The sequence below is a fragment of the Salvelinus namaycush genome, chromosome 41 (genome assembly GCF_016432855.1).
Source record: "Salvelinus namaycush isolate Seneca chromosome 41, SaNama_1.0, whole genome shotgun sequence".
Taxonomy (NCBI): Eukaryota; Metazoa; Chordata; class Actinopteri; order Salmoniformes; family Salmonidae; genus Salvelinus; species Salvelinus namaycush.
The window spans coordinates 16,978,861-17,123,039 of record NC_052347.1 but is presented as its reverse complement, the minus strand read 5'-3'; the positions used below and the strand labels follow the sequence as shown (position 1 = coordinate 17,123,039).

At 42.4% G+C, this 144,179-nt stretch overlaps 6 protein-coding genes across 9 annotated transcripts; 2 read left to right on the top strand and 4 right to left on the bottom strand.

The window, feature by feature from the left end:
• Nucleotides 1-14,206: 14,206 nt before the first annotated feature.
• On the bottom strand, nt 14,207-15,652 carry LOC120034401 (somatostatin receptor type 5-like). Its single transcript, XM_038980937.1, has one exon. The coding sequence runs from the start codon at nt 15,650-15,652 to the stop codon at nt 14,207-14,209; it is 1,446 nt and encodes a 481-aa protein (XP_038836865.1).
• A 27,190-nt stretch (nt 15,653-42,842) lies between these two features.
• LOC120034160 (ras-related C3 botulinum toxin substrate 2) lies at nt 42,843-61,431 on the bottom strand. 2 transcript variants are annotated; one of them, XM_038980610.1, is made up of 6 exons: nt 61,266-61,431; nt 51,628-51,699; nt 50,914-51,031; nt 50,107-50,169; nt 44,066-44,225; nt 42,843-43,731 (listed from the first exon to the last, which is right to left on the bottom strand). In XM_038980610.1, the coding sequence occupies exons 1-6, from the start codon at nt 61,298-61,300 to the stop codon at nt 43,601-43,603; spliced, it is 579 nt and encodes a 192-aa protein (XP_038836538.1). In that variant the 5' UTR covers nt 61,301-61,431; the 3' UTR covers nt 42,843-43,600. The 2 variants fall into 2 exon arrangements, with proteins under 2 accessions (XP_038836538.1, XP_038836539.1); XM_038980611.1 differs by having other exon boundaries at nt 43,671-43,731; nt 44,062-44,225.
• A 1,571-nt stretch (nt 61,432-63,002) lies between these two features.
• On the top strand, nt 63,003-73,724 carry LOC120034297 (cytohesin-3-like). The gene is made up of 13 exons (XM_038980800.1): nt 63,003-63,097; nt 67,485-67,567; nt 67,848-67,912; nt 68,552-68,618; nt 70,304-70,422; nt 70,554-70,634; nt 70,757-70,869; nt 71,080-71,228; nt 71,346-71,457; nt 71,638-71,714; nt 71,842-71,913; nt 72,221-72,369; nt 72,555-73,724. Exons 1-13 carry the CDS (start codon nt 63,016-63,018, stop codon nt 72,640-72,642), a joined length of 1,257 nt encoding a protein of 418 aa, XP_038836728.1. The 5' UTR covers nt 63,003-63,015; the 3' UTR covers nt 72,643-73,724.
• Nucleotides 73,725-79,030: 5,306 nt separating this feature from the next.
• On the bottom strand, nt 79,031-85,693 carry LOC120034018 (protein FAM83F-like). Its single transcript, XM_038980411.1, has 5 exons — nt 84,557-85,693; nt 81,479-81,646; nt 80,347-80,468; nt 79,197-80,227; nt 79,031-79,077 (listed from the first exon to the last, which is right to left on the bottom strand). The coding sequence occupies exons 1-5, from the start codon at nt 85,025-85,027 to the stop codon at nt 79,031-79,033; spliced, it is 1,839 nt and encodes a 612-aa protein (XP_038836339.1). The 5' UTR covers nt 85,028-85,693.
• A 1,886-nt stretch (nt 85,694-87,579) lies between these two features.
• LOC120034550 (growth factor receptor-bound protein 2-like) lies at nt 87,580-101,217 on the bottom strand. Its single transcript, XM_038981150.1, has 8 exons — nt 100,942-101,217; nt 93,357-93,492; nt 93,030-93,121; nt 92,786-92,905; nt 89,820-90,009; nt 89,344-89,439; nt 88,982-89,098; nt 87,580-88,771 (listed from the first exon to the last, which is right to left on the bottom strand). The coding sequence occupies exons 2-8, from the start codon at nt 93,432-93,434 to the stop codon at nt 88,595-88,597; spliced, it is 870 nt and encodes a 289-aa protein (XP_038837078.1). The 5' UTR covers nt 93,435-93,492; nt 100,942-101,217; the 3' UTR covers nt 87,580-88,594.
• Nucleotides 101,218-110,448: 9,231 nt separating this feature from the next.
• Nucleotides 110,449-143,681, top strand: LOC120034245 (ras-associating and dilute domain-containing protein-like). Of its 3 annotated transcripts, none has more exons than XM_038980736.1 (15): nt 110,449-111,201; nt 111,565-111,903; nt 112,168-112,403; nt 113,474-113,835; nt 118,215-118,919; nt 119,165-119,202; nt 119,897-120,191; nt 125,058-125,277; nt 125,638-125,810; nt 129,823-129,967; nt 131,324-131,487; nt 131,651-132,038; nt 136,253-136,407; nt 138,242-138,381; nt 143,633-143,681. In XM_038980736.1, exons 1-15 carry the CDS (start codon nt 111,074-111,076, stop codon nt 143,637-143,639), a joined length of 3,495 nt encoding a protein of 1,164 aa, XP_038836664.1. In that variant the 5' UTR covers nt 110,449-111,073; the 3' UTR covers nt 143,640-143,681. The 3 variants fall into 3 exon arrangements, with proteins under 3 accessions (XP_038836664.1, XP_038836663.1, XP_038836662.1); XM_038980735.1 differs by lacking the exon at nt 143,633-143,681 and adding an exon at nt 138,642-139,841 and having other exon boundaries at nt 136,256-136,407; XM_038980734.1 differs by lacking the exon at nt 143,633-143,681 and adding an exon at nt 138,642-139,841.
• Nucleotides 143,682-144,179: the final 498 nt, after the last annotated feature.

The following is a 144,179-nucleotide window of genomic DNA, read 5'->3' as shown; positions in this document are numbered from 1 at the left end:
AATGTCCATTTCTTCTGTCGAATTCACGCCACAATGCTAGCCAAGGTTGCTAACATTCCCATCCTCTCTTGGCGCAACGAACGGAAAACTCCAAAAGTCCCAATAAACGTTGAATAAACTGATAAAACTCGGTTGAAAAAACCTACTTTATGATGTTATTATCATATGTATCAAATAAAATCAGAGCCGGAGATATTCGCCGTGTATACCGAACGCTTTTCAGAAGACAATGTCGAGCTCCCCAGCGCGCCTTCGAAGACAAAGAAAATACTGGACCTGTCACTCCAAAAGCTCTTATTCGACCTCAGATCAAGCTAGACACCCCATTCCACCTTCCACTACCTGTTGACATCTAGTGGAAGGTGTATGAAGTGCATGCATATCGATAAATAAAAGCCAGTTGAATAGGCAGGCCCTGAAACAGAGCCTCGTTTTCAGATTTTTAACTTCCTGTATGGAAGTTTGCTGCCAAATGAGTTCTGTTTTACTCACAGATATAATTCAAACAGTTTTAGAAACTTCACAGTGTTTTCTATCCAATAGTAATAATAATATGCATATTGTATGATCTAGAATAGAGTACGAGGCAGTTTAATTTGGGCACGATTTTTTCAAAAGTGAAAACAGCGCCCCCCTATTGACAAGAAGTTTTTAACTCGGCCCAGAATAAGTTCTGGACCCGGAGGAGTCCAAACTTAATTCTCATTCTGTAGAATGAAGGGATCATCAACCGTACAGACTGTGAGCTCCCACATTTTTTTTTAAATCTCTGCAATCAGCCGTACATCACATTCACATCTCCCACTATTTTTACCATCCAATAGGAGTGATTGTCTGAAATTAGGATGCAACAGAGAGCTTTGATGGGAATCAGAGGAATCAAACTGTGGCCAGTCAAGATGCTCATAATACTCTTCCTTTGACAGTTTGTCGATAAGATAATATACACTGTATGGTAGATAGTGGACAAGCACTGACACTTTGCTTGTGTAAATCAGAGATGGGCATTTCCATTTAAAAAGCCCCATAAGCACTAATGTGAAGTTCATAGGAGCACATCAAATTAGGTGTCATATGAAAGCTAAGAGTCTATATTTTTATATATTCACATCCCTTGACTTTTTCCACATGTTGATGTGTTACAGCCTGAATTTCAAATGGATTAAATTGAGATGTTGTGTCACTGCCCTACACACAATACCCCATAATGTCAAAGTGGAATTATGTTTTTAGAAATGTTTACAAATTAATTAAAAATGAACAGCTGAAAAGTATTGAGTCAATAGGTATTCAACCCCTTTGTTATGGCAAGTCTAAATAAGTTCAGGAGTAAAAATCTGCTTCACAAGTCATATAATAAGTTGAATGGACTCACTCTGTGTTCAATAATAGTGTTTAACATTCTATTTGAATTTTTGATGTATTTATTTCACCTTTATTTAACCAGGTAGGCCAGTTGAGAACAAGTTCTCATTTACAACTGCGACCTGGCCAAGATAAAGCAAAGCAGTGCGACACAAACAACAACACAGAGTTACACACGGAATAAACAAACGTACAGTCAATAACACAATAGGGGGAAAAAAAATCTATATACAGTGTGTGCAAATGAGGTAAAAGGGTTCTTTGGCTGTCCCCATAGGAGAACCCTTTGAATAAACCTTTTTGGTTCCAGGTAGAAGAATTTTGGGTTCTATGGAGAACCCTTTCCAAAGATGGACATGGACATAGAGAACCATGTACAGTACAGTAAAGTAAAGAAAAGTACAGTGAAGAACAGTAGAGTTGAGTATAGGTCAGTACAGTACAGCAGAGCACACTGAAGTAGAGTAGAGTATAATCTACTGTATTATACTGTACTGTAATGTACCATACTATAATACACTGTACTAAAATGTACTGTACTGTACTAAACTGTATTGAACTATACTCTACTCTACTTTACTCTACTGCTGTGCACAGTACTGCGCTGTGCTGTACTCTACTGTGCTCTACTGGGCGGGACAACTTTATTTGGAGGCAGAGTGCATTAGAATAATAGTCAGTATGTAGAATAATACCCAAACATGCAAAGGAGGATATTACATTTTTCTACCTTTGTGTACAAATTCAGGATACATCACCATGGAGAGAATGAAATCCATAATTATAATATAGTACAGATCAATGACCCATGATCTCAATCTGTTATCGTCATTCTGTTATCGGGTGTTAAACCACTTCACTTACTGTAGTTCAATACCCTGTACAAGTGACACATTCCGACATCATACTTCTGTGTTCATGTCCCTGGTCTTTTGAATGGGCTTGACGATTATATCATCAAATTCATGAAAACGTGGTCATATAAAATATAGAACAAATTATATTTGTGTTTATGGATGAAATTTCACTTAATACCATTGTGCTACTTTCTTGCCCGTTGAAAACCATTCAAAAAGCCTACAAAAATCTGAAACTGTGAAGTTACTTGCCCCGTCACTTGCATAGCATTGAACAAAAATAGATTTTTTCAAACTCAAGGTGTCATATCATAGCTGACACTCCACTCTTTCTGCAGACATGTTTGAATCTTAATTTGGAGTCACAGATTTTATCGTCATTCTGCAACCAAATTTGACATCTGCACTGTTCTTCGCGTAAATGTGTTTTTGTTACATTTTCTGTGGAAGTTGTTAACAGTAGTCCTTGTGCATGGAGTTTTAGCTTTATAATCAATAGTTTTTGTTTGGCATACTTTAAAGTGAAAAATCTGAGTCTCAGTGTCATTCTGTTACAGGGGAATTGCCTGTATCAGAGTGTTTTGATAGTTATCCTTCACCCACTGAGGGTAGATCAATACCACTACGGTCCCATGCTGCATTGCTCACATGCTCACATGCTCACATGGTCGTTGAGGCTAACCCTGGGGTCCATGCCTTCCAATCGTTTCCTCATATAAAACAACTGAAGGTCTGTTGACGAATCAGCGGCATGTCTGTCACGATCTTTCAAGATCGAACCCAGAAGCAGACCAGGACAAGGAGCGTAGGAAGAAGGTGAGTATTTATTTACAGTGAAATGTGAAAAGGTAGATATATCCAGATGGCGTAGCGGGCAGCGGTGGTGAGTAGATGAGAGGAAATAGGTGAATCCAATGTAGTAGCAGAATCCTCTGTCAACCAGGCGGGAATGGAGTGAATGATCCAGGTGAGTAACTGAAGACAAAACAAACGGAGGTAAGTTCAAGGCAAGCAATACGTAAATGAAAACAACAAAACAAATTCTATCCAACTGGAGTCTGGTACTCAGGCACAACATACTGTTCATGGCTAACGATCCGGCAGGGAATGGAAGTCAGGTCAGAGCTTTTGAAGGGTAGAGATGATGATCAGGACAGGTGTGCAGATTACTGACGGGAAACAGGTGCGGGTGAAATCAATCTCCCAATGAGCTAATTCGCCCGGCAACCAGACAGGGTGCGTTCCAGGACACCTGAAACACACTCCAGGACAGACACACAGGCAAACCCAGACTCAGGAAGCGGGATTCGTGACAGTACCCCCCCCTCCGACGAACGCCACCGGGCGGACTACCTGGAGCGCCAGGATGGAGGCGGTAGAAGTCACGAATCAGGTCGTCATCCAGAATTTGTCGCCGAGGAATCCAACTCCTCTCCTCTGGACCATATCCTTCCCAGTCCACTAGAAACTGGTACCCTCGACCCCGCCGTCTGGAGTCCATGATGCGGCGCACCGTGTAGACAGGACCACCTCTGATCATCCGAGGAGGAGGAGGACGAGGAGGAGGAGGCAACAGAGGACTGAGGTGAACCGGCTTGAGACAGGAGACATGAAAAGTGGGATGCACTCTAAGTGTTGCAGGCAACTTGAGTCGAACCACCACAGGATTTATGATTCTCTCCACTACAAACGGACCAATGAACTTAGGTGACAACTTCCTTGACTCCGTCCGTAGAGGAAGATCCCGTGTAGCCAACCAAACCTTATCTCCAACCGTATAAGCTGGGGCAGGAATACGGCGACGGTTCGCCTGTATCTGATACCGGTCAGAAACTCTAAGGAGAGCCTTCCTGGCCCGATGCCAGGTCCGGTGGCAACGACGAATATGGGTCTGGACAGAGGGAACCGAGAGATCCCTCTCCTGAGAAGGAAACAAAGGAGGTTGGTATCCGTAAAGGCATTGGAAGGGGGACATCCCAGTGGCAGATGAAGGAAGGGTATTATGGGCATACTCAACCCAGGGTAATTGAGATGACCAAGAGGTTAATCAGAGGAGACAAGACAACGCAGCGTGGACTCCATCTTCTGGTTGGCTCTCTCCGCTTGACCATTAGATTGTGGGTGAAATCCAGAAGTGAGACTGACTGTAGCTCCAATGGCCAAACAGAAGGATTTCCAGACAGCAGAGGTAAACTGAGGACCACGGTCAGACACAATGTCACTGGGCAATCCGTGAACCCTGAAAACCTCCCTGACCAGGATCTCGGACGTCTCCGTAGCCGATGGAAGCTTGGAGAGAGGAACAAAATGAGCAAACTTGCTGAATCTGTCCACAATGGTCAGAATGACCGTGTTCCCAACAGAAGGGGGCAATCCCGTGACAAAATCCAGGGCCAGATGCGACCAAGGTCGCCGAGGAATAGGTAGGGGGTGAAGAAGCCCAGAGCTGGGCCGATTGGTACTCTTGTTCTGGGCACAAACAGGACATGCGGCAACAAACCTCCGGGTATCTTCTCCCATGGCAGGCCACCAAAAACGTCTGCGCAGTAGTGCCATAGTCCGAGCAACGCCAGGGTGACAAGCTATCTTGCTGGCGTGGGACCACTGAAGGACAGCAGAACGGACCGACTCGGGTACGAACAACCGACCGCGTCCGAAGGGCCGCCATCACATCCTCCTCTATCCTCCATGTAACGGCTCCCACGACAACATTCTGGGGAAGAATCGTCTCAGTCTTGACCCCACTCTCCTCCGTCTTAGAGAACATCCGGGACAGGGCATCCGCCTTCCCGTTCTTAGACCCAGGTCGGAACATCAGGGAAAAATTGAAACGTCCAAAAAACAAGGCCCACCTAGCCTGACGGGCGTTGAGACGTTTAGCCGATTGTACGTAAGCCAGATTCTTGTGGTCAGTCCAGACCACAAACGGTTGCTCCGCTCCCTCCAACCAGTGCCGCCACTCCTCCAAGGCAAGCTTCACAGCGAGAAGCTCCCGGTTACCCACATCGTAGTTTCTTTCAGCTGGAGAAAGACGACCAGAGTAGAAAGCGCAGGGATGGAGTTTACCGTCAGTGGAGCTACGCTGGGACAGGATGGCGCCCACACCCACATCAGAAGCATCCACTTCCACAACGAACTGACGGGAAGTGTCAGGTTGAGAGAGAATCGGGGCGTTGGTGAATCGGCTCTTCAAGTCCAGAAATGCTCGGTCTGCCTCAGGAGTCCAACAGAACTTTCTGGTGCAAGACGTCAGGGCAGTTAAAGGTGCAGCCACCCGGCTGTAGTCACGGATAAACCTCCGATAAAAATTCGCAAACCCCAGGAATCTCTGGAGCTGCAATCTTGTACCGGGCTGGACCCAATCCCGAACCGCCCGAACCTTCTCTTGGTCCATCTTGATCTCTCCCCTGGATATGATGTACCCGAGGAAGGACGTTGTATGGGCGTGAAAATCACACTTCTCCGCCTTCACGAACAGACGGTTCTCCAATAACCGCTGCAGGACCTGCTTGACATGCAGAACGTGGCTAGAAAGCTCCTTTGAGAAGATGAGGATATCATCCAGGTAAACGAACACAAAAATACCAATCATATCTCTCAAAACGTCATTCACCATACTTTGGAACACCGCCGGAGCGTTGGTCAGTCCAAACGGCATCACCTGGTACTCAAAATGTCCCATCGGAGTATTGAACCCAGTCAACCACTCGTCCCCCTCCTTGATCCGAACCAAATGATAAGCATTACGTAAATCAAGCTTCGTAAAAACCGTAGCACCCTGTAAGGAATCGAAAGCCGAGCTCATCAAGGGCAGGGGATACTTGTTCTTAACCGTAATCTCATTCAAACCCCGATAATCAATACACGGTCGAAGAGAACCATCCTTCTTGCTCAAAAAAAAAATCCTGCTCCCAAAGGTGATGACGATGGCCGAATGAGACCTGTAGCTAGAGACTCCTTGATGTAGGTCTCCAAGGCCTCACGTTCCGGTCGAGAGATACTGTATAACCGTCCCTTGGGAAAGGCAGATCCAGGAAACAGATTAATCGCACAATCATAAGGTCGGTGGGGAGGAAGAGACAGAGCCTTCTGTTTACTGAATACCTCACCCAACTCGTGATATGTTTCTGGAACCAGGGACAAATCAGGAGGAGCAGAGTCACTGACCTGACTGGAAACAGCAGGAGAACAGGCAGTCCTAAGGCAGTTAGCATGACACTCAATGCTCCAACTAGTTACCTTCCCTGTCACCCAATCAAACGAGGGATTGTGTTCCTTCAGCCAGGGGTAACCAAGAACCAGAGGAACATGGGGCGAGGACAAAATGAAGAAAGAGATAAACTCTGAATGATTTCCCGACACCAACATCTTAACCGGTTCAGTCCTCATAGTGATCCGTGCCAGACTACTGCCGTTCAGAGTGGTTGCTTCAATGGCTTCCGGCAATTGCTCCTTGGAAAGCCCCAGCTGTTCCACCAAGTCGGCATCCATAAAGTTGCCATCGGCACCTGAATCGATAAAAGCGTTCAGGTCAAAACTCTGATCCTTATTCATAAGGGTCGCAGGAAAACGGGGTCTGACAAGATCCTTGAGAGATTGAAACTGGCTCGCTAAAATTCCTCCCAAATTTAGCGAGCCGGGCAGTTTAACGGGCGCTGTGGACAAGCGGAGTTGTAATGTCCCGATCTACCACAGTAGAAAGAGCTATTGGTCTCACGTCTACGTTGGCGCTCCTCCTTAGTTAGCCCGTGTCGCCCCACTTGCATTGGTTCAGAATCTGGTGGCAAGACTCCTCCACTAATCCCGTGTGGAGAATAACGATCAATACGTCCTGGTTCACCTCCTGAACCGAATGGTAACCGAGTTACAGATTGATTGGATAGACCCCACTGCTTCTCCCTCCTTCTCTCTCGGACTCTATTATCAACCCGAATAGATAAAGCGACCAAGCTGTCTAAGTCACTAGGCTCTGGATAAGAAATCAGCTCATCCTTAAGTTCATCTGACAACCCCTTGTAAAAAACCGCTTGTAGTGACTCCTCATTCCAACCACTCTCCACAGCCAATGTCCTGAACTCAATCATAAAATCTGCCACACTGCGATCTCCTTGGCGAAGAGAGAACAAACGTTTAGCTGCGTCCTTACCTCGGACTGGATGATCAAAAAGCTTCCTCATCTCTCCCGTGAACTCCTGATATGAAGCCGTGCAGGTTCCCTGTCGTTCCCAAACGGCTGAAGCCCATTCCAGAGCTCTTCCACGCAACAGTTCAATAACAAAGGCTATCCTAGCCTTGTCAGTGGCGTAAGAATGGGGCTGTAGATCAAACACTAACCCACACTGCATAAGAAACGAACGGCATTTTCCCAAATCCCCTTCATATTTATCAGGCGTCGGTACCTTGGGTTCACGAAATGGAACCGCTTCAGACACGGCAGGTGAGATGGGTGAAACCGGTGATGAATGAATCACCTGCAAACTGAGCTGATCCTGGACTTGTGTCAAGCTAGCAGATAAATTCTGGATCGAACTCGCTATCTCCTGTAGCGCCGTATTGTGTTGTCCCAATTTCTTCTCCTGCAGGGTAATGGCATGGCAAACGGAGTCCAGGTCCGCTGGGTTCATTACTGGCCGGATCGTTCTGTCACGATCTTTCAAGATCGAACCCAGAAGCAGACCAGGACAAGGAGCGTAGGAAGAAGGTGAGTATTTATTTACAGTGAAATGTGAAAAGGTAGATATATCCAGATGGCGTAGCGGGCAGCGGTGGTGAGTAGATGAGAGGAAATAGGTGAATCCAATGTAGTAGCAGAATCCTCTGTCAACCAGGCGGGAATGGAGTGAATGATCCAGGTGAGTAACTGAAGACAAAACAAACGGAGGTAAGTTCAAGGCAAGCAATACGTAAATGAAAACAACAAAACAAATTCTATCCAACTGGAGTCTGGTACTCAGGCACAACATACTGTTCATGGCTAACGATCCGGCAGGGAATGGAAGTCAGGTCAGAGCTTTTGAAGGGTAGAGATGATGATCAGGACAGGTGTGCAGATTACTGACGGGAAACAGGTGCGGGTGAAATCAATCTCCCAATGAGCTAATTCGCCCGGCAACCAGACAGGGTGCGTTCCAGGACACCTGAAACACACTCCAGGACAGACACACAGGCAAACCCAGACTCAGGAAGCGGGATTCGTGACAATGTCTCTGCCAAATGTGATTTCCATGTGTCAACCTACGTTTTTACTTGAGGAGAAATACAATGTGTAGTGAGTGTTATACCTATTACTTTACATGCTGTTCCATTGTGAGACCGGCGGGACAGATTTTGTCATTGCTGCTTGTAATCTTTGCAGAAAAGACCTTTTGGAAAAGCGAGTTTGGAAATAAATGGGATTGAAAATATTTAATTGAAGTACTTCACCAGTGGATTGAGTTAAGAGCTGGCCTATACTCCCAGGAGTATATAGTAAAGCACAGAAACTCCATCTATGTTAAGAAATATGATGATTACTATTAGGCTACGTTAAGACATTTTGCCAAAGCTAAATATTATGACTTTGGTTGTTATGGATTGTTTCCACTTGTTTAGAATAACGAACACAGTCAATCAAACAGACAGCCGTTTCACAGCCACACAATCTTTATTTTTACATTTTACATTTACGTCACTTAGCAGATGGTCTTATCCAGAGCAACTTTTTATTTTATTAATCCAATTACATTTAGGGATTGGCTCCTGCTGATGCACAAAACACAGCAACTTCAAGAATGACAATCAAGAAAAGAGCCACCAGGCAGAGTACAAAATCAACACCTCATCTGCCAGAACAGTCCCTTCTCCCACACCTCATCTGCCAGAACAGTCCCTTCTCCCACACCTCATCTGCCAGAACAGTCCCTTCTCCCACACCTCATCTGCCAGAACAGTCCCTTCTCCCACACCTCATCTGCCAGAACAGTCCCTTCTCCCTCACCTCATCTGCCAGAACAGTCCCTTCTCCCTCACCTCATCTGCCAGAACAGTCCCTTCTCCCACACCTCATCTGCCAGAACAGTCCCTTCTCCCACACCTCATCTGCCAGAACAGTCCCTTCTCCCACACCTCATCTGCCAGAACAGTCCCTTCTCCCACACCTCATCTGCTAGAACAGTCCCTTCTCCCTCACCTCATCTGCCAGAACAGTCCCTTCTCCCTCACCTCATCTGCCAGAACAGTCCCTTCTCCCACACATCATCTGCTAGAACAGTCCCTTCTCCCTCACCTCATCTGCCAGAACAGTCCCTTCTCCCTCACCTCATCTGCCAGAACAGTCCCTTCTCCCACACCTCATCTGCTAGAACAGTCCCTTCTCCCTCACCTCATCTGCCAGAACAGTCCCTTCTCCCTCACCTCATCTGCCAGAACAGTTCCTTCTCCCTCACCTCATCTGCCAGAACAGTCCCTTCTCCCTCACCTCATCTGCCAGAACAGTCCCTTCTCCCACACCTCATCTGCTAGAACAGTCCCTTCTCCCTCACCTCATCTGCCAGAACAGTCCCTTCTCCCACACCTCATCTGCCAGAACAGTCCCTTCTCCCACACCTCATCTGCTAGAACAGTCCCGTCTCCCTCACCTCATCTGCCAGAACAGTCCCTTCTCCCTCACCTCATCTGCCAGAACAGTCCCTTCTCCCACACATCATCTGCTAGAACAGTCCCTTCTCCCTCACCTCATCTGCCAGAACAGTCCCTTCTCCCACACCTCATCTGCTAGAACAGTCCCTTCTCCCTCACCTCATCTGCCAGAACAGTCCCTTCTCCCTCACCTCATCTGCTAGAACAGTCCCTTCTCCCACACCTCATCTTCCAGAACAGTCCCTTCTCCCTCACCTCATCTGCTAGAACAGTCCCTTCTCCCACACCTCATCTGCTAGAACAGTCCCTTCTCCCTCACCTCATCTGCCAGAACAGTCCCTTCTCCCTCACCTCATCTGCTAGAACAGTCCCTTCTCCCACACCTCATCTTCCAGAACAGTCCCTTCTCCCTCACCTCATCTGCTAGAACAGTCCCTTCTCCCACACCTCATCTGCTAGAACAGTCCCTTCTCCCACAAATCATCAGCAAACCATCTACTTGTTATCCCCCAGCTGTCTCTTTGAGCAATGCTTAAACTGTCAGATTGCATTGGCACAATGAGATGCTTGAGACATCATCAAAAAAAGAGGCACAATAACACTGATGGTGTTTTGGCATGGCCCATTGGAACGCAATAGCCACACCACAGAATGATCCTCTACGGATAGTTAGCTGAGAACATGTCAATGCATGTGTGTTGCCCTTGGATTGAGAGATTTAATCCCAAACCAAATAGCACATCTGGATTAGATAAATACTATGCCTATTCTCTGACTTTCAGGGCTCTGTTGTGTTCTTACCCTTGCGCAACAGGCACTGTTTACATGGTGTTTCCATAGTAGCCACTGCCAGAAAAAGTGAATAATATCAGTGTTATCAGAGTCACCTGCGGTTCTGTTTGCTTCTTTGTGTGCCCATATCATACTTAGGTGGACGTCTGTGGGTGGAGAGAGCGGACAATGAATCACACAGATTCATAAAGATACCACCCGTCGACCAATCAGGTGGTGAGCTGCTTGCCTCCCCTCCGTCTACAATAAGCACTGCACTGATTATCACTGAGGAAAGATCACACAAACAGTGGGAAACAAAAATCACATTTGATAGAATAATCCCGTACACAACTCAAGCATGAGTAAACAAGTGTATATTTTACAGAACAGTGGCAATTATACAACACTTCACAGTATGCTGCTTTGTCACAAGTCTGCATAGCGGAACTGCAAGCATGGCATTAGTGAAACAATTCACTTTTCATAAGCCTTTAATGATGTTTCCACACCTCTTAATGCAGCTGTGTGAGAGAGAGTGTGTGTGTGGGAGTGTGGCAGCGGCGGGGGTGGCAGAGGAAATTGATTTATCATGGATCAGGTAGCATTGTTCAAGTGAGTTAACTGCTTTCTACAATACACTGCTATTTGTATCATTGAATGCAGTGAAAGGGACACAAGAGTCAACAATGTTGGTGGAGTGTAACAATATACTGAGGCACTTTATGTGTTGGTCAGTGTGGTTTCACCTAATGCCTTCCACTCCACTGGGCAAAATGGTTTATGAGGGTTTGTGGATTTGTGATAACTCTGGTGTAACGGTCTAATAATGCATATTCTGTGTGCACCTACAGTACCAGTTTCTTTTTCATGGCTTGGTCTGTGCATGATTTACAGTAGTCTTTTCCCCTGATGAACTAGACCTCTAAAGAGAACATCCACTATTTTTACATTCTGCGCTCCTTTTGTTGTCCAAGTAAATATCTATGATAAAACAAATACATTTATTACACATTTAGTCATATGAATCACCTAGATGTCAGATATTGGGGATACCATCCCTACAATGTTGTGATTTCAGCCATTCATGCTCATATCTTATCTGTCTATATTCTCATATCCTCTCTGTTCAACCTCAATGCCTCCAATGTGGCTCCCCTGTCATAGCTGCCAGATAGCATTCAAAAGAAAAGGAAAAAGTAATTCTTAAAAGAAACAATCAGGGTATAGGAACTCTGATGTTACTTGGCCTTTCAAATGGCATACTATATAGGCTGAGTTACAGAAACCAGAGGGTCAAGTGTTGAACAACAACACAACAACAATCATATATGTGCAACCTTGGTATGCCCTCAAGCAAATTGAACACTCTCACCAGATATTTCACCTTGATATTCAGTAACATGAGACACTGTCACCAGATATTCCACCTTGATATTCAGTAATACAAGACACTGTCACCAGATATTTCACCTTGATATTCAGTAACATGAGACACTGTCACCAGATATTCCACCTTGATATTCAGTAATACAAGACACTGTCACCAGATATTCCACCTTGATATTCAGTAACATGAGACACTGTCACCAGATATTCCACCTTGATATTCAGTAATACGAGACACTGTCACCAGATATTCCACCTTGATATTCAGTAATACGAGGCACTGTCACCAGATATTCCAGCTTGATATTCAGTAATACAAGACACTGTCACCAGATATTCCACCTTGATATTCAGTAATACAAGACACTGTCACCAGATATTCCACCTTGATATTCAGTAACATGAGACACTGTCACCAGATATTCCACCTTGATATTCAGTAATACGAGACACTGTCACCAGATATTCCACCTTGATATTCAGTAATACGAGGCACTGTCACCAGATATTCCACCTTGATATTCAGTAACATGAGACACTGTCACCAGATATTCCACCTTGATATTCAGTAACATGAGACACTGTCACCAGATATTCCACCTTGATATTCAGTAACATGAGACACTGTCACCAGATATTCCACCTTGATATTCAGTAATACGAGACACTGTCACCAGATATTCCACCTTGATATTCAGTAATACGAGGCACTGTCACCAGATATTCCACTTTGATATTCAGTAATACGAGGCACTGTCACCAGATATTCCACCTTGATATTCAGTAATACGAGGCACTGTCACCAGATATTCCACCTTGATATTCAGTAATACGAGGCACTGTCACCAGATATTTCACCTTGATATTCAGTAACATGAGACACTGTCACCAGATATTCCACCTTGATATTCAGTAACATGAGACACTGTCACCAGATATTCCACCTTGATATTCAGTAACATGAGACACTGTCACCAGATATTCCACCTTGATATTCAGTAACATGAGACACTGTCACCAGATATTCCACCTTGATATTCAGTAATACGAGACACTGTCACCAGATATTCCACCTTGATATTCAGTAATACGTGGCACTGTCACCAGATATTCCACCTTGATATTCAGTAATACGAGACACTGTCACCAGATATTCCAGCTTGATATTCAGTAATACAAGACACTGTCACCAGATATTCCACCTTGATATTCAGTAATACGAGACACTGTCACCAGATATTCCACCTTGATATTCAGTAACATGAGACACTGTCACCAGATATTCCACCTTGATATTCAGTAACATGAGACACTGTCACCAGATATTCCACCTTGATATTCAGTAACATGAGACACTGTCACCGGATGCCAAGTTGCCAACTCTTTCCAGAGCCCTTTTCTTCCCCCATATAGCAGTAGTACAAACACAACCACGGCTCACAACACACAAGCAAAATAAACCCTCAAAATCTACAACCACCGTGTGATTTTATGCCAATCAGGGCACCTGTTTCCTCCTCTGATTGTGCACCCTCCAGTCCTCAAAAATCTAAACAAAAAAGTGGTACAGTCTTAGAAAATGAGGTGCTATCTACAGCCAAAGAACCCTTTTGGAACCTTTTTGTAACCCTTGTTCTAAGAGTGTAGGGCCATTCTGTTGGCATGGAATAGAAGGTGCCTTCTTTTTCTTCTGTCCTCTGTTCCTCCAGCTAAGGTGTAGCGAGGTGAATGACTAGGATATAAAAGTGACGCTACATTCATCTATATATAATTGATTGTCACATTGTGCAGTAAAAATGTAACACAATCAGATATGTCAGATAAGTTTGGAAAAAGGCACATACATTATGTACATACAGTGATCATGTGGTAAAACATATAAACACAGATTGAAATTGTACAAATGTCTTCAGAAACAACCTAGTATGTACACCGTTTTACAGGCAGTATCAAGTCATTGTAACACAAATTCCATTGGCTTGATGCAGAGTTCAAACACTCTCAGCCCATTGATCAGAAATGTAGCAATAAATTATGAAAGGTGCTATGGCCTTGCAGAGTGCTTCTCTTCTCTATATGTGTATAGCGCTGTACATTTAAATAGAGCCACACTTTAGCCACACTTTTTCCATAGACATTACATGAATGCTACAAAATATTAATGCAAGTTTCATCAGGTAACTGACTTCAGAGACAGTTAATTTACATTATAGGTAGCTTATCTCCAGTGAGGTGTTCTTCTCCACTGGCTCCTCTGGCAGTGGTTTGACACTCCCATTTGTGTGTCCATTATGCAGGGATGCTGGAGGCCCCAAGCTTGGGCCTTTCCCACCAATGTCACCAGCTTTGGCTTTCCTTTCTGGGGATGCCACATGCTCAGATGCCCCTGGAGCTGGTGCCTTGGGTGTTAACAGGGCCTGGGAACTCTCAGGATGTCCGTTCCCATTCTGGGCGATCCTACAGATCTCTGTCATCTCTGTGACGTCCTCCCTGTCTTCATCATCCTCTTCCTCCTCCTCATCTCGTACGACCCTCCTCAAGCTCTCTCGGGGCTTCAGCACCCTACCTCTCTCCTCCTGCTGCTGCTGGCGCTCTGTCAGGTCGTGGCTCTCCACCTTGCGTGAGGAGCGACACAGGGCCTTGCGGAAGCCCCGCTTAAAGTTTTCTGACAGGAAGCCGTAGACGATGGGGTTGGCGCAGCTGTTGGCGTAGCCCATTACCACAACAAAGTAGTAGAGGCCCGGGTACTCTGATGGCAGAGACACCAGCAGGTTGAGAATGTTGAGGGCGTAGAAGGGCAACCAGCAGAAGACAAACACGGCCACCACGATCACCACCATGCGCGTCACCTTACGCTCCGACTTCCTGCGCTTGGTGGACGTGGCGTGGACCTTCTTGCCAGAGCTGCGAATCTTGAAGACGATGAGCAGGTAGCAGAGGCAGATGATGAGGAGTGGGCAGAAGAAACCCACTGTGGACGTGTAGATGATAAAAGCCGCCCGCCAAATGTCGGCCGGCCGAGGCCAGGAGATATTGCAGGTGCCGCCCGTCTTGTGGACGTTGGCGAAGATTACCACAGGCAGGACCACCAGGAAGGAGATGGCCCACACTGTGCCGTTGACCACCTTGGCCACCTGGGGCCGCCGCCACTTGGAGGAGCGTATGGGATGGACCACTGCCAGGTAGCGGTCAATGCTCATGACGGTCAGGCAGAAGATGGAGGTGAACTGGTTGATGGAGTCCACGGTCATGACCAGACGGCACATAAAGGAGCCAAAGGGCCAAAACTGGAGGGTGTTCTGGACAGCCAGGAAGGGCAGGCCCAGCATGAAGAGCTCATCAGCGATGGCCAGGTTCAGGATGTAGATGTTAGTCACAGACTCCGTCTTGGAGTAGTGCAGCACAATGTGGATGACCAGGCTGTTCCCGCCAAGGCCGATGACACAGACGATGATGTAGATGAGTGGGATGAGGACCCCTGCTACACTGGGTCCTAATGGCATCTCTGGAATGTTGGTGGAGTTGATACAGTTGAAAAGGGTGTCGTTGAGGAGGGTGTCATTGAGGAGGGTGTCGTTGCATAGTAGCAAAGACAGGGGGAGGTCGGGGTAAGGGCTGGAGACTGTTCTGTTCTCCCACATGTCCTCTGCCATCTCTGAGGGGGCGGCGAGCAGAAGTCCAGGCAGGAGAGATGGAGGAGCAGGGGGATGTCTGTCTGCCTCTCTCAACTCCCACCCATCTGTCCTGTGGAGAGACCAGAAAGACTTATTAAACTGAGGAGATCTTTCATATCTCATCTTTTATTGAGAAGCATCTGTAGCTCAATGGAGAGAAGGAGAGACACAAATTAAAAGGGACCTTAAAAGGGATGTGACAGGGCTTGACAGCGGCTTTATGTCTGTTATGCCTGGTATGGGCTCTTTCAGGGCCAAGGCACAATAGTAGCCAGACAATACGTCATTGAGGGTTTTCCAAACAGCTTTAATTGTGTTCTTGCACTTCATTCAGGTGAAAGCCTTGTTTGGTAAATTCCCAGAAGCATGAGGTACATGAGAGAAGAAGACATCAGTGTCTGGCTGTGTGAAAAGCTGTTGTTAAAACAAGTCTCAAGACAAATGAAGAGCTGGGGAAACAATGACAGTGGAAGATGAAACAAAACAAAAAAGAGCAGCAGGTGGTGGAGGTTAAATTAAATGATAAGTATGAAATTATGAAAAAGGACACCCAAACGGGATGTCACTAGGTACGCAGCCCAGCATGAGTCAGACAGGAAATAATTAAGGCCAGACAAGGAGTGAGGGCATGGAGAGAAATTAACCAGATCGCAACACCTGTGTTTGGCTTCTCTTTGTGGCTATTGACCCCTCAGACAAATTAAACAGAGTGTGTTCCCACAAACAGCCACTGCTGGGGCTAATAATTGACATTTTATTGGTAACTAGGTACTCTGGTGCACCACAGACCACTGTGTGTAGCTCTTCTGCCAACACATATGCTGTCATCGGTGTGTATGTACTTGTGTGAATGTAAATATGGAGTGTGTGTATGTGTGCACAGTTAATGTGAGACGGGAGAAAGCTCAGGTAAGCTCAAAGGCTTTGGAGGGCCCTTTTTGTATCTAGCTGTGGAGTCGCAATGCCACGCTGGGTAAACATCCACTACTGATGACGTGTAGGGGTTCTGGAACAAATTAACACCTGGCTTTCTCTCTCTCTATCTACCTCCTTCCATCATACTGTGTAGATCCCATGAAAACACATATAGGAATGACCCTGGATTCATCTCTTTATGCTAAGAAGCTGTAACAGCAATGTATATAGTTTTAAATCACTTGCAAAAATGTGATTTAAAAAAAAAAAAATTAAGAAGATTATGTATTGATTTAACATAACGACCTGGGTCAAGCAGGTCATCCTTTGTCCCTTGGTACTTGGTCCTGTGTCATAGGTACCATCATCACAAGAGAGGTATTTGGTCAGCAATGGATGTACTGAACTACAAAATGGACACATACACATGAATTCTAGGGACTTCCCACTGGGCAAAAACTGTTTGAATCAACGTTGTTTCCATGTCATAAAAAATAAATACATGTGATGGTGTTGAATCAATGTGGAAAACTGATTGGATTTGCAAAAAGTCATCAACGTCAGGGAATTTTGTATTTTTTTCACCAAACTTTTAACCTAAATCCAACGTCATGGGGCAATTTTTTGTTGATTTCACGTTGACTTCACATTAGTTGACAATTCAACCAAATATACATAAAAAATAGTAGTTGAACGGACATCTGTACCAAGTGGGTTAGAACATGTCATATCTATCACCACAGTTAAATGTAATCCCATTTTGCATATTATCATGGTTTTCAAATCTATTCGTTTCTGTCCCATGAAATATGCATAATAATATTTTCTCTGTTTTCGGAAATGTAATTTAATGAATTTTTTTCAGGAAAATCAAAACTCTACTTATAATAGCACAGATGTGAGCTGAGCTCATTGATAGGGTTCATCAAACACTCTGACTGTTTCCTCAGTTCACTAAAAGGTTATCATCACTTCAAAATCTGGAAGCTGAGGTGAAGCAGATTCAAAGCAAGCTTTCCACCTCACTGACGCTCAGGTTCTGATCTGAGGGAGCTACATGAAGACCAACTGTGAAAATGTACTGGCAATGGAACGGGAGAGATAAACAGATGTTTTAAGGGTTGAAGAGAAATATTGTACAGTATATACACTGAGTGTACAAAACATTAGGACAGACTGATCAGGTGAATCCAGGTGAAAGCTGTGATCCCTTATTGATGTCACTTGTTAAATCCACTTCAACGCTGCTGGGTTTTTCATGCTCAACAGTTTCCTGTGTGTATCAAGAATGGTCCACCACATAAAGGACATCCATCCACTTTCGACACCTTGTAGAGTCCATGCCCCGATGAATTGAGGCTGTTCGGAGGGCAAAAGGGGGGATGCAACTCAATATTAGGAAGGTGTTCTCAGAGTATATTTCTTAAATGATTCATTTTGACTAAGAGCATTTTTCTCCATCGCACAATTTCTATATTCTAAATTGTTTGATTATTTTCATGCGAGGTGCATACATTTACCATCCTCCAACATTGGTGCTGGTTTCCCCGAGCTGCGGAGACACCAGGGAGAAGGAATGCGTTGGGATTGCTGACATAAATCAAACAGAACCAAATCAATGGCACACATGACAGATCACGCTAACAAGATCACGCTCTGAAGTCTTCAGCTACACATGGAGAAGAGAGGGAAGCCATTGCATTTATCTTTATCCTTGGGTTATGAACATAACATTGTCACTAATGCCTTGATTTCCTTCAGTTATTAACATATTGTTAGTGGAATGGTCTTTGCACGATGGGACAGTTTTTCTCTGAAGGCTCTCTCTTATCTCCAGCATTTCTCTTCTCTGCACAGAGAAGAGCAGCTCAATACCTGTGGGCCAGCCTTTAAAAAAAAAAAAAGACTATTACATTTACAAATTGGGGTTCTGAGCTGGTCAGGGTACCATGGGGAAGGCAGGAATATAGTATGAATGCAGAACACACACGTCTTTTAATCAATGTCATTCTCTTCTACTGCCACTCGGGAGCCATTTGTCCAGCGAACAAATATTTCTGAATGAGTCTGGCCAGTCAGTGCGGCAGTGCGGAGCTGCCATGGGAAAAGAGACATAAAAGCTAAGTGACTACTTCAGAGCTGCATCCACGTAATCAGCCCTCTTAGCCAGATCAATTGTGTTCCATAGCTGGGAAGAACAGAAGACACATGCCTCTTAAAGATGATCACTAATGCACATGATCATACACGGTTTATTGGGTACACCCATCTAGTACTGGGTCTAACCCCCCTTTGCCTCCAGAACAGCCTGAATTATTTGGGGCATGGAAACATTGCTCAATTGATATCGAGGGATCTAACGTGTGCCAGGAAAACATTCCCCATACCACACCACCGCCACCAGCATGTACAGTTGACAACAGGTAGGATGAGGCCATGGACTCATGCTGCTTACACCAAATCCTGGGATTTGTCGGAACAGGCAATGTTTTTCCACTTCTCAATGGTCCAGTGTTTGTGATAGCGTGCCCACTAGAGTCGCTTCGTTTTTAGCTGATAGGTGTGGAACCCGGTGTGGTTGTCTGCTGCAATAGCACATCCGTGACAAGGATTGACAAAATGTGCATTTCGAGATACACAGCACTGTTGTACTGCACCGTTATTTGCCTGTTTGTGGCACGTCTGTTAGCTTGCCATTCTATTTTGACCTCTCATCAATGTGCTGTTTTTGCCCACAGGACTGCTGCTGACTGGATGTTTTTTGTGTGTCTCACCATTCTCTGTAAACCCTAGACACGCTCGTGCGTGAAAAGCCCAGGAGGGCGGCTGCTTCTGAGATACTGGATCTGGCGCGCCTGGCACTGACGATCATACTTTAATTAACATTTTTATTTCACCTTTACTTAATCAGGTAGGCCAGTTGAGAACAAGTTCTCATTTACAACTGCGACCTGGCCAAGATAAAGCAAAGTAGTGCGACACAAACAATAACACAGAGTTACAGATGAAATAAACAAACATACAGTCGATAACACAATAGAAAAGTATATATGCAGTGTGTGCAAATGAGGTAAAATGAGGGAGGTAAGGCAATAAATAGGCCACAGTGGCAAAATAATTACAATTTAGCAATTAAACACGGGAGTGATAGATGTGCAGAAGATGAATGGGCAAGTAGAGATACTGGGGAAAGGAGCAAAAAAATAAATAACAGTATGGAGATGAGGTAGTTGGATGGGCTATTTACAGATGGGCTATGTACAGGTGCAGTGATCTGTGAGCTGCTCTGACAGCTGGTGCTTAAAGTTAGAGAGGGAGATATGATTCTCCAGCTTCAGTGATTTTTGCAATTCGTTCCAGTCATTGGCAGCAGAGAACTGGAAGGAAAGGCGGCCAAAGGAGGAATTGGCTTTGGGGGTGACCAGTGAAATATACCTGTTGGAGAACGTGCTACGGGTGACTGCTGCTATGGTGACCAGTGAGCTGAGATAAGGCGGGGCTTTACCCAGCAAAGACTTACAGATGACCTGGAGCCAGTGTGTTTGGCGACGAATATGAAGCGAGGGCCAGCCAACGAGAGCATACAGGTCGCAGTGGTGGGTAGTATATAGGGCTTTGGTGACAAAACGGATGGCACTGTGATAGACTGCATCCAATTTGCTGAGTAGAGTGTTGGAGGCTATTTTGTAAATGACATCGCCAAAGTCAAGGATCGGTAGGATAGTCAGTTTTAATAGGGTATGTTTGGCAGCATGAGTGAAGGATGCTTTGTTGCGAAATAGGAAGCCGATTCTAGATTTAGTTTTGGATTGGAGATCCTAGACAGCTAGCGGGCCGCGGCTAGCAGGCTAGCAGATGTGCATTCAGGGGACGTCGCGACGGAGGAGCCTGTTGAAAACCCCCTCGGGCGGATTACGTCGGTAGACCAGTCGCGAAGTATCGGTGGGGAGTGGCTGATGGACCTCTTCAGCTAGCCGGGAGATGGGCCTAGCATAGGCTAGCTCCAGGCTAATTGGTGCTTGCTTCGGGACAGAGACGTTAGCCAGGAGTAGCCACTCAGATAGCAGCTAGCTAGCTGCGATGATCCAGGTAAAAAGGTTCAGAGCTTGTGGTAGGAATCCGGAGATGTGGGGGAAAAGGGTTCGGTATGCTCTGGGTTGAATCGCGAAGACAAAGACGCCTAACTGCTACGCCATCTTGGAATGATACCACGCTCAAAGTTGCTTAGATCACTAGTTTTTCCCATTCTAACGTTCAGTCGAACAGTAACTGAATGCCTCGATGCCTGTCTGCATGGTTTACATAGCAAGCCATGGCCATGTGACCATGTGACTCATGGAGCGAACCATTTTAGTGAATGGGGTGGTGTACCTAATAAACTGGCAACTGAGTGTGTTTTTTTAAATGTTTCCATAGGCGCTTTCATTTCACTGTCATGAGGATATGTTGCTATGGCAAGGTTATTGAGGGACAGGGAGTGCTCTCGTTTTCTTGGGCATGATATAAATGGGACGACAATAACAACAAAAAACAACAGCAATCCAATGTTTTTTGACAACTGCCACCCAGTCCTGCTCTTGGCTTCGTCATGCTCTTTGATACAGGTGTCACAGCCTTTGATGCCAGTCTATTTTGATGCTCTTCGATTGGTCGAGGGCCTTGACTCAATGCTGAGCACTTTCTGTCATTTCTCCTCTTTGCCCATCTGAGATAATGGATACAACATGAAGTTCATCGAGATAACGATCCCTTAATTAATCATTTATAAACAGTTTAAAAAGAGTTTACCATTTATTAATCATTGTTCCTACATTTGTAAATGTCAGTAAGCAATCTCTAAAGAGTAATTTATATTCACAATTTGTAAATGATTAATAATGTTCTACTATTGTACTTATAAAACAGTTATAAAGAAATGATTATCAACTCATAAGATGATTTATAAGGCATTTGTTAATGGCTGACTAATGGTTTGATATTTCTAAATGTATTTATATATAGTGCCTTCAGAAAGTATTCACACCCCTTGACTTTTTCCACATTTTGTTGTGTTACAGCCTGAATTAAAAATGGATTAAATTCAGATTTATTTTCACTGGCCTACACACAATACCCCATAACATTAAAGTGGAATTATGTTTTTAGACATTTTTACAAATGAATTACAAATGAAAAGCTGAAATGTCTTCAGTCAAAATGTATTCAACCCCTTTGTTATGGCAAGCCTAAATACGTTCAGGAGTAAACATGTGCTTAACAAGTCACATAATACGTTGCATGGACTCACTCTGTGTACAATAATAGTGTTTACCATGATTTTTGAATGACTACCGCATCTCTCTACCCCACACATATAATCATCTCTAAGGTCCAGTAGCAGTGGGTGGGTAAAATCACTTGGGAGGCCAAGCCAGAAAAAAAGGCATATTACAACCTATGTGTTGTGATAATTGCGTTGTTTGCTCTATAACCTGCTGGTTCATACAGTATGCCTTGCGGCCGTGATATATAGGCCTAAGACCTAGACTATAAGAGGACACAGTGGCAGAATAAATTCAGCCTAACTTTTCATCACAAAACCGGAGAGCAACCTCTGTCCGGTGAAGTCCACAAAGCATATTGTAAGTAGTGACAGCTAAAAGATACCAAAAATGATTGAATCTAATCAATGTAACCTAAATATGATGTGGCTGTCCATGGTTCTGATTTGTGTGTGTGTGTTGATTCACCCTACTTGTAGAGAAATGCCAATGCTAACCTCCTCTCTTTCATGTTGACAAAACGTGTCCTAGGCTACCTGGATAAAATGCTTGCTCGCTAGCCTAACTTCCTTTCATGGACCATGTTAGCTAGTTAACATTAACCTTCTACATCTAGCTACATATTGAGCTTCCATCCTCACAGGCTGGGGGCACAATGTATGAATTTATGATTGGATCAGAATCTCTGTTATAATCATTGGCCAGTATGGAGATTTAGGTTAAACCACAAGTCCAAATCGTTATCTCCATCCATGGCTAATTTAGGAATGGGACAATTTTAGCTAGCTAGTTAGCCACCGGAGGACAACAACACAATGAGATACAACAATTCAAGTTGTTTCTGTTAATGACGTATTGCTCTCGATGTGATTTGAGTGAAGCCAAATCCAAATTGGCTTCTCTTGACACTTTGTTTTGGTGCGCCAGGACCATTCACAGTTGCGCTCACTCAGTTTAGCTCAACACTGATTGGCTATTATTTTATACTTTTTTTATCAAGGGAGGCCAAATTCTGTCTTCCTTTGCATTCAACGCTACTAGAGGCAACAATGTCATACACTTTTTGACCAGACAGAATCGGATAGATGGCCCACACATACAGAGACAGAGGGGCGCTGTTTCGCTTGCTAAGATGCTTTCTCCGGTGAAAGATATTCATCCTCTTGCGAATTGAAGGAAAATTATGAAACACAGAGAGACGAAAGATAAGTTATTTTATGTTTTTTTCTAGGTACATTTTTTAGGGAAGCCACTGGTAAGGTCCTTCAGTCGAGCAGTGAATTTCAAACACAGATTCTACCACAAAGACCAGGAAGGTTTTCCAATGCCCCACAAAGAAGGACACCTATTGATAGATGGGGGGGGGGGGGGGGGGGGGGCAGATATTGAATATCCCTTTGCGCATGGTGAAGTTATTTGTTACACTTTGGATAGTGTATCAATACACCCAGTCACGTCCTAACTCAGTTGCCGGAGAGGAAGGAAACCGCCCAGGGATTTCACCATGAGGCCAATGGTGACTTTAAAACAGGTACAGAGTTTAATGGCTGTGATAGAAGAAAACTGAGGATGGATGAACAACATTGTAGTTAATACACAATACTAACCTAACTGACAGAGTGAAAAGAAGAAAGCCGGTACGGAATAAGAAAAATGACAAAACATGCATCCTGTTTGTAACAAGGCGCTAAAGTAATACTGCAAAACATGTGGCAAAGCAATTCACTTTTTGTCCTGAGTACAAAGTGTTATGTTTGGGGCAAATCCAATACAACACATTACACATTACATCACTCTCCATAGTATAGTGGTGGCTGCATCATGTTATGGGTATGCTTGTATTTGTTAAGGACTAGAGGAAAACCTGGTTCAGATTAATTAACCTTTCAGCATGACAATAACCTATAACAAAAGGCCAAATCTACACTGTAGTTGCTTACCAAGAAGACAGTGAATGTTCCTGAGTTACAGATTTGACCTAAATCTACTTGAAAATGTACAGCAAGACCTGAAACTGGTTGTCTGGCAACGATCAACAACCAATTTGACAGAGCTTGAAGAATTTTGAAAAGAATAATAGGCAAATGTTTCACAATCAAGGTGTGGAAAGCTCTTAGAGACTTACCCAGAAAGACTCACAGCTGTAATCACTGACAAAGGTGCTTCTACAAAGTATTGACTCAGGGGTGTGAATACTCAAGTAAATGAGATATTTCTGTATTTCATTTTCAATAGATTTGCTAATATTTCAAAAAACATATTTTCACTTTGTCTTTATGGTGTATTGTGTGTAGATGGGTGAGAAAAAATATACATTTAGTCAATTTTGAATTCAGGCTGTAACACATATAAATGTGGAATAAGTCAAGGGGTATGAATACTTTCTGAAGGCACTGTATATCATGAATGGGATATTTAGGAATTCTTAATGAGTGCATTTATAAATGTGAGTAGGTCTACATGCACTTACTAATACCTCAGATGACGATTAATGTAGTTGCTTAGAAACCATTTATTAATTATTAATCAACCATTTTGCAGCTCCTAATCTAAAGTGGGCACTATATATAGCTACTTTTATAAATGTTTCATAAATGACTTGTCACTCCCCAAAAGCTGACCACATTTGTAGATAGTACCTGACGCTCCACCAATGGCTAAAAATAACCTAAAACAAGCAACGGTAAAAGAAGAAGTACACAATTAAGGGACGAATAAGATATTTTTTTATTAAAAACAGAGCATCTCCAGAATACATTTTAATGCATGAATTTGCTTGAATAATTTCAGTTACATATTTCATAAGCTTCATAACTGCAGTCATTAACAAAGGCCTGATAAATCACAAGTGATCATCAACTTGGGTAACTTGCAGTTGAACCAGAAGCATACGCACAGTGTTATATGGCTGCTGAACACTAGACTAGCCGGGCTATTTCTTAGAATCTCAGATAAAATGGTGATAATAGCTGTCCATGGGAATGAAGACTCTCAGCTGTTATTTGGTCCCACTAACTGGATGACTAGATGTAGAACACCCTCCTTTGCTACCTGGGAGGTATAATCACTGCTTCCTTGAACTGTTATTTTCTGTTATTTTTGCCTGCTGGCATTTGCAGATAACGCTTTTTGCAAGCTGTGACCCTCTAGGGAACACAAAAAATCTCTGAAAAAAAGAGAAGGGCCATTCAGTTTTTAATTAAGTATCAGTCCCATTTTTTTACCCAATCTAATCTTGCCCTTCAAACGGAAAGCAATCTCAAAGATTCTTGCCTCATAAATATCAATCTTGTTTTTCCATGTCGTGCCACTGTCAGAGTCAATAAAAGCTGATGATTTAGAGGCCACTTTGTTTGAGGAAATAAGGGAACTGAACACAATAATGTATCTATCAGTACAGAAAGACTTTAGTGTCCCTGAAATGTAGCATACAGCTAAACATTTTCACCAATCAGAAAGCATTCATGCACAAATTGGCCAAAAGATTCTCCTGACAGATAGGTGATCACAGCACACTAACTAATCCAACTAGCACTTGCATCACTCCTAACATATAGTACTAGGTTTACATTTTGGCACTTAATCTGTTTTTACTGTAAAATATATTACATAAAAGACGAATAAATAAATTATCACACTTGTGAGGTAAAACATAGCTGTTGTGACAAGTTGTCTAGATAGTTGTTGGCAAAGATAACCTGTAAACCAAACACAGCCCTAGCAGACAGGCCTCTTGATAAAAGCCTTGTTTTACCTGTATGGGCCAATCAGTTAATTAGTCGGTATGGGAAACACTACTTAGATAGCCAATAAATCCATTCCTTCAGACATGGTAAACTCCGCCCACAACACCCCTCACATAGCCTGGTTTTCCAGTTTGTTTGTGCTTGAGCCAACTCCTCTCTTGTTGTCATGCCAAACGTTAGGTGGCTACAGCACAAAGAGCATGGGACCAGGCTACCTCACACATTCTTATGAAATAATGATCAGATATGCTAAACAACATGAAAAACTAAAGCAACCTAACAGAAATCTAAACTGAACATTCATAGAGCCCTCAAATCAGTTGGCATGTGCCCTACAGATTCAGTACCATGTTAGTAACTGAATAATATGCAGCCAACGGTATGGGTCAAAGTCACGTACCATCATCCTATGACAAATCTATCTATCAACCCATATAAAAATGTCCATTAACTATAATCCACATGATAATCCACATTTCTTTTTTGCTGCAGGATTACTTTCCTGCTGTAGCAAACTGGCTCAAATGAAGATCCTACATCTGTACATAACCACCATGTATGGCTTGGACACACCATTCGAATCAGTCTCCTTCAGTGTTGAACGCAAACAGGACCACGTGAGAACCAAGGTCAATGTCATTGCCATGCAAAGATGTTTACATACTTTATCTGCTTCCATATTTCTGCCTTCATCTAAAAATCCCATCCCAACAGTCACAGCACTAAGACACTGCTCTACTGACAACTCATAATATACACTCTTAGAAAAAAAGATGCTATCTAGAACCTAAAAGGGTTCTTTGGCTGTCCCCATAGGAGAATCCTTTGATGAACCCTTTTTGGTTCCAGGTACAACCCTTTTGGGTTACATGTAGAACACTTTCCATGGAAACCAAAAGAGTTCTACCTCGAACAAAAAACAGTTCTACCTGGAACTGAAAATGGTTCTCCTATGGAGACAGCCAAGGAACCCCTTTGGAACCCTTTTCTAACAGTGTAGTCTCAAGATGATGTCTTAATAAAAGCCATTCATTGTTTTCTAATTACAACAAACATCATTGGACCATCTACAGAAGTTCCTAACATGGTGTGTTTGTTCTGTATGGACTGTAAATGCCACATAACCACACATACTGAGTGTGCATGTGTGTGGGAGGTGCCAGATTCAATGGGTGGGGAAGTGTGTGTGTGTGTGTGTGTGTGTGTGTGTGTGTGTGTGTGTGTGTGTGTGTGTGTGTGTGTGTGTGTGTGTGTGTGTGTGTGTGTGTGTGTGTGTGTGTGTGTGTGTGTGTGTGTGTGTGTGTGTGTGAAGGCTGCTGGGATCCCAGATTTTCCATCTGAGTGAGGTCCTACCCACATATTCAAATCTGCCAAGAGGCCTTGAATAAATTAAAGAGTGATGATCCAGCATGTCTATAAATTCATTTTGGATGATTTATTAATGTTATTATTTTTAACCTAATCCTGTGGGTGTTGTTCTACGGGGTATAGCTCTTCAGGGCTTGCTGACTCACATACTGTCCCTCCAGAGCTACGGACAGACAGATGGAACTCATCATGTTCATTGGTGAGTCTGCTCTCCTATGATCTTTAACTTTAACTGAGCTCTAGTTTTTTTTCTTTTGATCGCCCCCGGGCCCTCTGTCCCAGATTTTCCACCAATCGCCCAGACTGAGTGCTAAAAACATCCTCAGATTGCCTCAACTCTGCGCTCTGTCAATCTGCTTGTCCATCACCCCCCAGCTTTTTTCTTATCAAAACTAAAGAAGTTTAAAAAAATTATAATAATTTTGGTCTTTTTCGGCTGGTGGGAGGAGGTGAGCAGGGGGGTGAAGGGTGTTTGGAGTGGGCATGGTCTGCAAGAACACCTTGCCTCTCTGTATTTCACACCTAGGGAATGTTGGCGAGACACTGTGATGAACAGCACGCGTCTAGCAACCCAAAGGGTGCGAGTTCGAATCTCATCACGGCAACTTCAGCATTTTAGCTAATTTGCAACTTTTCAACTACTTACTACTTTTTATCTACTTTGCAACTACTTAGCATGTTAGCTAACTCTTACCCTAACCTTAACCCTTTTAGCTAATCCTTACCCTAACCTTAACCCCTTTAGCTAACACTTACCCTAACCTTAACCTTAACCCTTTTAGCTAACCCTTCCCCTTACCCTAACCTTAACCCTTTTAGCTAACCCTTCGACCTAACCCTAAGCGTAACCATTTTAACCAACCCATCCCTTAAATCTACCCTTAACCCTTTAACCCAACTCCTAAACTTAACCCTAACCTTAACCATAACCCCTAAACTAGCTAATGTTAGCGAGCTAGCTGTTGTTAGCAACCTAGCTAGAATTTGTAACAGATCATATGTTATGCAAATTCGTAACTTATGATACGTTTACAAATTTGTAACATATAATATAAATCATATTTCATAACATATCATACGAAGTGGGTGATGGAAATCCACAAATTAATACATACCATACAAAACGTAACATATCATACTAAATGATGTGTCTTGGGTTTACAAACAGAATAATACGAAATGCTCTGAGACCAGGTTGCGTTCAAAGGCACTTAAATCTTTCGTCTTGCCCATTCACCCTTGGAATGGCACACATACACAATCCATGTCTCAATTGTCGCAAGGATTAAAAATCCTTCTTTAACCTGTCTCCTACCCTTCATCTACACTGATTGAAGTGGATTTAACAAGTGACATCAATAAGGGATCAAAGCTTTCACCTGGATTCACCTGGTCATTCTATGTCATGGAAAGAGCAGGTGTTCTTAATGTTTTGTATACTCAGTGTATATTGCTCTAGTAATAGACTAAACCTAAACCATTTAAAAAAAAATCTTACCTTTCACTTTTGCAAACACGTTTTTTCGGTAAGTATCCACAGCTGGGTGATTAAATAATGGTGAAGTTGTGCTTTCTCTTAAGAAATGACCCCCCAAAATTTTACTTGCAAATAATAGGGTACACAATTGTTCTTTCTTTAGTGTGTCCGATATAAAAGAAATCAATTAAAACGGAATTAACTTTCTTTTACGCGCACTTCCACCTGACTGTTCACAGTCCGAGAGGCAGCCTGCACTGAAAGCCACCAACATTACATTAGGCTACTCGTTGCACCATCACTCGCTTGTAACTAGGTAACGGGTCTTCTGCTCGCAGGCGCCCCAGAGAGAAAAGTAGGAGGTGTTGAAATAAATTACTGTGTGTTTGTGTGTGTGAGAGAGAGAGAGAGAGAGAGAGAGAGAGAGATGGGGGCTTTGGGGATTCTACTCTTTGAATTACATCTAGAGTCACTTGGACATTGCACTCCACCGGTCTCTGCCCACTTAATCTGTAGCCTGGTGTATGCCCTCTTGATAATAACCGAAGTATGCTTTTGTTAACTAGAAGGTGTGGTGATCTTTTTCCCAAGGGAGTTCAGGATAAATGTTCCAGCACATTAATCAGTCACATACGTTTATAGCATGAGAACATCTGATAAGTACTGGTTTATAATGGCAAAATAGAACCTATTGGACCACAAATATCTTCCTCCTATACAGAGAATATGTTTGACAAGACCACCAGTTAAAACAGAGGCGCTAATGCTGGCAGTTAGAAACAAATCTATATCTTGCTTTTCTCCTGTTAGTTTGCTGTCATACGGGCAATTCCAGTGCTCTCTCTCAGGCAAATCACTCTATCCTCACCAGGAATCCACTCAGCTGCTGTACATTTCTAGGAAGAGCCACTATAATGGAAGTCAGAAACCAGGAACATTTGGCCGAGACTGCAGGCTTAAGAATAGCTCCATCGGCAGAGAGCCCAGTGGGCCTGTCTAAATTGTGTTTTTTGCACAAAATGGTCATTAATTGGCTTATAATGGGGGCCTTAAGGGGAAAAAATGGGCTGGTGTGGGGGCCTCAAAGAACAAAACAAGCCAATGTGTTATAAATGTCTGTGATGATTTCTGTTCCCAGTCCGTCTCTGTCCATCGGCCATTAAGAGTGGTCAGTCAGCTAATTGGGGGATTCCCTCCCTGATGCATATCCCCAGTGGCAGCAGACCTCTGTACATTACAGAGATATTGCGACAGGGAGAGACCTCCCCCACAATGCCTGAAAGGTCACCCATCTCTCGCCTGCCTCCATCATTAGAAAAAATTCTGGTTGTAAATGATAAACCAGCAGTCCCCTCTAGCCCATTAGAGTAGCTAAGCAGGTGAATTAAAAACCGAAGCAACCAAACCAAAAGTTACTGCACACATCACCACTTCCTGTGTTCCCCATCTCTTCTCCCAGAGCCCAAATGTCTGCTGAGGACACTGCATCCTCAGTTACACATCATGTGTCCTAATTAGATTTATTCACTCAAAAGAGTGATTGACATTCTGTGCATGAGGAGATGATCCAAAGCAAGCTGCTCAGTGTTCTCAGGACCATGGAAGTTGTGGTTGAGTGGGAGGTGTTGTGTAAGAAATGGCACAATTGTTACTCTGCCTGCGATGGCATTGACACATAAGGAAAGAAATGGAGTAGTGAGCTGTGTGTAGGAGTGTGTACTTTATAGAAACAGAATTCTAGACCCAGGAGGACTTCTTGTCCGTTTTCTATCTTTTTCCTCTTCCTTTCAGCTGAAGAGACGCAATCGCTGGCTCACCTCAAAACACTAGGCAGCCTTGAATGACACACACAGACGCACACAGACACAAACATATGCACACACATACGTACACACTATCACGCTCTACCTCATTTTCTCGAGGCAATCATAACATTGTGCAAAAAGCTTGCTGAGTAATGCAGCAACATTTTTTCAATTTGTCTCAGAGCAATGTCAATGTTCTCCCCCTTTAGTTGGAAGCCTACATTTATTTTATTTATTTATTTTTATTTCACCTTTATTTAACCAGGTAGGCCAGTTGAGAACAAGTTCTCATTTACAACTGCGACCTGGCCAAGATAAAGCAAAGCAGTGCGACACAAACAACAACACAGAGTTACACATGGAATAAACAAACGTACAGTCAATAACACAATAGAGTCTATATACAGTCTATATACAGTGTGCGCAAATGGCGTGAGGAGGTAAGGCAATAAATAGGCCATAGTGGCAAAGTAATTACAATTTAGCAAATTAACACTGGAGTGATAGATGTGCAGATGATGATGTTCAAGTAGAAGTACTGGTGTGCAAAAGAGCAAAAAAGTAAATAAAAACAGTATGGGGATGAGGTAGGGAGATTGGATGGGCTATTTACAGATGGGCTGTGTACAGCTGCAGCGATCGGTTAGCTGCTCAGATAGCTGATGTTTAAAAATAGAGAGGGAGATAGATATAAGTCTCCAACTTCAGCGATTTTTGCAATTCGTTCCAGTCATTGGCAGCAGAGAACTGGACGGAAAGGCGGCCAAAGTAGGTGTTGGCTTTGGGGATGACCAGAAAGATATACCTGCTGGAGCGTGTGCTATGGGTGGGTGTTGTTATCGTGACCAGTGAGCTGAGATAAGGCGAAGCTTTACCTAACAAAGACTTATAGATGACCTGGAGCCAGTGGGTCTGGCGACGAATATGTAGCGAGGGCCAGCCGACGAGAGCATACAGGTTGCAGTGGTGGGTGGTATATGGGGCTTTGGTGACAAAACGGATTGCACTGTGATAGACTGCATCCAGTTTGCTGAGTTGAGTGTTGGAGGCTATTTTGTAAATTACATCGCCAAAGTCGAGGATCGGTAGGATAGTCAGTTTTACGAGGGTATGTTTGGCGGCATGAGTGAAGGAGGCTTTGTTGCGAAATAGGAAGCCGATTCTAGATTTAATTTTGGATTGGATATGTTTAATATGAGTCTGGAAGCAGAGTTTACAGTCTAGCCAGCCACCTAGGTATTTGTAGTTGTCCACATATTCTAAGTCAGAACTGTCCAGAGTAGTAATGCTAGTTGGGCGGGCGGGTGCGGGCAGCGATCGGTTGAAAAGCATGCATTTAGTTTAACTAGCGTTTAAGAGCAGTTGGAGGCCACGGAAGGAGTGTTGTATGGCATTGAAGCTCGTTTGGAGGTTTGTTAACATACTGTCCAAAAAGCACGGAAGGAGTGTTGTATGGCATTGAAGCTCGTTTGGAGGTTTGTTAACATACTGTCCAAAGAAGGGCCAGATGTATACAGAATGGTGTCGTCTGCGTAGAGGTGGATCAGAGAGTCACCCGCAGCAAGAGCGACATCATTGATATATACAGAGAAAAGAGTCGGCCCGAGAATTGAACCCTGTGGTACCCCCATAGAAACTGCCAGAGGTCCAGACAACCGATTTGACACTCGGACTAAATGAAAGAGAGGTTGAACAGACTGGTAATAGAGGTTGCAACAATGGCGGCGGATACTTTTAGAAAGAGAGGGTCCAGATTGTCTAGCCCAGCTGATTTGTACGGGTCCAGGTTTTGCAGCTCTTTCAGAACATCTGCTATCTGGATTTGGGTGAAGCAGACGCTGGGGAGGCTTGGGCAATTAGCTGCGGGGGGTGCGGAGCTGTTGGCCGGGGTTGGGGTAGCCAGGAGGAAAGCATAGCCAGCCGTAGAGAAATGCTTATTGAAATTCTCGATTTTCGTGGATTTATCGGTGGTGACAGTATGTCCTATCCTCAGTGCAGTGGGCAGCTGGGAGGAGGTACTCTTATTCTCCATGGACTTTACAGTATCCCAAACTTTTTGGAGTTAGAGCTACAGGATGCACATTTCTGGTTGAAAAAGCTAGCCTTTGCTTTCCTGACTGACTGTGTGTATTGGTTCCTGACTTCCCTGAAAAGTTGCATATCGCAGGGACTATTCGATGCAAGTGCAGTCCGCCACAGGATGTTTTTGTGCTGGTCGAGGGCAGTCAGGTCTGGAGTGAACCAAGGGCTATATCTGTTCTTAGTTGAAAGGGGCATGCTTATGCATGCTTATTTAAGGTGGTGAGGAAAGCACTTTTAAAGAACGACCAGTCATCCTCTATTGACGGGATGAGGTCAATATCCAGGATACCCGGGCCAGGTCGATTAGAAAGGCCTGCTCGCAGAAGTGTTTTAGGGAGCGTTTGACCGTGATGAGGGGTGGTTGTTTGACCACAGACCCATAGCGGATGCAGACAATGAGGCAGTGATCGCTGAGATCTTGGTTGAAAACAGCAGAGGTGTGTTTGGAGGGCAAGTTGGTCAGGATAATATCTATGAGGGTGCCCATGTTTACGGATTTAGGGTTGTACCTGGTGGGTTCCTTGATAATTTGTGTGAGATTGATTTTAGATTGTAGGACTGCCGGTGTGTTAAACATATCCCAGTTTTGGTCACCTAACAGAACGAACTCTGAAGATAGATGTGGGGCAATCAATTCACATACGTTGCTTTGATGAGAGATTTAGTATTTGCTGTGCTACTAAAAAAACATGAAACATACTGTATGTGTATGGTACTATTTCCAAGAAGATTTCTAGTTAAGTGCTCTGACCTCATTTGTTTTATTGAACTTTTAGGGGTGGGTCACCATTGAGACCAGGGTCTCATTCTCAAGGGAGCCCTGTGAACATGAACACACAATTCAATACAACATAAAGCAAAATAACATCAACACAATACAATACATACAGTACAACAAGATTAATCAAAACAGGCACAACTATCACATATCTCCCTCAAAATGTATCTAAACTGTCCAATGGTGACCAGCGAGTCCAGCTTCAAGTTAGCCTGAAGGCAATGCCCCGCACTCATCATTGAAATGAAATGTACCTCTCATTATCTCATCCTCAAACAGCCTTGCTTAGTCTTTTATCCAAGACTCATCTAAATCTATGAAGAAAAGACAGACAGTTTGTATCTATGTGTGTATTCATGTTTGGTGGTGGGTTGTTCTGAATGCTTGGCAGTGCTCTCTTTCATCCTTCAAATGAGAGTGAGATGCAGGTGCCCACACTCCTCTTAATGAGAGAGACTAGCCTCCTCTCATTCTCTCAACTACTTCTGCTATTCAAGCAATTACTATTTCCAATATGACATAGCAGCATCTTCAGTGGAGTGCCAGAGAGGATCATGTGGCCCTGCACCAGCTGGCCCCAGGGTCAGTACCAGAGCCCAGCAACAGAAGGACAGAAAGGGAGATTGAGGGCTGGAAGTATGGAGCTCGTCATTTAATACGCCTCTTCTGGTTTAACTAATGCTGGAAACACACATAATCTGTTTAGACCCATGCCCCTATGTTAATACCACACACACATATTTTAGTCAGAGATTGAGCCGTATTGGAGGGAAGAGTTGCCTACATACTAGGTTTCTGTTGTGGTTATGTAATAATGACGTCCCCGAGGAAAGGTTGTACAAGGTCATCCTGGGTCAGGAAAAGAAGGAGGGAAAATTAATTAACGAATATCCTCATTCTCTCCCCCTCAGCCTGTTAGGAAAGAGAGAGATTCCACACACTAGAGTTTGGAGGCTTCAATAGAACAAGGATGAAAGAAGAAGATTTGGGTACTGTCGTGCCGAGAAAGTGCCACAGTTGAAGAGTGAATCTCAAACCATATCTCAAATAGAGATTGAAATAATGATTTGATTGTGTATTATACCAATAGTGTAATGATGAGATAATATATTATATGAATTATTCAGTATGAAACATAGTGTCTATGCTGTTAAGAGATATGGACTAACACTATTTTTGTTACTACCTTTGATTCTGCCTATTGTATTTCAAATAGAGCATGTTGTTTCAGTATTCAGTACAGGATATGTGCCAGAGGAAACTGCAGGGAGACAGGGACAGGTAGCATTGAGACCCCCATGTTGCGAGACCAGGCCAGGAGGCATCATGTACAGTTTTTGTGGAAGAGTGTCTGTCAAATGTTGGCATAGCAATGATTCAAAAGCTGTCATGTGGGAAATCAGTATGTTATTATGTTGAATGTGTGAGATGACCTTCAAACATTGTCCCCTCAGACAACTGGAAACACAACAACGAAATTACAGTGAATGAAGCTACAGTACAGTACATTCAACCATTTTGTATGGGTGAATATTATGTTCTGTTTCCCCAAGGTGTTTTACATAACCAGCAGTCTTCAACATTATGAGTCCTCTGATAGGCTAATCTGAATTCTGTTCAGGAGGAAAGATACAGCATATCGAACAGTTTTGGATCTGATCCAAAACTCCTCTGGCCACAGTACTGTGGGCAGCACATACCACCTAATACAGCATCAATGTGTTCACATGCTCTGTTTTCCCTCTGCATCGCAATTAGATCTGCTCATTGAAATTCCTTAAATGCTTCGCCTCGGATGGGGCCAGGCTTTCTCATTTGCAGCCGGTGGCGGAGTCCTGAACCTGGGAGCTAACCTCAGCTGACCCCTTCCCTTTAATCTAAGAAGCTGTTTGGGGCATTGTGCATCAATTGCGACCACAGAGTGTCTGTGTGCAGAATCAGCTTCGACTCCAGCTGATTGCCTTTCTGCCTTTAGCTCAGTGATGCTCTGTGATACGAGGCGACGGTGGCAACTGCCTCCTTGATCCTCCTCACTGGCAGCATCGTTGAGCATGGTGCCATGGGACCGCCCTGACTTTGCACATACTGCTCTTCTTATTCTCTGAAAGCCACATGTTTATATGTCTGGTATCTTGTTAGGACTGAGCTCTTCCTTACCATGTGTCGTAACCAGGAATAATTCTAGGCTCTAGCTATAGTCACTAGGCACAAGTCAACAGGAATGTACTGTCTGTGGCCGGATTTCCCTCCACTATAACCTGTAATGTCTCTTCATCTAACTCCACTATAACCTGTAATGTCTCTTCATCTAACTCCACTATAACCTGTAATGTCTCTTCATCTGACTCCACTATAACCTGTAATGTCTCTTCATCTGACTCCACTATAACCTGTAATGTCTCTTCATCTGACTCCACTATAACCTGAAATGTCTCTTCATCTAACTCCACTATAACCTGTAATGTCTCTTCATCTGACTCCACTATAACCTGTAATGTCTCTTCATCTGACTCCACTATAACCTGTAATGTCTCTTCATCTAACTCCACTATAACCTGTAATGTCTCTTCATCTAACTCCACTATAACCTGTAATGTCTCTTCATCTGACTCCACTATAACCTGTAATGTCTCTTCATCTAACTCCACTATAACCTGTAATGTCTCTTCATCTGACTCCACTATAACCTGTAATGTCTCTTCATCTGACTCCACTATAACCTGTAATGTCTCTTCATCTAACTCCACTATAACCTGTAATGTCTCTACATCTAACTCCACTATAACCTGTAATGTCTCTTCATCTGACTCCACTATAACCTGTAATGTCTCTTCATCTGACTCCACTATAACCTGTAATGTCTCTTCATCTGACTCCACTATAACCTGTAATGTCTCTTCATCTAACTCCACTATAACCTGTAATGTCTCTTCATCTAACTCCACTATAACCTGTAATGTCTCTTCATCTGACTCCACTATAACCTGTAATGTCTCTTCATCTGACTCCACTATAACCTGTAATGTCTCTTCATCTAACTCCACTATAACCTGTAATGTCTCTACATCTAACTCCACTATAACCTGTAATGTCTCTTCATCTGACTCCACTATAACCTGTAATGTCTCTTCATCTGACTCCACTATAACCTGTAATGTCTCTTCATCTGACTCCACTATAACCTGTAATGTCTCTTCATCTGACTCCACTATAACCTGTAATGTCTCTTCATCTGACTCCACTATAACCTGTAATGTCTCTTCATCTAACTCCACTATAACCTGTAATGTCTCTTCATCTGACTCCACTATAACCTGTAATGTCTCTTCATCTGACTCCACTATAACCTGTAATGTCTCTTCATCTGACTCCACTATAACCTGTAATGTCTCTTCATCTAACTCCACTATAACCTGTAATGTCTCTTCATCTGACTCCACTATAACCTGTAATGTCTCTTCATCTAACTCCACTATAACCTGTAATGTCTCTTCATCTGACTCCACTATAACCTGTAATGTCTCTTCATCTAACTCCACTATAACCTGTAATGTCTCTTCATCTAACTCCACTATAACCTGTAATGTCTCTTCATCTGACTCCACTATAACCTGTAATGTCTCTTCATCTAACTCCACTATAACCTGTAATGTCTCTTCATCTGACTCCACTATAACCTGTAATGTCTCTTCATCTGACTCCACTATAACCTGTAATGTCTCTTCATCTAACTCCACTATAACCTGTAATGTCTCTTCATCTAACTCCACTATAACCTGTAATGTCTCTTCATCTGACTCCACTATAACCTGTAATGTCTCTTCATCTAACTCCACTATAACCTGTAATGTCTCTTCATCTGACTCCACTATAACCTGTAATGTCTCTTCATCTAACTCCACTATAACCTGTAATGTCTCTTCATCTAACTCCACTATAACCTGTAATGTCTCTTCATCTAACTCCACTATAACCTGTAATGTCTCTTCATCTGACTCCACTATAACCTGTAATGTCTCTTCATCTGACTCCACTATAACCTGTAATGTCTCTTCATCTAACTCCACTATAACCTGTAATGTCTCTTCATCTAACTCCACTATAACCTGTAATGTCTCTTCATCTAACTCCACAATAACCTGTAATGTCTCTTCATCTGACTCCACTATAACCTGTAATGTCTCTTCATCTAACTCCACTATAACCTGTAATGTCTCTTCATCTGACTCCACTATAACCTGTAATGTCTCTTCATCTAACTCCACTATAACATGTAATGTCTCTTCATCTGACTCCACTATAACCTGTAATGTCTCTTCATCTAACTCCACTATAACCTGTAATGTCTCTTCATCTAACTCCACTATAACCTGTAATGTCTCTTCATCTAACTCCACTATAACCTGTAATGTCTCTTCATCTAACTCCACTATAACCTGTAATGTCTCTTCATCTAACTCCACTATAACCTGTAATGTCTCTTCATCTGACTCCACTATAACCTGTAATGTCTCTTCATCTGACTCCACTATAACCTGTAATGTCTCTTCATCTAACTCCACTATAACCTGTAATGTCTCTTCATCTGACTCCACTATAACCTGTAATGTCTCTTCATCTGACTCCACTATAACCTGTAATGTCTCTTCATCTGACTCCACTATAACCTGTAATGTCTCTACATCTAACTCCACTATAACCTGTAATGTCTCTTCATCTGACTCCACTATAACCTGTAATGTCTCTTCATCTGACTCCACTATAACCTGTAATGTCTCTTCATCTGACTCCACTATAACCTGTAATGTCTCTTCATCTGACTCCACTATAACCTGTAATGTCTCTACATCTAACTCCACTATAACCTGTAATGTCTCTTCATCTGACTCCACTATAACCTGTAATGTCTCTTCATCTGACTCCACTATAACCTGTAATGTCTCTTCATCTGACTCCACTATAACCTGTAATGTCTCTTCATCTAACTCCACTATAACCTGTAATGTCTCTTCATCTAACTCCACTATAACCTGTAATGTCTCTTCATCTGACTCCACTATAACCTGTAATGTCTCTTCATCTGACTCCACTATAACCTGTAATGTCTCTTCATCTGACTCCACTATAACCTGTAATGTCTCTTCATCTGACTCCACTATAACCTGTAATGTCTCTTCATCTAACTCCACTATAACCTGTAATGTCTCTTCATCTAACTCCACTATAACCTGTAATGTCTCTTCATCTAACTCCACTATAACCTGTAATGTCTCTTCATCTAACTCCACCATAACCTGTAATGTCTCTTCATCTGACTCCACTATAACCTGTAATGTCTCTTCATCTAACTCCACTATAACCTGTAATGTCTCTTCATCTAACTCCACTATAACCTGTAATGTCTCTTCATCTAACTCCACTATAACCTGTAATGTCTCTTCATCTAACTCCACTATAACCTGTAATGTCTCTTCATCTAACTCCACTATAACCTGTAATGTCTCTTCATCTGACTCCACTATAACCTGTAATGTCTCTTCATCTAACTCCACTATAACCTGTAATGTCTCTTCATCTGACTCCACTATAACCTGTAATGTCTCTTCATCTAACTCCACTATAACCTGTAATGTCTCTTCATCTAACTCCACTATAACCTGTAATGTCTCTTCATCTAACTCCACTATAACCTGTAATGTCTCTTCATCTAACTCCACTATAACCTGTAATGTCTCTTCATCTAACTCCACTATAACCTGTAATGTCTCTTCATCTAACTCCACTATAACCTGTAATGTCTCTTCATCTAACTCCACTATAACCTGTAATGTCTCTTCATCTAACTCCACTATAACCTGTAATGTCTCTTCATCTAACTCCACTATAACCTGTAATGTCTCTTCATCTAACTCCACTATAACCTGTAATGTCTCTTCATCTGACTCCACTATAACCTGTAATGTCTCTTCATCTGACTCCACTATAACCTGTAATGTCTCTTCATCTAACTCCACTATAACCTGTAATGTCTCTTCATCTGACTCCACTATAACCTGTAATGTCTCTTCATCTAACTCCACTATAACCTGTAATGTCTCTTCATCTAACTCCACTATAACCTGTAATGTCTCTTCATCTAACTCCACTATAACCTGTAATATCTCTTCATCTGACTCCACTATAACCTGTAATGTCTCTTCACTACAGGAGAAGTTGAAATTCTTCCAAGTTCCTCGGCGTACACCTCATTGACAATCTGAAATGGTCCACCCACACAGACAGTTTGGTGAAGAAGGTGCAACAGCGCCTCTTCAACTTCAGGAGGCTGAAGAAATTTGGCTTGGCCCCTAAGACCTTCACAAACTTATACAGATGCACATTTGAGAGCATTCTGTCGGGCTGTATCACCGCCTGGTACGTTAACTGCACTACTTGCAACCGCAGGGCTCTCCAGTGGGTGGTGCGGTCTGCCCAACGCCCAATCACCAGTGGCACGCTGCCTGCCCCCCAGGACACCTACAGCACCTAATGTCACAGGAAGGCCAAAAAGATCATCAAGGACATCAACTACCCAAGCCACGTCCTGTTCACCCTGCTATCATCCAGAAGGCGAGGTCAGTACAGGTGCATCAAAGCTGGGACTGAGAGACAGAAAAACAGCTTCTATCTCAAGGCCATCAGACTGTTAAACAGCCATCACTAGCCGGCTAGCCGGCTAACTCAACCCTGCACCTTAGAGGCTGCTGCCCTATATACATAGACATGGAATCACTGGACACTTTAATAATGTTTACATACTGCTTTAATCATCTCATATGTATATACTGTATTCTATTCTACTGTATTTTAGTCAATGCCACTCCGACATTGCTCGTCCGAATATTTATATATTTTTACTTTTAGATTTGTATGAATTGTTGTGAATTGTTGATACTACTGCACTGTTGGAGCTAGGAACGCAAGTATTTCGCTACACCCGCAATAACATCTGCTTCAATTTATCTTCATCTAACTCCAGGGCTCAATCAAACACGTCCTGATGTGGCTGAGAGCTGGAGCTGTAAATTTAGTGACAGCAGCATTTACTTCCGCTTAACACCCTTTGATGTCCATGGGAGGGTGTCTGATTGAAGTTTCTTTACCAGGCAGTCACACAGAGACACACATGTGGCAGATCAGAGCTGGTCTCACAAGGACCTAGAGGCTGAGCTGAGCTGTGTGTTCACAGTTACAATAACAACATTTGATTTGAAACTTAATCACCATCCAAATCAGCTTATCAGACAGTGCCTGGAGCGGTTGTGGACCAGTGGTTCTACAGTGGATAAGGAGCTGCTCCAGGTTCCCCGTTCTCAATCATCTGTTGTGGAGCGCAGGCACACCAAAGTCTCAGCCAAAAAGCTAGTCTTAATGATTTACTTCATTTTTCTCAAAGCTTTAATGAAACTTAGCTCTACGGAGTGTGTGTGTTTGTCTACATCAGGGATCCCCAACCCCGGAGAGCTACCGTCCTGTAGGTTTTTGCTCCAACCCCAGTTGTAACTAACCTGATTCAGTTTATCAACCAGCTAATTATTAGAATCAGGTGCGCTAGATTAGGGTTGGAGTGAAAACCTACAGGACGGTAGCGCTCGGGGAACAGGGTTGGAGAGCCCTGGTCTACATCTTTGGCTAAAAGCAACACAGTCACAGCAGGCTTTCAAGTAGTGATTCAGTGACAGCCTTTATCATTAGGACTCCACACAGAGCTCATGTTTGAATACTGAAACAACTGTTCCAGCAGCATCCAGTCACACACTGTATTGTAACCTAATGTGCTGTACCTGAGGAGGAGAGAACAGCCAAAGCACCCGTACATAACATGGGTGTTTGAATAAACCCTTAACTGTATGTGTGAAAATGATGAATTGCCAAAGCCATTTCCTATTTTGTATCAAACTTTTGATTGTGAGATGCCTGTTTGCTCAGAGTCTAGTTGCCAGAAGGATGGATCAAAGGGTTCAGCAGACATGCCTGTCATGAGTCAGAGGAATAAACCTCTTCATCCTGCCTCTCTGCAACTCCTCGATTCCCCTACAGGCAACATGAGAGAGTGATGCCTGCGGTTGGAATCAATACACGAGGCTACTAGAGAAAATACGAGTTTATTTTAAGACAGAGTGTATTTCTGTGGTAGTACATGTCGGTTTCTGACACATCACAGTTCTATGCTGTAGCCCTGGAGGGGAGATGATGTCTAGGGAGCTGTTGTAAAAAAAGTAGAACTTGTATACTGGTATACACACTCCCCTCCATATGTATTTGGACAGTTAAACATTTTTATTTGGCTCTATACTCCAGAATTTTGGATTTGAGATTAAATGTTTCATATGAGGCGAAAGTACAGCATGTCACCTTTAATTTGAGGGTATTCTCATATATATATTCCTATCTGTTCTACCATTTAGAAATGAAAACACTATATGTATCTAGTCCCCCCCCCCCCCATGAGAATAAGTCAGTAGTATTTGGACAAATTCACTTATAGTGTATTCAATTAGTCAAAAGTTTAGTATTTGGTCCCATACAGTATTCCTTGATTAGATGTTTCTGAACACTTCTAAATTAATCCTGATAATGCCATGATTAAGACAAATCATGAATGAATCATAAATAATGCCATTCAACTAAATAAGCATTTTTTTTGGGGGGGGGGGGGCAGTATGATCTTTGTGCCACATATCATTATTCACGATTAATTCATGATTAGCAATAATCATGGTAGCATCCACATGAAACATATTGGCACAAGACATTATTCACCATTCAGTTGCAAAACATAATCAGAAACACAGCCAAAACTAAAAACAAAAGCAACAATTAATTAAAAAAAAAAAACTTTTTACCCCTTTTTCTCACCAATTTCATGATATCCAATTGTTAGTTACAGTCTTGTCCCATCACCGCAACTCACGTACGGAGTCATGCATCCTCCGAAACACGACCCTGCCAAGCTGCACTGCTTCTTAACACACTGCTCGCTTAACCTGGAAGCCGTACCAATGTATCGGAGGAAACACCGTTCAACCAGCGACCCAACACATTTGAAAAGTCACAAGCTTGATGTAGTCATTGTGTGCAAGGGAAATGGTACCAAATGCTAAACTTTTGACTTAAGTCCAAATACTTATGATTTCTTCAAATGGGGGGACGAGAAACATAAAGTGCTTTCATTTCCAAATGGCAAAACAGGTAATGTATGTATGAAAATACCCTCAAATAAAAGCTGACATGTTGTACTTATCACTGAGTATACAAAACATTTTTGACATAGACTGACCATGTGAATCCAGGTGAAAGCTATGATCCCTTATTAATATCACTTGTTAAATCCACTTCAATCAGTGTAGATGAAGGGGAGGAGACAGGTTAAAGAAGGATTTTTAAGCCTTGAGACAATTGAGACATGGATTGTGTGTGTGCCATTCAGAGGGTGAATGGGCAAGACAAAAAATGTTAGCGCCTTTGAACGGGGTATGGTAGCAGGTGCCAGGCGCACCGGTTTGTGTCAAGAACTGCAACGCTGCTGGGTTTTTCACGCTCAACAGTTTCTCGTGTGTATCAAGAATGGTCCACCACCCAAAGGATATCCAGCCAACTTGACAAAACTGTGGGAAGCACTGGAGTCAACATGGGCCAGCCTCCCTGTGGAACGCTTCCGATACCTTGTAGAGTCCATGCCCCAACGAATTGAGGCTGTTCTAAGGGCAAGGGGACACACAATCACACACACTCATTTTTTGTGTTAAATTAAATTGTAATAGAGAGAAAAGTAATACGGTACCTTAGAAATATAGTAGAATGCTGTATCATGTCAAAATATGAAAAATACATTTTATAGAGTAAACAACGATCATTTTAGAAAGTTTCTTACATTAGGATGGTGCAATACATTTCTGACTATTCACACTGTAATGTTTGGTCTATGTATTTTTCAGTGTCTTTCTTGTACAGTAAGGACCAGTCACTGCATTAACAATCCATATAGAAGTGTATAAGAAAATGAGTCAGAAACCAAAATCAAATACCAATATATGAATCTAAAACACTTATCCATGTGTACATATCCAGGATTTGTCCTTAAAATATTAAGGACATTTATATTGATGCTCCAGAAAGTCTGATGGTTGTTTTCAGACCTGAACAGTGGTCTAACATTGAGAAGAATCGTAGATCCAGCTATATGCCTCAATCCCCAATCAGTGGGAAAGGTCGGCACCATCTGTAATGGTACAATCCAACGGTCCAACTATCTTCCATTCATTTGGGATTGAGGCATACTGTAATTATAGCTGGATATACACTACAGATGGCAAGACTCAACACTACATATGTTGACTCATCTGAACATTAGACCACTTTGTAAAACTGCCAAACTTTGTATTTAACTAAAATCAACATTTGCTGTTGTGTTATTCCTGAGCCCTTCCCTCTTGGTCTATCCACAGGTCTGAGATCAGATGAGTAGACAGGGTCGTTTCTTCACCTTGGTGGGCTGGGGGCACAGCACCGCTCGGATGGCCTCGTCAAAGACCGTCTTCAGCCCCCGCTGGGTCAGGGCAGAGCATTCCAGGTACTTCACCGAGTCTACCCAGAAAACACACAAAAGATGTATGAGGGACATGAAGAGGATAGACTGTTTATCTGGCATAATGCACGGCTGGCGGGCGATGATTCCAAGAATGTGAAGCTTGGGCGACATGAAATCTCAACAACTATGCAGTATAAGGACTAAGAGCAGAATACAAAGTGTTCCATGATACTGTACAGCTCTGTGAACAACAATCGTTAAAATGACAGATAATCAATCAATCGCTGATTCAGTCATATCCAATCACAAGCCCAGAGTGACCACTGTATACCAATCATGGTAGATATCTGATGCACGATCACTAATTCAGGATCCCAGAGACCTACATACCTATCTCTTTGGCTAGTGCTAAGCCTTGTGGGTAGGTGATGGGCGCTAGCTTCTTCTCCTTCAGCTTCTCAATGGTTTCCTTCTCGTCCCTCAGATCCAGCTTGGTGCCCACGAGGATGATGGGTGTGGAGGGGCAGTGGTGTCGTACCTCAGGGTACCACTAGTGGGAGCAAGCACACACACACAGAGTAGGTCAACATGGCCGCAGCAAAAGATACTGAATTACTTTTCACTTCCTTTTCTGTGATACAGCTCATTGTTAATTCTACCAAAGATGATCTATATTCTGACAAGATACTGGACTGACCGCTTTAATAATGATAATAAATGTCCGCAAAGCGGACTGCAGACAGGAGGAGGCGGGGTCCAGCGGGAACATTCTAACCAATGAAAGGGCGCATACACGTGTGAACAACAGGCTTAACTCCGAAATGAAATAATTTTTCTCAAAGTTGCAGGAATGCCATGTGTGTCCACTTATATCAGAACATTCGTAACAACCTAAACATTACAAAATGTCTATTCGATCAAATAAGGCTCCCATAGCAAATTAGAATTACATTTTTTTGTTGACGAAATTCGACACTCATTATAAAAATCCCTACTTGTGGACAGATTTTGGGGACAGATTTTGGGGCAGAGTCAAGCCTCTCGCTCCGTCTCTTCCCCTCTGGTTCTACTACTGTATTATGGAGTAGCCAGTTAATGCAGAGGTTGATTCCTGGTATAGCTCCTCACACATAAAATCTAGGATACTCTGTCAATTACTATTATTATTATTACTACTATCATTACCGTCATTATTATTACACACTATTCAAATAAAATGGCTGCTCTCTTGTTTCTATCAGTCACTCAATGAAAAAGGAAGTTCCTTCTTCCGCATTGAGTTACTGATAGAAACAAGAGAGCAGTGTATGCTTTTGCAGAATAGGAAATGAATGCTTATGAATGACGTTAGTGAGTCACCTTCACTTATTTTACTGTGCCTCTGTTCATTTGGAGGCCTTTCATCAGCTTCTCTGCTTAACACCTGGTTAACAGCTCTACGTATGTTTATACGTCATTAATTATTGGCGTCTCTAATACAATATAGGACCCATCCTGCAAGCCATCATTAGCTGTTACAGCAGAGTGGAGGGAATGTCAAGGTTGAAAATGTTTCCTTTTTATAGAGCATGAATGTATAGTAATGAGAACAGTGACAGTGAAGCACGCACATACTGTATACACACACACACACATTTCAGGTATTTCACTGAGTCTACCGAGAAAAAACACACACACACACACACACACACACACACACACACACACACACACACACACACACACACACACACACACACACACACACACACACACACACACACACACACACACACTCTGTGAAAAATGCATTGAGAATTCTCGGTACCATTGCACCAAGGTTTTTCTGCCTCTCGCGTCTGTCTCTCTTTCATTGCAGGGTAGCCATTATTTAGTCATCGTCTATGGGGACAAAGCGCCGTCTCCTCTGCACTCTTTGGCCTTCCTGCCATCAAACCTAGAATGCCGCACAAAGGACTGGGGTAGATCTCACAGAGTCTTAGCTCCTTAGGAGGACTCATTGGAGAAGAGCAGCTTTACAATAAAAGGCTTTCACTATTCAGGAACTAAGGGGTGATGATAATGGAAGACATAAACCACAACACTTGTCTTGAGAAGCTTGGAGAGAAATTCAAGCTCCAACCATTTACCCAGCGATGGCTAATTGATTCTTGATCTCCTGCTGATCCAAAATGGTGATAGCAGTAGGAGGTATACCGTGGCAATAATCAGAGATAACACGGGTCAATTGAATCTCCTTTTGACAGGAAAATACCAGAGTGACATGGGTGGGTTAGTGTGAGCAACATGCTACATGGCTGTGACTCTGGCTGTGACTCTTCCCCCACACAGTCTGTAGCTTACCTTCCATGTTAAATAGATCCTAATGTTACCTGAAAGCCTGGTAATCTACTAAGGCTCCATTTGCATACATGGTCAATGTTACCATGGAGACTCATTGGGAACATGCCATGAAAAAACAGACTGAGAAAGATGGAGAGAGGAGGAAAAAACGACTAAAGAGTTTTGTTCTTGAAATGTGAAAAGTGGCAAACATTTGCATAAGGGCTGGAGAAGCGAGATTGCTATTGTTTGAAGTTAATCATAAATTAAAGGGCTGAGTAAAGTCATTTGGGAAAGCGGTGCGATTCGAAACGGCACAAATTGGAATGGATTAACACTGATCTTTTCAATAATTGCCAATATCAAGAACACTTTTCTTTTCGCTCCTTCTTAGTTTGAGCACTTGAAATCTATGTAGTAGAATAAATGACACATGAATACTTTCCAGCGACCTACCAGACCTGCCTTCAGACCACTCTGGACCATATTAGGGTTGTTTGACAATGTCATATCAAGTAAAGCAGATTTATCAAACTTCATTGTCTTTTGACTTCCACTGCTCTTGATATAATGCTGTCCTCTCCAACACTGACAGTTCCCAAACTAATCAGCTCAATTCAAACAGTTGACATTGAAGTCAGAGGAGTCAGACACTTAGCTGTCATTTTTTACATTTTATTTAACCTTTATTTAACTAAGAAAGTCAGTTAAGAACAAATTCTTATTTACAATGACAGCCTACCAAAAGGCAAAAGGCCTCCTGCGGGGACGGGGGCCTGGGATTAAAAATAAAAATAAATATAATATAAATATAGGACAAAACACACATCACAACAAGAGAGACAACACAACACTACATAAAGAGAGACTTAAGACAACAACATAGCAAGGCAGCAACACATGACAACACAGCATGGTAGCAACACTACATAACAACAACATGGTAGCAACACAAAATGGTAGCAGCACAGAACATGGTACAAACATTATTGGGCACAGACAACAGCACAAAGGGCAAGAAGGTAGAGACAACAATACATCACACAAAGCAGTCACAACTGTCAGTAAGAGTGTCCATGATTGAGTCTTTGAATGAAGAGATTGAGATAAAACTGTCCAGTTTGAGTGTTTGTTGCAGCTCGTTCCAGTCACTAGCTGCAGCAAACTAAAAATAGGAGAGATCCAGGGATGTGTGTGCTTTGGGGACCTTTAACAGAATGTGAATGGCAGAACGGGTGCTGTATGTGGAGGATGAGGGCAGCAGTAGATATCTCAGATAGGGGGGAGTGAGGCCTAAGAGGGTTTTATAAATGAGCATCAACCAATGGGTCTTGCAACGGGTATACAGAGATGACCAGTTTACAGAGGAGTATAGAGTGCAGTGATGTGTCCTTTAAGGAGCATTGGTGGCAAATCTGATGGCCGAATGGTAAAGAACACCTAGCCGCTCGAGAGCACCCTTACCTGCCAATCTATAAATTATGTCTCTGTAATCTAGCATGGGTAGGATGGTCATCTGAATCAGGGTTAGTTTGGCAGCTGGGGTGAAAGAGGAGCGATTACGATAGAGGAAACCAAGTCTAGATTTTACTTTAGCCTGCAGCTTTGATATGTGCTGAGAGAAGGACAGTGCACCGTCTAGCCATACTCCCAAGTACTTGTATGAGGTGACTACCTCAAGCTCTAAACCCTCAGAGGTAGTAATAACACCTGTGGGAGGAGGGGCATTTTTCTTACCAAACCATATGGCCTTTGTTTTGGAGGTGTTCAGAACAAGGTTAAGGGTAGAGAAAGCTTGTTGGACACTAAGAAAGCTTTGTTGTAGAGCATTTAACACAACATCCGGGGAGGGGCCAGCTCAGTATAAGACTGTATCATCTGCATATAAATGGATGAGAGAGCTTCCTACTGCCTGAGCTATGTTTTGATGTAAATTGAGAAGCGCATGGGGCCTAGGATCAAGCCTTGAGGTACTCTCTTGGTGACAGGCATTGGCTGAGATAGCAAATTTTCTGACTTTATACACTGCACTCTTTGAGAGAGGTAGTTAGCAAAACAGCCCAAAGACCCCTCAGAGACACCAATACCCAATACTCCTTAGCCGGCCCACAAGAATGGAATGGTCTACCGTATCAAAAGCTTTGGCCATGTCAATAAAAATAGCAGCACAATATTGCTTAGAATCAAGGGCAATGGTGAAATAATTGAGGACCTTTAAGGTTGCAATGACACATCCCTAACCTGAGCGGAAACCAGACATCAAGAAAGCCAGTCAGTTGATTATTGACAAGTTTTTCCAACACTTTTGATTAACAGGGCAAAATAGAAACAGACCTATAAAGGTTAGGATCAGCTTGATCTTCCCCTTTAAATAAAGGACGAACCATGGCAGCCTTCCAAGCAATGAGAACCTCCCCAGAAAGGAGAGACTGGTTAAAAAGGCCGGAGATAGGCTTGGCGATGATAGGGGCAGCAACCTTAAAGAAGAAAGGGTCTAAACCATCTAACTCTGTCAAGTTTAAGGAGCTCCTTTAGCACCTCGGACTCAGTAACCGCCTGCAGGGAGAAACTTTGTAGCGGGGCAGGGGAAAAAGAGGGAGAAGCATCGGGGATAGTCGCATTAGAAGGGGTGGGAGATGAGGAAATGTTGGACGGGCAAAGAGGCATGTCTGAGTCAAATAGGAATCCTGACTTAATGAAGTGGTGATTAAAGAGCTTAGCCATATGCTTCTTGTCAGTAACAACCACATCATCAACATTAAGGGACATGGGCAGCTGTGAGGAGGGTTTATTCTCCAGGTCTTAAACCATTTTCCAGAACGTCTTGACAAAGCCTATGGCTGAGGCAATGGTATGAGAAGAAGCAACAATAAAAGTGTTTGAAAAGGGTAACGTTTGGCAAGCTTTTTTGGTGATATTATAACTCTTTGATGTGAATTCAACTTCTATAGTAGTGAGTCAGTTTAAAACCCATGACTTCTGGAGAGATGGAGATGGAGAGACAGGATGGGACAATTACTATCTTTTCATCAGAACGGCAGTAGAGAGATAGAGGGCTCAAGGACAGCTTCGTTCAGCAGTAGCTGAGAGCTGCCACGGTGACATGTGAACTGTGTGCCCCGTGCAGTGAAAAGACACAGACCCTGACAGTTACCTGGGGGAGTAGGTAGAGGTCTCATCGTGCATTAGGCCAGTTAAGTTCACATGGGACATCCATGTTTGACTCCGTTAAAGAAGAGATAATTACTTCTCTCTGACCTGAATGAATATGATTTCCATTGATGAACAGATTTCTATATCCTATCCAAATGGAGTGAGGTTCATTGGAATCCAATGGGATGCAACGTGCCACCTGAATAGATGTGCTGTTCTAGTCCTTGGATTTGAAATATTTTATTTATGACTGTCTGACTGAAACGACTAAGCCATGGCCTCCGCAACAATAGGTAGAGCTGAAAGCAGCAGAACACAAAACAACTATTGATAATACCATTACGCAGACAGTTAAAATAGAAAAATATTAGTTGTCCATTGGACTATATCCTATTTCTGTACCGTAAATGCCAGAATCTGCAATATGTTTGTTTTATTATACGGTACACTTTGATTTTCTATTGAAAGCAGGTAAACCAGAGTAGCCTATCCTTTTAAATTGATTGATGTCTCTATGTGTTTAGCCTCACTTCATTATCTTGATCTTGACAGGCATTTTATAGATTAACTGGCATACTACTGTTATCCTGCTCTGTTTTCCATCACCCCCCTCTGTATTACTGACAGATGATGACCCATCTATATTCACAGAAAGGTAAGCACATCTAAATACCCCTGTGCTTTAGGAGTGATCAACAGTATTGACACGTTAATCTCTCCGTATAGTAATCTATAATGTATGCTATATACTGCAGCTCTTGGGGATGCTGCAGCCTTTATAATGGCACTGTGTCAATCAACACCTACATTATGAGAACAATGTCATCCGCTATCCCTGCATTAGGTACAGAGGAAAACACCGGCGGTGGATCAAATAGAATATGTGTGTATTGCATACTATATGTACCTATACATTGTAAGACAACAGCCATGAAGATCACACAGCATCCACTCACCTTGGCTCTGACGTTCTCAAACGATGCTGGGCTCACCAGAGAGAAACAGATGAGGAACACATCCTAGGGGACAAACATAGTGTCTGATCAATGGTAGTATTAAAGGTGTAGGGAGATGTTGATGTTGTAAACAGATTAGATCTAGTGATTCATATAGTGTATATGGTCATTGGTCAGTGAAGGTGTAGGGAGTAATACATGTGGTTGTACTGAAGGGTAGAAAGGTGTATCAGAGTAGTAGAAGACGTGGGGTCCGAAATGATTGACACTTTTGATAAATATGAGCGATAAGGACTATATAAAATGTAGTATGCAAATACTGAACTATATTGTGTGCTCCAAACAATGTGGAAATTATTTTATGCTAATACAATTGCTCAAAGAGATTTAGTTTAACAAGTAATATTATGTTTTTCTCAAAAAAGTAGTGGTCAAATTTATTGACACCCCTAAAGATTCTTATAAATAAAGTAGTCAACAGCTTACATCCTGAATGAATCGTGAATAATGATGAATGAGAAAGTTACAGAGGGTCAAAGATCATACCCCCAAGACATGCTAACCTCTCACCATTACAATAACAGGGGAGCTTAGCATGTTTTTTAGGGCTATGATCTTTGACCCTCTGTAACCTTCTCATTCATCATTATTCGCGATTCATTCAGGATTATTCGTAATCATGGCAGCATCCATTATTAATTGGACAGTATACAGTCATTACTGCTCATCTTTATCAAGGGTGTCAATAATTCCGGACCCCATTGTATATAATTTGTAATAGAGATTCTGTATGTGTGTGTGTGTTACCGTCTGAGGATAGGACAGAGGTCTGAGTCTGTCATAGTCCTCCTGTCCTGCTGTATCCCACAGTCCCAGGTTCACTGGCTTACTGTCCACCATCACATTGGCTGAGTAGTTATCAAACCTGGAAGACAAATAAGTCCATTACATCTAGAACATATCACAGTGAAAAACCTTACACAGAATATACAGTATACAGTTTATTAGGTACACCACCCCGTTCACGAAAATGTATCGCTCCTACAGACAGTGAGTCACATGGTCGTGGCTTGCTATATAAAGCAGGCAGACACCAAGACAACTTGAATCCATGGACCCATCCTGCCTGGTGTTAACGGTACTGGTGTGGGGAATGTTTTCCTGGCACACGTTAGGTCCCTTGACACCAATTGAGCAACAATTGAACGCCATGCCTCAAAGAATTCAGGCTGTTCTGAAGGTAAAGTGGGGTCCGACCCGGTACTAGATAGTGTACCTAATAAACTGGCCACTGAGTGTATAAAAACTGCATAACATAGGTGTTTGTGAAAGTAAAGTCAATATCTAGCATACCAATTCCTAGAATTATTGTGAATATAATATTATTTCCTATTTCTGGTTATTGGTTGCATTATGTAGGCCTTTGGTTGCATTATGTATGATGTTTGTCCATTCAGCCCACACATGTCACTGTACCAGCCATATCATGTCCACTGTGTCTGTCTGTGGTCCAGTACTTACACTGTGGGGATGTACTCTCCAGGGAAGGCGTTGGTTGTGTAGCTGATGAGCAGGCATGTCTTTCCCACAGCACTGAAACAGACATTGGGCAATCAGTTGTGTGCCAACACATACACACACATTGTCTTGCTGCAATAGCACATTGACACACTCGTGCGCACACACACACACACACCTTTACTCTAGCACACACTGAGAGAACCTATAGTCATTACAGGGTAGCTGCCAGAGTAACTCCCTTCTCTTACAAAAAAAAACACATGTCAAATTCACAGTTTCACATGTGAAAACTGCATTTTCACATGTGAAATACTGTAGCTGTTTTCATATTGAGGTAAAATTTCACAAGTGAAACCATATTCATTTTTTATTACATAAGTTAGAATTGCATTTTCACATGAGAAAATCACATTTGGAGTTGCATATGTGAAAAAAATCCACATGAAAGTAAAAATAACATTTTACTCCAATGTTTGTTAACAAAGTTCATGTCAACAAACACTGTATAGCCTAAACATATGGTTAAAACTATCATTTTGATATCATGGATGGTCAGTCCTTGCATCCATAATGTAGTCTATGGATTTGAAAGTGGTTGCGTTTCTCCAGCCCCATCCCTCAGCGTTTTACCGAAACTGTGGTGGGGAGGACACCTGTTAATGTTTCAAATAAGGATTGCCGCTATAAACTCCTTAGTTTAGATTACAGTTTTTCCCAATTTCTAAAACACAATTTTGCAAACTAGGCTGGTTTTATCAAAATACTTTACACAATTCACAAAACCACACACCCAAACTGCAAAATATCTCATATCCTGCAAAATGAAGCACTGCAACCAAAACTACATATAGCATTATCAAAATCAAACATTTGCACGAAATGGTACACTCTTCATTCATATTACCAGATTTGTCTTACCAACTACACACTGTTGGGCATAATGAAAAGCACTCATCTTTAGTATGATTATGTTGTCCCATAATACTAAAATAGCTCAAATTGTAGAAAATTCTTCAGATGCACAGAAATATTTGCAGATACACACACATGCTGTTGAAACATTTTATTTTTCACCAAACAAGTCAGTGCAACATATGCACAGCAGATATATTTACATTGGACTGAACAAAAATATGCTCACAAAAAAACAGTAAACTGAAAAAGAAAATTGCAGAAAAAATGTGCAGAAAAAAATAGAAAAAAAAGAGGCAAGAAAAATAATTAGGCAGCATCTTGCCGCACAGCTGGGTCTGGCCACAACGCCTCGTCCACATCACAGCTGGGTCTGGCCACAACGCCTCGTCCACATCACAGGCAATATCTTCCCTTGCCAGACATCGAGGGAAGAAGCGCCTTGAGTGCCTTAACCATCCCTGAATCGCACCCACATCAATCTCATCACATGCCTCTTCCATAGCCTGCACAAGAGGCATGCGCACAAAGGGCTGCCGGTCATATACCTTCCACCGCCATGCCAAAAATAACTCTTCTATGGGGTTCAGAAATGGTGAGTATGGTGGGAGGTACTGCACGAGAAATGGTGGGTGGTCAGCAAACCAGTTTTGGACTGGGGCTGCACGATGAAAGCTCACGTTGTCCCATACTACAACGTACCGGGTTCTTTGATGGTCTGCATCATTCATACGCTCTGGTGGTATGAGAATGTTGTGGAGTCTGTCCAGAAATGTTAGAATATGGGCTGTGTTGTATGGTCCAAGGTTGGCATGACGGTGGAGGACACCATGCGTATTGGAGATGGCAGCGCGCATTGTGATGTTCCCACCACGTTGGCCAGGAACATCTATAATGGCTCTGTGGCCAATGACGTTTCTCCCCCTTCTTCTGGTCTTTGCTAGGTTGAACCCAGCCTCCTCTATAAAGATGAACTCATGTGGGATTGCATGAGCATCCATTTCCAGTACTCCCTGAAAACAAAGAACAAAAGCAGTCAATATGGTGTTATCCAGTACACTGGGAAACAATGTTGCGTGTAGTGTACTGCAGTCAATATTGTACTTACATCCACATATGCTCGTCTGACCCCTTTGTTTCTTTGAGAGTTTCTCTCAAACGGCACCTTATAAAGTTGTTTCATTCTGATTTGGTTTCGCTTGAGAATGCGAGCCAATGTGGACAGACTGACTCGTTGAATATGGTGTTGTCTTGGATGATGTGGCTTTGAATTTCTCGTAATCTGATTTCCTTATTTTCCAAAACCAAGTTTACAAAATGGCAGCTTCCTGTACCCCGGTGAACATTTGGGCCCTTCCTCCACCATGGTTGCGTCTCTCAGTCCTTTAGAAAAACAAAAATATAGGGCTTGGACAATGCAGCCTAAAGATATTTCCCCCACAGTAGAGTAAATTCTACAGGAAATTTGTGCAGTTTAGTGTATGACATCAGCCATTCATGAAGTAAACAGGTGTCACCCAACTGATACACTATGACATGGGGTGTACTACAGTGTGAAAGAAATGTTGGTTACATACCTGTACTCCAGTCTAAATGTCCGGATGACACAGGCGACAGTAAAACGGCTCAAGTTGGGCTGCACTCTCTGTCCAGCCTCTCGCATTGTCAGCCCATGGTTGATGACATGATCAACTAAGATTGCTCTGATTTCATTTGAAAGTTGTTGTCTTCTTTGGCCATGAACTCCTCTACCAGCTCTACCCCTACCTCTCACTCTTCCTCCCCCTCTCATTCTCACCCTCCCTCTTCCTCTCTCTGCAATGCCTTCCATTGTTGTTGTAAAACAAAGGTGCTCACCTGTGGTCTTTTCATAGTGCTTACTTCCTGATTTAAGTGGTAACAATTAACCATTGAGGTGTTTGGCCAGGTGGCACATGTATTGGCCAATTAGCTCATGTAGTGTCATTTTGAATGGCAGTGTTTTGAAATGGCAAACATGTGACTTTATGTCAGATTGTTGTGTCTTATGCAGAGAACCGTGTGCAGTGCATTTAAAAAGTGCCATTTTGAATTGCAAAATGTGTGTAAAGCAGAAAATGTGTTTAGACTTTTGGAGACTTGAGAAGAGGTTTTGCTCTCTGTGTGTCAGTTTAAATAATAAATAATAATGTCATTTTAGTGTGTTAGCAATTGGAAAAAACTGTAATAGTGTTACTACTGTCACGTTCTGACCATAGTTCTTGTGTGTTGTGCTTGTCTTAGTGTTGGTCAGGACGTGAGCTGGGTGGGCATTCTATGTTGTGTGTCTAGTTTGTCTGTTTCTATGTTTGGCCTAATATGGTTCTCAATCAGAGGCAGATGTTTTGTGTTGTCTCTGATTGGGAATCATATATAGGTGGCTTGTTTTGTATTGGGATTTTGTGGGTGGTTGTTTCCTGTCTCTGTGTTTTCTCTGCACCAGCTAGGACTGTATCGGTTTGCCACATTTTGTAATTGTTAAGTGTTCACTGTTTATCATTTTTAAACATGTTGAGCACCAACTACGCTGCGTCTTGGTCCGATCCCTGTTACACCCTCTCTTCTCGTGAAGAGAGGGAAGGCTGCCGTTACAACTACATGGTGCCATTCTCTAGTGAGTGAGTTACTTTTGTCCCATTAATATCAAGCAAAACTTCTGAAGTCAATAACAAAATTCTTAGTATTGCAAACAAAAATAATGATATTGAAAGCAAAACATAAATCCAAAAGTATTGATAGCAAAACAAAATATTGCAAGGGGGAAAAAATGTCAAAGCGAGGGCAAATTAATTGTAAATGGATGCAATTAAATTAAACAATTCTACCTATTTTTGGTTGTTACCCTGGCCTTTGCTTTCGCTGCCTTTTTCCAGTGGTGGAAAAAGTACTCAAATCTCATACTTGAGTAAAAGTAAAGATACTTGAATAGAAAATTACTCAAGTGAAAGTCACCCAGTAAATTACTACTTGAGAAAGTCTAAAAGTATTTGGTTTTAAATATACTTAAGTATCAAAAGTAAATGTAGTTGCTAAAATATACTTAAGCATCAAAAGTAAAAGTATGAATAATTTTAAAAAGTACTTATATTAAGCAAACCAGATGGCACAATTTGTATTCATTTATGGATAGCCAGGGACACACTCCAACACAAAGACATAATTTAAAAACAAAGCATTTGTGTTTAGTGAGTCCGCCAGATCAGAGGCAGTAGGGATGACCAGGGATGGTCTCTTGTTAAGTGTGCGAATTGAACTGTTTTCTGTCCTGCTAAGCATTCAGAATGTAACAAGTACCTTTGGGTGTCAGGGAAAATGTATGAAGTAAAAAGTACATCTTCTTTAGGAATGTAGTGAAGTAAAAGTAGTCAAAAATATAAATAGTAAAGTACAGATACCCAAAAACACTACTTAAGTAGTACTTTAAAGTATTTTTACTTAAGTACTTTACGCCACTGCTTTTTCCAGTTGCAAGTTTTGGCACATTCATTCCAGCAGGATAGCACCCTGCATCCCACTGTTGGTTTGCTAAGCAGGGTCGGTCCTGGTCCGTCCATGGATGGGAGACCAGACGCAGATGGAAGTGGTGAATTTTTTTTTCTTTTTTTGTAAGGGTTAGCTGCATTAATATGGTAAGAAACGTAAAATTGCAGATTACGTAAATTCTTTACATTTTTCTGGTTTGGAAAGCTTCCACCATATTTTCGCCAGAATACCATCATTAAATTCAGCTTGGTGTCTATCATGGTCCACTCCCACTCATGATAAATTGGTACAACAACAGCACACCAACACATTTTTTGTATTTTCCCTGTGCAAAGAAGATGCCAATATACTGTCCTTATTGCTTGCTACAGTATGATGAATGGCCATAGACATTCTAACTATGTACAATGTGCTGAATGAACAGCATGATGGTGCCTGGCTTCTTTCAAACTTGCCTACATTACGAGAAGCAGTAATCCACTTTCTCTAGCTTCTTGTCAGTGTTCTAAAACACCTCTGACAGGCAGCAGCTAAAAACACAGTCAAGGTTTTGTCAGAAAAATTCCAATAAGAAGCACGCACCTGCATGTACAGACAGGAGGGAAGGAATGCTAGTCTGAGGATTTTTAGGGCAAGGTTAGAAAGTGACACCCCGGGCTATACGTAGGCAGGCTACCATCAGCTTCTTCTACAGATTGGCTCCACCTTGAACATCATTAGGTTAACATTCAAGGTTGGGTAGAAGAAACCTGATAGATGCCATTGAAAAGAACTGGAGAAACATTCATAGTTTATACCCTTGTGGAAGACATGATTAGTAATAACTTACTGTATATTATATTAGGTGGCAAGAAGCAGTTCTGTCCACACTAACTGAAGTCAAGAGAGAGGTGACATGAGAGAGAGAGAGAGAGAGAGAGAGAGAGAGGTGATATGAGAGAGAGGTGATATGAGAGAGAGAGAGAGAGAGAGGTGATATGAGAGAGAGAGAGAGGTGACATGAGAGAGAGAGGTGATATGAGAGAGAAAGAGAGGTGACATGAGAGAGAGGTGACATGAGAGAGAGAGGTGATATGAGAGTGAGATACAGGGTAGTGTGATAGTGTCTGTTTCCCTCTCTGTGGTGAGTTAGTGTGTCATTGACTCACACACACATGCTGTTGACTGTGGTCTAAGTGTAGGGGACCCGTGCTTCCTACTCTCCACCTGCTCCTCCTGCATGAGGCTCCCTCTCTCTTCTTACCCCCACACACAGATGGACAAGGGAAAGGGGTGGATGGAACCCCTAAATCCAATGATGGCATTGTGATAACTTACTACATGAACCTGATGGAACCATGTGAAATGCTATATTCTATGGTGCATCTGAAAGGTAGTCCTTTTAACAGGGCAATTACTTTTCAACTCAAAGTTCTACAACGGAAGGAAAGACAAAAAAGTGCCAATCATGCTACAGTAGTTAAAAGTTACTTTACAATGCTTTTCAATGATACTCCATGGTGGGAATCCAACATATACAGCATCTGACTTTAAACACCAACCTAATTACCAACGGCTGGGCAGAGTTCATTTTTAATGCTCTCACTTCTCACTCAGTCAGAAGGCCTAAAACAAAAAACAACAGAGGAGGATATAGATGTCAAAATCACACTTACACCTAAATGCCACACTCCAGAATGAAGTTGTTGGCCTATTTGTGTCCTATTTTGTTTCTGTCACCTCTGCCTTGATGTAGCCTACAGGAATAAACATATCTATGTTCCCCACGTATACATACTGTATGACTGCATTCAAACAAGTAAGCCGTCACAGTTTCAAAGCTATTCAAGTCTCCTGATCTACAGGGGTTCTCCACATAGGGGACCGGGGTGTCAGAGTTGGCAGGAGGCAGGGCGGTGACACTGAGTGACAGTCAGGACGATAGGGGCATAGAACCTCTCATGAAGTGTACCTTTGTAAAGTATTTATCTTTTTCTGTCATTCTCTCTCTCTCTCTCTCTCTCTCTCTCTCTCTCTCTCTCTCTCTCTCTCTCTCTCTCTCTCTCTGTCTCTCTCTGTGAAAAGTTTAGACAACCACTCCCTCTCTCTTTCTCTTCTCTCTCTCTCCAGTTAATGTCACCTCTACCAGCTCTTACTGACACTGACCCATGGGCCCCCTTTCTTTCCATTTACTGTAACCAGCATCCTCACCCACTGAGCACTAACTGACACTGGACGTCGATGGACGTTGAAAAGTTGCTTAATTTTGTTAGTCCGACCTGGCCTTAATTTTAACATCCACAGACGTCTGGACATGCATGACTGGTTCAAAAGTTTGGACAGTAGAGTATAGTACAGTACAGTGAGGTAAAGAATAGTTCAGTACAGTAAAGAATAGTTGAGTATAGTTCAGTACAGTACAGTATAGTGAGGTAAAGAATAGTTCAGTATAGTTCAGTACAGTAAAGAATAGTTGAGTATAGTGCAGTACAGTACAGTACTGTAAATAATAGTTGAGTATAGTTCAGTACAGTACAGTACAGTACAGTACAGTACAGTACAGTACAGTACAGTACAGTACAGTGAGGTAAGGAATAGTTCAGTATAGTTCAGTACAGTAAAGAATAGTTGAGTATAATTCAGTACAGTACAGTAAAGAATAGTTGAGTATAGGACAGTACAGTACAGTACAGTAAAGAATAGTTCAGTATAGTTCAGTACAGTACAGTACTGTAAATAATAGTTGAGTATAGTTCAGTACATTACAGTACAGTAAATAATAGTTGAGTATAGGTCAGTACAGTACAGTACAGTAAAGAATAGTTGAGTATAGTTCAGTACAGTACAGTACTGTAAATAATAGTTGCGTATAGGACAGTACAGTACAGTAAATAATAGTTGCGTATAGTTCAGTACAGTACAGTGTAGTAGAATAGAGTGGAGTAGAGTTCAGTACAGTACACAGTAGAACACACTAGAGTTGAGTACACTATAATGTACTGTACTGTACTATACTCTACTACACTGTAATCTACTCTACTACACTGTACTGTACTGTACTGAACTCTACTGTACTCTACTGAGCTCTACTGTGTAGAGCTGGGAATTGCCAGGGACCTCGCGATATGATATTATCACGATACTTAGGTGCCGATACATTATGTATTGCAATTTTCACGATTCTCACGATTCTATATGTATTGCAATTCAATACTGTGATTTTATTGCGATTTCATGGTCAAAACATATTGCTCACCATATGTCTGCTGCAGAAGGACATGAGAGAGCCATGAGAAAGCAAGTTTTTTTGTATCCTTCATGGAAATAAAAGTGCTGAAAACAAATTGGCTCCCTATTTTTAAAAAACACTGGCGTTTTGTTGCAGGTACAGCCAACTAGCCCAAAAATAATATTGAGATATTGTCAAAACGAGTACACCCAAAAATAATATCACGATATGTAACTGTATCGATTTCCCCCCCATCACAACTACTGTGCTGTACTTTAATGTCCAAACTTGTGAAACATAGAATTCTATAATTGGTTCAGATTTGGTCCGGTCCAGAGCAACAGAATGTAGTTTTGTTTGGTGGCGGAGCTCATAAACAAAACAGCCAGTGTGTAGAATGATACCCAAATATGCATATTTCTACTTGTGTACCTACTTAGGATACATCACCATGAAGAGAATGACATTCATATCCATATTTATGCATTTCTGTGTAGTACAGATCAGGGACCCATGATGAAATTCCATTCTGCTACTGGGTGTAAATCCACTTCACTTACTATTCTAAAGCTTCCTGTTGAAGTTTCCTGTTGAATACAGGCCATTTGCTGTATAACTGCACTTTGTCGAAATACAAAGAACAAGCAAAAATGTGTCTTTGGTCTTTGCATCGACCGTGTATGAGAATGGTGTTGTGGGTGTTAAAGGTGACTGTGTTATAGGTGGCAGCTGTGCTTTTGTTCCTTTATTAACCATGAGACTGTGCAGAGTGCACCACAGACTAAAGAGGAAGTTAAAAACTAAAACTGGAGGATAAAAGCAGCATAACAGAACTTCTCTTTTACAAAACGAGAAGAGGTTTAACGAACGGAGAACAGGAAAAGACTGCATTGACCTCACTGACTGTTGTCTGTCTGTGTCTTTGTAAATGTTCTCTTTAATTGAGGCCCTCATTATCACCAACTACTCTCCATCTCCTCTCTCCTACAGACATTACACCCACGGATCCCAATCTCCAGATAGCATCTCAGCATCCATTTTGTCTTATTCAACTTGTCACCAATCTTACATACACTCCAAAAGGGTTCTTCGGCTGTCCCCATAGGAAAACCCTTTTGGGTTCCACGTAGAACCCTCTGTGGAAAGGTTTTTTACATGGAACCCAAAAGGGTTCTATCAGTAACCAAAAGGGTTATTCAAAGGGTTCTCCTATGGGGACAGCCGTATAACCGTTTTAGGTTCTAGATAGCACCTTTTTTTCTAAGCGTGTAGGCACTTCCTTCCTGTCTTCTGAATTCGGTGTGTATTGCTACACTGTCTCGTCCTTATTGATTTAAGGGCTGTTGAACAATGTCATTATCAAGTCATCATACATTCCTCAACCTGATGTTAAAACTGCACATGCAAATTAGGAATTTAAAGTGTTAATTGTGTGGCCTGTTTTACAGATAGAGGTTTGCTCTACTGGGAAGTTCCTGCCTTGAGGGCGTCATTATGTTGTTGTATTGACTCTGTGGTGAAGACCTATTGAGCTTCTGGACATCAAGGTTAATACTGTACACAAAAGGACTGTTACTTAAAAGTATTAGTTCTTTGTCTAGCTAATACAGATTAGAACAAGGTTAGATTGTTCTGTGGAACCTTTTACAATTTTGCCCCCCTCATGTCTATCAAGCTGACAGAACACAGCTATGAGAAAGGTATGAAAAGTGCAAACTGCATACAATAACCTCATCATTAAGAGTATGACAACCAAATTGAAATAAAAAGTACATACATTCCACATTACTGCAGCTCCTATATGCAATATAAAACGAATTCATTCAGAAAAAACAGAAATTGTCTCTTGACACAAGAATGTGTAGTACAATACGCAGAGAAAAATGAATCTCATAATTAATAGATCATTGAAAGAAGGCTAAATAGAGTTTTTCTAAATGTCCACTTTTTAACACACCCAAATCCAAGTAGCCTACCAGTTGTTGAACTGCGCGCATACATAATTTAAAGAACTTACCCATCTCCAACCACTACACACTTGATGGCTTGCATTTTCCAGGGGCTGATTTAACAATTTGTGAGTTTACACTTAGTAGGCAAGACAACAATGTAGAATCAGGTACAGCACAGGAAATACGTTTGCCTATCTTTTCTTGCCCACCGCCTCGACTCTGGTGTTTACTCTTGCGCAGTGCAGTTGAATGCAGCGAAGTTTATCATTGGGTCTACTGAAGCACATCTCTCATAGCAGGAAGTTGGCCTATGTGAAACTGTGATATTAATGTCCTTCAAATGTGATTAACAAAATGCTCAGTGAAGCTTTCAGAGGCTGACATTATGACTCACACTGACATTTAAGCATATCTAGGCTATGACTTTATTGTCCCAGCGCGAACACACTTTTTTTCACCTAGGCTATGACAGTGTTATGCATTTCCGTTTTATTTTCACTAGATGGTGTCCTATATCAAGAAACTGGGCACAGCGTTTGACAAGTAGCCTATACTCACACAAGTTATATAAACTGGGCTGACAACTAGCCTTTACTCACAGAAGTTCTATGTTTATTGTTGCAGAAATCTGTAAATGAACATGAAAAATCTGAAAAGGCTGCTTTTAGGCCTAGCTAAGAAGTAGTCAGTGAATTATATCATTTCAAAAAGTAGTGGATTTATTAAAAAAACACTTTTGATGCCTAGGGGTGCGTTCGTAAAATGTGCTCTTGCTATCTTTTCCGATTTCAGATCACTCTCGTCTGAGTGTGCAGTAGTGCAGAATAACTGATGAATTTACGAACATGCAACACCCTTTGAATATGACCGGTGTCGGCAAAAAAAACATAGTTAAATTGTTGCCATCAGCACAGTTACAGTCACGAACGCTCTAGAAAACATGAAAACAGCCTAACCAGCTCTGCTAGGGCGAGTAAAATGGTCAGATTGAGGTGTTCTCTCGTTCATGTCTGGAAGTAGCTAGCAAGTTAGCCAACTTTAGCCTATTAGCTTGGGTGCTTGACTGCCATTGTGAGGTCAGAACACTCGGATCAACCCTACTCCTTGACCAGTGTGCGCTTTGAACGTCCCCCCAAGAGCGAAACACGTTGAATTTACGAACGCTCAGAGCGCACTCTGGCAATCCAGAGTGAATTTACAAACGCACTCACAGTTTGAGTTGCGCAAGTCTGGGCATGGTACTTGACTTGAGGCGTCACAAGTGGCTTCCACCCCTGCCTGAAGCACTCTTCCCATCTACTGTACATGTCTACATGAGTGTTGTCAGAACGTAATTACTCTCTCATGACCTCATACATCTATTTATGAAGGTAAGCAATTGGTTGATCTATTAGTCTCCCCAGAGTTTCAATCTGTGGTTGTTTGAGTTCAGCACAAGGGATTTTCAAATGGCTTAAGGTCACTTATGTTGGCTACATATTTACACTGACTGCTGAATAATTATCGATATTGTGCATTAGATCTATCTCGAATTGGTATCACCAGTCAATACACACACACACACACACACACACACACACACACACACACACACACACACACACACACACACACACACACACACACACACACACACACACACACACATACACACACACATACACACCTTCTTTACTTGTACAGTATATGTATATTGTACAGTATATCAGTAACGTCACTGACTTTAGGTGGTCAGTTCATTATGTTTTGAGGATGCTATTGACACTGTAGCTTATGCCCTTCTTGCAGAAGGCTACATTACTTCAACACTGACACATGTTTCCTGTACAGTCACACTCTCTCTCCAACACCTCCAACATGGGCAGCCAAAGAAAAGACAGCTTCCTCTGGGGAAAAGGTAAGGTTTTTATGTTTTACAGTCCATTTTGCAATGTAACAACATCCCTAATTAGGTTATAGTATCTGGGGACTAACACCATGAACAATACATGAGTGTCTTTATGTAAGATGATGAAGTGTTGAAGTGTCAGTAGACAATGGGGGTTTGAGTCGTTGCTGTGAATATCTTACTTGAGAAATGAAAATGAAATACCCTAATAAGAAAGTGTACTGATATAATACCTGTCTTCACAACAGATATTCACTACCGTCTACACTGACTATTGTGCTTACAGTCTGTTTACCTTGACCTATATACACTGTGGTATAAAGTCAGCAGTGTTCAACGTATTCAAATGGTTTGTTTTGATCACTTTTACCACAGTGATGAATGTTATTCACTTTATTATAGCATCACCTGACTTTATAGAGACATATTGTTGTCATATAGCCTTTATATACCTCAAGTTCTCGTTACTGACTATCAAGTAACGTTCAGAGGTGTTGCTCACAGTATAGTGTTCAACAATCTAATTGCCAAGATAGATGGAGTTTGGTGTTGTATGTTGTATTATCTAGTTAATGTTGTATTGTCTAGTTAATGTTGTATAATTTTGGTTAATGTTCTACTGTCTAGTTAATGTTGTATTGTCTAGTTATAATGGTGTGTTGTCTAGTTATAATGTTGTGTTGTCTAGTTATAATGTTGTATTGTCTAGTTATAATGAGGTATTGTCTAATTATATTGTTGTATTGTCTAGTTATAATGCTGTATTGTCTAGTTATAATGTTGCTTTGTCTAGTTATAATGTTGTATTGTCTAGTTATAATGTTGCTTTGTCTAGTTATAATGTTGTATTGTCTAGTTATAATGTTTTTTTGTGTAATTATAATGTTGTTTTGTCTAGTTATAATGTGGTATTGTCTAGTTATAATGTTGTATTGTCTAGTTATAATGTTGTATTGTCTAGTTATATTGTTTTATTGTGTAATTATGTTGTTTTGTCTAGTTATAATGGTGTGTTGTCTAGTTATAATGTTGTATTGTCTAGTTATATTGTTTTATTGTGTAATTATGTTGTGTTGTCTAGTTATAATGTTGTATTGTCTAGTTATAATGTTGTATTGTCTAGTTATAATGTTGTATTGTCTAGTTATAATGTTGTGTTGTCTAGTTATAATGTTGTATTGTCTAGTTAGAATGTTGTGTTGTTTAGTACAATGTTGTGTTGTCTAGTTATAATGTTGCGTTGTCTAGTTATAATGTTGTATTGTCTAGTTATAATGTTGTATTGTCTAGTTATAATGTTGTGTTGTCTAGTACAATGTTGTGTTGTCTAGTTATAATGTTGGATTGTCTAGTTATAATGTTGTATTGTCTAGTTATAATGTTGTATTGTCTAGTTATAATGTTGTATTGTCTAGTTATAATGTTATATTGTCTAGTTATAATGTTTTTTTTGTGTAATTATAATGTTGTTTTGTCTAGTTATAATGTGGTATTGTCTAGTTATAATGTTGTATTGTCTAGTTATAATGTTGTATTGTGTTATATTGTTTTATTGTGTAATTATAATGTTGTTTTGTCTAGTTATAATGTTGTGTTGTCTAGTTATAATATTGTATTGTCTAGTTATAATGTTGTATTGTCTAGTTATAATGTTGTGTTGTCTAGTTACAATGTTGTGTTGTCTAGTTATAATGTTGCGTTGTCTAGTTATAATGTTGCATTGTCTAGTTATAATGTTGTATTGTCTAGGTATAATGTTGTGTTGTCTAGTTATAATGTTGTGTTGTCTAGTTATAATGTTGTATTGTCTAGTTATAATGTTGTGTTGTCTAGTTATAATGTTGTGTTGTCTAGTTATAATGTTGTATTGTCTAGTTATAATGTTGTGTTGTCTAGTTATAATGTTGTGTTGTCTAGTTATAATGTTGTGTTGTCTAGTTATAATGTTGTATTGTCTAGTTATAATGTTGTGTTGTCTAGTTATAATGTTGTATTGTCTAGTTATAATGTTGTATTGTCTAGTTATAATGTTGCGTTGTCTAGTTATAATGTTGTGTTGTCTAGTACAATGTTGTGTTGTCTAGTTATAATGTTGTATTGTCTAGTTATAATGTTGTGTTGTCTAGTTATAATGTTGTGTTGTCTAGTTATAATGTTGTGTTGTCTAGTTATAATGTTGTATTGTCTAGTTATAATGTTGTGTTGTCTAGTTATAATGTTGTATTGTCTAGTTATAATGTTGTGTTGTCTCGTTATAATGTTGTATTGTCTAGTTATAATGTTGTGTTGTCTAGTTATAATGTTGTGTTGTCTAGTTATAATGTTGTGTTGTCTAGTTATAATGTTGTGTTGTCTAGTTATAATGTTGTATTGTCTAGTTATAATGTTGTGTTGTCTAGTTATAATGTTGTGTTGTCTAGTTATAATTTTGTGTTGTCTAGTTATAATGTTGTATTGTCTAGTTATAATGTTGTGTTGTCTAGTTATAATGTTGTATTGTCTAGTTATAATGTTGTATTGTCTAGTTATAATGTTGCGTTGTCTAGTTATAATGTTGTGTTGTCTAGTACAATGTTGTGTTGTCTAGTTATAATGTTGTGTTGTCTAGTTATAATGTTGTATTGTCTAGTTATAATGTTGTGGTGTCTCGTTATAATGTTGTATTGTCTAGTTATAATGTTGTATTGTCTAGTTATAATGTTGTATTGTCTAGTTATAATGTTTTTTTTGTGTAATTATAATGTTGTTTTGTCTACTTATAATGTGGTATTGTCTAGTTATAATGTTGTATTGTCTAGTTATAATGTTGTATTGTGTTATATTGTTTTATTGTGTAATTATAATGTTGTTTTGTCTAGGTATAATGTTGTGTTGTCTAGTTAGAATGTTGTATTGTCTAGTTATAATGTTGTATTGTCTAGTTATAATGTTGTGTTGTCTAGTTACAATGTTGTGTTGTCTAGTTATAATGTTGCGTTGTCTAGTTATAATGTTGCATTGTCTAGTTATAATGTTGTATTGTCTAGTTATAATGTTGTGTTGTCTAGTTATAATGTTGTGTTGTCTAGTTATAATGTTGTGTTGTCTAGTTATAATGTTGTATTGTCTAGTTATAATGTTGTATTGTCTAGTTATAATGTTGTATTGTCTAGTTATAATGTTGTGTTGTCTAGTTATAATGTTGTGTTGTCTAGTTATAATGTTGTGTTGTCTAGTTATAATGTTGTATTGTCTAGTTATAATGTTGTGTTGTCTAGTTATAATGTTGTATTGTCTAGTTATAATGTTGTATTGTCTAGTTATAATGTTGCGTTGTCTAGTTATAATGTTGTGTTGTCTAGTACAATGTTGTGTTGTCTAGTTATAATGTTGTATTGTCTAGTTATAATGTTGTGTTGTCTAGTTATAATGTTGTATTGTCTAGTTATAATGTTGTGTTGTCTAGTTATAATGTTGTGTTGTCTAGTTATAATGTTGTGTTGTCTAGTTATAATGTTGTGTTGTCTAGTTATAATGTTGTATTGTCTAGTTATAATGTTGTGTTGTCTAGTTATACTGTTGTATTGTCTAGTTATAATGTTGTATTGTCTAGTTATAATGTTGTATTGTCTAGTTATAATGTTTTTTTGTGTAATTATAATGTTGTTTTGTCTAGTTATAATGTTGTTTTGTCTAGTTATAATGTGGTATTGTCTAGTTATAATGTCGTGTTGTCTAGTTATAATGTCGTATTGTCTAGTTATAATGTCGTATTGTCTAGTTATAATATTGTATTGTCTAGTTATAATGTTGTGTTGTCTAGTTATAATGTTGTGTTGTCTAGTTATAATGTTGTATTGTCTAGTTATAATGTTGTGTTGTCTAGTTATAATGTTGTGTTGTCTAGTTATAATGTGTTGTCTAGTTATAATGTTGTGTTGTCTAGTTATAATGTTGTGTTGTCTAGTTATAATGTTGTGTTGTCTAGTTATAATGTTGTGTTGTCTAGTTATAATGTTGTATTGTCTAGTTATAATGTTGTGTTGTCTAGTTATAACCTGAGAAGGGAGTAATGAATAACCCTCATCTAAACACCGTGAGAAGCTGTTATGAGGACAAGACTAGAGCAGATCACTTACTAATGGACATTACTGGGACTCATTCTATAAAAAGCTGAAGTTCAGCAGTTATATTTAGCTAGTGCTGAGAAGTGCAGTATGTTGAATTACTGTATGCTAGGGTTGATGTGAGGGTGGTTGTCAAGGCACATTTCTGACACCTTTGACATTTTCAGTGTATACAGGAAGATGTCTCAATTAGGTCTCAGGGGTTTTGTCCGACAGCTTCATTTATGCATTGGATGATAATGATGGTTTCATCTGTATGTTTGTGTTTGTGTGTATAATCAATTCTACAGCTTCCACAATGCTTAGCTCAATGGAGAGGCAGGAGATAGACACCATGAAGTTTCATAAGAGTGACCTATTAGATGACATTCAGGTATAGTAAATCATCCTCTCAACCATGGCTCTTTTTGTACAGTCAAAATGCTTTATGAAACTGCATTTTGCCAGAATAAAACTAACTGTATTGTGACATTACCTACAGCAGTTATTACATTCACAAAAGCCTCCCTCAAAAGTTACAACATCTCAGAAGCATCCAGTTTTATGAGTAGACTGACCCTGTACCTCTGTATGTGCCAAGGGCTTGAATTAGCTATGGCTAAAATACCACATATTATCATCTCATCCCTTTGACATCATTTCCCCTTGTGTAGAAGCTGAGGTTGGAGATTAACAGCGTCATGACGGAAATCCACAACATTGAGGCGGACGAGGAGAAGTAAGTTAGAGCTTGCACAATGGCTCATTCGGATAGGTTACCATTGACCAGTAGGCCTCTTCCTCTGTGGGAGAGTTAGCTACAGTAACACTTTGCAGTGTGTGGTAGCTTCTTTTGAATCTATCACAGCACAAACACCAGATCAACAATACTCCCTGACATCCATCTTGACAAAGAGGCTCCTCTCACATCTGTGACGTCCTATCCCTCCCTAACTCAGACTAAGAAAGGTATGGAGGCATAGCCGCAGGTAGTAGAGGTGCAGCCCCTGAACCCCCCCCCCCCCCCCAACACTGTGGTCACCTCTTCGTCCTCATAAGTGGGCTCTGGGGGCGTTGTCGTCAAGAACAAGAACAGATTCTGCCCCCCATCTGTAAGGCCCCTCTGTATATGTGTGCTTCCTGTTTCTTCACTAGCAGCTACAGGAATGTGGTAAAACTCTTATATGTCAGCAGCATGAAACACTGAGACATGTTCCAGGCAGGACAACACCAGCTTCCTTTAATTGTCTCACTCTCACTGTGTGTGTCATCTCTTATACAGTGGACACATACTGTAGCTAGTATAACGCTCATAGGTAAAAGTGGTGTAATTAACCTTTGTCAATATTTATTCTGTTTTGTCTTTGTCTCTCTTCAGCAAAAATGTTGTGAGAAACAAGAGGTTCTTAAGTGGGAAAAAGAAATTCAACATGGATCCTAAAAAGGTGAGCTCATGTCACACACTGTAATTAGAGCCCTTAGTTTTTCCTGGTGAGGTTCTCTGGTAAGACAAAGTCATAACATTACTCAATATGGAATACACTAAACACAAATACATACGGATCAGATATGTACCGAAATGTGAAGTGCTTCAATTACAAAATTTAAGTAGTAAAGATCTGTATAGTTATCACATCTCTACTGATGGAGGCTTGCCACAGCTAGAAGTTTAAATAGTTAACTGCAAGATGACAGAACAAATAATCTGACACAAACGAATGAATGCTGAGCGAGTGACGTGACTTATGTGCAGAAGTGTAACTGTGCGGAGGCAGAGAGAGGGGGAGAGAAAATGAGAGAGAACCACATCCTGTTCCGTGAAGAGGAGCGGAGGCGTACACTCCTGCTCAAACCACAAACACCCCTCCTTTCCTCTCATCTGAAGAGAGGTCAAAGCCATAATATAAAGTCCCCCTGGCCTGTATGGCCACCCTGGAGAAAAGCCTGGCCTGTATGACCACCCTGGAGAAAAGCCTGGCCTGTATGACCACCCTGGAGAAAAGCCTGGCCTGTATGACCACCCTGGAGAAAAGCCTGGCCTGTATGACCACCCTGAAGAAAAGCCTGGCCTGTATGACCAACCTGGAGAAAAGCCTGTATGACCACCCTGGAGAAAAGCCTGTATGACCACCCTGGAGACAAGCCTGGCCTGTATGGCCACCCCGGAGAAAAGCCTAGCCGGTATGGCCACCCTGGAGAAAAGCCTAGCCGGTATGGCCACCCTGGAGAAAAGCCTGGCCTGTATGACCACCCTGGAGAAAAGCCTAGCCGGTATGACCACCCTGGAGAAAAGCCTAACCGGTATGACCACCCTGGAGAAAAGCCTGCCCTGTATTTACCGCCCTGGAGAAAAGCCGGTATGACCACCCTGGAGACAAGCCTGGCCTGTATGGCCACCCTGGAGAAAAGCCTGGCCTGTATGACCACCCTGGAGAAAAGCCTAGCCGGTATGACCACCCTGGAGAAAAGCCTAGCCTGTATGACCACCCTGGAGAAAAGCCTGGCCTATATGACCACCCTGGAGAAAAGCCTGGCCTGTATGGCCACCCTGGAGAAAAGCCTGGCCTGTATGACCACCCTGGAGAAAAGCCTGGCCTGTATGACCACCCTGGAGAAAGGCCTGGCCTGTATGACCACCCTGGAGAAAAGCCTGGCCTGTATGACCACCCTGGAGAAAAGCCTGGCCTGTATGACCACCCTGGAGAAAAGCCTGGCCTGTATTATCGCCCTGGAGAAAAGCCTGGCCTGTATGACCACCCTGGAGAAAAGCCTGGCCTGTATTACCGCCCTGGAGAAAAGCCTGGCCTGTATGACCGCCCTGGAGAAAAGCCTGTGTTTGGGTGTGTGCAGAGGCTAGAGATCCAATCAAGCAGATCATTGGTTTCTTTAGCTGGAAGGTCTGCATTGTTTAGATATAAGAAGATATATTGCTTCTGGTGGCTCTCTCAGAATGGCAGACAATACATACAGAATATTTCATATGTCCATGACCACTACTGCACATCACAGTGCTTTGGACCTCATTATGATTTCTGCTATTTTTTTTATTACACATACAAGTATGCGATAATGCATTCATATCTTCCAAGTTCAAACATGTTCATTGACTTGTCATGGCCTCTTCCCCCAGGGTATTCAGTACCTGGTTGACAATGACCTGTTGGAGTGGACAGCAGAGGCAGTGGCTGAGTTCCTATACAAAGAGGAAGGACTGAACAAGACAGCCATTGGGAACTTTTTAGGAGAGAGGTACACAATGCTTCTGAACATGACCAGGATAATGATGGCTTTGTTGATGGGGATAATGATGACTGTCATAACCACTCATTATCTCAATAATCTCCATATCACTGATTTGACTCTTGTTTGTGTTCATGCAGGGAGGAAATGCACCTTCAAACTCTGAAAGCCTTTGTAGAACTACACGAGTTCTCTGACCTGAATCTGGTGCAGGCACTGAGGTTAGTGCTGCACTACACTGGTGTATCTCTTACACTCATACATGAATATATTCTCATTATTATATTCATTTCCACAGTAAATCCTGTCTGATCCCTGTCTGTTCCCTGCCTCATCCCTGTAGGCAGTTCCTGTGGAGTTTCCGTCTCCCTGGAGAAGCCCAGAAGATTGATAGGATGATGGAGGCATTCGCTACACGCTACTGTGACTGTAATGCAGGGGTCTTCCAGTCAACAGGTACTGTACAGTACTGTAGTGCACAGGAACCAGCCTCCTCTACCATGCTGCTGACTCCCTACACTGACAGATCAGCAAGACAGATGGGGAGGGGGTTGAGGAGTACATTTTGAGGCATATTCAAATCATTTCACAAAGGTGATGCTGATTAAGGATGCAAATACATATCATTGACCCAACAGTAATGAAATGTGTGGGTGTTTCAAACAGACACCTGCTACATCCTGTCCTTTGCCGTCATCATGCTGAACACCAGTCTCCATAACCCCAACGTGAAGGACAAGCCCACTCTGGAGCGCTTCTTCAGTATGAACAGAGGCATCAACAACGGGGGTGACCTGCCCAACGACCTGCTCATGGTGAGTCCTCAGGGGTCAGAGGTCAGGAGTTAACTCCACTCTCAGAATGTGACCCCTATTTGGTTGTTGTTGTCTGTAGCTGTAGTTAACTCTCATCTACTACCTCATTAAATCCAGAAACTCTATGAGAGCATTCGGAACGAGCCATTCAAAATTCCAGAGGATGATGGGAACGACCTCACACACACCTTCTTCAACCCGGACAGAGAGGGTTGGCTGCTCAAAATGGGTGAGATGATTTGCAATATAACTAGCTGAGGGAATTGTCTTATAATTGTGCCATTACCAAGCATTAAAAATAAGCTTACCACAGAATGATCTGATTTCCTTTATGGAGTGTGTTGGATGGAGAATTTTATGATTAAACGTTTTATTTGTGTAATGAAATGTTAACCTTTCCTCTCTGCAGGAGGAAGGGTGAAAACATGGAAGAGGCGGTGGTTTATTTTGACAGACAGCTGTCTGTACTACTTTGAGTATACCACAGTGAGTATGCTATACCCTCAACTTTGTCACAGGGTTTGCCAGTAATGGAATTTAGGATAAAAGATGATAGTAGTTACTGCTAAATGATAGTCCTTGACCAAAGCATCTCTCTCTCCTCCTCCCTCAGGATAAAGACCCCATAGGAATCATTCCCCTTGAGAACCTCTGTGTGAGAGAGATAGAAGACTCTATCAAACAGGTACAGTGTATTCCACTGACTGCATACTTCTTTTTAAGGTTTATGGCAGTGCCACCTGTTCTATGGTGTTTCAGTCTCATAGTCTGTGCAGAAGTCACATTTACAGAAGCTACTCTCTTAGCTGTCATGGCACTGTATGACTCATAGCCTCCGTATGAGAAAGGAAGGTTTTAACTGGAAGATTAGGAGTAATTAGAACAATATACTATGGGATCATTTCCTTTAAAAAAAAAGTTATTACCAGTAATTTGGCTTGGGTATGTGTTTGTGAACATTTGTATGCATGTGTGTGCTTCTTTGTGAGCAGTATTGTCTAGAGATCTACAACCCCAGAGGGCAGAAGATCAAGGCGTGCAAGACAGAGAACGGAGGCAGGGTGGTGGAGGGGAAACACCAGTCCTACAGGATGAGTGCAGCCACAGCAGATGAGAGAGATGACTGGATAGGCTCCATCAGGTCAGACACCTCAACCCAGGCTTAACACATACCTGTACTACACGCCATACACTTCACAAATGACATCCCAAATGACAGTTGTGTCCTGGCACCAGGACACAACTGGCAATCAATAGGATAAAGTGAACTTGATGATGATGATCATTTGAACACTTGTCTTATTTTTCTCTCTGTCTTTCCCTCAGAGCAAGTATCACCAAGGATCCCTTCTACGACCTGGTGTCATTGCGCAAGAGGAAAGTCATCAACAACAACAATGCTTCACAGGACTGAGACATCGGACATGATATAAAGCATCATGGGAATTGAGCCCGGTCATGATCTGTAGAGGTCCCTCTCCGTTACAGCCAGTTTTTTGAAATGCTTGGAAATGATGGACTGGTTCAAGTAAATAGACATGGCGCTTAACGTTACAATGCTGTACAGTACAGCATTAGTGCAATACTGTAACTCAGAATGAAAAAAAATAATTGTGACCTGTGTGTGGTTTAAAGCTGTCAAACCAGAATCTCCCCATACCTCATACTGTAGGTCTAATTTTATGGTTGAAGTTAGTCGCTCGGTCTGTTCAATTACTAATAGAAAGTGATTTCTGTCAATATTTCTTAGAAATAAGAATTTAAAAGTACGTGAGAGAGTTGCAAACCAAAATAAGTGTGTAGCACTGTAAGAATAATGCATCATTCTATAAGGACAGATTTGAACATGTAATGTATAATGCAAAGTTACTAAAATGTAGTTGTATATAGTTATAGTTGATTCTGTACCATAAGCATAGAACAAAGGAAATATCAGGTAAGCATTACGGAAATGCACCACCTTTTCACCTTGCACCAGGCTCAGCGATTTCAGTTCCTAGTAAGCCTCTGTACTGCTAGCCTTTTCCTCTCCCAAGCCTATAGAATTCCTGTTACGTGGACACAAATCTTCAACACTGATTCAGTGTTGTGACGTTCTTTCATTATCTTAGAGGCATTGTATAAATATTTTTTTTAAATATGTATGGATTTATTTTTCAACTCATAACATACGTATTTTGTAAATACTGTATTATAATAGAAAGTTATTTTGCACATTGCCTTTAAAGTACAGCAAATAGTAGCAGATTATAATTACATCAAACGGGCCTAAAAAGCGGGACTGAAGACCTTTCTCTTCAGGAAGGCTTTATGTTGATAGCGGTGCTCATTGGTTTCATTGTCCCTTGTAGCTTCAGCTGTGTTCTTTGTGTCAGTTTCCCTGTTCATTTTATATTTATTCTGTATAATGAAATGCGCTTTACAAATGTAATACACCTTCTTCTTCTTATTATTATTATAATCATAAATATCTTAGATATTTACTGAACAAAAATATAGACGCAACATATAAAGTGTTGGTCCCATGTTTCATAAGCTGAAATAAAAGATTGCAGAAAAGTTCAAAATGTTCTACATTTTTATTTTTACAAATTTGTTTACATCCCTGTTAGTGGGCGTTTCTTCTTTGCCAAGACAATCCATCCAACTGACAGGTGGGGCATATCAAGAAGCTGATTAAACAGCATGATCATTACACAGGTGAACCTTGTGCTGGGGACAATAAAAGGCCACTCTAAAATTTGTTACACAACACAATGCCACAGATGTTTCAAGTTTTGAGGGACCGTGCAATTGGCATGCTGACTGCAGGAATGTCCACCAGAGCTGTTGCCAGATAATTTAATGCTTGGTTCTCTACCATAAGCCGCCTCCAATGTCGTTTTAGAGATTTTGGCAGTACGTCCAACCGGCCTCACAACCACAGACCACGTGTAACCACACCAGACCAGGACCTCCACATCCGGCTTCTTCCCCTGCGGGATCGTCTGAGACCAGCCACCTGGACAGCTGATGAAACTATGGGTTTGCACAACCAAATAATTTCTGCACAAACTGTCAGAAACCATCTTAGGGAAGCTCATCTGCATGCACATCGTCCTCACCAGGGTCTTGACCTGACTGCAGTTTGGGATCTTAATCTTCAGTGGTAAATGCTCACCTTCGATGGCCACTGGCACGCTGGAGAAGTGTGCTCTTCACGGATAAATCCCGGTTTCAACTGTACTGGGCAGATGGTAGACAGTGTGTATGGCTTCGTGTAGGTACAGTGCCCCATGGTGGCAGTGGGTTTATGGTATGGGCAGGCATAAGCTATAGACAACGAACACGATTGCATTTTTATCAATGTCAATTTGAATGCACAGAGATACCATGATGAGATCCTGAGGCTCATTGTCGTGACATTCATCCACCGCCATCACCTCATGTTTCAGCAGGATAATGCACGGCCACATGTTGCAAGGATCTGTACACAACTCCTGGAAGCTGAAAATGTCCCTGTTCTTCCATGACCTGCATACTAACCAGACATGTCACCCATTGAGCATGAGTTTGGGACGCTCTGGATTGACGTGTCCAACAGCGTGATCCAGTTCCCATTAATATCCAGCAATTTCGCACAGCAGAGGAGTGGGACAACATTCCACAGGCCACAATCAACAGCTTTAAAATCTCTATGCAAAGGAGTCGTGCTGCATGAGGCAAATGCTGGTCACATCAGATTTGATGGTTTTCTGATACACACCCTTACCTTTTCTTAAAAGTATCTGTGACCGACAGATGCGTATCTGCATTCCCAATCATGTGAAATCCATAGATTAGGGCGTAATGAATTTATTTCAATTGACTGAGTTACTTTTATGAACTGTAACTCAGTAAAATCTTTGAAATTGTTAATTGTTTCGTTTATATTTTTGTTCAGTGTAAAATCGAATTAAGTACAGTTTTAAACAATTTTTATTATTTAGTGGTACAAATTTAATCAATCTGATATTGTTCAACACAAATAAGGAAAAACACAAAGATATTATCGAAGAAAACACTATTTGAATTTCTAAAATGTCCAGTAGATGGTGCCAGATTATAATCTGTTGTTGGTTTTCAGTTTTTAATACTTATTAGATGTCAGAGTTTAATAACCACTCATCAATATGCTTTATGTCTCCCATGATATGGGAAAATATATTTTAGCAACCCAAATGCACAGCTCCTAATGAAGAAACATTGAATCATGTCATGTGGTCATCCTGAGGTACTGTGTATTGAGGTGCTGCGTTTTTTTAGCATCATGTGATGAAAGATGCATCATACCGGCTGTATTTCTCTATTTTGAAAGTTATACATCTTGAAAACTTTTTGGGACATTTTGGGACTATATCAGCAATGGACAAATGAACCAAATACCAAAATATTGTTTTTGGGTGGGGTTTTCCTTTAAGTGCTGTATTTTTATTGTGAAATGAGGCCTGCACCTATGGTATGAAAAAAACAAGCATCCTTCCTGTGCACATCAGTTCCTGTGTGTGTGTCTGTCATAGGGCTGTGGTTCTGCTCTGAGGTTACTATAGCCCTTATGCAGATATGAGAGACAAAACATACAGGGATAAGAGTTGATGCAGGGAGTGATACACTAACACTCCCCACGTGTGACAGCAATATCCACGAAGAGGGCTACTGTAATACACACAGTATGTATATGTTGTAAGTCCTCTCTCACTCAGTTAAATATACAGTACTGTATGTCCACACACAATATACAGTACACCGTTTGAGTGAAGGTACAGTAAGCATAGGCTACAATCTTATGAAACCTTTCCCTAAAGCTTTACAGGCAAGAGTGAACCAAAGAAATGTCTATATGCTTTTTGTAAAAGTGAATTCTCACATAAATTTCTCTTCAAACAAGGGTGGGAATAAAAACACTGATGCACCCAGAGAAAACAAACAAAAAACAGCTATCAATTGTACTTATTATACCAGCAGCCAAAACATTTGTATACCACCCAAACCATATCTACAACAAGTGGAGCTTATGCATATTCATCCAATTCTTCGACAAATCTACAGATAAGATAGTGGTAGGAAATGTATTCTAAAGGTTGCACAAGAAAAATATGATCATGTCCAAAAACAAAAAATCACATGACTGTGGAGAAGAGAACTTGATTTAGCAAAACTATCTACATGTCCTCCGTAAATGATTGCAAAACAAAATACAAAAGTTGTTTTTAATATTATGATTTCATATAAAACAACAGTCACACATCAGAGATAGGAAGTCAGTCAATTACATGAAGTATGTGTGGTCTCATACATCTTTGGCATTTTTATATACAAGACGTCACACTATAATTTCAATGAGAAAATGTCCTTTGCTCTTTGTAATTGCTATGCATAAAAAAGAAGCAAAATACGTCTTAGTCCCTATTGCTTATTTTTTATTAAGATGACAAATATAGCCATGGACCACTGACATGGTTATAATGTCACATAGGTTTAGAGACAATGTATTGTTGCATGTTAACAGCAGAAGCACGTGATCTGTGTCTGATCTGTTAAAACAACATCCATTATTCAGACACTACACACTCCAGTGGAGATAAGGGGCAGTCCATGAACAATTTAACAAAGTGCCCTTGGTAAGGTGATACCTTGTGTGAGAGAAGAGAGCTGATCACTTTTCCTTCTCCATAGTAACCTGAAGGATAGACACATTCAGAATACATCTATACCTGGGATAGATGTGTTAACGCCATCCATTTATTTAGGTTCAAAAGCTGCTGTTTCAATGACAGTGATACAGGGAAGAGCAATACAACATGTTGATTTCTTATGACATGTGAGCAGTAACATAAGATCAGTTTTCAAGCATCGAATGACTGACCGATCAAGTCTGTATTGGCATTTCCCTGACACAGGTGGTGAATGCCATCTGAGACGGACAGGACTCAGGAGACACTCACTGGTATGTGGCATCAAATCACTCCTGCTAAACAACAACATTAGGCTCATATTAAAGGAACAGCGGATCTGGCATTGAAGACTCTCACTACTCTAACTGATAAGGCAGTGGCGGTCCACACAGTCTCACACCAAGTCTCACTAAGGAACATTACAGTAGTTCATAGAATGAGCAGCACATGTAATTACTATACTCCTGCCATGGCATGTCATTACTACACTCCTGCCATGATATGCAATTACTATACTCCTGTCATGACATCTAATCACCATAATCCTGCCATGACATGTCATTACTATACTCCTGCCATGACATGTCATTACTATACTCCTGCCATGACATGCAATTACTATACTCTTGCCATGACATGTAATCACTATACTCCTGCCATGACATGCCATTACTATACTCCTGCCATGGCATGAAATCACTATACTCCTGCCATGGCATGAAATCACCATACTCCTGCCATGACATGTAATTACTATACTCCAGCCATGACATGTAATTACTATACTCCTGCCATGACATGTCATTACTATACTCCTGCCATGACATGCAATTACTATACTCTTGCCATGACATGTAATCACTATACTCCTGCCATGACATGCCATTACTATACTCCTGCCATGGCATGAAATCACTATACTCCTGCCATGGCATGAAATCACCATACTCCTGCCATGACATGTAATTACTATACTCCTGCCATGACATGTAATTACTATACTCCAGCCATGACATGTAATTACTATACTCCTGCCATGACATTTAATCACAATACTCATGCCATGACATGTCATTACTATACTCCTGCCATGCCATGACATCACTATACTCCTGCCATGACATGTAATCACTATACTCCTGCCATGACATGTAATCACTATACTCCCGCCATGACATGCAATTACTATACTCCTGCCATGACATCTAATCACCATACTCCCGCCATGACATGTCATTACTATACTCCCGCCATGCCATGTCATTACTATACTCCTGCCATGACATGCAATTACTATACTCCTACCATGACATCTAATCACTATACTCCCGCCATGACATGTCATCACTATACTCCTGCCATGGCATGACATCACTATACTCCTGCCATGACATGTAATCACCATACTCCTACCATGACATGTCATTACTATACTCCTGCCATGGCATGTCATCACTATACTCCTGCCGTGCCATGTAATCACCATACTCCTGCCATGACATGTCATTACTATACTCCTGCCATGACATGTCATTACTATACTCCTGCCATGACATGTAATCACTATACTCCTGCCATGGCATGTAATCACCATACTCCTGCCATGCCATGTAATCACTCTACTCATGCCATGACATCACTATACTCCTGCCATGACATGCAATTACTATACTCCTGCCATGACATGACATCACTATACTCCTGCCATGACATGTACTCACTATACTCCTGCCATGACATGTCATTACTATACTCCTGCCATGCCATGTAATCACTCTACTCATGCCATGACATCACTATACTCCTGCCATGACATGCAATTACTATACTCCTGCCATGACATGACATCACTATACTCCTGCCATGACATGTAATCACTATACTCCTGCCATGACATGTAATCACCATACTCTTGCCATGACATGTCATTACTATACTCCTGCCATGGCATGTCATTACTATACTCCTGCCATGGCATGTCATTACTATACTTCTGCCATGGCATGTCATTACTATACTCCATCTAATACTGCATCCGATACTGGCAATTACTTCAAATGTCCTCTGTCTCTGTCTCTCCCAGCTGATCCTGTCCTCCCTCTCTTCATCTCAGGACTGAATGCAGTTCCTCTTGGAAGGCTTCTGGTGTCCCTTTCCTAGAGGGAAATGAGAAAAGAATGGATGAGCCAACAAACAACAACTCCATGTGAGGGACTATTGCAGTTAATATTCAAAGACAAATGAAAACCACAAATGGTAGAATATAACAACATACCGTCATCCTCTCCTTTGTTGAGGGTCATTAGAGACATACTTCTTTGAGGCAGTTTTGAAGGCTTTTTGTTCTTAAATTTCAACAGGGACGGTTTCTCTACAATCTCAAATGAGTCCTCAGTGGCAGTGCTATTCGTCTCTGAGACTTTGCGGGTAGAGGAGGGGTTTTGGCGGGTCGGGGAGGGGTTTGGGCGCGTAGGGGAGGGGGTTGAGTGGGTAGGGGAGGGGTTTGGGTTGCAAGGGGAGGGGGTTCGGTGGGTAATGGAGGGGGTTGGGTGGGTAGGGGAGGGGTTTGGGCATGTAGGGGAGGGGGTTCGATGGGCAAGGGAGGGGGTTGGGCGGCTAGGGGAGGGAGTTGGGTGACTAGGGGTGGGGGTTGGGCAGCTAGGGGAGGGGTTTGGGCGGGTGGAGGAGGGGTTTGAAGGAGTGGCCCCATCCTCCTCTATAGTCTCATTGTTGTGATTGGATCCTCTGCCTTTCAGGAAGAGCCTGAAAGAACTGCGTTGTTTCTTTCCACCTAAGGCCTGGCGCTTCTGCGAACCTCCCTTCCCATCCTCCTCATCCTCCACAGGAGAACTGGGGGACTTCGCAGTGACCTTGTCCAGTTCCACACTACTGCCCCCTTTGGCATGGAGTAGCGTCGACAGTCCGTTCCGTTCGAGTCCACCGCCCAGTGAGTCTCTGAGTGTGGAGAGGTCCTGTAAGGACCCAGTGAGCCCGAGACTGTTCCCCACCACCAGAGAATACTTAGGGTTGTGGTATTTATGTGCAGGCACCCTCTGGTCAGCCTGCCCCCGAGAGTCCCCTAGAGACACCTGGAAACGGGAGGTGGACATCAACAGGGACTTGGGGACCACCACCTTCCGTACCGGCGCAGGCATGGGAGGCTTGGTAATGTGGAACTCCTTGTAAAGGTCCACATTCTCAGATACAGCATACATTTCCCTGAAGTCATTGTCAAAGAAGTCCACCACCTGCCCAGACATTACTGTGATGGTGTTCCTGTCCATCCTAGAGGAGCTCCATGTGAAGCTGGAGATGACAGAACAAGAGAGTGAGACACAGACTCAAAGCTCAAAGAGTAGGTCAAATCATGTTTGCTCTGGCTGAATGAATGTGAGTGGAAGTGTATGACTGAGAAATTGACTGACCTGTAAGAGCCAAACATAACCTTTTCTCCGTCCACCAGCATGTATTTGGAGCACAGAGAGCCGGGCAGCCTGCCAAATGACAGGGCCAGCCCAGAACCTTTCACCGTTCGCACACGCAGGTTCTGAAAGAGTCACACAGATACTGAGTTAGACAGGTGCCCTTATTACAGTATAAACCATGAGTCAGTGACTATCAAACTTCCAAGTACTGAACAGTATCATATCAAACACTAAGGGAAATTGTGCTGTTACCACCCACGACCAAAGTAAACTTTCAAGGTAAGCAAATCCAAAACTGGTGATGCAAGGGTTGAGTTAAACCCCTTGAGTATACAGTCGAGGCAGATCTATTTACTGAGCAAGGAATGGGAGTGAGTTGGAGAGAGTGAGAAAGACTGTCCGAGACATAAACACAGAAACAGACACGTCAGAAGGATGCTACCCTATGCTGTTAACACTTGTTTGGTCAAGGATCAAGTTCCACAGGTCTGGATTGTTTTTGGCCCAATGAACAGCAGTTTCTATGAAACAACAATGACAGAGTCTCGACACTGGAAGGGCCTTTCAGAGGCTTATCAACTGACACCACACACACACACTAGGTTATCCAGCATTCCATATAAAATAGGCTAGATCTACTGCACAAGCTTCTGTCTACATAGATCAACATCTACAGATGTAGGATCTTAATTTGATCACCATGTTGCAGGACATTTTTAACTTGTGGTGTATTTGAGGTTTAAAGAGGCTTCTGAAGTTTGTAATTTCCACTTTGAAATGTCAGACTTGATTTTCCCGTATGAAAAATGTATCAACCCCTACAAAAATGCCCATGAATCATAATCCACATAATAATTCCCATTTCCTGTTGCTGCAAGATTATTTTCCTGCTGTAGCAATCTGGTTCAAATTAAGATCCTACACCAGTATAGACAGTGTGCTAATATGGGTGATAATAAAAGAATAGGCCAGAGGAATATTCTGCCTTTTACTGCCAAGAAGTTGTGGCTGCACTTTCATTTTACATGACACTCTGCTAATTACCTAGTAATGACATGGTAATACCATAGCTAAGTATTACTTGTTCCTGTTTGTATGTTGCCTACTGCATGCCAAAGCATCCCTGTCTTACCCGTAGATGCAGAGCAGTGATCTGTAAACGAGTGCACATATCCAGGAAGTGGGGCATACCACAAGCCTCCAGTATGATGTACACAGCCACCCCTCGTCTCTGTGCTGCGTCCAATAGGTCCTGAAGGATATGCAGGTCTGTAAGGTGGTCCATGACTACAGCTACTACCTGAGGATCACACATCGGAACGTTAGAGGAAGAACAGAGGGGGATGATATCTCTGAATCAAATCAAATTGTATTTGTAACATGTGCCGAATACAACAGGTGTAGTAGACCTTACCGTGAAATGCTTACTTGCAAACCTTTAACCAACAATTCAGTTCAAGAAATAGAGTTAAGAAAATATTTACTAAATAAACTAAAGTGAGATTTTTTTATAGTAATCTAAAAGTAACACAAGAAAATGACATAACAATAACGAGACGAAATACAGGGGGTGGATTTGAAGGACTCAAAGCAGGAGATTTATGGTTCAATTGCTGGAGTAAGATTAGAATCTCCCTAATTAACTGGAAAAACAAGTTGAGCCGAAATGTAAAGATTTATTTTCTTATGACAAATTTTCCACTTCAATCCAAACACAAGTATGTCAAAATATTTGAGAGGCTTGAGGTGACTGATAAATCTGATGAATAATACCAGACTAGTTGATATTTACAAAGATCAAGCTAGAGAGGACAGAGGAAAGACAAAAGTGTAAATTCAATAAATAACCCCGACACCTCACACATGCGTGCGCACACACGATCATATACACACACACAGACACACACACAACCACACACACACACACACACAGACACACACACAACCACACAGTTATTGAAATGTAAATCCTATAATCCTTGAATGGCATTCGTTTAGGTAAAAACAGAGCTGGTTGTCTTTCAGGAGCACAGACTTTGCATATGAAGAAATGTGAGCACTGGTGCATTACTATGACCTAGTCCTGTACCACACTAGGATAGGGCAGTGTAATGCTCTCTGCCTCATGCTGACAGTGGTAAAGGAGTGGTGATGACAAAGTATTGGACAGTGAAGGCCTTGTTATAGTAAGGCTAGAGTCACTTCCTGGCTCGTCCTTTATTTTCTATTAATTTATCTTTATTTTAACAGGCAGGTCAATTTAAAACAAATTCGTATTTACAATGACGGCCTGTCATGATTTCAGTTTGTTTAGTTCATTGACATACCTAGTCATATGCACACAGAACAGCTGGTCACGGGCTTGTCTTCCCTGTCAGTAGATCATTAACCTGTCTCAAGGAGTGAACAATGACCGCTCATTTGCATTGTTCTCAGTGAAATACCATCTTTTGGTATTTTTTCATTAGTCCACTGTTGAAACAGTCCCACAATATTGTGCATCATCATGATGATGTGGAAAATAACACTTTGCTTCTTGAAAGTTTGATATCTTGAAAACTTGACTGCTGACAAGCAAAACATTTTGGGACTTTGTCAACAGTGGACTAATGAAGAGCCAGACACCGGATATGGACAAGAATCAACTTTGCATGTACGAGGATAAAAAAATATTTAATATTGAGATTGCATGAATTGGAGATAAAATGTGAATGTAAAGTGATATGTATTATTCCATTGTTCCAGAGAAGTTAACTGTAACCTGGTCAAACACTCCAGTCTCTTATCTGGATTTGGGATACTTATACCCACAGTGTTTTAGCTCAAGTTTGCATGCTTATCTCCTTTCCCTATAGCCGTGTCCTCCTGTGCCAAGCTTAACCCCAGAGTTATGCGTTCTTCCTCCTGACATTTAGTCCCAGGCAGCATGACTGACAGGTTACCCAGCCATTTAGAGGGGGAGGGACTCTTGATTGAGTGAGTTGAATTACAGTGGATGTGGGAGGAGAAAGCCTCGTGTGGACGTGTTTTTAAACACTGACGTGAGGCTGGGGAAACACTTTTGAATGACTTGTTACAGGTTCTGATGTGAAACTGTCTGACATTTAGAACTGTGAAATGTTTGGCCTTTCCAGCTCCTCCACGTGTGGCTTCGCTTGTTACAACACCCCTATCTACTGCATGTGTTCCATCCAGTTAGAGATCTACGGTGAAGATTCATTTCAAAACTTCTGTTAACTGTTGATAATTCATTGTAGAACGTAATGACGTGATGAAGGGGAAATGAAGATGATTGAGATTATCACATCAGTGTTCTATATCTATGATAATAACAGCATAACATAAATCAATAGTCAATAATCAACAATGGTCAATTATGTCATCGTTTCATTTCATAATAAAATCAAAATAGAAGTAGATGTTTTACATTGTTGCTAATCGCCTTGGTTCATTTTACAGTACGACTCCTCAAGTAAGACTCCTCAGATGAGCAAGGACCTGGCTGTCCTAAGCCTTAAGGACACACATCTCTTGTTCAATTCACATGACTGCCAAAGTCAAGGGGTGTGAATACTTTCTGAGGGCACTGTAGGTCAATGAAGAACAATTAGACACATTCCCCTTTCTCTATTTTTTCTTGTTTTAACTTTATTTAACTAGGCAAGTCAGTTAAGAACAAATTCTTATTTACAATGACGGCCTAGGAACAGTGGGTTAACTGCCTTGTTCAGGGGCAGAACGACAGATTTTTACCTTGTGAGCTCGGGATTCGATCTAGCAACCTTTCGGTTACTGGTCCAATGCTCTAAGCACCAGGCAGGTAGCCAAGCAGGTAATAAAACCTCATGTCAAAAAAAGGAGTTTGTTGTCACAAGGCCTAGGTAGCGAGTGTAGTAACTACACTGACAAATTCAGATCTGATAAATAGGCCACTAGAACTGACACTAACTATTCTATGTAGTGTTGAGAAGTTTACATTAAATTAACAGAACCCATTTTATAACTTGTCAAGATGAAGAACACAAATGCATGATTCAGGGTCATGCTGACTCAGGATTCAAAGTAATTTGTAAACTGTTCTGAGCTACAAAGAATGAGGGGGAACAATGTGAGGGCATCACTCAATAATTTAGGGCAGAGAATAAATTATGTAAACTATGTTATTCACGTGTAATATGCTGTTATCAATTTATATTAGAACTGGAATTACCTTGTTAGATTCTTGAATGAGTCTCCTGACAACCTCTTTTATATGGGGCCCCTTGTTTTTGGGTGGGTGCGTGTGCACGGATACTCGCGTAACACCTTTATAAAAACTAGTGCTGCCTGGCCAGCCGATGTCAAGCGGCGGGACATCCGTGTCCGACATCTGAGGCCAGTATGTGGAGTGGACCCCCGAGTCTGCATTGGACTCCTGAGCCTTTTCGTATTCGCCCTTCTCGGTCTCACTATCTGAATCATATTCATCAAAAGTTTTTCGAATCCATTTAATCTCGCGGGCGGATAGAAAGTCTCTGACGTTGTCCTCTTTCAGTCGCATCTTGAACGCGCCATCACCGTTCTTCAATAGTTGCTCGAGCGCGGCTCGCTGCTCCTCGCAGTAGTAGAATTCTGCTTTGGATTCGGGTATCTTTTCGTTGACATGATCTTCGTCCATGCACAGAAGCTGAGACTCGGCCATAGCAGCGGTATCCGGAATTTTTCCAACCGTTAATTCTTCCTTCCCCTGCAGTTCTCCGTAGCATACACCTTTACCTGTATTGGGCGCGTACACAGGTGACGTTCAAGAGGTAGGGGGAGGAGTTCTAAACTGTTAAAATCTAGTTCAAATGTCAAGTTTTATTGTCACGTGCACAAGAACAGTGAAATGGCTTTCTTGCAAACTCTTTCCCAACAATGCAGTAATCAATATAAGTAGTAGGCTTACTATAAAACAAAGAAAAATAATCACAAAATAGCAAAGACGGCAACCACACAGTACGGCGCCATCTCTGTGTGTGGTTGAGGTAATTCTTGCATGGAGAATGTGATTATTTTGAATTTCCATAAAGGCCAACCAAGAATTGAGTGGTGTCACGTAAAGCACATTGATACTGTAGTGTATAGGCTTGTAGGTTTAACATAGAACTCAATACAGATACATTTGCCTACATGATGTTGTAATGTCTAGCCAACTAAAATGAAATGACTCAAAGCAAAAACCAAAACAGTTCAATTCCAAATGTATTTATCAGACCCTGTGCTTCGGATACTATTCTCGGATGCTCTGGTTCTGTGACATACATTTAAAAAAAAACATTTGGTCACAGGTCAGCAGTGTTGGGGAAGCTACTCTGAAAATATACAGTACCAGTCAAAAGTTTGGACACACCTACTCATTGCAGGGTTTTTATTTATTTTACTATTTTCTACATTGTAGAATAATAGTGAAGACATCAGAACTATGAAATAACACAAAGGGAATCATGTAGTAACCAAAAAAGTGTTAAACTAATAAAAATATATTTTATATTTGAGAATCTTCAAAGTAGCCACCCTTTGCCTTGATGACAGGTTTGCACACTTGGCATTCTCTCAACCAGCTTCATGAGGTAGTCACCTGGAATGCATTTCACTTAACAGGTGTGCCTTGTAAAAAGTAAATTTGTGGAATTTCTTTCCTTCTCAATGTGTTTGAGCTAATCAGTTGTGTTGTGACAAGGTAGGGGTGGTATACAGAAGATAGCCTTATTTGGTAAAAGACCAAGTCCATATTATGGCATGAACAGCTCAAATAAGCAAAGAGAAATGACAGTCCATCATTACTTTGACATGAAGGTCAGTCAATCCGGAAAATGTCAAGAACTTTTAACGTTTCAGAGTGAAGGAAAAGCAGCCAACAAGTGCTCAGCATATGTTGGAACGCCTTCAAGACTGTTGGAAAAGCATTCCAGGTGAAGCTGGTTGAGAGAATGCCAAGAGTGTGCAAAGCTGTCATCTAGGCAACGGGTGGCTACTTTGAAGAATCTAAAATACTTTTTTGTTGCATACTACATGATTCCATATGTGTTATTTCATAGTTTTGATGTCTTCACTAGTATTCTACAATGTAGAAAATAGTACAAAATAAAGAATAACCCTTGAATGAGTAGGCGTGTCCAAACTTTTGACTGGTACTGTAGGCTAGTAACCAAGCCACCAATTACTTCACTCTGGAAGAAGTTAAGCTACACTAATGCTTCCCTTAAGGAAAATATAGTTTACTTAACTAAAGTTACTTTGAAAAGTAGTTTACTACATCCAAACTTGTTTGTGAAAAATTATCATATGTAAATCTGAAATGTCATGGACTACAAATTGCAAGACTAAATTCAAATCTAGGTAGTGTTTTCAGTAGTTAATTCCTTTTTTTTGCAATGTAACGCTGTAGTAATTGGATTAGGCAAGTCTGATGTTGAAAAAGAATGGAAACGATTGCCTACTTCACACATATTTTACTTTATTTGAAATAAAAAGTTGTGTATTTTCAGTAGTTACTGCAACGTTACATTGCAAAAACAAACAAAAAAACTACTGAAAACACTACCTAGATTGAATTTAGTTCAACTACCACTGAGCTACTGCAAAATGTAGTTGAATTACATGTAGTTCACTATCACCCAACACTGCAGGTCAGGAATATAGTTCTCAGTGTCAGATCATTAGAGTAATCTTTTGAAAATACTGTCCCAACTACAACAAAAAATATTTAAATACATGTCATTTTGTCCTAAAAACATTTAAATTAAATACTGAAGAATTCCATGAATTCCTATGGAAGACTGCTTTTGAGGAGTGACAATATGGCCGACCGGTGGCTTCAAAGCATCTCATTGGCCAATACATAGCATCAGCAAGCCAGGGTTTATATACATCATTGTTTTAATTTAGACAGATGACAAGCATACCCAAACTGACATTGTAAATTTGGTAGTTCACTAACAAGACATAATTTGCTATGGAGACCTCACAATTAAAAGCAAGCACTACAAACAATACAAAAAAGTAGCAATACAGTGTAGTACCATACAGTAAATGTGTGGCAGCATAGCTCCCAGTTTTCAACCTCCAATGGATATGACACTGTAGTTGGGTTGGGGAAGTTCCCTTATAAACAGGGGCGGACTTAGTGATTTGGGTGCATAACATTTTGTTATGGGTTTTATAGTAAAGACATCATTTAACTGTAAAAAGAAATTACCTTTTAATGTGCCATTTTTGTTTAACCTGTAACCTTTATTTAACTAGGCAAGTCAGTTAAGAACAAATTGTTATTTACAATGACGGCCTACCAAAAGGCAAAAGGCCTCCTGCGGGGGCGGGGGCTGGGATTAAAATGAACACAACAAGTCATGATGTTTTCATCTGATTGTCAAACAATCACTTCTTAAAGTAACATCCAAACAACTTTCCTTCAATTTGCAAGTGACAAACTATCTCACTGGAGATGATCTGATTATCCTAGTGAGCCAAACAACGCCCCTCTGTCTTTCTATATGGTTCCAATGTATCTGATTCTGTCTGGCCAAAAAGCGTATGACATGCCATACTCTGTTTGGCCAGATTGCATCAGATACATTGTCTACACATACATGTCTTCTGCCTCGATGACAATGTCAGTATTACAAGCAGCACTTGTCTTTTGACTAAAGAAATGCATTAACTTACAAAAATGTTCTGTTAAATCTTCTTTCTTTCTTTTTATTTTCACTGGTTGCGTTAATTGCACATTTCTCTGCCCCGCTGTGCAAGCACCTCATTGATACAGCTTAATTACAATGAAAGTCAAATGTGCAATCATATCGCGTGAAACAATGCATGGGAACTCTGTCAAGGTGGAATAGTCCATTATTGTAAACCAGTTGTGGGGTCTCATGCAGAGATATTATTGGGGGGAAAAAGAAGATTGCTAGTATTTTATTATTATGCCCAGCTCACAAGGCACCTTGATGATGTCAGGCCTGAGGCAATTGCCTCTTCTGCCTAATGGTAAGTCCGCCTCTGCTTATAAATCAATGTAATTTAGGTATGTCAATTGTACCATGCTGAGCACCAGCTTTAAAATAAAAATAAATGTGTGAGCATATGTTATCAGAAATCATATGTGAACCAATTTCTTTTTAGTCCTACAGTTTGGGCTGCTGAAGTTTCTGTGTGTTGCCCGACTCTTATCATCACAGTCCATATGATTGGAGAAGTCCAAAGAGCGACTTCTCTCTCTAAGCTTTCCTCATAATGGTGTGGTATAGTTGGCAGGGAACAGACCACTTTTACCCCGCAATCTTCCTTTCCACCACGATGGATCAGAGTGATCCAAAATGTCAATGACATCACCTGCACGGAAGCCTAGCTCGTCCCCTTCCTCCGCTGTGAAGTCGTACACTGCTTTCACCTGCATGACTGCCCTCTGGTACGTACGTACACACACACACACACACACACACACACACACACACACACACACACACACACACACACACACACACACACACACACACACACACACACACACACACACACAAACCTGTGTTAGGTAATAGTTGGCCATAGGAACCAGTCATTTCAGAGGACATCAAGGATGAGCCCCCATTTACTGACTACAGTAGGCTTACTGTACCTGTGGATGAGGTATGGTTTCAGATGTCCTTTGGGGGGCTGGCAGAGAGGTTAGGGGGGTGTTTCTACCAGGGGTGCCTATGGTGTGAGCCCTCCCCTCCATCCCAGGTCTCTTACTCTGGGGGAAGAGAGGAGAGAGGTTGAACTCAGGTCAGACTCTAACCTTTAAACCAACCTACAGTATGTCTCAGAATCACAGTAAAACATTACAAACCCAATGAAATCAAATAAAAGCAATGACATGGTTTTACATGACCATGGTACATAGCAGCGTCTGAAAAACCGACATGATTCAAAAGACTGCATTGTAGGTAGTGTAGGTTTGTACTTTGGGGTGAGTACTGTAGGGTGAGTGGTGTTTACCTGCTGACTGTGAGGAAGGTCTGAGGCCCTGCGGTGTGACGTGGCTGCAGTAGGGGACCCATAGCTCCTCTCCTCAGGTAGACTCCCCCTCTTCAACTGACAACAGAAGGATGTGGACAGGAAAGGGTTAATAAAGGCCCAGTGCAGTCAAAATGTAGTTTTTATATCATATTGTACAACAGCTGATGAAACTAACAAAAACATTTGATCAGTGTTAGTTGCTGGTTGAAAGTACAATCTACACAGGACCTTCTGTGTAGAGGTTTGATTTTCCATGGTGACATCACCATGCGGTACATTGTTTAATAGACCAATACCATTGGTTAATTGACCATTCTGGTGCAATAGCTCACTGATTTCAGTTCCTGTATCTGTGGTTGAGAGTACAGAAGATACAGAAGAGTGGGAAGTCAAGAAAGGGAAGGAAGCCTTCACTAAAGAGTTGATTGAACTGAGATAATATACGGCTGAAATACCGGTTGGGGTGCGGATGGGCTCTGGTCATCCCGGCTACCGTCTCTGAGGTAGATGTCCCGTTGCTTGGAGATGGAGGTGTTCTTGTAGAAGTCCACCAGCTTGTTGAGGGAAGTGAATTTCTCTGACCACAGGAAGTAGTGGCCTTTGCTGTCCTTCATCACTTTGAAATGCTGCACGTCAAACTCATGTCTGAGGGGAAAGTATGGTTTTATATATCAGTGAAGCATGTCACAACACAACATCTGGCCTCTTAGTCACATACAGTACATTGCAGGTTTAGGGTCAATTCCAATTAAATTCCAGTCAATTCAGGAAGTACACTGACATTCCAATTCCAATTATTTTCAATGCTTTTCAATGAGGAAGATTTGGAATTTGAATTTGGTTAAGTGTCTGAATTAATTGGAATTGAAATGGAATTGACCCCAACCCTGGTTGACACTGCCTGGGACTATTTTTATATGAAATGTGTGTCGATTTGTGATAAGCATGCCCCTGTGAAGAAATTTAGAATCAGTGGAAGGGACAATCCCTGGTTTTCAGATAACTTGGCAGAATTAATTAGAAAGAGAAATATCTCTTGGGCTCAAGCTAGACATACAAGTGCTCCTATTGACTGGGCCTCCTTCAGAGCGCTAAGAAACAAATACACAGGGTTGATCAGGAAGTCCAAATCAGATGACTATTTAAATGCAGTCACAGAGAACCTAAACAACCCTACCAAGTTCTGGAAGCTAATCAAATCAGTGTCAGGTTCTAATGTATCCTCTGGCCTTCCTGACCATTTAATGATGGATTCTAATGAAGTGAAAGATAAAGCCGATATTGTAGGGGTTTTTAACAAGCTCTTCATATCTGCTGCTTCAGTTGTTGATAATGGTGGGGCCCAGGCCTCTAATGTAAGCTCTGTTACAGTCAACTATGATATAGGCCCTCATGTGAACCATTTGATCTTTGAGCCTGTTTCTTATACTGAGGTCTATAAAGCACTTAAGGCTATAGACACTAAAAAGTCTGCAGGTCCAGACAACTTGGACACCTACCTCTTAAAGATAGCAGCTGGTATTATTACTGAACCTGTGGCTCACATTTTCAACTTGAGTCTCTTGACCAATTCCATGCCTGGCATTTGGAAATCAGCTTATGTCCTCCCACTGCTAACGGGAGGAGATCCCTCAGATGCTAATAACTATCATCCCATCTCCCCTCCCTATCCTGGCCAAAGTCTATGAATCCCTAGTGAACTCACAGTTAAAAAACATGTTAATTGAGAAGAACATACTGAGCGGGGTTCAGTCTGGCTTTAGATCGGGGCACAGCACCACAACTGCAGCTATAGCAGTGGCAAACAACATCATTAATGGACTTGATAAAAAGCAACATTGTGCTGCTCTGTTTGTGGATTTATCAAAGGCCTTTGATTCAGTTGACCATGAATTGTTGCTAGCTAGACTCAGAAACATTGGTCTCAGTGAAGGGGCAGTAAATTGGTTTAGGAACTATTTTTCTGACAGAACACAATGTGTATATACTGACAATCATAGAGATTAATAGAGGTGTGCCCCAGGGTTCCATTTTAGCTCCTGTGTTGTTCTCAATTCTTATTAATGATTTGGGAAATGGGATACAACCAGCAAAGTTAAATCTATATGCAGACGATACAGTCATATATTCATGTGCTCCTTCTCTGGTTCAGGCTGTTGAAGAGCTCCAGACTGCTTTTCAGTCACTGCAGGCCTCCCTTTATGGTCTCAAACTGGTCTTGAATGTACAAAAAAATAAATGTATCACCTTTACCAGAGCTAGAACTCTGCCAGAGAACGTTAGCATTGTCACATCTGGTGGCTTCTCCATTGAAAAAGTGTCATCCTACAAATACCTAGGTATTTGGTTGGATGACAAGTTGTCCTTTAAAGTTCATGAGGATAATCTTGTGACAAAGCTTAAATTGAAATTGGGTTTTTATTTTCGTAATAAGGCTTGCTTCCCACTTATGGCTAGAAAGAAGCTTGTTCAGGCCACTTTTCTCTCTGTCATTGATTATGGTGACTTGTTGTATATGCATGCAACTTCCTCCGTCTTACAGGCACTGGACTCTGTTTATCATGCATCCTTGCGCTTTATTACAAATGCCAAGTCACTCACCCACTATTGGTAGGTTGGACCTCACTTTATATGCGCAGAAAGATACATTTGTATGTGTTCATCTACAAAGCCCTTTTGGGTAAACTCCCTCTTTACCTCTGTAGTCTGGTCTCCTTCACCACCAGCAGTTACCATACCCGGTCTGCTAGGTGGTTGCTACTTAAAGTCCCCAGAACATTCACAGTATTAGGCAAGACTGCCTTTTCTTTTTGTGCACTAGACGCATAGAATAGTCTACAATCCATGTTTCATCTAGATATGTTAGTGCCACTGAAGGAATTTAAAATATTGATGGGAGACTTTTTTAGGCTGGATCATATTGTTGTATGTTTTAATTATGTAATGTAGTGAATGTTGCTGCCTTCTTGGCCAGGTCTCCCTTGAAAAAGAGACTCTGGGTCTCAATGGGCTTATCCTGGTAAAATAAAGGTAAAATAAAAATAAATAAACAATGATAGGATGTGATGAGTTATGATTCAAACAATTTAGTTGTGTCCTGTCCTATTCCATAAATCCAAAGTCAACTGTTTCTCTGGTGCAGTACTTTCATTGTCCCCTGCTGGCTTATGTTAGATATTGCAAGGAAAAGCTGTACCAGTATTATCAAGTATAGCCGACAGAAACGGAACTCTTCCCTGGCTCATAGACATTTCATGAGAAATGGAGGGAGATTGTGAAAATGTTCACAGATGAGTTTTGCAGGTTAACATGTTAGCATATTTGACAGAGTTCATGCGGTGTAAACTCTAACCCCCCTAGGTACTGTTTTGTAATCAGTGAGCTCCCTGTAATACCCTGGCCTGAGCCTACACCCACCCACCTGACAGAGATGGAGAATTCTCCAGGGGAGCTCTGACTGCCACGGATCAGGAATCCCCCCACCTCCCTAGACATCAGGAGCTCCTCAGCAGAGCTGCGGCTTGCCGTCTCCTTGAACCAGCTGGACAGAGAGAGATACAGTATACAGATGTGGCTATACTGTACTTACTGTAAGCATACAAACTCATGTTGTATGTGTGTGTTCAAATTCATTTTATGGATGAGAATGAGTAACTTTATTTCACCTTGGGGTTTGTCTCTCGATGTAGTTTTGGGGCACAAAGCCTTCCTGTCCATGCAGCTCTGCCTTAAACCACTCATCTTGACTACCTAGAATCTGATTAGGGAACAGAGATAAACAAAAACAACAGAGCTCACTGTTTAGGTTTAATATTACAGCAGAATACAACAGTAGAACTTTGTGTGTAGAATTTAGGAATTCGATTAGTGGAATGTGTCTTTAAAGTCAAGTCCCACACTCAGTTGTACTACTGTCATTCTTTAGTCTTACTATGGCACGCTATTCTGAATTTTAATGTGTCTCCTCCCATTCTCTCTCAGGTCATACTCACTTTCAGGATGTCTCCCTTTCGGAAGCTCAGCTCATCCTCAGCCGTAGCATTAAACTCGTACTTTCCTCTGGCTTCCATGGCGAGAGGTGGAAGGGTCAAAGAGTTGGAATAGGGAGGCAGAAGGACTGCAGTCGGTCTATGGAATGAGATGAGTCAGGGAGAGTTGTGGGCTGGTAGTTTCAAAGTAAGCAAACTATACAGTGCAGTCAAAAATGTTATTTCCTGTGTTTTAGATATATTTCGACACTGAGGTTGGAATAATACTGTGAAATTGTGAAAATTATGATAATGCCATTTTAGCGTAAGAGCTGTTTGAAAAGACCGCCTGAAATATCATCCTGTTTTGGTGGGATGGAGTTTTGGCAGTAAATTAGTTAATAGACCAATATGAAAGAGTTCCGAACTTAGGTCGACATTGCCAGTAACTTAACTGGTGGGGTAATTCTGCTGAGGTGGTGCAGTGGTGGTTTGCAAAATACAATTGTTACCAGCCTAGACTAGACTATGCTGTACATTCTGTAATCTGTGAATATTGCACCTGAGGCTGTAACAGCCATTGCATGGGGGAAATACATTCAGTGGGATAAAACGCAAAAAAAAAAAAATTGTAATGGAGGAGATGACATAAGAGGAGTTGTGCAATAAGAACACAGATTTAGTTTCAAAACCCTTTGGTTCCTAACTATGAAGTTTAGATATGGAAAATGAGAATTAAGGAAATGGGGAAACTGGAAAATAATTTAGAAATGGAAGCAAAACAGAGAAAAGTTGTCTGAGCCAGACACTTCCCGTTACCTAATGTCACGAAGCTGAGGAGAGAACAATTCTTGTTTCGGTAGTTTGTAGCATTCACCATGTGTTAATGTTTACCTACGGGACACATAGACAGACATGAGCATGGAGGAACAGGCAGAAGAGCGAGTCAGAGGAGGACAAACAACATCGGGAGCTGTCCATTTCCCCTTTCAATTAAGTAAAAAAAAACACCGTAATTTTCAGAGATTGATATCTCATGATGGTAATCATCTTTGATGTTCAATTTGCTGCTCTCCCACGTGTGTGTGGTTGAAGGGAGGTCTGCAGTGTATGCTCCAAAATCACATATATTATCCATCCCCAAAACCATAGATACACATGATTACATACAATTTCATAAATCTATCCCAGCCCTACCTCTCTACCTATTCAGCCATCAGACACCGGAGAGAGCCAATAACAGCGCTGTAGTATCAGCTTCTATTGCTCACCACGGCTCCAATCCTGTACCCTGATTAAAACTCCTACTCTGCAGTAAAAGACCCCTTCTGTTCCCCCTCTCTGTCTTATTCAGAGCGGATATGAGTGAGGGTAGATAGATGATAATGAGAATCATTCACAGAGCTATACTAAGCCGGATGGAAGGCCGCATAAACAACATGAGGACAACTGAAGATTAAATTCAATTACATGAAGAAAATCGTTTCAAACTATGTGTGTTTCTGTCAGACCCAGATGTATCTCTTTCTCTCTCGTTTTCTTTACCAGACAGGAACTATTCATTAAACCAGAGGAGGAAACTCTCCTCTGTCTCTCTCTCTAAAGTCAACACAACATATTCACTTATTGACAGTAATAGCTCACATATCAGTTTGATAGAATTGTTATATTTAAATGTAACCTTTATTTAACTAGGCAAGTCAGTTAAGAACAAATTATTATTTACAATGACGGCCTACTCCGGACAACGCTGGGCCAATTGCGCGCCGCACTATGGGACTCCCAATCACTGCCAGATGTGATACAGCCTGGATTCGAACCAGTGACACCTCTTGCACTGAGATGCAGCGCCTCAGACCGCTGTGCCACTCGGTAGCCCACATATGATAACAAGAGTCTTTTTTCTAGGAGGTTTGGATGATCAAGGAGAAGGTCAAGGGATATCACCACACATTCCATTGACATAAATTCAACAAATAGTTTAATCTAAATGATTCCCACTTCAGTTGAACCATGTGTGTACACAGAAGTGCACTCAATCTGTGTTATCTAACTCCTTCGCTCCATAAAACCATGTGTGTACACAGAAGTGCACTCAATCTGTGTTATCTAACTCCTTCGCTCCATAAAACCATGTGTGTACACAGAAGTGCGCTCAATCTGTGTTATCTAACTCCTTCCCTCCATCAAACCATGTGTGTACACAGAAGTGCACTCAATCTGTGTTATCTAACTCCTTCGCTCCATAAAACCATGTGTGTACACAGAAGTGCGCTCAATCTGTGTTATCTAACTCCTTCGCTCCATAAAACCATGTGTGTACACAGAAGTGCGCTCAATCTGTGTTATCTAACTCCTTCGCTCCATAAAACCATGTGTGTACACAGAAGTGCACTCAATCTGTGTTATCTAACTCCTTCGCTCCATAAAACCATGTGTGTACACAGAAGTGCACTCAATCTGTGTTATCTAACTCCTTCGCTCCATAAAACCATGTGTGTACACAGAAGTGCACTCAATCTGTGTTATCTAACTCCTTCGCTCCATAAAACCATGTGTGTACACAGAAGTGCACTCAATCTGTGTTATCTAACTCCTTCGCTCCATAAAACCATGTGCCGTAAACACAGTAAAACATGCATGCAGCCAAACAGGCACTTCAGTTTTAAATCACTTGCCTCACCGAATGGCTCTGTTTTACTAATGAATGGAACTAATGAAGTGAACCTCCTGTTTCCATTGCAGATTAGCCCTCATAAACATTATCAATATAACTCTTACTTTTGATTTTAGATAAAACATATCCCAGCAGCTTGCTGAAAAGGCATGTACATAAACTGCATACATCCAACAAATCTCAAAATACTGTCAACTGCACTGACGAGAGAGATATAGTAAGGTAAGACACTACACTGACAAGAGAGATACAGTAAGGTAAAACACTACACTGACAAGAGAGATATAGTAAGGTAAGACACTACACTGACAAGAGAGATATAGTAAGGTAAGACACTACACTGACAAGAGAGATATAGTAAGGTAAGACACTACACTGACGAGAGAGATATAGTAAGGTAAGACACTACACTGACAAGAGAGATATAGTAAGGTAAGACACTACACTGACAAGAGAGATATAGTAAGGTAAGACACTACACTGACGAGAGAGATATAGTAAGGTAAGACACTACACTGACGAGAGAGATATAGTAAGGTAAGACACTACACTGACGAGAGAGATATAGTAAGGTAAGACACTACACTGACAAGAGAGATATAGTAAGGTAAGACACTACACTGACAAGAGAGATATAGTAAGGTAAGACACTACGCTGACGAGAGAGATACAGTAAGGTAAGACACTACACTGACAAGAGAGATATAGTAAGGTAAGACACTACACTGACGAGAGAGATATAGTAAGGTAAGACACTACGCTGACGAGAGAGATATAGTAAGGTAAGACACTACACTGACGAGAGAGATATAGTAAGGTAAGACACTACGCTGACGAGAGAGATACAGTAAGGTAAGACACTACACTGACAAGAGAGATATAGTAAGGTAAGACACTACGCTGACGAGAGAGATATAGTAAGGTAAGACACTACGCTGACGAGAGAGATATAGTAAGGTAAGACACTACACTGACGAGAGAGATTTAGTAAGGTAAGACACTACGCTGACCACCACTAAACCCCTTACCCCACCCCAATGAGCATAAACCACTGATAAAATCTTTGTAAAAAACACTGGTCAAATACATCCCACAAACTACTTAATCATTCTGCTGTCAGGACAATTCTGCTATTAGACAGCCGTGAACACATACACACACACACACACACACACACACAGACAGAACCTCGTTGTCGTCACTCTAAAGCCCTCGAATGCAACTCTGGACCTCAAAGCCAGTTCCACTGCATTTGTTCATTGTTCCCCTCTAATTATGGACTGATTTAGACCTGGGACACCAGGTGTGTGTAATTAATTATCAGGAAGAACAGAAAACCAGCAGGCTACGGACCTCACAGGGTAAGAGTTGAGTGCTCTAGAGCAGGTATTTGTACGCACAATGCCGTCGGGGGTCCGCCAAATAAACATGTGATTCACATTTTTTTTTAAATAATTATAATATTTGTTTTTCTTCACATTTTCAAACAGTCCATTTATATTTTCCAACGGGGCTATACATTTGGGTGAGGTTTTTTTATCGCCTGAGTAGCCTCGTTTCACTGCCAAAAATCAAATGAAACCATCTAGTGTTCAGCGAAATAACAACACAATGTCAAATACAGGTAGCCTAGTCAAATAATTAACATCCAATCACATTAACTGTTACTCTCTCGCGGGAATTCCACTAACGGTCCATATGTAGCCAAACGTAGCTGCTGCTCATGTTGGTATCTGTACTTATGGCGCAAAACCCATGACAGGGAGACATAGTGGAGTGGTAACGCGCATGCAAGCAGTTGTCCAGATGCCACTTGGGTACACTGCAGCATCCACCGAGAGGCTCTTGCTACCAAGGGAATGCCTGACAGCTTGAAAGACGTTTTGGACACTACAGTGAAAATGGTTAACTTTGTTAAAGCAAGGGCCCTGAATTCTTGTGTATTTTCTGCACTATGCAATGATATGGGCAGCGACCATGTAACGCTTTTACAATATACAGAAGTGCGCTGGTAATCTAGGGGCAAAGTATTGACACATTTTTTTTAATTGAGAGACGAGCTTAAACTTTTCTTTACTGACCATAATGTTCACTTGTCTGACAGCTTGCATGATGACGAGTTTCTGGCCTATCTGGGTGATGTTTTTTCTCACCTGAATGATCTGAATCTAGGATTACAGGAACACTCTGCAACTATATTCAATGCGCGGGACAAAATTGAGGCTATGATTAAGAAGTTGGTGCTCTTCTCTGTCTGCATTAACAAGGACAACACAGGTCTTTCCATAACTGTATGATTTTTTGTGTGCAAATGAACTCAAGCTTACGGACAATGTCAAATATGATATAGCGAAGCACCTGAGTGAGTTGGATGCGCAATTATGCAGGTACTGGGTGACACAAACAACTGGATTCGTTATCCCTTTCATGCCCTGCCTCCAGTCCACTTACCGATATCTGAACAAGAGAGCCTCATCGAAATTGCAACAAGCGGTTCTGTGAAAATGTTATTTAATCAGAAGCCACTGCCAGATTTCTGGATTGGGCTGCACTCAGAGTATCCTGCCTTGACAAATCACCTGTTAAGACACTGATGCCCTTTGCAACCACGTACCGATGTGAGAGTGGATTCTCAGCCCTCACTAGCATGAAAACAGACACAGACTGTGTGTGGGACATGATTTAAGACTGAGACTCTCTCCAATATAACCCACCATTGCAGAGTTATGTGCATCCTTTCAAGCACACCCTTCTCATTAACCCGTGGTGAGTTATTCCCAATTTTCGATTAACAAATAAGGTTTTATATGTAAGATGGTTAAATAAAGAGCAAAATTATTGATTATTATTATTTGTGCCCTGGTCCTATAAGAGCTCTTTGTCACTTCCCACAAGCCGGGTTGTGACAAAAACTCACACTCATTCTTATGTTTAATAAATGTATCGTATAGTGTGTGTGTGGCAGGCTTACAATGATGGCAAAAAACAACATTGTAGAGTGCGCTGACCCTGGTGCTAGAGGGGGTACGCAACTGAAGGTTGAATGTTTGAAGGGGTACGGGACTATAAAAAGTTTGGGAACCACTGCTCTAGAGGATGGAAGTCTCAAACATGTAAAACTGTAACAAAACAGTAGCCAAGTCCCCTGGGAAGAGACAGTGCAGAGCAGAGGGGATCTACTCTAGTAACATGTCACCAGTGAGGTGAGCCAGGGGCATGTTGGCAGTGTGCCAACGTCCCTAGAGCTCCTCTGGTATGGTGACCTGGGTGAAGGGGATATTTGCAGTGGTTTCGACTCTCACTGACCACATGAATTTTAGCTGGATTTTTTCTTAGCACTTTTGTGCCTCCTCAACAGCCCAGTAGGTTGTTATATAGTCTTGTGGGGCCAAACATTACACCATTACTCAAGGAAATAGGATTATGATGTCTTAAACAGATATCTTTATTAAATAACGGACATTGTAGAAGTGGTAAGATCTATTACGGAGTAGCGTGCATCATTTTCTTTGTTGGAAATGTTAGAAACGGTAAGTTTTATAATTAAGGATTTACATTATGCAAAGCCTAACTATGTGAAGGCACTAAACATTTCTCTACACTTCACAAATCAGAGATTAGTGAGGAATGTGCAGAATGTGTTTTTGAGAGTAACTATGACATCCAACTACCCAGCACTGAAGAGAACAGCACTAGACAATACTGTATATACATTTATACATTTCCATCCATTCTCAATTATGGGAAATCCAAATTCAACAAGTTCTATATATTTTAGTTAACAACAATTTACCACCATGTAAAGCATTGAAAGATCCAGTGATACTGTACTGTTTGTAATCTATTTGACACACCATAGTAGCTCACACTATGTCAATTAGACTGACATGGCTAGCCTACTATGATTGAATCGAGGACCTTGTTTTAGCAAATAAACAACCCCCCCAAAAAATGTTAACTTATAAAGCTTGCTCAATAGTGCACCTGTCCTCTTCAGTGGCTTTCGATTTGAACTGAGTTTCATATCAAATGAAAACACATTATGAACATACTTCCTCATCACATAAATACAACTATTGTTGAACTTATCTCCTACTACTCATACATTACCACATCCCAGAGGAGAAGCTATTTGACCTTGTAGAGCACTGAGCACACAAACCAATGAGGAAAAAACGTTCACGCAAAAAGCTATTTCAAAATACCTTTCACATCACCATGGCATGGGCAGGGGGACTATATGTGAAGTTCGTTTTCAAATAATTTAGCAATAATGAAAATGTTTCAACTGTTAGGTCAAAGATAATATCCTTGTTGTTATACATTTATAATAGCATTGCATAATATGGTAACAAGTTGTCTCATAGCCTACTTATGTGCTCCAGAACTATATTGCATATCCTTTTCACCAATGTCTGTGGACAACTGTTGGTTACTGGGGACAGTTATTGCTTGTATCAAACAGCTAGTTAAAGTACACTATGTGGCACTTCTTTCAATTGTCCGGTTAGTTGCCATAGATTCAGAATCTAAAAGATGTCCAACAACTTATAGGGAGAGAGAGACAGTTCTCTAACCACTAAAGAGCAATGATTCACAATTCAGATGAGAGGAAGCTGACTAATTATTATAATTAACTACATTACAGAAATTGTGGAGTGGGTACAACTGTAACAGCTGTTCCTAAGATTAGAGAGAGAGACTTCGATGACTATAAACCAGTCGCTGAAGTTGAATGGATTGCTCTGCAAGCAGTGTCTTCAAGCCAGCATGACATTATAAGAGGTTTGGTTATTTTGGTGACATGATTTGGCTACCCATATAACAGTGGGTATATTACATTTACATTTACATTGATGGTTGCATCACGTATGTAAGAATAATCAAGCATTCTTCAAATGGGTAAACTGTATATTGCAATATGATATTTACCTTTATCTCATGTAAAGAGCCACGCGTTGACAGTCACAAGAGGTCGGGAAATTTACGCGGCCAGCAGGGCTTTGCCAACTAGATCATAATTTCAGTCAAAATTTCGCAAATTCGCATCAAAAGGAAAACGTCATATTCGTAAAATCATAAAGGTTAAATAAAACAAATCCGTTAAAGACTGTTTACTTCCGCGTCCTTTCATTGAAGTATAACAACGCTGAGACTTTCGAGTTCCCTCCCCAACACGCACAATAGCTGAATGTCCCACGGCGGAGATGAACCAGTTACTTGCATTTGGTTAGAGACCGCCTATTTTCAAAAGGAACTTTTGGACTTTACCTCAAAAATGCGGATGAATAAAACAGATCATTTTCACAATAAATAATAAAGGCTTATGCACTTGGTTAGAGACCGCCCCTTTTCAAATGGAACTTTTGGACTTTACCACAAACATTCTGAGGCACTGCATCCCAGTGCAAGAGGCGTCCCTACAGTCCCTGGTTCGAATCCAGGCTGTATCACATCCGGCCGTGATTGGGAAGTCCCATAGGGCGGCGCACAATTGGCCTAGCGTTGTCCGGGTTTGGCCGGGGTAGGCCCTCATTGTAAATAAGAATTTGTTCTTAACTGACTTGCCTAGTTAAATAAAGGTTAAATAAAATAAAAATACATTTAAATGAATAATGTGACAATATGTAATAAAGGCTTATTGCATGAGGTGAAACATTACGATAAACACACGCAAACACACACACACAGTATAGACTTTATTCCTGTGATCTTCCATGTGTCTTTCAGATAGGCAAATTAATGCTCCTTGGCATCATCTTGAACAAGTCCAAATGTTTCACATTCTTTCGGATGGCATGCACGAAGAGCTCATTGGAAATGGGCTTCCCACGATAAAACACTGACACTCCTCAAACAAACTAAACTGAAGTTATCGAGCTCTATTTCAGTAACCTACGATATTTCTATGACAGGTCGTATAGGCTAATTCTTGTCTATATCAACACATATCAAAACATAGCAACGTAGGCTTTCAAACCAATATAAGTTATATAATTCAACCTGCATTATACAGTTAATGGAAACTGATGGCTTTGGAATTTGGTTATATAAAGTTATCTACAGTCCTCATATTTCTCTTTAGAAAAATGCATGTTTGGTGTGTTTTTTCTTGGCTATACATCACCATCACCATCACCACCATCATTATAGAGAGCAAGCAGGGAGTTTGCTCCATGCAAAGAGGCTGAGGGATATATAGTGTAGCTCTGCCACAGGTGGCAGGTGGTACCTCAATTGGGGAGGATGGGCTCTTATTAATAATGGCTGGAACGGAATAAATGGAATGGTATAAAACACATGCTTTCTGTTCTCCCCTTAGCAGCCTCTTGTGCAAGTCTTCACATGTTGATAACTAAAGCTGCAGTCTGTGACAGGAAGTCAAACCCATAGAGATTACAGCGTGGTTTTGCTCTCTTTTTTTCTAGTTCAATATTATTTCTTGCTGACTCTAAAGCTTGGTCCACTTGATGTTCTAGATGTAAATGACAAGTTATTTTTCACAGAGTGGAAATGACTATTCAAACTCCTCTTTTATTTTTTCACACCAGTTGTAGTAAAGTTGTAATAAAGATCACCAGATTAAGTCAGCATAGTTGGCAATGAAATTCCACAAAACATTGTTCAGCTGTGACAGCAGCAGAGGAAGGAATGTGAATGGACAGCAGAGTAAACATGAAATTCAGTTGACATGGGGAAGTAATGTGTAAGCCCCCAGGGTTCAGTCTATAGCTGCACCTGCAGGCCCTCAGCTTAGCACGATTCAACCCTCAGAACCAGAGTAGCAACAGGGGAAAAGTTTTGGACTAAGTAGTATAGATGATCTTTCTCTTTCAAACATCTGGCTTGTACTGTACGTTTATGATAAACTGCACAACCTCTTTTTATAGTGACTACGGTGTATTGCACTGGAAGTGTGAAAATCTATAGTTACAGCCTGCCATGTAACTGTAGTTTACAATTTACAGTTTGCAATGTTACAGTGCTTACGACAGCACCTATTACAATGTCAACGCAACATAATGAAGTGTTAGAGAGAAAGAGGTGTGTCAGCATAATTTATTGCTAGGCAGGCAGGGTATAAAAGTCCTAATGTAATCGGACATATTTCTATTCACTTTTGCTAATGTTAAGAATATAATCAAATGTGAAACAATACTCAACAACACAAATAGTTAATAAAAATAAACAACATAATCAAGGATTTAGTGTATATCAATGTCCTTCCAATTAATGGATTTGATCAAAACATCCAGCTGAACAAAACATGTAGGCCTACAGTAGATTTATGAAGAAGGGAATACTCTCCCATTTATTTACAGAGCTTTTGGTTTATATTTAAGCAATAAGGCCCGAGGGGGTGTTGTATATGGCCAATATACCACGGCTACGGGCTGTTCTTAAGCACGACGCAATGCAGAGGTGCCTTATTGCTATTATAAACTGGTTACCAACGTAATTAGAGCAGTAAAAATAAATGTTTTGCCATACCCGTGATATACCACGGTTGTCAGCCAATCAGCATTCAGGGCTCGAACCACCCAGGTTATAATACATTTTTTATCACTCTGCAGTAGCAACATAATTACACTATGGTCCCTGCAGGTTCGTCCAAAGATTCTATGATGAGCAATATATCCATTATATGGGAAATGTAATTTTTTCTTCAAAAAATGTTTATGTTTGTACTGAAAATACATTTTCTTACTTGAACAAAATCTACAGCATTCTACGAAAATGCCAAACTCATTTTATGAAAAGGGAATAAAAAGGGAACAAAAAAGGGAACAAAAAAATCATTTAAAATACGAGCATACTTTAAATGAATGCTTAGCTTGCTTTTACTATTTTAATGCTTTTAAGGCCGCGATTCATGCCAAACAGTGTTGAGTCTATTGCAAAATTCCTATTAAAGCTGCCTCTTTGTAAGAACCTTCCATCATCACGCTCACATACTTTCAGTGGTGTGAAGTACTTAAGTAAAAATACTTTAATGTACTACTTAAGTGTTTTTTTTGTATCTTTACTTTTACTCAAGTATGCAATTGGGTACTCTTTCCATCACTGAATACTTTACATGAGTGGATATATCCTTTATGGATCATGACCCAAGAAAAGCCTAATTGAATATTTGACTGATTCATTATGAAAACAGTTGCTGCATATCAGTTATAAATAAGAGGTGGTGGTTAGGGGGAGGTGATCTCTCTGTCCAATGAGTCGGATTAATCATAATCAGTCAAACATTCAATAACGCTTTTCTTAGCTAGTGATCCATAAAGGATATATCCACCTACGTACAGTATGTGAGCGTGGAAGGTTGGAAGGTTCTTACAAGGAGGAAGATTTAATTGGGATTTTGCAATAGACTCAAGACTGTTTGGCCTGAATCCCCAGCCTAACTATATCAGCAAACCAGCCAAACCTCCTCATCTACAGCTGCAGGTTCCACACTCACTCACATCCGTTTGTGACCAACCAGCGGCGTAGTGTGTGTGTGTGTGTGTGTGTGTGTGTGTGTGTGTGTGTGTGCACGCTTACATGTGCATGTGTGATTGTGTGTGTGTGTGCAACACAGTCTCACATTCAATTCGCGCATATATGTACAAAATGTATTTCAGCAGATTTCGTGCGTTTTTGTGCATTTTTGGGCTGGTTAAATTCGTTTGAAAATACACGAATTTCTGTGCTACTTAATTCGTGCGAAAAGACACGAATTTAACCAGTAGGCGACACAAGCCTTTGCAACAACCATAGACGCGATCGCCTGTATTTATTTATTTTACGTTATGAATATATAGATATTTTGTCTTTTTTTAACCATTTAACCATAAGAGGTTATATATATATTGTCTTTATTTAATCCCTATTAAAACATTGTGGTTTTATGCCTATATGTACTGTTTTCGATTTTTCTGAACAGACTTTTCAGGATAGAATGAATGTAAGCAATGCATGATGGTTAATGGTGTTTTATTCGGTTGTAGTTCCATGTATTTCTTAAAAAAATAAACGTGTAAACCATTTTTATTGAACAGAATGTAACTGAAAATACAATGGCAGCCTTGCCATTGTCCATCAATAACAAAACATTTTTTTTTTTCGTATAACATTTGGGGAAACGTATGCAGTCATTGTAGTCTTACATTTTGTTGGCCAACCAAAATTACCAAAACGTTAACCCGTAATAAGGCTAGGGTGGCTGAGTGTAAATACATGGCTCTGAGTGTAAGCACCTTTTCACTAGAAACGTTCTTGTGTTCAAATTACCGTCAGTGCGAAATAGCTAGAAAGCTTTCGTATTTCCACTTGGCTGCACCTACTGTTACGATAACGATAAATCAAGTGCAATACCTGCGTCGACCTGTGTCGAGCAGCAAAACACCGGAAAGCTTCTAGCCTACCGGAAAGTTACAAGAAGAACAAGAATAGTTACCTCATCCGGTCATGTGACACTCTGGATGCCCCCTAAAAGCAATTTCAACCGTTTTGAAAAATGACGCCTGGTAACCCCAAAAAAATACCAGGTGCATGAAAAGTTTGGACTTAGAATATTTTTTGAAAACCTCCATAAATCACTCAGGCCAGCACCCATTGATTTGGGGCGGTAGTATAGCGCTCCCAGAGCGGGTATGGAAGTCTGGATCCCCCCTAAAAGCATTTAAGGCTCTGTGTGTCTTTAAGCACCATACTTTTTCACTCCATCCTTGCTGTGTGTGTGTGTGTGTGTGTGTGTGTGTGTGTGTGTGTGTGTGTGTGTGTGTGTGTGTGTGTGTGTGTGTGTGTGTGTGTGTGTGTGTGTGTGTGTGTGTGTGTGTGTGTGTGTGTGTGTGTGTGTGAGAGAGCTTTTCTTTGACATCTGTTTAGCGAAATTACTGATTTACAGTTCATGAGGGTTGACCGATTCACACATTTAAAGTTTTGGAAAGATCTGACTTTTTTAAACCTTCGAAACAGCACCTATGACCCCATTTTAAGGCACTTCCGATTGGCACAGGAAGCTATAAGTAAATACATATCCTGATCGGGGTATGCTTTTACAGAATCCTGAGTTTTAAGTCTATACGTTAAGAACTGACTGATTTACACAGGGTTGAATGCACTATATATCACAAACTGCTGGTTGGGTATGGCAAAACACTTTTAGGGTGATTTTATCACTTCCGGTTGCTCCAGGAAGCTTAGAATCAACACAGGTAGACCTCATAGTGGCTTGATGGATTGTCATTGAAGACAGGTTCATAAGACATTCATAACCCACATAGGCTTCAGGTTGAATTTAGGGGTGCAGGCAATGTGTTCCTATGGGGTGAGATGTCATTGTAAACTGTTTGATGTAAACACCTTCTTTTAACTGTTAAGGGTTAATGCCACACGGTCAATGTTAGGCTTGCACAGAGACCTTAGGAACGTTCCTGAGGTCAAATTGTGCTTCTAAACCTTAACAGTTCTCTCTCTGTCTCCCAAAAGCAAAAGACTTGAAATGTAGGTCAAGGGTCATCTTCTTGTCACTGTCGCTGCGCTCAGACCGAGCAAGCTACGGTCAAGCGGGGCATCTCGTTGAACTCGGCACGGCTATGGTGATGTCATTTTTAGTGGTGATTTCAGAATGCTATTTTGGTGGTTTTTCACTGTTGAAACATATTGCAAATGCACAAAAGTCAACTAGCAAGTCAGTGTCCATCAGCCAATTAAATATTTTCAGACACCAAACTGATACCATCTGACTCCAAACTCACTTTTTCCAACTCGTTTAGAAGCCAACTATCACATATTTCAGAGCAGGCCCAAAATTCACAGCGCCTTCCATTTAAACCATAATAAAACAAATAATACGTAGTTATGTTCTAGCTGCGGGTCCAGTTTTCACATTATGTTTAGCCCTATGTGAGGCGACCTCTAATCCCAAGTTTCGGCTCGATAGGTCATTCGGTGCCAGAGCAAAACCTTAATTGGTGCTGAAATTCCACTTTTTTCCATGCCTTGCTACGGGGTCCTTGAATGAGCTATCGGACAGAAATGTCGGGGTCCGTCTCTATGGGCCGAGCCGGTTTCAATGCATCTAGTCTTGCAACTCTGGGACTTTTCTAAATGTCACCATTTTGTAATGCTCAAAATGAATTGAAGTCAATGCAAATGCACCGAGGCTTTTTATCGGTCCGAGAACCTTCTAGAGCCACATAACTCACCGTGCTTAATCGACCTGAGCTCTAGAACAGGTTTGTAAAGTTTCAGAACTCTAGGTCTGACGGTTCTTTAAAAGTTCAAACAAAAGTAACTATTGCAGGCACTGTCTGCCTCTAAGCCCCTCAGTGTGTCACTCCATCCTTTCTGTGTGGGTGTGTAAATTTTTCCTTGAAATCTGATGGGATGAATGACTGATTTACAGTTCATGAGGGTTGCCTATTCACATATATTAAGTTTTGGAAAGATTTGACTTTTTTAACCCTTCGAAACAGCCCTTTTGACACCAATTATGGCACTTCCGGTTGGCACAGGAAGCTGAAAGTAAACACATATACTCATTGGAGTGGGCTTTTACAGAATCCTGATTTTTAAGTCTATACGTTAAGAACTCACTGATTTACATAGGGTTGAATGCACTATTTCTCTCAAACTGCAGGTTGGGTATGGCAAACACTTTTAGGGTGATTTAAAATCGAATCTTTAGAATCGACACAGGTAGACCTCATAGTGGCCTGATGGATTGTCATCGAAGACAGGTTCATAAGGCATTATTAACCCACATAGGCTTCAGGTTGAATTTAGGGGAGCAGGAAATGTATTCCTATGGGGAGACATGTCATTGTAAACTGTTTGATGTAAACACCTTCTTTTAACTATTAAGGGTCAATGTTAGGCTTGCACAGATCGGGAGGACCTTAGGAACGTTCCTGAGGTCAAATTGTGCTTCTAACCTTAACGGTTCTCTTTCTGTCTCCCAAAAGCAAAAAAATATGAAATTGAGGTCAAAGGGTCATTTGGGTCCTTCTTCTTGTCCCTGTCGCTGCACTCAGACCGAGCGAGCTACGGTCAAGCGGGGCATCTTGTTGAACTCGGCACGGCCTGGAGATAATGGCAATGCCATTTCAGGCTTTGTGTGTCTTTAAGCACCGTACTTTTTCACTCCATCCTTTTATCCCCTTTTCTTCGTGGTATCCAATCGCTAGTAATTACTATCTTGTCTCATCGCTACAACTCCCGTATGGGCTCAGGAGAGACGAAGGTCGAAAGCCACGCGTCCTCCGAAGCACAACCCAACCAAGCCGCACTGCTTCTTAACACAGCGCGCCTCCAACCCGGAAGCCAGCCGCACCAATGTGTCGGAGGAAACACCGTGTACATGGCCCCCTTGGCTAGCGCGCACTGCCCCCGGCCCGCCACAGGAGTCGCTGGAGCGCGATGAGACAAGGATATCCCTACCGGCCAAACCCTCCCTAACCCGGACGACGCTAGGCCAACGGACCTCCCGGTCGCGGCCGGCTGCGGCAGAGCCTGGGCGCGAACCCAGAGACTCTGGTGGCGCAGCTAGCACTGCGATGCAGTGGCAGAGCTTCGAGACCCACTTAAAAAATGTTCGTCTGAACACACTGCAACTGGATCTGTAACTTTTTTTTTTTTTACTCCTTTTTGTGAACATGACCAATTTGTCAATGTACGATTTCTCTTAAATTACGATAGATAAATGGCTGGTTCTTTTTTTCCTGACACCGTATGCTTATGTACTTTGACGTGAAGCGGTCAAATTAGCACCCTACTTTACGTTTTTGACCTTTAATCCCAGAAAAATGGCCATAACTCAAAAAGCGTTGAGGCCTCGACGCCATCTTGTTCGGGGCCAACTGTCCATTACGTCTTCGAAATATTTTCCGTTTAGGAGAAAAGGCCACATGCATTTGCAATGTGCTTGTGCATTTGCAATATTATTTATTTTCCCTCTGGTGGGAATTTCCTAGACTGCGGAAAAATGACCAAAATGTGTTATTTTTATAAAACGGAAACCGAACGTCCGAGAGATTTAGTTTGATGACTTCCTGAAAGATCTCTCCCCCGCGCACGGCCCGACGCCGTCCGCGAATTTTAGAAACGTTGCAGGACGTCTAGTAAGGGACCTTACATTTGCAATGTGGCGTTTCTCACTAACCATATGGCGAGTGCTAAAATGTTCCCTTAAGGTATGGAAAGGCCTTGGAAAGGCCATAAGTGTAAGCCAACATAATTCATTATTTTACATTAACATGTAATACATGCATTATGAAGAAAATTGTGTAATTTAGGCTCCACGAAATATGAAATGGGTTATGAAGAAAATCGTGTATGGTTGCCTACATGACAAAAAGGCGTTCTGATTACAAGTGCACCAGTATCCAAAGTATTAAGCGAAATCAAGCACAGAAAACAGCATTGGCATTAATAAAACAATATTTCCCACGAATTAAGTCGCAGGTAAATGTGCGTCTTTTCTCAAAAATTCTGTTCAGCAAGTCTAAAACAGTACATATAGGCATACAACGACACATTTTAAAACATGGTTAAACAAAGACAACATTTCTGTATATTCATGACGTTGAATTAGCCATTAAGAAGAACAAAAATGAAATATAAATTATCGCGTCTATATGGTTGTTGCAAAGGCTTGTGTCGCCTACTGGTTAAATTCGTGTCTTTTCGCACTAATTAAGTAGCACAGAAATTCGTGTATTTTCAAACGAATTTAACCAGCCCAAAAATGCACAAAAACGCACGAAATCTGCTGAAATACATTTTGTACATATATGCGCGAATTGAATGTGAGACTGTGTTGGTGTGTGACACCAGTGTCAGACGCTTTCTGGTCATGAAAATATTTTAGCCACTAGATGGAGCCCTTAGCATAGAGCAAGATTGCCAAGAAGAGCATCTGAGTTGATGCGGTACATGTACAGCACAGGAGGCTGGTGGGATGAGCTATAGGAGGACGGGCTCATTGTACTGGCTGGAATGAAATATATGGAACAGGTCAAACATGTGGTTTACATATGTTTGATGTGTTTGATACTTTCCATATGGGTGCGCCCATCCAGAAAGATAGATGACTCCTCATGGATATAACCCATTTTAACATGGATATTGCCATTGAGGGCTTCCACCATTTTAAAGTAGTCAACTGGGTAGGAATTCCTATGAGTTGGGAGGAATCAGCCAATGAAGAAGAAGAAAATGTACTACTTTAAAATGGAGATAGCCTCAATCGAGCTGCCCATGCTGTCCCAGACGTTATAATGGCACAGATACAAAGATGTGTCCTATATCTAGCTCTATTCGTGGTCCTTTACTCAGTCCATCGCATTTTCAAATCCCTCCCCACAACTCTCCCATGCGCGAAATGAGCAATGACGTCAGGGTAGTAACTCCAGCACAACTTTTCAAACACGTTGCATTCTACCAGACAACCAGTAAGTGTTGGGCACTGAACTGTTCAATGCGCCTAACGGGATAAGGAGCGATGGCATGGAGCAGACAGGTCAAGATTCGCAAGGTGCTTCGAATAACAAATAGTCCAGTTAAGTATCTGAAATGGATCATTTATTAGAAGTAATTCACATTGGATGTATTTATTTATTTTTATAAGAGAAAAGCTTTTTAAAATAGCGCTGTGGCTGTCCGGAACGTGGATACATTGTATCTGATTCTGACCAACTAACTTCTGTTCATGGAAACAATTCAGCAACAATTGTATCGAACGGATTACAGTCGATATTGTTGAGTTGGAAATTCGGAATATAACTGTAATTTGAAAGCGAGTGTATTTTGGAAGTTGCCTGATGTCTAATGCCACTGGACGAGAATAACTTTTCTCCACGTCGTGCTTCTTTACGAAAACCTGTCAGAAGTTAACAAACTGTCTGAACGGACAAATTCTTAGTTGGCTTCATCACCATGAGAAAGTGTGGATTCCAGTGTCAAATACCACGATGGACTGAGTATATTTGTCACAAATAGTTTATTTTGAGAATAGTGCCTTACCGTGCGTTATAGGGAGCACTTTGACATATAATATAGCCTACATCTGAACAAAGTCGTGATGATTTCGGAGGAACGAAGTAGTCATGTATCCAAGCAAGCCCTCAACTTTCCAGTGGGCCTATTGATCCGCTCCCCGAAGAAGAGCCTGGCAAAGCTGGGGAGGAAGCCAAGCAATGGATCCCTGCAGTAAGTCATATTATTTATATCCAGTGTGTCTACTTTGTGGGGTATTTGAAATGGGGTACCCTTATTTTGCAGAATTGGATTTCAGTTTTGTTACATGCAGCTGCCTGGAATTTTGTATATTTTAATGGACTTATGGCCTTCAATAGAAATGTAATTTATTTGTAGAGAGGTGCCCGAAATACTGTCCTCTTATTAATTACCCATTAATTTGGTGTCCTCTCTTGAACTCTCACTTTCATTTACATCTTTGCCTTGCTCTCTCTGTTTCACTCTGTCACTATCTATGTCTCTCTCTCTTATTTATCTCTCTCTCTCTCTCTCTGTCTCTCTCTCCATCTATCCATCCATTTCTCCCTCTCTCAGGTCCAACACCTCGGATGGCACCACCCATTCAGCAGAGAGTACAGGCGTGAGGCAGCCGGCCAAGAACAAAATCCGCCGTCACAACAACAGACTGTCGACGGTGTTCAACCGGAGCCCCCTCCTGCGGGGTGACAGTGGGCAGGGGCATGCCCCAGGTGGCAGGAGCATGGCGGGGGACCTGCAGGCTGCAGATGACCCTGCTGAGCTGTCCAGTCAGATGTCTGCCCCAGGTATCCTAAAGATCTTTGGCAGCGACATTTGCCAGGGAACCAACTACAAGAGTGTGCTGGCCACGACTCGCTCCAGTGCCAAGGAACTTGTCAAAGAGGCCCTGGAGAGGTGAGGGGTTAGGGATGCCCACTGGCATAATGTGATTTGTTAGCATTAGCTTCAGTGCAAACAGGCAAGCAGAAAGGGAACATTCCTCAAGGCTGAATGGCATGGACTGCAATACTGCTCATCCTAATATAGTGTGAACCATTGCAAATCACTTAAAGCTGGTGATATGGATATTTTACCCAAATGATCTGAACGCCATTTTATTTCAGGAGGAATTAGATCTTATCATGGTATTCTGACTGAACCTCTTTTATTGTTGCTTAGATACTGTCTGGAGAAAGAGGATCCCAGTCGATATGTGCTGTGCGACGTGATTGGCCAGACCGGAGCAGACCACCAATGGAAGACAGAGTGCTTTCGAGTCGTGGGTGACCACGAGAAGCCCCTCATGCTGCAGTCGCTATGGAAACCCAAAGAAGGCTTCTCCAGACGCTTTGAGATCCAGAAGAGAGTGAGCGTAGAGGAACAGAGTGCTAAAGAGACCGACACCGTCACAGCAGGTATGTCAACCACACAGGTGCAGCTCAGTGACCCCCCTAACAACAACCTAAAGCCCAGGTAATCATTCTGTCTCTGTTGGGGTGGCATTGGATCTCCTATCTCTGTCACTAACTGTAGGGTAATAGAATCCATTGTCCAGCTTATCATGAGACAGAGCAGGGGAGGTGGCAGGCAAATGAGAGATCAGAGAAAAACAAAAGCTGCAGTGAGGGGTAGACAAGGTCAGAGTGTCCCCTCTCTCTTATCTGGGATTGACAACAGGGTCCCAACAGGTCCCTCTGAAGCCCCCAGGGCAGGGAACTGGCTGTGGCTGGATAAGCTTTTTCTGCTGGGACCTGAATGTGTCCACCGCTCCACATGTTATTCTTTCCATCAGAGCTTGCCTCCTGCACACTGGACACTGTGTGGTCCTGTTGACTTTGACATGCGTTTGTTATGATTCTCAGTTTTCATCAAACCCCACATCACCCTCCACTCTCTTTGCTCCACTCTGATTGGGGGAAGCTGGGGGAAGTTGCCCCCCCTGCAGGCCTGACCAGCCCCCCTGACACAGTGTGGCAGAACAATGTGGAAGAACGCCCACTTCCACAGCTGATAAGGCCTGGGAGCAGGAGCTGTTAGCTGGGTGTGAAGCTGAGCTCTCTGGACATTCCATGGTGCTTAATGGCTCCAAATGAGCTGAATAGTGTTTATGTTGCGGTACATCAGCCCAACAGCCAGGAACGCCTGTTGATATCAGATAGAGGACAACACCTCTCACTACCCCTCCAGATTTCCTCTCCTTCCCCTTCTATGTTTGCTTTGACTGAGAGCCAACTCAGTAAGACATTATGATATGGTGGTGTGTGATGGACTGGAATGATTTGATGGAAGAGCTCCACTAATAGTTTATTGAGTGTTTAGCGTACTGTGAACTTTCCGTTTATGCATAGATGATGACGTTTATGTTACATTGACTATATCAGGACACAATCAATGATTTTGTAATAAACTATGAATACATGATTAATAATCACTTCTCTGCATCTAGTCTCATCCTCCCTCTCTCCCGTGCTCCTCTCTGCCCCAGGTATCAACGCCCAGGCGCGTAAGCTCCAGAAGGGCCGTTCGCGGGTCACCTCTCTGTTCATGGACGGCAGTGGTGAGGATGTGGATGGCCTGGGGATGTGGAGGAGTCTCAGTGAGATGGACCTGTCTGCCATGGAGAAGGAGGCCGTGCGGGCCCAGCAGAAGGCCCAGCTCATCAGGGAGGACCCGGAGGCCGAGGCCGACAAGGAGGCCCTGCGTCTGGGCATGGAGAAGGAGGCCGTGCGTCTGGGCATGGAGAAGGAGGAGACGGAGAGCAGTGACGACAACACCACCCAGTACTCCATCCACCCGCCCTTTGACTTCCCCTACTTCCTGCTGCTGCAGGGATACAGCTACAGACAGGTAGGAAAACTGGAAAGTGAAGCTGTTGCCACTGTTATACATTAAACCCAGATGCATTTGTTTGTCTATCAGATTATTGATTAACTTAAATGATGAGTAACTTTAATGAAAGGATTGGCTTCAGTTTACACAGCTGAAGTCAATTTGTTAGATAAGAGTCAGTCTGTTCTTGAATAGTTAGGCTCAGAATAGGTTTGTATGGTTGGAGAATGCGTCCGGCTGCGACAGAGAGATGTCATGCTGAAATCCTTCACAGAGGGCCTGGGCAGCCAGATAGCAGCAGCTGTAATTGGTTGAGCCTTTGTGGCTGCTCCATTGAAGACCTTTCAAGGTTCTCAAGTGTCTCTTGGCAGGGTCGCAGAAACACTGGGACGAAAGGCTTATCAGAGACACTGAGGTGTAAACAAGTATACTCCACTACACTATAGAGGCTCCCACTGAACCTCTTAGGTTAAGACCTGGGGTTAAAATCCCCAGAAACAGAGAGAGACAGTGAGAGAGAGGAACAGAGAGCAGAGGGCTTTAGCTACAGTGAGGATGCTATAACAGGGACAGCGAGAGACTGAGTCTTGCTTCTGGATTACAATGGGCTCAGAGTATTGGGCTCAGAGCCACGAGCTCAAGCAGAGTCTGAGTAGACCGGCATGTTGTAGACAGGTGATCCTCGTGTCCACACACTGAGTGGGCCAGCCTGGGTCATGTACTGGAGAGGCGGGACAAAGGAGCTGGCCCTGGCCCAGCAGTAGAGTTCCCACACTGGGATGTGTTGTCTCTCGTCAGGGCTCGTTGAATAGATAAGGAACACTGTGCTCACAATCACAGCTCAGCTCAGCCCTGCTGGCTCTGCAGTGGAGGTGGAGATAGGCCTGATTAAAGGTACATAGTATTAGAGAATAGAGCAGAAGGAACACTGTAATGTCTAAACAAACTCAGTGGATGGTCACATACACATGCCTAGTCTACACATTTGCACACAGGCTCGTGCATGCCAGAACACACATGCACATTTAGGCACAAAAGCTGCACATTCAACAAAAAATTATAATATTCTTCTCAAAAAGAGATTTCTGTGGGTGACAGATTTTTTTCTGCACTTTTATGTTTTCTGCAAAACATTCTGGATATTTCAATGCAAAACCAGAGTGAGAGTGGCAGGCTGTGGCCTAAGCAGAGAGCCAGAGAGCTAGAGGGCCAGAGAGCCAGAGAGCTAGAGAGCCAGAAAGCCAGAGAGCCAGAGAGCCAGAAAGCCAGAGTGCGAGAGAGCCAGAGTGCGAGAGAGCCAGAGTGCGAGAGAGCCAGAGGGCCAGAGAGCCAGAGAACCAGAGAGCCAGAGAGCCAGAGAGCCAGAGAGCCAGAGAGCTAGAGAGCCAGAGAGCTAGAGAGCCAGAGAGCTAGAGAGCCAGAGAGCCAGAAAGCCAGAGTGCGAGAGAGCCAGAGTGCGAGAGAGCCAGAGTGCGAGAGAGCCAGAGTGCGAGAGAGCCAGAGGGCCAGAGAGCCAGAGGGCCAGAGAGCCAGAGAGCCAGAGAGCTAGAGAGCCAGAGAGCTAGAGAACCAGAGAGCCAGAGGGCCAGAGAGCCAGAGGGCCAGAGAGCCAGAGAGCCAGAGAGCCAGGCCCATTCCTAGAAACAGGAAATGCTGCTGCTCTCTGTTTGTTTGTTCATATCAGTCCTATGGAATAGAAATGTTCCAGCTCCATAAATGAAATAGTTTTTGTCAGGCTTGACTAGTTATTTTCGAAAGTGTCTTTGTGTTTCCAGACCAGATTTTCCTGAACTTAATCACCTGTGAACCATGAGAGCTGTAGTGGATTTGATTTCCTTGTAAGTGTTGTTGTTCAAGTGCAGGTCAGTGTAGTCGCAATTCACATTGACTCACAGCTATTAACTCCCTTCCTAGACAGTTTGATCTATTCTGCCAGATATCATGTGCAGGAAAATAAATAAAGGTTGTTTTGAATATTGCTTTGAATAGTCCAGTTCAGTGCAGACTATCATATGGAGCCAGGGGCTCTAACCATTTAGTTAGTTAAGTGTATGTGCTCGCACGCACTGCTCAGTGGTTGATACAGTATCATGACCTGCCTGAAAGGCTCTGCATGGTCAATCCGATGTCTGAAGTGGCCGTACAGCATTTACTGCGATGCAGCCTCCGCAGACGCAGACGGCAGGGCTTTCATACTTGATCTTAGCGGAGCAGAGCAGTGTTATAGTGAAGGAAGTTGTCAAGGAAGTGAGTTTGTGTTTATACATGACGTACCGCCCCCACCTACCGTCAACGAATCATGTCAATGCGGCGCTATAAGGAGCCCTCCGCATTGTTACAGAATTTGAGAGGTGCGATGCGGTACGGAGCTTGATTTGGCTCTGCATGCCTCCGGAGGCTCCGCAATTGCGACACACCCTCCATATGGAGCCTCCGACTACATTTTCAGATCAAGCATAAATTGGCTTTAATAGTCTTGGGACGGATGACTGAGCGACGGGTGGTGTTAGAAGGTCATGACCTCCCCCACACTGATCCTCAACAGAGGGTCCCCACAGAGGTGCTCAGTCCACTCATGTACTCCCTGTTCACCCATGAATGCATGGCCACGCACTTCTCCAACTCAATCATCAAGTTTTCTGATGACACAACAGTGGTAGGCCTGATTACCAACAATGACGAGACAGCGCTACAGGGAGGAGGTGAGAGCCCTGGCGGAGTGGTGCCAGGAAAATAACCTCTCCCTCAGCATCGACAAAAGGAAGGAGCTGATTGTGGTCTACAGGAGACAGCAGAGAGAGCCCGCCCCCATCCACATAGACGGGGCTGCTGTGGAGAAGATCAAAAGCTCCAGCTTCCTCAGCGTGCACATCACTGAGGACCTGAAATGATATAAATATACAGTACCAGTCAAACGTTTGGACACACCTACTCATTCAAGGGTTTTTCTTTATCTTTACTAGTTTCTACATTGTATGTATAATAGTGAAGACATCAATACTTTGAAATAACACATATGGAATCATGTCGTAACCAAAAAAGTGTTAAACATATTCTTCAAAGTAGCCACCCTTTGCCTTGATGACAGCTTTGCACACTGGCATTCTCTCAACCAGCTTCACCTGGAATGCTTTTCCAACAGTCTTGAAGGAGTTCCCACATATACTGAGTGTACAAAACATTAAGAACCCTTCCTAATATTTTGCCCTCAGAACAGCCTTAATTTGTTGGTACCCCACAAGGTGTCGAACGCGTTCCACAGGGATGCTGGCACATATTGACTCCAATGCTTCCCACAGTTGTGTCAAGTTGGCTGGATGTCCTTTGGGTGGTGTACCATTCTTGATACACACAGGAAACCTTTGAGCGTGAAAGACCCAGCAGCGCTGCAGTTCTTGACACAAACCGGTGCGCCTGGCATCTACTAGCATATCCCGTTCAAGGCACTTAAATCTTTGGTCTTGCCCATTCATCCTCTGAATGGCACACATACACAATCCATGTCTCAATTGTCTCAAGGCTTAAAAATCCTTCTTTAACCTGTCTTCTTCCCTTCATCTACACTGATTGAAGTGGATTTTACGTCAAAAGGGATAATAGCTTTCACCTGGATTCACCTGGTCAGTCTATGTCATGGAAAGAGCATAATGTTTTGTACTCAGTGTATTTTTATATGATATTGCTCGTTGTTTCTTTATTGGGGGAGATTATGTGTGTATTGTTTTTTTAAAGTGATTGTTTCATCCACTTCTCACTCCCCCTTGCTACTCCCTCTATGGACAGTCTACCCCCCACCCCAAACGGACACTTACCCTGCCCCCACATTTATCATTGCTACAGTTGTAAATGTGTATAAAATATTATTATTATTATTACTTTTTTTATCCTGCACTGTTGGAGCTCGGAGCATACGAATTTCACTACCCTGCGATAACATCTGCAACACTGCGCATGTGACTAATAAACACATAAAAAAAAAAAAATGCAAATCTGTGTACTTTGATTTGATTTAACATGGACTTCTGGTTTCACACCTAAGCCCTTCCATTCCTGTCCCTCCACCACACTGCCAGTACATGCTTATCCTGGATCTGTTCTGTCCTCACATAACACACGCCTCTAATGCGCCTGCTTGATCAATCTCCAAATCATTACACAACTTCTCAATTAAAGTCCTAGGTCTTTTATTTGCACTTTGTATTGTGGTGTCAAAGTGCATGCGCTTACTTTTTAGTTAGGTACTAGGCAGGAGCAGTGTAATTACAGTGTAGTTAATACATAGTAGTTACTAATGATCATAGCATATTGCAAACTGAAACCAGTACATTAATTAATGCGCCAGTCATTCTCATGGATTCTGCTGGTTGACCTTCCATTGCCCCTCCTCTACGCTGCAGGACTTTGTCATCTACCTGATGAGCGGCACCACCACCATCTTCGGCTGCTGCAGGGAGCACTGTAACGGAGAGGACGAGGAAAGGCTCAAGGTGGACATCCTCCTCTTTGCCCCGGACATTCTTCCCCAGCACTGCTGTGTCAGGCGCCTGGACTCTACCAACTCCTCCCCGGGTGACACCAAGCGGACTCTGACGCTGCTGAAGCCCCTCCACGGCGCCCCCGTCACCCGGAATGGTTTCCTCCTGAAGGAGGAGGTGGAGCTGACCCCTGGGGACCTGGTGGGTCTGGGCCGACACTACCTGTTCATGTTTAAAGACCCTACCGCCGCCCCAGGGGCCCCACAGACCCCTCTCTGGATGAAACAACTCTGCCCCGCCCATGACGGAGGAGTAGGAGTGTCATCCTCCTGTCAATCATGTGGCTCCGCCCTCCCCATGAAATGGCCTAGGGTCCAGAGGAAGCCGGCTCCTCCTCGGTGGAAGGACCCAGAGGGTGGAGAGGTATCGCTGAGCTATGAGTTGGAGCAGGAGGACAGGGTCCTGCAGGAGGTCCTGGTCATGGTGGACCCCAATGGGGACGAGGCCAAACTGACCCCTGCCTTCCTGCTGAGCCTGTCCATCCAACACTCAGCCACCACGTTCCAGCTGACACACTTCCGAAGGTTGCTGCTCCGCATAGCCAGTCAGATCCAGCTCACCATGTGGGTGAGTAAAACTATGCACCTCCACTATGCACAAAAACAATGCACTCTCTCCAGTCAAACGATTGACCTTTTATATCATCACGCCACAAATAAACCTTGAATCATTATGAATTCAACATACTGTGTGTCTCAAGGGTACTGTAAAGAAAGACGTGTAATCAAAGGTGTCATCAGGATGGAATATAATTTAGATAGGCTTGCTGCTGGTTTAAAATGAATGTTGTCTTTATCTCTGTCCTCTTGCAGGAGAAGACAAAGGAGCTTGCTGTGATCCAACCAGAAAGGTGAGTAGCAGCCTCTCCAACCTCAATCACTCAGCCTGCCCCAGAAATGCTAACATTGAACAGCAAAGATGACAACAGGGTGAAGAACAGTGGCAACCTGCTGCCTCTGACACTAACACCCCTTTCAACTTTAGTGTTTGCTATGAGTCATATACCGACTCTATTTAGAGCCAGGAGTCTTAGAATATGATGCTACTGCCTTCCACTACATTCCAACAACAATGCTACTTGAATTTCTGGGAGGGATGTGTAGTACACACATATAGCATTCTCTCATTGTCACATGTCCCAGTGACTTCTTTACAGAATAAGAAGTTGAGAAGGAGTCATGGTCTCTTGATGTTCATACTTCTCTGTATGCCGCCCATTGAAGTGTATGAAGTCAAAATGATATCTCATGATGATTTAATGTTATGGGACATTATTGCAGGTCCACTGTATTCCAAAGCTGTGCTTTGGCTGCCTGCTGAGAAAGGAGGAAGGATTTTTAAGAATGAATGTTTCATTTCATATTTCACTCAATTGCACATGGAAATCAAATGTAATGGTTTAAATTAGCATTCATTCCAAGGAATAGAGACATGCTGTAAAATATGAGTCACTCGCAAGCCACTTTTAGTGCCATTCACCCAGTACAGGGTATTTGTTGGCTGTTGGACTGAACTCAGACCTGTCTATATGTCTCCCCTTGCAGGAGCTTCAGTGATGTCCAGCAGGAGCCAGAGGATGTGCAGCTGCTGAGCATAGAGGAGCTGATCCCAGGCCTGCGGCCGCTGGTGCTGTGGATGGCCAACTCCATTGAGCTGCTGCACTTCATCCAGCATGACGTTCCCCAGCTGCTGCCCTGGAGGCAGGAGGAAGAGGAGGAGGAGGGCTCAGAGCCGGAGTCAGAGATGTGGTCCACTAGGACTGCCAGTGAGGAGGCCATGACAGTCCTGGAGGAGGTCATCATGTTCACCTTCCAGCAGTCTGTCTATTACCTCACCAAGGTCAGTGCATAGTCACACATACTATAATCATACATTGTAGATGGCATTCCATTTGCTCCGTTCCAGCCATTATTATGAGCCGTCCTCCCCTCACCAGCTTCCACTGATTCACTCACCAATAGATGCCATGCATGCAACACGCACACAAACATAGACGCGTGCCTCACACACACAATTAGCACACACACCGCACATGTACACAAATAATAACATCCTTGACTATTTGCTCCAGAAAACCTTGCACAGCCCAAATAGAAAGCCATCTTTTGCCTGTGGACTACGAGAAGCAGGACTTGAGACCTTATGAACACCGTTCTCCGTTTGCAGGTAGCATGCCAGACAATAAGCCATAATAAGCCAGGGGAAACATGTACACGCTCTCTGGCTCTCTCAGTAAGGATAGGCGTGTCAGATAGTGTCGTCTTTTCCAGTGGAATAAAGGACTGCTTATCATCTTTTTAATATTCTGTAAATCCACTTCGAGGTTATTTCCAAAGTCTTTTGAAATGTTTATAGAGAGCAACAAAATGTCTATCCTGTTCAACAGTGAGCCCTAGGAAGACACTCCCAGGCAGGGTTTACTGGAGTTTCCTATGTCTGGGCCCTATAACTAATTCCATGGCATTAACAGAGCACCATCACTGCCACAGTAACCCAGAGACCAGCAATAGACACCCAATAACACGGTCGACTGGAAACACCCGTTACCATGGCGAAGGTGCCTGGCGATGACTGTTCCAGGATGGGAGGGAGCACCGGCATGGGTGGGAACAGGGAACAGGATTGTATGTGCTGCTGTTGTTTTGTATACTCCGAGACCACCTCTTCCTGTCCCTAGATTTCCGTTTCATGACAGAAACCATTGAAAAGAGAAAGCTTACACATGCCTGTCAACTTTCCCTGTTGACAGGTACATTTACATGGTGAGGGGAAGGGCATTTTCCCCCCCAATAGTTACAGGCTCTAGTTAGACAGCCACCGCTGGAGCTCAGGGGAAAGCAGGCTTTGTTTTGCTGGTGGTTGGATGTGCAGTAGTCAGGGAAGCAGCTGTAGTCCGGTGGAGAAGCAGGGCAGAGTAGTGGCCTTTTCCAAAAGTCTGTTTCCTGCTCAGGAACAGAGGGGCTGTCTTCACATAGACACACCACACGGAGGGATGGGCGGGGTACTCACTGCACATTCTGGGGTCAAGTGAGAGACACAGGCCAAGTCTATACCTTAGATGAATTGTGACACTTTTTTGTGCCAGTTCGACCCTATTTCTGTCAACAAACTACTCAAGCTCACACCCACAGACATGTATGTTTTCTCAGACATGCTACCACTAGCTTCAAAATAAGGTTTTAACTTTGTTTATATTCTAAAACAGTTGGACATTTAATGCTGTACTGGAGAATACGATCCCCAGTTCCCTTCATTCGGCCAATCTCAGCTTAATACCTAACCAGCACCTGCAGCTCTGCGGAACGGGTCTCTAATCTATCTAGTGACCTGTGGTTGAAGGAATGTATGTATGGTGATTGGGATTTAACAGGCAGGTCTTTATGATCTTTCAGAGCCTCTGTGTGTCTGTCTTAGTCATGATACGTGCCTGCTGACCTGGCTGGCTGAGGGGTGATGTCATGGAATAAAACAATGGCAGAGAGCTGTGTCAGAGGAGGGAGGAGGGGGGAGGAGGAGGGTGGAGAAGGGGGAGGAGGGAAGAGGGGGAGATGGGAGGAGTTGGAGGCCAGGATCTCTGCACTGTGACTCAAAGTATGTTTTACTTATTTAGTGCTCAATGGTCAGAACTTGGCTTCCTCTTGTTTGGGTCCTTCTCACTTTTGGCGGAAGCAAGAATGTGCCTGTTTAAAGTTTATTTTGTTGAAACATAGAACAAGGGTTTTGTTTATGTTAAACCTTTTACCAGATTGTGGTCTGCCAGGGCCCTATATTGGTCAATGGTCATAGCAAAAAAAGTAGTGGAGCTGTACATGTTTCAGTGTCACCTCGTTTCCCCTCTCCCCTTTCCACTCACCCAGAGCCTCCTCATGGATATAACCCATTTTAACATGGATATTGCCATTGAGGGCTTCCACCATTTTAAAGTAGTCAACTGGGTAGGGAGGAATCAGCCAATGAAGAAGAAGACAATGTGCTACTTTAAAATGGAGATAGCCTCAATTGAGCTGCCCATGCTGTCACCGACACTATAATGGCACAGATACAAAGATGAGTCCTATATCTAGCTCTATTCGTGCTCCTTTACTCAGTCCATTGAATTTTCAAATCTCTCCCCGCCACCCGCCCATGCACGAAATGAGCAATGACGTCAGGGTAGTAACTCCAGCACAACTTTTCAAACACGTTGCATTCTACCAGACAACCACTAACTGTTGGGCACTGAACTGTTGTTGGGAAACAGGTTTTCCTGCTTGTTTTCCTGCTCTGCGAAAGCCTTCCTCTACCTTGACCAGTATGTGGGTCGTTCCACGAAGTGAGTGCCTTTTGGGTCCCTTTGCTATTTAAAGTGGAAATTGTGCACAAAAATTACATTAAATGAAGGTCCCTTTAGTATAGAACACATGGAAAATTCAATATATCTGATTTTTAATATGAATAAAGAATTCTGCATTTTGACATGTCCCTCTGTGCATCCTGTGTGTAGAAGTCTTCTAGGAAGATCTTAACCCACTTAACATCAACATTTATCAAAGTTTTCACCATCATTGTAAACGCTTAGTTATATTTCCTGAAGATCATCAAATCAATTTGTATTGGTCACATACACATCTTTAGCAGATGTTATTGCGGGTGTAGCGAAATGCTTGTGTTTTTAGCTCCGACAGTGCAGTAATATCTAACAAGTAATATCTAACAATTTCACAACATATGCAACAATACACACAAATCTAAGTAAAGGAATGGAATTAAGAATATATAAATATATGGACGAGCAATGTCAGAGCAGCATAGACTAAAGATACAGTAGAATAGTATAGAATACAGTACATACTGTACATATGAGATGAGTAATGCAAGATATGTAAACATTATTAAAGTGACTAGTGTTCCATTTATTAAAGTGGCCAGTGATTTCAAGTCTATGTATATAGGCAGCAGCCTCTAATGTGCTAGTGATGGCTATTTAACAGTTTGATGTCCTTGAGATAGAAGCTGTTTTTCAGTCTCTCGGTCCCACCTTTGATGCACCTGTACTGACCTCGCCTTTTGGATGATAGCAGGGTGAACAGGCAGTGGCTCGGGTGGTTGTTGTCCTTGATGATAATTTTTTTGGCCTTCATGTGATTAGTGATTCATTTTAAGCATGCAAGTAGAAACCCCTCAGTCTTCCAGTCATTACGCTAACGCTAGTTGGCATTGGCTCGCGAAACTACCACAAACTTCCTTCGTTTTGGACACAGAGACATAAAAATGGTTTCCACAAGTTCATCTGAGTCTAGGGGAGTAGATAAAGGGCCTCATTGCCAGTATCCTGGTCAACCCTGTTACATGAACTGAACTCTCATTTAAAGATGGGGAAACTATTCCTTTTTCAAAGTGCAAATAAAAAGAAACTAACAGTCAAATCATAGTGTAAAAGCAGGTGAGCTGGTTGTAGTCTTTTTGGCAATTTGCTGGTGTTTTGTGGTGGAAAGCTGAGCAGGTCGAGCATAGACAGGCTAGATATGTTTTAAATATATATATATTTTTAGTGAAGCTTGCATTCAATTGCCCCTCCCTGTTGCATGAAACAAGCTTCGATTTCCCCTGTCACAAGGGGATTTATGGATGATTTAAGATGAAGTCGTCAACCCTGTTATGGTCAACCCTGTTATGGTCAACCCTGTTACGGTCAACCCTGTTACCTTATTTGGCACTTAATAGGCACTTACTATAGTCCATTTTTTATTTAACCTCTTGAGTTGGAAAAAATGTTTTTTAAGAACATGTACTGTTTATGACAGAATGCTAAAAGTAGGTGAAATATAAATGTTTAGTTTTTTTCCAACAAGTTACACTACTCAAAAGACACCTAATTGGTGGAACAACCAACCATGAGACAAAACACTTCAGGAGAAGTTGTAGGAGAAGTTCATTCTCATGCCTATTACTCACTGGTATTACCATTCCATAGTAGTCAACAGCATGGGCTATTATCAGCTAGTTTATCATACTTGGCATTTATTTATTATGGGAATTATCAGGAGGCTGGAGGGGGCAGAGCGGGGTTGAGTCACTGGGAAACATTTGTGTTTCTGTCAGGAATGGCCAGTGGCACCAGTGTTATCAATGTGATTCCCAGGACTGTGTATGGTACACTGTTAACAATGGTGAGTGTCAAGACTGGACAGTCTCAGGCCCCTGGCTATCAGGCCCCTGGCGATCCCCCTTTGGAGGGGAAGTGTCTCTGTCCCTGTCTGGCTTTCTGTAACCCCTCCTCCTTGGGCTCTGACTGTTTTCTGACTGGCTCAGGGAGCTCAGGGTCAGTGGGCATAGCCCTGTTGACTAAGTCACTGATTCCACTGCCGTTTTACTGAATCTGTCAACACATTTTCGCATGTTGATTAATGTTTATTTTATAGAGAGTATGGCTGGTAAAGTGAGAATTTTAAAGAGCAATATATAATGAGTGAGTGCAGTATACTTTCTGTATTAGTGGTACTGGGTACAGTAGCTGTGACTGTAAGGTTTCTTATCTCCCCCTCTCTCCTCAGAGAGGTGCTGTGCTAGACTATGGTACAGTGAGGTAAAGTCATGTAGCTGTGACTGTAAGGTTTCTTATCTCCCCCTCTCTCCTCAGAGAGGTGCTGTGCTAGACTATGGTACAGTGAGGTAAAGTCATGTAGCTGTGACTAACACCTCTAGCATGCCTCTCTCTGTCCTCAGAGTATGTACTCGGCACTGCCAGGCCTGCTGGATGGGAACCCGTTCTCGGAGAGCGGGCAGCTGCGTGTGCCCAAGGGCGTGAGCGGCATCCTGGATGTCCTGAAGGAGGCGCTGTCTCTGCTCAACGCCTTCCAGGTGCACTCTGACATCAGCTCGCAGCTCTGCGCCTACCTCTTCTTCTTCACCAACGCATCCCTCTTCAACGCACTCATGGAGAGAGGTGAGACCTCCAACATGCTCTGTTTCTCATCCATGGGGTTTTGTAGGATCAAGTCTTAATATCCTCAAAGTCCTATCACTAGTATCCTCATAAAATACATACGGTATGTTTTAATGGGATACTTCGGGATTTGGACTTTCCCCAGAGTAAGATTAACTTGTGGATACCATTTTTATGTTTCTGTGTCCACTATGAAGACCGTTAGAGATAGTTTCATGAGCCACTGCTAACTAGCGTTAGTGCAATAACTGGAAGTCTATGGGTATCTGCTAGCATGCTGCATCTTATAGAAGTTTCATTATACTCAATAGCTATGATCGAAATTACATGAGCATGTCTGAGTAGTGATTTGTTCTGCAGGCTCTGGAGGTGGGTTCTACCAGTGGTCTAGAGGGGTCCAGATCAGGGCCAACCTGGATCTGCTGATGGACTGGATACAGGGGATGGGCCTAGGGGACCTGGCTGTGGACTTCTTCCAGAAGCTCTCTGCTGCTGTCAATCTGCTGGCAACGCCCAAGGAGAACCTACTACAGGTCAGAGGGCACTTCCTTTATTTTCACTTCCTGTTTTGGTTTGGTATGCTGAGTCAGAGCACTAAATAACACTGTAGCCAAGATGTCCAAAGCAGTCTGAAAATATAGTCTATCAAAATTGTATTTTACAGTGTATTAGACTGTACATCACCAAGTGTCTCAGTTACTATTGGTACACTAATCTCTGTTAACCCAAAAGTAAAATCATTATTCATTTGGTCAACTGCGTGACTTACTTCTGGGTCTATACGTGTTAGGAATTGTGAGTTCCAGCAGTTTGCAAAGTCTCCACCCTCGCAAAAATAAACTCTTATCCAAAGCCCCCTCCCCCTTTCCGATCTGTGTGGGCCACGCGTGAATCACTTGTAGCCAAGAAGTTTAAGCCCATCCTTCGTTCAATCCTGATATGTCCATATAACCAGTGACGAAAACCCAAAAACTGAAACTACTGCAGTTCGTTATCACAGGGATCCCATTCAGTCCAGGCAGATTCTTGGGTCTACATGCAGAATCTACCCACGGGAGATTATTGGCATACCGAACATGCCTCGAGTGGGAAACCTTTGGGAGGTATTTAGGAAAATCTGGCAAAACATTGAAAACATTCATGAATCATCACTGAAACTCTGTTTCCCTACATTTCGTTGCTAACTAGGTTTGACTCTTAGAAATGCATGTTGTCTTTGATGGAGGTGATACTGTTGAAGTAGTTATAAGATGATAACATTGCGAGTATAGTTTGAATGGGCCATTGTGGGGTGAGAGATGTTGTTTGTTCACTGCCACACTTGTTGTGGGAAAGGTGTGTGTACACAGGCTGTTGGTTTTATACCTCTATAGCACCTTACTAAACATTCCACTGCCCTGGCCAGTTATCAGATCTGGAAAAATACTGCAGGCTTCAGGTACAGTAGTACGATACACACTTCTGATGTTATGAGAACAGTTAGACAAAGTATAGTCTTAACACTATCGGTGTGATGACAACACCTAGATGTAAACATTTTCATCCACTATAGCAATTCTGAATGTATCCATTGTAGACCACAGGTGTTTTACAAGGTATGGAACAGATTGAAAATGTTAGAGCTGAAAGCTTATTTTCATTGACGGCTGTCAGCTGAGTGGAACTCACACGCGCCACCACATGACATCATTAAAAAAGCCTGACAGAGCTGTGGGAGAGGGGAAAAGAATGCTTGGAAACAATGGGATTTTTTTCCCACCAAATTGTCCTCTACATCTCGTATTATGCAATGACTTCTCATCTATTGATGAAGAAAATACACATTTTGCCAAGATAGGCAGTCCTTGCACCAAGAACTTAAACAAATAGACATAATAATCATTCATAATTAGGTGGGTGCTTATATTTATCCTGTTTCACACATGTACAAGTGTGTATTATATACGTGTGAATTGAAATGTGTTTTTTGCATATCCCAACACCCCCTGAGACATCCTCGGACAGTGGGGTCACGGCCAGGTTCACTGTATGTATGTTTAAATCCCACATTGTTGATGCCTGTGGCTTTAAACTGTGTGCCACTGAGTAGTTAATCCTTCCTGAAGCATGCCATTGTCTCTGTAATCCACTGAAAGGAGGATCCTGTTTACTGGGGGGAAGTTGAGCCTTAACATATCTGGTGGTGGTTTAGTTAGTTAACACTGTGGGCTAGTTAAAGACATAAAGACAGAGACCACCATATAGAACAACCCAGCTAAGGGGCTCCCGTGTGGCGCAGCGGTCCAAGGCACTGCTTCTCAGTGCAAGAGGCATCACTACAGTCCCTGGTTCGATTCCAGGCTCTATCACACCCAGCCGTGATTGTGAGTCCCATAGGGCGGTGCACAATTGGCCCAGCGTCATCCGGGTTTGGCCGGGGTAGGCCGTCAATGTAAATAAGAATTTATTCTTAACTGACTTGCTTAGTTAAATAAAGTTATATTTAAAAAATAAAAAAATAAGTGAAGAAACAAATGTTAAACACACACACACACACACACACACACACACACACACACACACACACACACACACACACACACACACACACATATCCTGTTTCTGGTCATGTTTATGACACCTGAAAAGATAAGGGAGATAAGGAAAACCTGTTGCCAGTCTGTGTGTGACACAAGGCTGGCTTTAGCCCTGTCACCTTAAAAAAAAAGAGTGACCTCTGCCGTAACATGCCCACACTACTGTATGTCTCATCTTATGAATGTCCAGGGGCTGCAGGAAGGCTGTGGACACGTCATGGTCTTGCAATGTTCTGCCGGGTTAGTACATGAGAGAATCACCTCCTACTCATCCCAATTACAGCACTGTTGTTGTGGATAGTTGTGGGTTTTATCTTAAAACCACAGTTTGCACAGCCCTAAAGCATCAAATTCAGTCAGAAAGTTGTATTTTCTCATATTTAATTTAGATCCAGAGTTTATAGTTTCTTGATCTGATTTTATTTTGATGGAACTCATTCACCAGGAATGGAGAAAGGAGCCTGCTGAGACTCAGTGCAACCAGACTGACAGTGTAGCATCACTCTTCAATCCACAGCCATAAGGGGCTAATACAGTATGAGACAACACCTGTTCTCAATATCTAACCAGAAGGCAGCCATGGTAACAGCCCCAAAACAGCTCCCCAGTAGTAGAACCAGTCTCCCCTCAGTCAAAGGCTGCCTCTCTCCTCTATTCTTGGGGACGGTTGCTAGGAGGCTGGTGGTTTTGTGTATGGATCACTCCCATGGCACGAGGTCAGATGTTGTGGTTGGTTAAACGGAGCACACACCCTTGTCATATTCTCAGTTTTCCATCTGGAGTTCTGGGCTTGAGGGAGTGAGGGACATGGTAAATGACCAGTGATGTGGCATGGTTTTGTTATGACTGAGCTCTCTCATTCTCCAGTAATTACTGACGATACAAAGTTAGGAAGATTGTGTCATTGATGCCATAATGTTATGCCACTTATGACTGGGATACACCAAGTCAAATAGTAGATGTAGAAAATATAGACTTAAAATAATGTAAAACATAAGTCACTATTGCTTATAAACATTCCCATAACTCCTCCTTCTGGCCAGCCTCTGTGCTGTCATGCGACAAAGAGGGTGTGCTCATTGGAGGAATGAAGGGATACAAGGCTGGGGTAAATATGGTCTGATATATTCTACACAATGCCTGTCAGCATACCAATAACACCTCTATGCCAATGATGTCATCTTGAAATGATTCACCTATGTCTTTCTGGTTAGTTACTGAGTCATTAAAACACCTCAGCTCTCCAAGGTGTGTCTGACTGAATGAGGAAATAGTTGAAGGTTAAGTCTCTTGTGTGTTTATTCCCACTAACCCGAGAGAGGTCAACTGAGAGGATAACAAACACCTGGTTGTTCATAGTCATATAACATATACAGCAATCTAGACGCTGTAATTAGCACATCTTCTGATGACATCTGACGCTTGACGATTATGACTCATCAATGTTTAGTCATATAGATGGAAAATGTGACATTCAGGAACATTGACTTCCACAATCAAGCATTTGAACATTTCTCCATTCTCTGTGTGTGTGTGTGTGTGTGTGTGCGTGTGTGTGTGTGTGTGTGTGTGTGTTAATTGTATTACTACAGACAGTGACAGAGGTTGGCACGACAAGTATTACTTACAGTCCTAGATTTATTTTCCTAATGAATTCATCACCACATAATCTGTCATTGGAATGACACAAATATGCAATTACAGTACTTGGACAGATTTGTGGTTTGAAATATTTTGTACACGAATAGCTTTGTGTGGAAATAAACCACACTGAGGAAATGCTACCCTGTCATTTTTAGTTTTACTAACAACAATGACATCAAACAGCTCTGCCAGCTCTTGCATTTAAATTATGCTATGTTTACTCTTTTGTGAAATATGTAATCATATTCCTTGTATCATGGTCCTTGTGCCTGTACATTGATATTCTTGTAACGTGTGAGTGTACATATGTGTGTGTGTGTTTCAGGCATCATGGAGCTCTCTGAGGACTGAGTTCATGCCTCTGAACCCAGCCCAACTGCACCACATGCTGAGGGAGTATAACCCAGGCAGGGCCTGTCCTGCAGACTGGAACCCCTCGCCAGACGAGGCAGAGGCTGCCCTCAGGACCAGTGAGTGGAACACAGACGCGTTCACGTGTATAAACCATATTTTGAAACAAACACAGGTGTTTCTTGGAGACAAACAAATTCACATAGCCTATGTAGTCTGTACGCTTGTGTACACACACTCACTCTGCCAAGATTCAATCAGATCAGACTGTCGTCCATGCCCTGATAGGGTTATACGGAATCCAAACCGGCTGTGCGCTTGCGCCATCGTTCATAAATTTATTTTGTCCCCCTACACCAAACGCGATCATGACTGGTTACAGCAGGTTAAAATATCAAAACAAACTCTGAACCAATTAGATTAATTTGGGGACAGGTCGAAAAGCATGAAACATTTATGGAAATTTAGCTAGTTAGCTTGCACTTGCTAGCTAATTTGTCCTATTTAGCTAGCTTGCTGCTGCTAGCTAATTTGTCCTGGCATATAAACATTGAGTTGTTATTTTACCTGAAATGCACAAGGTCCTCTACTCCGACAATTCATCCACACATAAAATGGTCAACCGAATCATTTCTAGTCATCTCTCCTCCTTCCAGGCTTTTTCATCTTTGAACTTATATGGTGATTGGCATCTAAACTTTCATAGTATTACCACGACGACCAGCAACACAGTTCGTCTTTCAATCACCGACGTGGGTATAACCAATGAGGAGATGGCATGTGGATACCTGCTTCTACCAATGAGGAGATGGGAGAGGCAGGACTTGCAGCTCAATCTGTGTCAGAAATAGAAAGGACTTCTATTTTAGCCCTTGGCAACGCAGACGCTCGTTGACGCGCGCGAGCAGTGTGGGTGCTATAATTGAATAACATAGATTTCAAAATTTATTTTGCAACGCGACGCGAGCGGTGTAGTCAGGGTATTAGTAACTAGAGGCCTATTCCCTATTGTGTCTGAGAGTGGCTGAGTGTGTTCCCCAGAGTAATCCTGTCTGCCTGTCCCAGTCTAACTCTAAATTGGAGCATGGGTACAGGGGGGAGGCTAGAGAGGAGAACCCTGTCCAGCCCAATCAATCTCACCACAGAGTTAACTGTCAAATCCACCCCTCTCAATATAGGACTTGGCACCTGTCTCCCCTCTCTGTCCCCTGTCACCTCACCTCTTCTGTGTGAATAGCCCAACTCCCGCTGGCACCCCCTGGGGGGAACTTTATCTTGTCCTAGAGCCCATGACCGTCTTTCTTTAACTGGAGAATCTAAAGGATTAACCTACAAATCAGACGTAATTAAGTCAATGAAGTAAAAGGAAATAACAAGTATAAATAATGTAGTGTACACCGTGAGAATGCTCTTCCAGAGCTTCTGAGTCACATCTTCTGTCTTTAATGATGTCCTGTATTTCCCTCCTCCTCTAGCTGACATCCTGGAGAGTTTCGACAACCACCCTCCCCTTATCCTGCCTAGCAACACCTTCCACCTGGAGTTGGGTAAACCAATCACGGAGCCCACTCTATTTGAGCAGCTCGGCCGTCTGCAGGACTTCATCCTTAGTCTCCCCACCAGTCAAACAACACAGCAGGTAACCACCTATCTGACCTTCTGACTCTGTGTACCCAGATTTTACAAATATACAATCTAATGAGAGGCCAGTGGTAGCCCTGGACTGGTGGTGCTCAGTAAATGAGACATTTTAACTTTGATGTTTTTCCATCTCTGTTTTATTGACTTCTCCCTCCCTTCAGGCACTCAGCGAGACAGCTACAGACGCCAAGTCTGCGACCTCGCGCTCCTCGCCCTCTGTCACAGTGGTGGTCCCTGACCCAGTTCCCTGCCCCTCGCTCAGGGCAGAGGTGGAATCTTTGAGCCTTGCGGCGCCCCCTCAGGCACGGGGGTCTCATGGTGACCTAAGCTGCTGCCTGGCAGAGGCAGTGCTGACCCACAAGCTGAAGAGTCTGGAGCTGCAGAACGCCCTACCTAGGAGGGGCCAGGCTGACCTGGGATGCCACAAGAGCCTGGCTCTGGACCCCTCCTGCCTGCTGACGCCCCCCAACACCCCCCAGGGCATGGAGCTGTCTCAGTCTGAGCTGGAGGCAGACCTGCAGGAGGGAGCAGTACGGCAGCACAGGAAAGGTAACACAGATGGCTATGGCATATGTAACGGATGTGAAATGGCTAGCTAGTTAGCGGGTACACGCTAGTAGCATTTCAATCAGTTACGTCACTTGCTCTGAAACCTAGAAGTAGTGTTGCCCCTTGCTCTGCAAGGGCCGTGGCCTTTGTGGAGCGATGGGTAACGATGCTTCGTGGGCGACCGTTGTTGATGTGTGCAGAGGGTCCCTGGTTCGCGCCCGTGTCGGGGCGAGGGGACGACGTAAAGTTATACTGTTACATTGATGCTGTTGACCCGGATCACTGGTTGCTGCGGAAAAGGAGGAGGTTGAAAGGGGGGTGAGTGTAACGGATGTGAAATGGCTAGCTAGTTAGCGGGTACGCGCTAGTAGCATTTCAATCAGTTACGTCACTTGCTCTGAAACCTAGAAGTAGGGTTGCACCTTGCTCTGCAAGGGCCGCGGCCTTTGTGGCGCGATGGGTAACGATGCTTCGTGGGCGACCGTTGTTGATGTGTGCAGAAGGTCCCTGGTTCGCGCCCGTGTCGGGGCGAGGGGACGGTTTAAAGTTATACTGTTACACATACAGTTGGGCTACATACAGAGCATCCAGTTACAATACAAAAGATAGAAAGATAGAAAAGAAGCATAAAAAGCCATGTGTCAGCTGAAGTGTGTTATTGACCAATCATAACAGAGGATTGATGATGCTGTAACAGTGGGGGGCACATACTGTACATAGTAATCCTAAAAGAAACTGATCCTGTCTCAATCACCTTGGATGAATTACGAAGACAAAGAATAACAGAGGATCCCTTCATGGCCTTTCCCTCCCTCTGCTGGTTTTGATTAAAGTGATGTAAAACTCCTGTCACAGCAAATACAGGCACCTCGGCTCACACTGTGGCTCATGTACCTAACCCCTGGAGTTAGGTCGCTAGTGCCTCCCTCGTAATATCAACCCACCAATGATTGACAGGCTCCATTAAAGGAAGAATTTGTCTGCTTGACCCGGGAGACCCTGGTGCATATTTGTCCCCAGTGGCTCCAGGTTGACACAAGGTGCTTGATATGACGGGAGGAGGAGGAGGAGAGCCCTCATCCTCCCTTCATCTCTTCAACTCTATTGACTTTGGACAGAAACTACAGGTCATTGGAGGAATAAAGAGCTGTTCTGGCTGTGTAAAGGTCGTGTTCTCCCTTTAGGGTGGATTCCATGTTTAGAGGAAAGGCCATCTTCTCGTCAGGCCTATTGTTTTTTGAAGCTCTGCTCATGAGGTCATCTGTAGGAGTGGATGGGAAGGGAAAGTGACTGCTCTCTGGTTATGATTTATTCTGTGGTGGAGGAGTTGACCTGAGAACGGGGAGGAAAGGACTAAACATCTCATTCCGTAACTGGGAGGGAAACTTCCAGGGTTAACTTCCAGGGATAACAATGACGTCCCCCTCCCTAAAGCAGGTCAGCTTTCTCTAGCGATGTCTCACACAATGTGTAACACTTTTCCTATACCAGCCATACTCAAAAGACGGACCGCGGTCCGGATCAAGACCCAGAACGGGGTCAATACGGACCATGGGTCCCAACAGAAATTACATTTTAATTGTATGTGTAATTGTATTTAGGAACTCAGCTGGGCTTTCAACTTACTGCTGTTGAGAGTTATAATTGTAGAATGCAAAAGTGCAATTTCGAAATTTGGTAGTGCATGGACAGTTTTCCTCTTGTTATGTCAGTCACTGACAGACCTTAGAGAGCTTTTTATAACCTGTCAGAGATGTTCAGTGAATTACTACTAGCCCATGTTAGCTAGATGGGTAAATTAGACTAACCAGATATCTAAATCTTGTAGTTATCATGGCTAGATTACGTGCCCAGGGGCCTCAACACCAGCGGCCCGCATTGATTTTGTTCAGTTACTCAGGTATCATATGAACACACAGAAATGTCCAAATGTGTAGAATATCAAGAAATTAGCTTTAAAACGTCAAAATGCGTAGAATTGCAGGAAACGAGGTTTAAACTGACAACATTTTCTCTCCGCCAGCAATATGGCTGTGTACAATTTAAACAGTTTGAGGTCGCATGGGTTGGGAGGTGGGGGTTTGTTACTACACCGATAAATGACAATACATATCCGGACCTTTGCCACCTAGGAAATGTGTGTGACCGCCGGACATTCTCAAATAGTAGTCTAGTACACCTGTCCTATACAGTACATTGACTTTTCTCAAGGGATACAATCGTTGAGTCAAACACCTAGCAAAAGAGAGTGAGTCTATAAGTTTGATGCCACTTTATCTAAAACATTGTGAGAATCCTGAATTTCTGATTTCAGATACCACAGTCCCAGGTCATATCCAAACAACAGGTTAGATAATAAAAGCCCATGGCCTTTCCTGGCCTTTCCTGTTGATTAACACCAGCTAGTTCCCTCATCTCTTAATCAGAGACAAACGCTCAGTGTAACATTTGATTGTGTGTAAGTGCTTACCGCGTGCTTAAAGCTCCCTGACCCCCTGTGTGGTTGTGTGTAAATAGGGCTTTACAAAAGCTTCCATTTTGTTGATCATAATCAGAACTCATTACGATCAATGGCCCTTGTCTATGGTTTAATAGTTTGTCATAAACCTAAGATATTGTTATGAAAATGATGTACTATTGAACATTACCCACTTTCACAGAAATATTCTCTAATCATGTTATTTCCCTGGTTATGACATTGACCATAGCTTCCCACCATGTATTACTGTGGCCTCCCAGTCCCATAGAGTGCTCCTGCTCTCTGCTCAACCTCGGTGGTTTTGGGCTCTGACGGTAACTTACCGCTATTTTGGTAGCATTGCTAATCCTTTAATCTGTACCAAGAATTACAGAGAGGTGGTGATGTCAGGAGAGAAAAGATCAGTGGCTGACCCGTCATGGGAATTTACAGTTGGGTTGGTGCGTGGAATCTTAATCGGGACAGGCATTGTCCAGAGCAGGTCCTGCATGGGGGGCAGATGGGCTCGGGCTGGGGGAGAGCAGGGGGAGACCAGGGGAGAGCAGGGGGAGACTAGGTTAGAGCAGGAGAGACCAGGGGGAGATCAGGGGAGAGCAGGGGGAGACCAGGGGAGAGCAGGGTAGACCAGTGGAGAGCCTGGGGAGAGCAGGTGGAGACTAGGGGAGAGCAGGGGGAGAGCCTGGGGAGATCAGGGGAGACCAGGGGGAGACTAGGGGAGACCAGGGGGGAGCAGGGTAGACCAGAGGGAGAGCAGGGGAGAGCAGTGGGAGACCAGGGAAGAGCAGGAGGAGAGCAGGGAAGAGCAGTGGGAGAGCAGGGGGAGACAAGGGGAAGAGCAGAGGAGAGCAGTGGGAGACCAGGGGGAGAGCAGGGGGAGACTAGGGGAGAGCTGGGGGAGAGCAGGGAACACCAGGGGAGAGCAGGGAAGAGCAGTGGGAGAGCAGGGGGAGACAAGTGGGAGACCAGGGGAGAGCAGGGGGACACCAGGGGAGAGTGGGGGGGGGAAGGGGGTGAAAGTGTAGGGCATGCTGGTGGTACTGTTGCTGGTGGCTAGGTTGTTGTGACAGTATAAATACACCACAGACAGAGAGCACCGGACCAACCTGAGGAAGAGCTTTCCCAAGGCCCCAAAGCTTTAGAGCTTGTTCTCAGTGGGGTTCTGTATGGTTCTCATTACAACGTCTATGCATTTAGTGGACTCCCCACAGTGTTATAGCACTCAGACTTGACATGATATTTAAATGGAGTCCAAATGCAACATCTGTGTTCAATATCAGTTCTAGTTATATGTATGTTGAGGAGGTCAAACCAACTGCGTGTCCCTCTGGAGCAGCTCAGGGGAACCTCCAGTCTTTGATCCATATATATTCCTATTGGTAGAAATAATCATCCTTATAACACTAATGCCTCTGGACTTCACCACAAGCCCAGTATTGTGAACATCTCTTTCATATGACTAGACAGACAGACAGACAGACAGACAGACAGACAGACAGACAGACAGACAGACAGAGACCCATAGAAGGTACTGTAGAGGGAAAACCAAAGGGGAACCAGACACTACTTTCATGATTTCTCCTGAAGTCAACCCTGTCTCAAATTGCCACAGTGATATGATTTCTTTATAATTTCATTAAAAGGACCACAATAACAGGAAAAGTAGAACTTTAAACAGAGTTAAGGTGGGATTGGATACTGTGTCTAATGTGGGGTGTTCTTGTGTGTGTCTCCTCAGCAGGCAGCTGCCCAAGGGAATGTTCTGAGAGAAGGAATGGGAATGTGGAGGAAGATAATGTGGAGGAAGAGGAGGAGAAAGAGAGGGATGAAGTGTTTACTGTGGAGCTACACAGAGGACCTCATGGTCTAGGCCTGGCACTGGTGGATGGAATGGTGGGTGAAATCCTTGTCTTTATTCCTCCACCTTCTCCTTTGTTCATCTCCTTCACCCAAGTCTCATCTTCCTTTTTGTTTCTCTACCTCCCTTTCTTATTTTTCATCTCTCTGCATGGGGAAATCAATGAAACTTGAAAAAGCTCTATCATTCTGTCTGTGCCTGGTTGTACAAAGTGACAGCCTAGTCGATGCGAGGGGCGTGTGGCTCTTATTTGGTCATGTGATTTATGACATCCTAATATAAGGCCTTGCATGGCTGTTCAAACCTCATAGTCGCAGGTTAATTAGTTAAAGGTTACATATTTCCCATGATTAACTGTGTTACATCATCATGCATCAAAGTCAGGGAAATCTAGCTTTAAATGAATGATGAGTTGAACTGTGACGTAGATCTCAACTACAGATAGCAAGAAGAGTTATTGAGCCTATGTGGGACTTCGTGTTTGTGTGTGTGTGTGTATGTGTGTGTGTGTGTGTGTGTGTGTGTGTGTGCGGTGTTGGGGAATAGTGAACTACATGTAGTTCAACTAGTAATGTAATCCTATATAGCCCTGTCTAAGCTAACATATGGAATTGTTTTAAGATGGCAATACCAAGGATCATTTAGCTATTTGATTTTGAATTTGAAGACCCCTTAAGGTGTCCTGAGAAATTATACTTATTTTTTTTAACGAAACATTGAATTTGTCATTGCTGCTATTAGCCCATAGAAACACATTGAATAACAGATTCACTACATGGACCAGATAGTCCCCCCAAAAATAAAAAGGACATTTGTTCAGAAGTGTCTGTCCTATGTCTGAGAGATATAAGAAAGATCAGGAAACGATTGATCTATTTTTTGACATGTATTTAACCCCTTATTTTAGGCACTACCTCCATATATACTTTTTGGGGGGCTAAAATAAAATATGGGTGAAGTAGGCAATCATTTCCTTTCTTCTGCAGCATCAGAGCTGCCTAATTCTCACTTGGAACATCGATTTTTGTGTTCAATAAACTCAATTACACATTCTGTTAACATATGACCCCAAGGTTTTCTGTTCTGGCAATTTGTTGTGTATGACATTTCAGATTTACATATGATCATTTTTCGCAAAGTAGTTTGAATGTAGTAAACTACTTTTTCAAAGTAACTTTAGTTCAGTAAACTATATTTTTCTTAAGGGTAGCTTTAGTTTAGCTTAACTTCTCCCAGTGTGAAGTAAATGGTAGCTTGGTAAACTATATTTTCAGAGTAGCTTCCCCAACACTGTGTGTGTGTGTGTGTGTGTGTGTGTGTGTGTGTGTGTGTGTGTGTGTGTGTGTGTGTGTGTGTGTGTGTGTGTGTGTGTGTGTGTGTGTGTGTGTGTGTGTGTGTGTGTGTGTGTGTGTGTGTATGGTTATGGTATGTGGGTGTGGGCTTAAGCTTGGGTTTACTAACAGGTGTACAACATGTGGTAAATGTGTTGACCTCCTTTTGAAGTCAGCCATGAACCACATTGAGAACACTAAGGTAATTTATAAGAACCGGTAGACTCCTCTATTGCACAATAGGCAGCTGCAATGGTTATTATTACCCTCATTCCAATGTCTGCCTTTGGCTTCGAATTCTACTAAAGTGCTGTTTTCATCATTTAATTCATAACAGAAACGTGTCTGGTCTGTGAAAGCCTCTACTCATGTATATGCATGCAGGTGTACTGCTGTGGAGGATTCTATAACATGTGGTGCCCCCTGTAGGATAGAGATGAAACAGCGGAGATGTTCCTGTAATGATGCTATAGAGCAGGTACAGCATGTCCTCAGACCCAACCTCAACGCTTCCTGCATCCTCTTGTGTCCTGTGTAGAAAACACCTCTGAAGATGACTGGGATCTATATCAAGTCAGTGGTACCAGAGTCCCCAGCCGCCCAGTGCCAGAAGCTGAGGTTGGGAGACCGTATCCTGGCTGTGAACGGCATCAGTCTGGTGGGCATGGAATACCACATGTAAGTAGTGTAACATGGAGACTGGTCTTTACCACCCTGTGTTGATTAAGAAGTTGTAATACAGTACTGGATATTATTTAGGTAATAAGAGTTATAAAACACAACATAGAGTAGTGTCGTTCCCTCTGTAACACACCCTCTGATGTTCTCTCTCGTTCTCTCCGTCACAGTGGTAGAGAGCTCATTCAACACAACATAGAGTAGTGTCGTTCCCTCTGTAACACACCCTCTGATGTTCTCTCTCGTTCTCTCCGTCACAGTGGTAGAGAGCTCATTCGTTCATCTGGAGATGCCCTCAGATTGCTGGTGGCCAAAAACGAGTCCAAATCAATGGGGAAGAGCTCAGTGATCACGTGCTGAGTGGAAGGAAGGTTTCATTGGAGGCTTCCCCATGTGACCTTTGACTCTCAGAAGGGAGCTTAATCTTCTCTCTTTATCCAACTAAGGAGCTTAGTTGTCTGTCAGTACTTTACGAGACGTGTTCCTCAACCAAAGGATACAAGACACTTGACTGTTTATTTTGTTTTGGTGAATAATCACTCCTCACTGAGTATTTTAAATGAAGCTTTACTGTACATAGAATGAACAGGAGGGCACTCAAAGGAGGCTGAAACCACTAGACTGAATCCACTATTGCTCAAGTCTTCTCTGAAGCACCCCTTTTGAATGAATGCAAATTCAAACGCAAAGACTACATGTGTATCAACAACATGGTCCAGACAGCTTTGCAGAAGTGTTTTCTGTTGCCCCCTTTTCTTGTCAGCATGTGAATAAATCTGCATGGTGAGCTGTCCTTCGTACCCAGAAAACACTGGGTTTGGGAGAGTAGAGAAGAACAGCGGTTAAGGCAGTTGTTGTGAGCAGGGTTGAGCTATTTGTGTCTTCAAGGCCACTATCTACTGACTACAAATGGATAGTGCACAGCATTCTGTCTGAAGATTGCTCTGCTTTACAAATGCCAAAACCCATAAGAACTTATGCAAATATAACATTTTTTATAGAACTGTAAATTATAATGTATTTTTTGAGTAAAAACAATGACTCATCCTTATGTCGTAGTGGCTGTATACTTTGGATATTTACGGAAGTGCTATTAGTGAAATACTTTTTGAAGCACTACAGTATAACGGAAGGTTGTCATGGACTCTATGGTTATCTATAAGGCATTTCAGTGGATCTCAGTGATAATCTAATATAGATTCCTGGAGGTATCAAAACCTCACTGCTAAACATCTCTGACTTTTCCCATGTGGTGACAGTGACACTCTAACTTATGACTGTTTATGAAATGTTTATAAACAAATTACTCTTTATGACAGTTTTAAGTCAACTATCTCTCTTAACAGTGTTAAGTCTTCAATTTTATTGATGACAAATAAGAGTATTCCATTTTTTTATACTTATATTGTCCAGTATTTTTGAACATATTAAATAAATGTTATTTAGATTTTAAAGCAAAATGAGAGCTCCAAAATTCCTGAGTTATTCCCTACATTGCCTTCTACCCATAGAGGTTGTTGCCTCACAGACGGTACAACCTGCATCCCCAGATGGTTGAACACTCTACGGCGTGGGACGTAACAAGGCCAAATAAAGCAACGGCACACTTTGGGGTGAATAAGGACTCCAGCTGTTGACCAAGTGCTTTTAAACAGGGGGAGGTAGCAGGAAACCAAGGGTGTGTCTCACTCAGGGCAGACACACTTTAGTGGGCCACCACAAGACCTGCCATTTATAGTGCCCTTTGGTTTCCACTAGAGCAGCACTTTCCACTACAACACTCAATTTGACACAACCCAGGGTTCTCCACTGTGCCCTGAGGCCTATAGGAAAATGGTTGTTTTGGCATTAAAAAGGCAATCTCACACTTTGCATACTTCATGCTTGCAGGTAAACACAAAACTATGTCAGAAGCTGCTGATTGTAAGGAGTGTTCTGCCCAAGTCATCCATTTTCTCCCCTGATATAACGCTGACATTAATGCACTTTTAATTATCAGATTTAATAATTAGCTAAACACAGCCAATTATCAACTCTAATTGCTTCATGGTGCTAGTCACATAAAGAGAAATCTGTACATCAAAAAAGTGCTGATATAGTAAGTTACACAGCTGATACTATAAGTTATACAGGTCACCTAGACAGGCCTTGATGCAAAGTAGTCCTCCCCAATCTGAGGTTGCTTAGAACCAAAGTAGTGGTCACAGTTGAGGATGGGGCAGTCAGTTAACTCCAGCCTGTAGTCATAGAACAGTGTTGCCTGTCTGGGTGAGTCCTCAGGGCCTCCAGTGAAGCCACACTGCCCCAGAGAGCTGTCTGGCGGTAGGAAGGACTCCTGGGAGGGAACTCTGGTTCTGAACACCTGCAGGCTGGTGGTCTGGATCCCAACCCGCTCCTCGATCACCCTGAACAGGCTGGACACCCTGGTGCTCCTGGGAAGCACCACCTCAAAGCTCCCTGGATGGACTCCTCCGTAGTCAAATGGTATAAGTCTGATACTCAGAAGAATAAACCTGGAACATGTTTGGAAATAGAATAGGTGGATGATAAATATACTGTCCCTTATGATCAGCTATGCTATTTTATACTCCTTACTGTGCAATGCAAGGTCTTTATGAGATGTGTCCCAAAGTGATTTAACGCTGATCACAGAGTTACAAGGTCAGAAATAGCGTTGTCCTGAGAGGGTTGGTTGTCATGGTTAACCTCACAGACTGGCTGTTTTGGTATAGCAGCAATTTGTGGGCATATCCTACATATTTACTGTTCATCAGTGCTGCTTGTTTGTTCCAATTGAACCACAAGAATTTGTGAAACAATTCATCTTGAGTACAAATTGTTGGCCTTTAGCTTTGCCTCATTTTACACAGGCGACTTTGAACCTCAGCGTAAACATAAATGGCTGACATGTATTTTCAATGGGAGCTAATTTTAAGTGGACCTGTCTGGGTGATGTACTGTAGCATGAGTATTTCTGTGTGTATAGATACTGTATGTCTGAGTGCTTGTTTGTGCAGTATGTACTGTATGTGAATGTTTTACCTGTTTGTCTCAGGTGGTGGTGGGCTCCACAATCCTAGCTGACAGTTAGGACTGGGCTGTAGCTTCTCTCTAGTGATCTCCAAACAGCAGGGAACATCATTCTCTTCTCTCTCATCCTTACCCTCCACTCTTTCAAACAGAATGATAAAACATCAATAGAAACCAATACAAACATGCTCAAACATCCACACTAGAATGTTTGAGAATGGCGTGTGTGTAGAATGGCGCCGGAGAGGATGGCTGACATTTTACGTGCTCCTAACCAACTGTTATTTTGTTCGTTTTTTTGTGTTGTTTGTAACTTATTTTTTAACTTGTTTTGTACATAATGTTGCTGCTACCGTCTCTTATGACCGAAAATAACTTCCGGACATCAGAACAGCGATTACTCACCACGAACTGGTAGTAGCTTTTTCCTTTAACGAGTCCAACGTGAAGGATATACTGCTTTCCAGGGAACAGGCCCAAATCCCTGTCATTTGCATGAAGAGAAGACAGAGAAAAAGGGGGCGGAGGTCGGGCTGCCTTCAGAGAATTCGTAGGTGAGCGAGTAAAACCCCACTGCCATCCGTTCTATTGGCAAACATGCAATCATTGGAAAATAAAATCGATGACCTACGAGCAAGATTAAACTACCAACGGGACATTAAAAACTGTAATATCTTATGTTTCACCGAGTCGTGCCTGAACGACGGCATGAACATCATACAGCTGGCGGGTTTTACACTGTATCGGCAGAATAGAACAGCAGCCTCTGGTAAGACAAGGGGTGGCGGTCTATGTATATTTGTAAACAACAGCTGGTGCACGATATCTAAGGAAGTCTCAAGGTTTTGTTTGCCTGAGGTAGAGTATCTGATGATAAGCTGTAGACCACACTATCTACCGAGAGAGTTTTCATCTGTATTTTTCATAGCTGTCTACATACCACCACAGACCGATACTGGCACTAAGACCACACGCAATGAGCTGTATACTGCCATAAGCAAACAGGAAAATGCACATCCAGAGGTGGCGCTCCTAGTGGCCGGAGACTTTAATGTAGGGAAACTTAAATCAGTTTTACCAAATTTCCACCAGCATGTTAAATGTGCAACCAGAGGGAAAAAATCTCTAGACCATCTGTACTCCACACACAGAGACGTGTACAAAGCTCTCCCTCGCCCTCCATTTGGCAAATCTGACCATAATTCTATCCTCCTGATTCCTGCTTAGAAGCACAAATTAAAGCAGGAAGCACCAGTGACTCGGTCAATAAAAAAGTGGTCAGATGAAGCAGATGCTAAGCTACAGGACTTGCTTGCTAGCACAGACTGGAATATGTTCCGGAATTCTTCCGATGGCATTGAGGAGTGCACCCCATCAGTCACCGGCTTCATCAATAAGTGCATCGATGATGTCGTCCCCACAGTGACTGTACGTACATACCCCAACCAGAAGCCATGGATTACAGGCAACATCCGCACTGAGCTAAAGGGTAGAGCTGCCACTTTCAAAGAGCGGGACTCTAACCCGGAAGCTTATGAGAAATCTCACTATGCCCTCCAACGAAACATCAAACAGGCAAAGTGTCAATACAGGACTAAGATCGAATCGTACTACACCGGTTCCGATGCTCGGCGGATGTGGCAGGGCTTGCAAACTATTACAGACTACCAAGAGAAGCACAGCTAAGAGCTTCCCAGTAACACAAGCCTACCAGTCGAGCTAAATTACTTCTATGCCTCTACCTCTAACCCTATTACAGGGGCTGAGTCACTGGCTTACTGGTGCTCTTTCATGCCGTCCCTAGGAGGGGTGCGTCACTTGAGTGGGTTGAGTTACTGACGTGATCTTCCTGTCTGGGTTGGCGCCCCCCCTTGGTTTGTGCTGTGGTGGAGATCTTTGTGGGCTATACTCGGCCTTGTCTCAGGATTGTAAGTTGGTGGCTGAAGATATCCCTCTAGTGGTGTGGGGGCTGTGCTTTGGCAAAGTGGGTGGGGTTATATCCTTCCTGTTTGGCCCTGTCCGTTGGTATCATCGGATGGGGCCACAGTGTCTCCTGACCCCTCCTGTCTCAGCCTCCAGTATTTATGCTGCAGTAGTTTGTGTCGGGGGGCTAGGGCCAGTTGGTTATATCTGGAGTACTTCTCCTGTCTTATCCAGTGTCCTGTGTGAATTTAAGTATGCTCTCTCTAATTCTCTCCTTCTCTCTTTCTCTCTCTCGGAGGACCTGAGCCCTAGGACCATACGTCAGGACTACTGGGCATGATGACTCCTTGCTGTCCCCAGTCCACCTGGCCTTGCTGCTGTTCCAGTTTCAACTGTTCTGCCTGCAGTTATGGAACCCCTACCTGTCCCAGACCTGCTGTTTTCAACTCTTAATTATCGGCTATGAAAAGCCAACTGACATTTATTCCTGATTATTATTTGACCATGCTTGTCATTTATGAACATTTTGAACATCTTGGCCATGTTCTGTTATAATCTCCACCCGGCACAGCCAGAAGAGGACTGGCCACCCCTCATAGCCTGGTTCCTCTCTAGGTTTCTTCCTAGGTTTTGGCCTTTCTAGGGAGTTTTTCCTAGCCACCGTGCTTCTACACCTGCATTGCTTGCTGTTTGGGGTTTTAGGCTGGGTTTCTGTACAGCACTTCGAGATATTAGCTGATGTACGAAGGGCTATATAAAATAAACTTGATTGATTGATATGCTCGCTTCAAGGCAAGTAACACTGAAACACGCAAGAGAGCATCAGCTATACCGGATGACTGTGT

Coding starts and splice junctions, on each gene's coding strand:
- LOC120034401 (XM_038980937.1), bottom strand. CDS start 15,652: ATGGCAGAGGACATGTGGGAGAACAGAACAGTCTCCAGCCCTTACCCC.
- LOC120034160 (XM_038980610.1), bottom strand. CDS start 61,300: ATGCAAGCCATCAAGTGTGTAGTGGTTGGAGATGG. Junction 50,170..50,913: donor CTCTGTCCTATCCTCAGACG/GTAACACACACA, acceptor TTTGTCCCCTAG/GATGTGTTCCTCATCTGTTT. Junction 43,732..44,065: donor AGCACTAGCCAAAGAGATAG/GTATGTAGGTCT, acceptor TTTTCTGGGTAG/ACTCGGTGAAGTACCTGGAA.
- LOC120034297 (XM_038980800.1), top strand. CDS start 63,016: ATGTTTCCTGTACAGTCACACTCTCTCTCCAACACCTCCAACATGGGC. Junction 71,229..71,345: donor TGCCCAACGACCTGCTCATG/GTGAGTCCTCAG, acceptor CATTAAATCCAG/AAACTCTATGAGAGCATTCG. Junction 72,370..72,554: donor GACTGGATAGGCTCCATCAG/GTCAGACACCTC, acceptor TCTTTCCCTCAG/AGCAAGTATCACCAAGGATC.
- LOC120034018 (XM_038980411.1), bottom strand. CDS start 85,027: ATGGCCGAGTCTCAGCTTCTGTGCATGGACGAAGATCATGTCAACGAA. Junction 80,228..80,346: donor GTTATGTTTGGCTCTTACAG/GTCAGTCAATTT, acceptor TGTCATCTCCAG/CTTCACATGGAGCTCCTCTA. Junction 79,078..79,196: donor CAACAAAGGAGAGGATGACG/GTATGTTGTTAT, acceptor ATTTCCCTCTAG/GAAAGGGACACCAGAAGCCT.
- LOC120034550 (XM_038981150.1), bottom strand. CDS start 93,434: ATGGAAGCCAGAGGAAAGTACGAGTTTAATGCTACGGCTGAGGATGAG. Junction 89,440..89,819: donor GCCCATCCGCACCCCAACCG/GTATTTCAGCCG, acceptor TTCTGTTGTCAG/TTGAAGAGGGGGAGTCTACC. Junction 89,099..89,343: donor ACCTTCCTCACAGTCAGCAG/GTAAACACCACT, acceptor CTCTTCCCCCAG/AGTAAGAGACCTGGGATGGA.
- LOC120034245 (XM_038980734.1), top strand. CDS start 111,074: ATGATTTCGGAGGAACGAAGTAGTCATGTATCCAAGCAAGCCCTCAAC. Junction 125,811..129,822: donor CCAAGGAGAACCTACTACAG/GTCAGAGGGCAC, acceptor TGTGTGTTTCAG/GCATCATGGAGCTCTCTGAG. Junction 129,968..131,323: donor AGAGGCTGCCCTCAGGACCA/GTGAGTGGAACA, acceptor CTCCTCCTCTAG/CTGACATCCTGGAGAGTTTC.